The 144,179-nt window shown below is 42.5% G+C and overlaps 1 long non-coding RNA gene across 1 annotated transcript; it reads right to left on the bottom strand.

Moving 5' to 3' along the window:
* Positions 1–32,840: 32,840 nt before the first annotated feature.
* On the bottom strand, positions 32,841–108,101 carry LOC128349362 (uncharacterized). Its single transcript, XR_008318773.1, has 3 exons — positions 107,975–108,101; positions 41,217–41,318; positions 32,841–33,005 (listed from the first exon to the last, which is right to left on the bottom strand). It is a non-coding gene; the product is annotated as an uncharacterized LOC128349362 (long non-coding RNA).
* Positions 108,102–144,179: the final 36,078 nt, after the last annotated feature.

The following is a 144,179-nucleotide window of genomic DNA, read 5'->3' as shown; positions in this document are numbered from 1 at the left end:
GAGTAGTAGGCAGATCCGCATGGGTGCCACCTCCCACCCAAATTTCAAGGCAATGGGGCACTTGGTTGATATTTAATGAATTTATTTTAGTTTTTACTGTTTTTGTATATTTCTGTCATAGGAAATAATGGGTATTCAAAGTTGCCCTCTCCCATCCCTAACATAGATTGCCAGCTTTAATTTATTTTTTCAAAGCTAAGCTCTAGCCCTTGTAGAAGTGGAGTTATAAAGCAAAGTCATTATTTTTCAAGTGTTTGGATTCTTTGGTGTATAATAACTTTTCCTCATAATGAATCCCTATGAGGATTCATTATACACTTTCATTTTTTCTGTTCATTTTGATAGTCATTGGACAGTGTCAACTGTCAACTGCCATGTGCCAACTACACCCCTCCCACCTGCAAGGCAGTGGTGTACTTATTTTACTTTTTAGGGCTGTCTTATGCCTTTGTTCCTTCTGTTCATTTTGACTGTCATTGGACAGTGCCAACTGTCAACTGTGTAAACCAGCCTGAGCCATTTTTGGAAGGGTGGTATAGAAATTGAATTTAATAATAATAATAATAATAATAATAATAATAATAATAATAATAATAATAGACGTTTCTACGAAAGCATAGAAGGAGAAACTGCAAGAAACATAGAAACACCAAATAAAGTGTTTATTTATTAAACTGGGGGAAATTATGGGACAATCCAATAGATTATAATAAAAAAGCAGGCTGGATGGAAGAGGTCAAAAAATGTAACCAACAAATGCAAGATCTAATGATAACACCAGAATTAATACGTGAAAGAGCAAAGAAAATTAAAAATTGGACTGCCCCAGGCGACGATGAACTGCATGGCTTTTGGCTTAAACACCTAACAAGCCTTCATAAACAACTATCAAAACAGTTCAATCACATTTTGCAAGGAGGTGATATTGAACAATGGCTAACAACTGGGAAAACTCATCTCATCATGAAAGACCCAGCAAAAGGTGCCGTTCCAGGTAATTATAGACCGATAACCTGCCTGCCAACCATGTTCAAATTATTAACTAGAATAATAGCAGAGGAAGTGATGCAACATTTATTAACTAACAAACAGCTTCCAGTTGAACAGAAAGGAAATTGCCCGAACACCAGAGACACAGAAGCCCAGCTGCTGATTGACAAAATGATTTTAGAAAATTGCAAAAGAAGAAAAACCAATCTAAGTGTTGCATGGATTGACTACAAGAAAGCCTTCAACTCATTACCTCACACATGGATACTAAAATGTTTAGAAACAACTGGTGTCAGCAAAAACATCCAGATATTTATAAAAAAAGCAATGAGCATGTGGAGTACACTGTTAACAATCAATGGCTAGGGACAGGTTAGCATTAGAAGAGGCATTTTCCAAGGGGACTCACTTTCCCCTCTGTTGTTTGTAATCGCCATGACCCCAATTTCACAAATACTAAACAAAACAGGCCTCGGATACCAAACATCTAAAACATCCAGTAAAATCAACCATCTGCTGTACATGGACGATCTGAAGTTGTATGGAAAGTCCCAGTCAGAAATCGAATCACTGCTAAGCACTGTCCGTATATTCAGTAGCGATATAGCAATGGAGTTTGGACTAGACAAGTGTGCTGCATTAATAATGAAAAGAGGAAAAATAACAAAAACAGAAGGAATAGAACTACCCAATGGAAGCAACATCAAGAACCTGGAAGAGAAAGAACGTTACACATACTTGGGCATTCTCCAGTCTGATAACATCGCACACACTGAAGTTAAAATAAAAATTGGAAGTGAATACATCAGGAGAGTTAGAAAAATCCTCAAGTTCTAACCCAATGGTGGGAACACCATACAAGCCATAAACACCTGGGCTATACCTGTTATCAGATACACTGCAGGAATAATTGACTGGACCCAGGCAGAGCTAGAGACGCTAGATCATAAGACCAGGAAAATCATGACCATCAGTCATGCTCTGCACCCCCGCAGTGATGTCAATAGGCTACACCTCCCTCGCAGCTCAGGTGGAAGAGGAATGCTGCAAGTCCATCAAACAGTAGAGGCGGAGAAAAGAGGCCTTGAAGAATATATAAGGGACAGTGAAGAAGATGCACTTAAAATGGTCGAGAACGAGAAACTATTCAACACCAATGAAAGAAAGCAGGCCTACAAGAATGAACAAGTCAAGAACCGAGCAGAAAAATGGAAAAATAAGCCCCTGCATGGTCAATATCTGCACAATATAAGTGGAAAATCAGACATCACCAAGACCTGGCAATGGCTTAAGAATGGCAACTTGAAGAAAGAAACAGAGGGTTTAATACTGGCTGCACAAGAACAGGCACTAAGAACAAATGCAATAAGAGCAAAAGTCGAAAAATCCACCACAAACAGTAAGTGCCGCCTTTGTAAAGAAGCAGATGAAACAGTGGACCACCTAATCAGCTGTTGTAAAAAGATCGCACAGACTGACTACAAACAAAGGAATGACAAGGTAGCAGGGATGATACACTGGAACATCTGCAAAAAATACAAGCTACCTGGAGCCAAAAATAGGTGGGACCATAAAATTGAAAAAGTTGAAGAAAATGAAGATGTAAAAATATTATGGGACTTCCGACTACAAACAGATAAACATCTGCCACACAATACACCAGATATCACTGTAGTCAGGAAGGAAAAAAACAACAATTTAAAATAATCGACATAGCAATACCAGGGGATAGCAGAATAGAAGTTAAAGAAATAGAAAAAATCACCAAATACAAAGATCTACAAATTGAAATTGAAAGGCTGTGGCAGAAAAAGACCAAAATAATCCCAGTGGTAATTGGCACCCTGGGTGCAGTTCCAAAAGACCTTGAAGAGCACCTCAACACCATAGGGGCCACAGAAATCACCATCAGCTAATTCCAAAAAGCAGCTTTACTGGGAACAGCCTATATTCTGCGACGATATCTATAACAACAACATTGACAATAAAATTCAGCCATCCTAGGTACATGGGAAGGACTCGATGTCTGGATAAAACAAACCAGTCAATAACACCTGTCTGACTGTGTAAGCAAGAAAGAATAATAATAAATGCCATGTGTCAAGTACACACACACACACGCTCACACACACACATACTGGGGTACTGAGTTTAATTTTTTTTACAGATTTTTGAAGTGTTTAGATTCTTGATGTTTTCATTACACACCTTCATTTCTTCTGTCCATTTTGACCCCACTGCTTTGCAGGTTTGGGTGGGCATTAGTGGCATCCCATGTTCCAACTCCCCACCCCCCACCAAAAGCCACTGGGTACTCAGTTTATATTTTAGGAATTTTTGAGGTGTTTAGATTTTTGGTGTGTAATTAATCCTCATAGGGATTCATTATGAGGAAATGTTGTTATTATTATTTTTACATTTTACATTTACATTTATATCCCACTCTTCCTCCAAGGAAGACACCAAGGAGCCTAAACACTTGAAATAATTCCTAGAACATAAACAGAGTAGTACCCCACGACCTTTCAGTTAGTTGCAGTTGCGGTAGTACCCCACTACCAATTGGCACATGGCAGTTGCCAGTTGGCACTGTTGAAAAGACAGTCAAAATGAACAGAAGAAATGAAGGTCTGTAATGAAAGAGGGATTCATTGAGGGGAAAATATTATACACCAAAGAATACAAACACTTGAAAAACAGTGACCACACATTTTGCTCCATAACTCCAATTCTACAAGGGCTAGAGCTTAGCTTTTTTTAAAAAAATGAAAGCTGGGAATCTGGGGGAATTAATAGGAGAGATCCAAATCTCGAATAGATTTGAATCAAATCAGGTGAAATTTGATTTGGACCCAAACCTAGCCAATGGACCACCGGGGCGATTTGTTTTGTCTCCAAATCATCCGAATCAGCTAGATTTGTGTACCCAAATCGATTTGCACATCTCTAGCCTATACATCCTGCAGGTAGAATTCCATAATACACAGGTTTTTGTTATGCTCTGGTTTATTAGGTAGATCCAGGGTTGGAAGGTAGTTGTAGTTCTGTGCCTCTTAAGATGTGGCCCATTCAGCAATATATAAGAAGGCAGTTGGGACATCATAAAAATGTGATGTCCCAATATCTTCAGGATTGACCAGAATTTTAATGACTTTAACCAGTGATTAAAGGATTTTAATCACTTAAAAGGATTAAATTAGTTCAAGATGCTAAGAGTGCTATGGTTTGCATAGGTTTGAGTGCTGTGATGCGGTACTAAATGTCTGACATCTACAACTGCATATAAACACCCAGGATTCATTTTTGTCCCATATCTATTTCTGTGAAAGCCTTTGGTTCAGTGAGCATCTTATGACTCCCTGAAGGACCGTCAAGAAGATCTGGACAGGGAAAACAAATGGGAGTCTTTCACACACTTAGAACTGAACTACTAAACTCATGGCTTAATGCATCTGTAAAATGCCAAGCCTAAAAAAAAGATGGAGTGCTTAAGTCTTCAAAAGAGTAGCATAATGTCAGCCGCTTCAGAAATGCAGAAAGCTAGTTGCTTAAATTAAAACATTTGTCCTCTCAGTTTTGCTTAATCCTCTCTCATATAAGCTCACCACACCCTAGTAGTACTTGGATTTAGGAAAAGGAGTTCAGCATTTGGATCAAAGCAACTGTTCACTGGGAAATTTTACATTGTGCCGTTGATTCTGGTTGGGTGCTCAACTAGTTGAGCATACTTGTTATAATAGTGAAATGGACAGCTGTTAAACAGCTGGCAAATTGGGATAAATTATTATGTCTTGTAATGATCAATGGGCAGCATCCGGACTAGTCTTGTGCCACATCCCACCAATCCGGATCCCTCTGTCTTTCAAAGCCTTATGCTTCCTAAACTGGGTGGGCAAATGCAAGGCACCCAGGACTAGCCCATGTAAGTGACAGCACTATGGGTTCAAATGAGATGTATACTCAAACATATCAAAAAGCTTGCTCACATGGCTAAATAATAGTGGTGGAAGCTAAAAAAATTCAAGACGACTTCCTTTAAAAAGGGGAAGTCTTGCTTAGAGGAAGACCGTAAAAACACACAAACTCTAGGAAATAGCTGTGGCTGATCAAAAATTCTGCTGATGATGTAGAGGGTTTCTCTCTCCTTCAGCTTTTCAAAGCCATATTTTATAGACGATTCCTTACAGACTTACTAAACAGTTCTCTGTTTATACTATAATTGTGAAATATGGCAGGCTGTTCTCTTGCTAGCAGCCAGATTTCTTCTACATCTATTACTGAGAAGGGAAGAAGGAATACTCCTGTGTCACAAACATGCACACATACATCTCCAAAGAAAGATTTTACCTTTTTATTCTGAGATTTAGCTAGGACTCTATAACTCATGAATTATGGAGCAATTTTGAAACATGGCAGCGGCAGAGACATGACTGTTTCCAGGAATGCTTGGCACAAGGTACCACACAGATGCAGTTTCAAGACAGTAAAAGCCAGACATTTCCATGTCATTACAGAATAATACAAAGCTACCTTTACTTCCAAGGAAGAAAGGGGGGAAACCTACTTGACTATTATACTGCTCTTGAGTACACGCTCTCTTCATGCACTGATGGCTTATGAAGGCAATGTAAATGCTCTCACTGTTACAAAGTTTTGGCACATGAGAAGTCTATTGTTTAACATAAATTTAAGCCAGAGCGCTTCTTTATGTGTTGGTAAAGCAGACACTTTCCCTCCCCGCCCCAATGCCAGAACTGAACTGCAGGGCACTAATAAAACACAACACAAATAACAGATAAATTCCCTTAGTAGTGAATGGCTAGAGATTTATAGAGGTCTCTTATAGAAAGATCTATTGGGGGTTATATAATCTAAAGTATAAAATTTATAGTGGAGAGATAAAATGTGGATAAAAGATCCATTACCTAACAATATGAGTCCAGCTCTTGCATCCTATTTGCATACTGTTTAATATAAAATGTGAGCTTTTTTGGTCGAGGCAGCCAATGACTAGAAGTCACAATAGTGATTTGGAACCTAGTTATAAAAACTAAGACTGAGTGTATTAAACTTTCATGAAGTTGTGCAAGTACATAGATTTTAATATAAAGCAGACAAGAGCTTTTTTTTTTTTTTTAAGCTTGATAGGATTTGTCTCTGCTAAATAATTCATATTTTCTGGCAGCTTTCAAAGCATTTTATTTAAATCAAGTTCTTTATTAGTTAATTTGAACTCTTAAATGTTAAAGTCCAGTGCTGTATGCTGTTATTTATATTCTTTGTACTTGTGTTTTCAAATCACTGGGGAGAAGAGAGCCAGGGTGATGCAATGGTTGGACTTGGACTAGGGAGACCCAGATTCAAATCCCCACCAAATCACAAAGCTTGCTGGGTGCGCCTGGACCACCACCACCTCCTCCTCCTCCTCCTCCTGATATTTATATACTGCTCTTCAACCAAAGTTCTCTAAGTGGTTTACGTAGAAAAATAAATATACTGCTCTTCAACCAAAGTTCTCTAAGTGGTTTATTTAGAAAAATAAACAACACATAAATAAGATGGTCCCCTGTCCCCAAAGGGCTCACAATCTAAAATGAAATATAAGGCAGATACCAGCAACAACCACTGGAGGGATAGGGCCAGAGTTGCTCTTTGCCTACTAAATATAAGAGAATCACTACTTTTAAAAGGTGTCTCTTTGCTCAATAAGCAGGGGAGGTCATCAACTTGCAGCCTAGCCCATCTCACAGTGTTGTTGTGAGACTGACATGTGGGAAGAGAACCACTTGTGCTTTCCTTGGAGGAAGGGAAAATATGTACCATGCAAATATTGCAGTGCACTGTAGATCTGCTAGTTTCATACGGTGTTACCCTTGCTCTCTGTTTTATAGCTGCTTCCCTCATATAAACACATAGTAATCTTATATAAATTTAACTAAAAGTTTATTCAGAAATAACTCCATTTTCTTCTCCTTTCCCTCCCTTTTCCTTTCTGATGCCACCCCCACCCCCACCCCCCCCCCCCACACACTCTACAGGATCCCCACTGAAACAAACTTCTAAATAGGGATGTGCAGAATGTTACAAGCTTGGAACATTCCACCTTGAAATTGGCCATTTCAAGGGTTCCAGGCTTGGAAAAGAATGTCCTTTAAAGGCAGGGCCTATTCTGAGCTTGGAATGGAATGACCCAGTTTCGAGTCAGAATGTTTTGAGTGTTCCAAGTGCCACTTGGACTCCAAAATGGCCCTCAAATATTTAGACTGTTCTGAGCTCATTTCATCACAACAACCACCTCAACCAGTGATGTAAATGGCCTGTGCACATGCACAAAATGGGCTCCGTGTGTGCACACAGGATTGAACCGGGCCACAGCCTGGTTGGCTGTGGCCCGGTCTTTAGCATAGAGATTAGGGATTCCCCCTTTTCTTGTAAAGCAGAATCCTCAAGGATTCCCCTTTACGAATATCCCCAAGCTGGCCCCAGGCTCATCCTAGTTCGATGGCCAGACTGGACCCAGTTTGGCCAAGGCTGAAACCAGACCGGCCTGGGTTAGTTAAAGTCCAGTCTGGATTCAAAATGAATTGGCAGTACCAGTTCCATGAACATGGCTATTGAAAAGCCCACAGCAAAAGGTTGGGGCTAAAGATGTGCAAACTGATTCAACCTCAAATCAAATTGGGTCAAATCAGGGGTGATTCAATTATTCTACCCCAAATTGAATCACCCTGAAAAAGGAGCTAGATTTGGGGTAGAATAGAATCACCCCCAATTCAACCCAAATTGATCCATGCGATTGGGATCAGCAGGTAGACCAGCTTTCCAAGGTGGGCTGACATATGAAGACCAACCTTCCACTCCAGACTTCGTGCTTCGCCCCGCCTTGGAAAGCTGGTCTACCTGATAATCCCCATTAGTAGACCAGCTCTCCCTGCCATTTTGAGGCCTTTTTTTCTCAGCAAAATGGGTCTCAAAAGGCCGCCCAATTCATTCAAATCAATTTGGGTTGTATCAGGGTGATTAATCAAGGCAGCTGGACAAGCCAGCTGCTTTCAATGACTCAGAGGGTCTGCAATTCTATTTAACCTCAAATCAAATCACAGAAATTGATTCGTGCACACCTCTAGTGAGGGCATGCCTTCTCTCTTGCTGTTGCTCCCCTGCAACTGGTACTTGGAGGCTTTTTGCCTCATTCAGAAGCTCAAGGTTCAACTTCAAAAGTAGTAAAAGGCTGCAGAAATTGCTAAATACTCATTTTGGCTGGCCAACATATCAAACTGTCCCCAATCTGCACCATGAGTTATTTTATTTCAGGATTTCAGTTTGAATTTTACAACAGCTAGGCTGGGTTGATTTAGGTATTCTCTAAAGCACCATTCGAATCCTAAAAGATTATTGGCATAGGTCTTCAGCAGGTTTGCTCAACTTTGGCCCTCCTGCAGATGTTGGCCTACAGTTCCCATAAACTTTGGCTATTGGCCACTGTAGCTGGGGATTATGGGAATTGTAGTCTATAAACAGCTGGGGGGCCTAAATTGAGCAGGCCTGATCTACAGATAGCTCAGTGCCAGGTTTTGTCATCTAACAGTCTAGCCTGGTGTAATGTTGAATCACTATCCCAATATCTGTAACTGCATTGCCAACTGAGCAAATATGAGATGTGACAACATGAAACTGTGTGTGTCATATTGGGATACAATAACTTTCTAAAATAATAGTGTCAATAATTACTAGAATAGCAGAATAAATATAAATTGCAAAAACATCATCTCCCACTTTCTGAGTTGAGTGCCAGTAATAATACTTTGGTAGTTGAATGTTTGTAAAAGTCACTTTCTGATATTAATTGAATTGGAGGGTTTGTAACTAATTGTATATTGATTTCTACTTTAATATTTACAAGTGTTTGTATATTGATATTTTTTCATTTAATTATAAAAAATATTTTCCCTTCTGATTTATGTTGGCATAAGTAAATTAAAACCCACTGCAAATTTTGTCTTATTACATTTTTATATCCCACTTCATTAAGTTACTGTTGTGTCTCATTATGTATCTGATCACTCTTCTGAATGTAAATGATGAACAAAACTAAACGAAAAATCAAATTCTTAAAGATGGCCAATGCTTGCCAACCATATAAATGGTTATTGGCAAAACCAAATACAGGTGGACCTCATTATCCACGAGGATTCTGTTCTGCCCTACAACCATGAATAATGAAACCAAGGATAATGAGTCATTGAGTGGATGGGAATTGGGGGTGGGGCGTGGGGTTAGGTTCCTGGAGGGCAAAAAGGCTCAGAAAAAGTCAGGAAAGGGCAGAAATGGGAGCAAAAAGGCAACACATAATGCTCTCTAGATCTCCAGCTATCCAGCAATGCCCACCAAAACCTCCAATTCAGCCAATTTTCAATGAAAAGTAGTGGAGCGGGGGGGGGGGAGAGGGTTAACAGAAGAACCACAAAATGGCTCCTTTAAGTAAAATGGTGGCCAGAAATTACCTTGGAGGTAATTTCCAGTCACCTAGGAACCACAGATACATGGATCTTAACACTTTGTTTTACTGCATATATCGAGATCCAGTTTCCATTGCCCGATTGTGGATACGTGAAACCGTGGATGTCAGGACCATGTTTGACAAGGTCCACCTGTATTTCACAGACATATTAAGCATTTGCACAAAATCGTTTGGGGCTGGTTAGGAGGATAGGCAAGTGTATATTGCCCTAACTCAGTGTATAGGCAAGTGTATACACCATTGCCCTAACTCAGGTAGAGCACATATGTCCAGAGAAGTAGGTATCATCTCACATGTCTCTTGCTGGATATGGAACCACACATGCAATTTATTTTATTTATATATAAATAATAAATATAAGATACAAAAACTTATGCATGTTTAATACAACAAAAATAAATACTAAAGCAAAAAACAAATACACAAGATTATTGAATATATGGTTCACAAACAGCTGAGTTCAGGTTTGAGGGGTCCTTTAAAAACTGCCCTCCATGGGTCCTCTCCTACCTGGGTCTCCCTAAGGTTGATGATGACACTTTGCTTGGTGCATAGATGAAGGGAGGAGGCAACAGTCTGAGTAAATTTAATGGCTAAGAGAGTTGCCTCACCACCGCCACCACTACCACCATACAAAGGCTATGGGCACAAAGGTGGCCTCTGGGATTGAAAACAGACCCTTCTGAGGGCCCTGGGGTCTTGGGAGTTGACTAATGATGCCAACCCAACCATGGTCATGGCAATTTCCCTGTCTGATGAAGCTGTTGGAGCCAGTCAGGCAGGGACCATTTCCTAAAAACCTCACCTCCTGCCAGTCAGCTGTTTATTCATTATTTATTTATTTATTCAATTTCTATTTCGCCTTTCCAAAAATAGCTCAGGGTGGTTTACACAAAGAAATAACTAATAAATAAGATGGAACCCTGTACCCAAAGACCTCACAATCTAAAAAGAAACATGACAGACACCAGCAACAGTCACTGAAGGTACTGTGCTGGGGGTGGATAGGGCCAGTTACTTTGCCAAGTTAGCAGGGGTTTGTGAGGGAAGCATTATAAGGAAAAACTTGTTAAAACATTTTTCCATTATGAAAAATATCCACATGTCATGTCAATTCTGACCACTAAATTATCACTTTCAGAGTCGATGGTGGCAAGTGTTTTGATGGAGTAATTGTTCTCCCTACCATCATTGCTCTTTGCTGTGATTCACCTTTGACCTCTAGGGGTAAAAAGGCAACACAATTCATATGACCCCTGTGACTTCTGACCCTTCATACTGATAAGCCCTGTCAATGCTAATTGTCTATAACATTTTTTATGTGACTTAAAGGACTTGTTATTCTGAAAGTGGATAGTGACCCACTTCTTCCTACTCATTTCACAAAGACCAGGCAACATCTTTCATAAGGGAAAACCCTCTAGAATTGATGAACTTGGTGCCAGATTGGACTAGTGACCTGGGGTGAAAAGCAAAAGCATAATACTTTATTCCCATTGCTTGATGTCAAGTATATATTTTTCCACTTGGAGATCCTCTCCCTCTCTCTTCTCTCCGTCTCCATTTCAAAATATTACAAAAGCTATTCAAGCAGTAATTGCTCTCTCTCTCTCTCTTGCTCTCTACACACACACACACACACACACACACACACACACACACAGAGCAATTACTGCTTGAACACACACACACACACACACACACACTGTTCTTACATTTGGATACTATCTGCTATAAGATATTCCCCTTAGGGGATGGGTTGTAGCTCAGAGGTGAAGTGCATGCTTTCCATGCAGATTTCCATGCAGAATCTTCAGGTAGGGCTGGGAAAGACTCCTGCCTGAAATCTTGGAAAGCCGCTGCCAATCAGTGTAGACAATACTGAGCTAGATGGACCGAGCTCTGACTTGGTATAAAGAAAAAAGTACCACCCAAATGTATTTTGGGTAGCACCACTCTCCCCTTATATATTTTTTTCTGACTTGGTATAAGGCAGTTTCTTATGTCCCCTCTCCAGGTGTTATTATAACTGGCACAGTACCCAGGTACATGGGGAGTGTGCTGACCAGCCCCACCTCTAGGCCATGGCTGCATGACTGTAGCCCCAACTTCTGCTGGGGCAATTTTCCTGATCATCTGGAGGATTGATTTCCATGTACAGTGTTTATCTCCATATGCAGAGTGGTGGCGGCCACAAAACACACGGGCATGGGATAGGTCTTTCCAGCACACTCAGTTGCCCTTGTTCTTGAGTACCATAACACCTGAAGAAGGTGTTGGAATTATTTGTAATGTTGCAGACATTATAAATAATACACTATCACCTTTGTTTTACTGCTGCTAAGTTAAGGGGTACATGGCTTTCATTTTATTCTACTAGCATTGTTATCAACTGTTTTACCATAAATGAAATGAAAGGCTGAAGGTCTCACCTTTCTTCCCCCCCACCCAGTAAGCACTCATGTTTTTTCATTAACTAAATGACTAGGTTCAGATTCACCTCTCATAAAATAAAGACTTAAATATATTTCCTCTTTCTGGTTTACTTTGCTTTGGTGCCAAACATTTTAATGTCTTGATGAAGCATGCTGGGATTATCACCTTTTCCAGCCTTAACTGAGTATCAAACACAGTAGCTACTCCTCCCAGATTCTTCTCATAAGAAGAAAATTAAAGCACATCTGGGCTAATAATAATAGCAATTTTTGAATCCACAATACAGAATCATTTCCCAGTCATCTCTCAGTTCTGACCTACTATAAAATAAAATTATTTGAAACCTATAGTGTATTGATGTTGCCCGTAGAGTAATATGCAATTAATGTGCCATAAAAATAGTAATAATTCTCTCAGCTGAGTAGCACCCTTCATCTTTAGAATTTAAAGCATATACTATGCCTTAAGTAAGCTGCATAACATTTGGATACATTCCCATTCTAAAAGAGAAAAGCAAGACTGAATTATTCCTCCTCACACACTAAGCCATGGCAGACTGAGGCAAAATTCTGATGGCACATAGTACACTAAAACCCAATTTGTGCATTACAGAGTAATATGAGAAACACTTCCCTGTAATCATGGTCCACATGACAATAGTAACACCTATTATATAGGGAGGAACATGCCAATTAACTGAATTGTGTGATTCCTCATTTTGCCATATGCCACATATGTTTGCCCCCATAATAGCAATTTCCACACCATTTCAGCAACATATGAGCTGGAAATCATGGGGAGACAAAGCCAGATATTACAGATTTTGGGGGGATAGCGGGTGGGGTCGAAGTTCAAAATATTGCTCAATGAAACCAATGGCCAGAAAGAGAAAGATGAGCAATGGGCTGCTATCTGGGCAATACCTTGACACCAAGGAGGAGATCTTGTCTGGGGAGGAGGGATGGTCTTGCAGTAGTGAGCATGAATTGTACCCATTGCTATGCAGGGTCTTCCCTGGTTTGCATTTGGATTGTCGACTATATGTGAGCACTGTCTGCTGTATGATACTCCCCATATTGGATGGGTACGTACTATGTAGCTCTGTGGTAGAATGTTTGCTTGCATGCAGAAGGTCCTGAGTTCATTTCCTGGCATCTTCCTAAGGACTGGGAGAGACTCCTACCTAAAACCATGGAGAGCCATTGCCAGTCAGCATAGACAGTACTGAGGTAGATGAACCAATGGTCTGACTTGATATAAGGCAGCTTCCTGTGTTCCTGTCATCTACAGTAGCAAACTGAGCAGTACATGAATGAGTCACATTGACAAGCAACATTAAGCTGCTCAGACCCAAGATAAGCCATAGCAAGGGAACAATCAATCGGGTAAGGAAGAATGTCAAGCAACGGATGCCCTCCTGCACAATTCCTTTACTAAATAATATAGATGCCACCATTCAGGCTGAAGCTTCTCAAAATGGTTTGCATACATTTTAAAAACTATCACAACACTAAAAATTCCTTGCTTGCCTTTTTAATGAATTTTATCTGCTATTCTCTGTGCTCTCCTATGCTATTATTTTTTAATCTACCTTCTGATTTTGCTGGCTACAAGTTCTATTGATTGTTCTTTTTCATGATGTTATCATTTTTTTTTTTAACTAATCGATGTAAACCAAGTAAGATGTTAATCACCCTACATCTCCAGAGAAGGGCAGGGTAGAAATAGTTATAAATAAATAAATATGTTCAACCAGGTAGCAGACACACCAGCAGCCAAGTGAATAAAATCTAGGTTAAAAGAGTATCAGAGCTAACACACTCTATCAGAGCTAACACACTCTGAGCTGATATTCATGATCACCAAAAAGCATGCTGAGGGAGCCTAGCCCACTTTTGGGCGAGCATGAGAACCACTGGGCTCGCAGGCAAGCCTGGTGTCCTCAAAATGGGTAACCCGCTTATGGAGCTCTCCCCTTAGACGAGGTTAACGGAGCAAGCGCTCCGCTAACCCCATCTATTTGATCGTGTATTGCCGTGGTGTGGCTCCACACCATGGCAACACACAAGGAGACCCTCGCCGGGAGGCTGAAACAAACCTCCCGGCCCTGGGGGTCTCTCCAAGATGCCCCGCGCACTCGCATGGGGCATCCTGGAACTTCCGGGGGCCACACAGCCCCTGATCCCCACAGCCCCCGCCAGCTCCGTGATGGAGCCAGCAGTCGTGCGGGCAGCCAATCCTGCCACCCAGGGTTTTCTGCCTGATTGTCTGCGGGGAGAGCGGGATAAGCCCGCTCTCCCTGCTAAACCACTCTCGGTGAGTCTCACCGATTGTGAGACTCACCTCTCTGTCTTTACATTGTGTCTTTACTGGCACTGAAAAGATGGTAAACTTGGGGCAAGTTACACCTCAACTGAAGACTGAAGTCCAGAAGCAGGGTACCACAACAGAAAAATCATTATCCTAGGTACCCCACCCCCTGCATCACAACAGATAGCAGGAGGACCTTTGCATGCAAAAGGTCCCAGGTTCAGCCCCTGTCATCTCTTGATAGGGCTGAGAAAGACCTTGTCTGAAAACTTGGAGAGCAAGATAGACCAGAGTTCTTGTGGGAAAACAGAACCCTTTTGATAATAGCAAGGCAGCAAGCACTCTGAATGGGAATGATTCACACTGGTGTGTGTGAAGCTATCCAGAATAAATTCTGAGTCCACCTCGTGTTCCAAGTGGGATCAAATTTGAATTACTACTGCTAGAACAAATATTTATATACCACTTTTCAACAAAAGTTTCTAAAACAATTTACAAAGAGAAATAAATAAATAAAATAAAGATAGATCCCTGTCCCCAAAGGGCTCACAATCTAAAATGGTTGGCACCAGCAACAGCCACTGGAGGCCGAGGTGCACCTAGGTAATTTTGGAGCCTGAGCCTAAAGGCCTTTGGAATGATCTAGAAGTTGGGGTCAGCAGCGAGGTGGCCAAATTTTCAGATTGCACTAAAATATTTAGGATAGTGAAATCCAAAAGTGATTGCAAGGAGGTCCAAAATGATCTCTCGAAACTGGGGGAGTCGGCAACAAAATGGTAGATGTGGTTCAATGTTAGTTCAGTGGAAGTGAGGTGATGCATATTGGGGCAAAAAAACTTCACATAATATGCTGATGGGGTCTGAGCTGTTGGTGACTGACCAGGAGAGAGATCTTGGGGTCATGGTGGAGAACCCATTGAAAGTGCCAACACAATGTGTGGCAGCTGTGAAAAGGCCAATTCCATGCCTGGCATTATTAGGAAGGGGTTTGAACATAATAACATTATAATGCCCTTATACAAAACTATGGTATGGCCACGTTTGGAGTACTGTGTACAGTTCTGATCACCGTATCTTAAGAAGGACATTGTAGAACTGGAAAAGGTATAGAACAAGGCAACCAAGATGACCAGGGGCTTAGAGTACCGTACAAGGCTACAACAGCTGGGGCTTTTTAGTTTAGAAAAAAGATGACAGGAGACATGATAGAGATCTATATAATTATGCATGGTGTGGAGAGAGTGAATGGAGAGAATTTTTTATCCCTCTCACATAATACTAGAACCAGTGGCCATCCCATGAAACTGATAGCCAAGAAATTTACAGCCAACGAAAGGAAGTACTTTTTCACCCAACACAGAATTTAAATTTTAAATTTTCATGTGTGTTTTTATCTACTGTGATTTTTATCATTTTTAATGAATTTTAAAATTGTGTTTTAATTTGTACACCGCCTAGAGATTTCTATACTAGGCGATATAGAAAATAGATAGATAGATAGATAGATAGATAGATAGATAGATAGATAGCCTATGGAATTCTCTGCCATGGGATATGATTATGGCCACTAACTTGGATGGTGTTAAGATTAATTCATGGAGGGCAGGTCTATTAATGGCTACTAGTCAAAGACTATAGGCCGCCTCCAGACTCAGAGGCAAGATACATCTAAATACTAGTTGTAGGGGAGCAATAGCTGGAGATAGGGCATGCCCTCAGCTCTTGCCTGTAAGCTTCCCAGAGGCATTTAGTGGGCCACTGTGTGAAAAAGGATGCTGGGCTAGATAGGCCTTGGGTCTGATCCAGCAGAGCTGTTCTTATTTTCTTAATTTAAAGAAATCATTCTGAATTGTTTATGAGACTTTGGTGCTCCTTCTCTTAAGGCCAGGGAGCCAAGGATGCTTTTTCAAAGAGAATGTATCATCCTTAGAACTCCTATCACTAAGTCTAGAATTCCTCAGGGGCATAACTATAATAGGGCAAGGGGAGACAGTTATCTGGGGGCCCACTGCCTTGGCCTCCCCTCCCAGAGGCAAGTCGCATGACTAAGTCCCCCAACCGTGCAACCGCCCGGGCTTCCTTCAGTTGTATTCATCCTCCCAAACTGATGTGAATGTTAAGACCTGGAGCTACCAGTACAGCATGTCTTTCTCTAATACCATTAAATGACTTGCATTGTCCACAATTTTGGACAATGGACTTTAGCTCAAATCCTAGATTACCAATTCCAGATAAATGGGTTGGCATGGTGCCAACCTGACATAGCTGAATATTTCTGATTTCTTATGACCAGAAATCAGGAACATGCAGAGCTTACAAATCTCCCACTTCCTGGTCAGTCAGCCGTATAATTTTATTTATGTACAATATCTTTTTTCACTTATTACAAGCAATATTCCATTTCTTAATTCACAGTTGGAAAGGGTGCCAACTGAAATAGGATCCCAATGGTCAGATCTGAAATTCTTAATTGCGTTTTTTGGGTCTTAATTTTAATATAGTGATAAGCTATATCTCAGGTTCTCTTTGCATAAGTTTAGGGCCACATTTTATACCATGACCATGTCAACATTTTTCTTCATGCCAGCATGGGAAGGAAGGAAGATAGGAAGCTGCCATATACTGAGTCAGTCCATAGGTCCATCTCGCTCAGTTTTGGCAGCAGCTTCTCCAAGGTTGCCGGCAGCAACCTCTCTCAGCCCTATCTTGGAGATGCCAGGGAAGGAACTTGGAGCCTAGATGCTCTTCCCAGAGCGGCTCCATCCCCTAAGGGACCTCTTACAGCGCTCACACTTCTAGTCTCCCTTTCGTATGCAACCAGGGTGGATCCTCCTTAGCTTAAGGGGACAAGTCATGCTTGCTACCACAAAACCAGCTCTCTTCCCAAGGAAGGAAGGAAATGCCACCTTTGTTAGGTTCAGTTGGGTGAAACTGAAACTCAGATAGATAGATAGATAGATAGATAGATAGATAGATCCTACTTTTTTCTCCTGGATTTTGTTTATACCACCAACTTTACAAAGACTGAGATCAGGCAACAAATATTAAATGATGCATATTTTTAGAGCATCTTTTGTTCAGCAAAATTCTTGAGCAATGCCTCTGCATTCTGCCAATCTTGATAGCTAAAGGAACCAACTGTTTAGGTAATGTGAGGGCAAAGATACACTCCATTTGCTATGCCACTAGGCTCAAAATGCACACTCCTATTCAGCTCATCTGATATAGCAATGTTAAGCCAAGAACCTATCTAAGTAGAAAGATTAAACATATCTCTGAGGAATGCACAACATCATTATAGTGGAATCATGAGGTTAAAGTGCTGTGCAGAAGATTTCAAAGAATCAGATACAGAGCAGGGATTTGAAAGGATAAATCCTTCCTCATTTACTGTAGCTTTTGCTATCCCACTCACTAATGAAATTTATATGGAAAGTGCATTGAAAGCAGGGAGCTGGATGGATATTAAAGGTTCTAATAGATGATAAGTTCCATTCTGCAATGGAAAATGATGGGGTGCAGCAATTATTCTTTAGGCTTTTCCATTTTAGAGCAGAGGTATGTCCCTAATTTATGAAGGTGGCACCCATAATTCATTCTTTAAAAGGCATACAAAAAGATGCATCCTAAGTGGCAGCCTCTTTCTGGGGAAAAACAGTGTGTAATTTTGTATGGAATTGTCATTTCATTAGTGCACTCTTATTTCAAAATGCTTTTACACTTCAGCATTAAACAGCATATTTGAAGATAGCACATGCTAGCTTCATCACCTGCTGAAGTGTTTTTATTTGTAATTTACCTCTGGAGACAGATTTATTTCTTGTATGTGTGAATATTAAAACCCCAACCCAACCCACCATTGACTTCCATGGGACAATTAAGACCATGGACAATCTTTGATGTGTGTATATCTGGTCAGTAACAGAAGATTACAAAGCTATTTTTAAAGGAAAATTCAGAAGCTCACAGTGTTGTGTGTGTGTGGTTTTTGCACATAGCATGTGCCACTACAATGTACACCTGTGAATTTTCCCCATCTGTGCACACATACTCTGCTGCCTACAGTCACATTCAGTGACATTTAGAAGCCTACAGAGAGTGAGGGGTGGGGGGGAGAAACCCAGAACTGGTAAGTTAACAGCAGTATTATAGAAGAGTGTTATATTCGCTAGTAACGACTCTGGGGGGAACAGTGGTGGAGTCTGCAAGAAGCATCTTTGGCAGGAGAAGGAGAAATGAGAACGCTTGATCAAATGCTGGGTTCTAGAGGAGTCTGGGCTACTCATTTTACTTTTCTCAGAGTTATCAGTCACTTTTTTACAACATTGAACATAATACAACTTGTGCATGACTTGTGTTTTTGAACTATTCTTTTAGAACTCCATGTTTTGTGTATGGCTCCATGCTAAAGAAAAAAAGAGAGAAGGAAAAGGAAAAGAGAGTGGGGGGAGGCAGGGGAGGGAAGAAAGTTCTGGATATGTGTGTACTACCATAGCAGTATTCTAGACACCTGGAAGGGAGAGGCAGAGAAAAGAGACAATTCCTTATTTTGCCTCCACAGCCAAGTAAATTAACAGGAGAGTTCTTCTGCGACTAGATTGCAACCTAGCCTGGAGAACGATGCTTAGGGTGATGGAAAGGTGATGCTTAGGGTGATGGAAAGGAAAGCTCTCCAGAGGAGAGCTGGTCTTGTGGTAGCAAGCCTGACTTGTCCTCTTAGCTCAGCAGGGTCCACCTTGGTTGCATATGAATGGGAGACTAGAAGTGTGAGCACGGTAAGATATTCTCCTCAGGAGATGCAGCCGCTCTGGGAAGAGCATCTAGGTTCCAAGTTCCCTCCCTGGCATCTCCAAGATAGGGCTGAGAGTGATTCCTGCCTGCAACCTTGGAGAAGCCGCTGGCAATCTGTGAAGACAATACTGAGCTAGATAGGCCAATGGTCTGACTTAGTATATGGCAGCTTCCTATGTTCCTATGAAAGAGTGACACTATTGAGTATTCAGAGCCTTGCACTGCCTTATCTTGCTGAAATAATTGCAACAACCATGTGAAATAATTGAGCATATTGTGAATGGGGGCCTGAAGTTGAGTGTGGCTTGCCCAAGAACATCATGAGACTGTTGTTTTTCACACAACCAAAAACTGTCTAGGACAGGTGTCCTGTCCTACCAGGTTTGGAAGTTAAGCATGCTCCCAATTTTTGGTTGTGTGGAAGCAAACAACTAGTTAGGAGGAGGGATAACTGACTTCATCTTACATAGCTTTCATACCCAGGATTTGACCAAGGTAGGAGTGTCCTACTCAGATCCTGTTTTCCATACCATCACATCTTCCTTGTCCTACCTAGTTTTTTGCTCCCTGTTAATGGAACTACTTCCATGCGAATGGCAACAAGTTCATTGCTGATTATATCCACAAATTGGGAGTGTGTACACAGCTCCCAAACCTGGGTGGGACACTTACCCTACCCAGTTTTCTGTTGTGTGAACAGCCTCACAATGTATCAAATGCATAGTGAACCTGAGTAGTGTTATAGTGAGATTTTTTGGTACAATATATACAACAATATTTGTTCTTAAAAAAAAATTCTAAATATAATTAGATATTTGACATGGAAAAATAGATTCTGGAAAGTTTGAAACCAATTTTGTTTACAGTGGTTGCCTAGTTTCTGGTGCATTCTGCCTATAACCTTCTTTACCTCTTTTCTCTGGAGCATGGAATCAGTTACTGCTGGTTGCATGACATTTTTCTTTATTTCATTGTTAAGGTCATGTTGACACAAAACTGTTGAGTAATGAGCAACTCTGGTTTCTCCCTCACTCCAGCAGATATGCTGTGATATTAGTTTGAATCTCTTTTTAAAAAATCTCTTTTTAAATAAATAGTTGTACCTAGTGATTATAAATGATACTAAGAAACCTAGGGAGAGTCCAGCTAGTGTTGGTCTTGAATTTCAAAATTTCTGGGCCCATTCTGAACTAAGCTTACACTCACTCATAAGACTGGGCCAGCACACAATGGACTCATTGCCAGTTAGCCCTCCTTGTCAGTCCCCCCTGTTCCCCAAGCAACCTTACCCTTTTGAAGGGGAGGGCAGCTAGTGGCTATGTGGGCTGGCAGGAATCAGCAGCGACATTTGTATTGTAGGACTGCTAACTGAGCAAAGAGGCACTTTATAAAATGGTGATTCCCTTATATTTAGCAGCGGAAGAGCAAATGGCCCTATGCATCCCTGCAGTATATATGCCCTGTCTCTCTAAGATTAGGTTGTGTTTGGTTGGGTGTGGCTTAGCTTTCTGTTTTCTAAGTGCAAGCTGCCCAAGGTTTGTTGCAGTCTTGTCTGAATAACGAAGGCTTCTAGACCTACTTTGTCTCTTGCTCCTTCCGGCCTAAGGTCAGGCCAACAAAGTGAATGGTTGTGAGCATGCCGAACAACCTTGCCTAGAGGAAGATAGATACTACAATCCCCAGCACAGCATCCTTCCAGTGGCTGTTGCTGATGTCTCTCTTAAGTATTATTATTATTATTATTTCTTGTTTGCACACTCAGGCAGGTGTTATTCAGTGGTTTGTTTGGATAAAAGTCGAGTCCTTCCCAAGGACCTGGGATGCCAGAATATTGTTATCAATATTGTTGTTATAGGTATCGCCACAAAATGTAGGCTGTTCCCAGGAAAGTTGTTTTTTGTAGTTGGCTGATGGTGATTTCTGTGGCCCCTATGGTGTTGAGGTGCTCTTCAAGATGTTTTGGAATTGCACATAGGGCGCCAATTACTACTGATATTATTTTGGTCCTCTTCTGCCACAGCCTTTCAATTTCGATTTGTAGATCTTTGCATCTTTTTTTTCTTTTTCTTTTTCTTCTTCTTCTGCTGTCACCTGGTATTGCTATGTCAATTACATTTCTTGCATTTCTTTCTTCTCGACTACAGTTATATCTGGTGTATTGTGTGGCAGATGTTTGTCTGTTGGTAGTCAGAAGTCCCATAATATTTTTACATCTTCATTTTCTACAGCTTTTTCAATTTTGTGGTCCCATCAATTTTTGGCTGCAGGTAGCTTTTATTTTTTGCACATTTTCCAATGCATCATTGCTGCTACCTTGTCATGCCCTTGTTTGTAGTCAGTCTGTGCGATCTTTTTACAACAGCTGATTAGGTGGTCCACGGTTTCATCTGCTTCTTTACAGAGGCGGCACTTGCTGTTTGTGGTTGATTTTTCGACTTTTGCTCTTATTGCATTTGTTCTTAGTGCCTGTTCTTGTGCAGCCAATACTAAACCCTCTGTTTCTTTCTTCAAGTTGCCTGTCTTGAGCCACTGCCAGGTCTTGGTGATGTTTGAATTTCCGGTTATATCATGCAAATATTGACGATGCGGTGGCTTGTTTTTCCATTTTTCTGCTCGGTTCTTGACTTGTTCTTTCTTGTAGGCCTGCTTTGTTTCACTGGTGTTTAATAATTTCTCATTGTTTACCATTTTAAGTCCATCTTCTACACTGTCCTTGATATGTTCCTCAAGGCCTCTTTTCTCTTCCTCTACTGTTTGATGGACTTGCAGCATTCCTCTTCCACCTGATCTGCGAGGGAGGTATAGCCTATCTACATCACTGCGAGGGTGCAGAGCATGATTGATGGTCATTATTTTCCTGGTCTTACGATCCAGCATCTCTAGCTCTTCCTGGGTCGAGTCTATTATTCCTGCAGCCCACCTCTGTGCCATTTCTAACATGTGCAAAGGTTTGGTTTTGAAATGGGGTTGGCCCACACCAGGTTCATGGGGCAAGGCAGTGCTTTGCACCTCTCCTCAGGTGCCATAATACCTTTGCTCACTTCTGTTGGTCTCTCCAAGCACTCTTAGGCAGACTCTGAACTTTCTTTGAGTGTTCTCTAAGGTCATTGCAAGGTGAGCTGTATGTAGCTTTTTCATCACTATTTCAAAGCAGATATATTTGAGCTATACAAACTTGAATAATTAGATGTGGGGGGGGGAATCATATTTCAAGGTGTCTAAGGTATGATCCAGTTCTCTTGTGGGCATAGTCAATGCACTGAATGATTATGACAGGGCTAATATTATAGCTCTTTCTCCATAATGTGTGCACATGGATGTACACATGAGTAGCATGTTGAGCCATTATAGGATCAGGACATTTGTATACACTTCTTTATCCTATCCAACCTTCCATCTCTGTGGAAAAAGTTCTGAAAGGAAATTTCAGCTCATCCAAAGGCATAATGTCAGCTTTTTGGACATTGTGTCAGAATCTGATATACTGCCACAGAAAGCAATTTGATCATTTAAACTGCAGTCCTATGCACATGTACCTAAGAGTAAATCCCATTGATTATGTACGTGGGGCTTACATGTAAGTAAAGAGCTTGACTGGGGATACAGCTGAGTAATAAAGCCCATACTTTGTATGCAGAAAGACCCAGCTCCAATCCCAGTCATCTCCAGGTAGGACTGGGGAAGACCCTGCATGAAACCTTGAGAGTCACAGTGGCAGCCAGTGTAAATAATGCTGAGCTAGGTGGCCCAATATCTGAGCTAGGTGTCCCTATACAAATAAGTTAAACCAGGGCTGCACAACCTTTGCCCTCTGGCTGTTGATGGCCTACAACTCCCATTATTTCCAACCACAGTGTCCAGTAGTCTGACATGATTGGAGATGTAGTCCAGCAATAGTTGGAGGGCCAAGGTTGTACAGCCCTGGGTTAAGCTATTTTTTCTTCAAAATTTACTGTTTAGTAAAGAGCCCTTAACCCGAGTCTGAATAATCTGTTCAGAGGTCATATATTTGACTAGTGCAAATGTTGTAATGTGGTGTGACAGATGCTAGCTAAGTGAAAGAAATTACAGTGGGAATGTATGCTTATTGTATGTCCGCAGAACCCCTTTCTAGGGTTGCTAGTCTCCAGAATTGACCTGGAGTCTCCAGGAATCAGCATCAATCAGCAACTAAAAGCATTTTTGGAGATCTGAATGGCTTGATATTGTGAGAAATATTGGGTGGGTGGGTGGGTGGGGAATACAAGGAAATATTTTCAGGACTAGTTTCAGTCAGAGCTGGCAACCCTTCCCCTTTCGGAATTCCAAAAGCAACTAGGAAGCAAAAAAGTCAGCAAAAAAGCACAAAGGCAACAAATATAATAGTAAGAAGGTTACATGCTCTGCAAATTAGTCATATAATTTTGTTTGCTAATTATAAAGTAAATAATTAGAGCAGAAGTATGGATATGCCATTATTTTCTCTCACCCTTTCAAACACAATTTCCTCTAAGTCAGAAACAAGTATTCTTGTCATAGTTGATGATTTTCAGTGGAACAAATATGATTCCTTAGAATGAGAACAATTAAATATTCAAGGAATAAATGAATAGAATCTTCTGCTGATCTTATGAATACTCTCATATCCAAAACAAAAATGTGAATACTTGAAGTTATAATTGAGATAGCAGTTGAAGAGAAGCTTGAAGGGATGAAAGAAATAAAGTGTCCCTAAAAATATTGCAGAAAGAGCAACACGCATTGAAATATGAAATGTTATCCCCCCCTCCGCCCCCCCCCCACACCTTTCAGTATCAGGAGAAAAAGAGATGACTGAGAAAATCTGCACAATAAGGGGGGAAATCCCATAGTACCTACTATTAGTCAACAAACATTACATAAAGGGATATCTAACTCTATTGTCGGTCTCCCTAGTCAATCTATGAGAGGCCTAAGATTATCATTCTAGCCCACCTGTTCACATCGGTCCAGAGTTGGCATTCAAGTGACTGCCCCCTCTCAGTTTTCAAGCTGCTGAGTTTGGCCTCATTTTCATATGACCCAATTCCTTGCTCTTTGCAGGCTGAAACTGCATCCATTTGCCCTGCCTTGAGCAGGACAATGCATCACCACTGTCCTCAGTTGGTTCAGATTCAGGCTCACTTCATCTCCCAGCCTAGTCTCTAGGGAGTGCATAGGTGCACACCTGGCAGCATATAACAAGTGCTGAGCAAGCACAGGCTCAAGGGTTAAGTTGCACAGCAGGGCCATCACTTATTGTGATGGCGGCTATGTCTTTTTGTCTCTGTGTTCCTTTCCCAATCCAAATATAAGCAAGGAGACACCATTGCTGCTTTTCAGGAGCAGCAAGTCAAGCAGGTCAAGTAGTCACCTCAGCATATGAACTGGAAAAGAGGGAACTAAGGGGAGACATTATGCATGGAATGGAGAGAGTGGACAGAGATAATTTTTTCTCCCTCTCTCGCAGCACTAGAACCAGGGGTCATCCCATGAAACTGAGGTCAGGAAATTTAGGACTGACAAGAGGAGGAACTTTTTCACACTGCACATAATTAATCTATGGAATTGCTTGCCATAGGATGTGGTGATGGCCACCAGCTTGGATTGCTTTAAAAGGAGCTTAGAAAAATTCATGGAGGACAGGTCTATCAATGGCTACTAGTCTGGTGGCTGTGGACCACCTCCAGCCTCAGAGGCACTATGCCTTTTGATACCAGTTGCAGGGGAACAATGGCAGGAAAGGGAGCATGCCCTTAGCTCTTGCCTGAGGGCTCCCCAGAGGCATCTGGTGGGCCACTGTGTGAACCAGGATGCTGAACTAGATAGGCCCTGGGCCTGATCCAGTAGGGCTGTTCTTATGTTAACTGGATGGCAGTCACTGGCTGTATGTGTAAAATATATAAAAATATGTATCTCAACTGCCTGCTCTCTCCCTGGCTGTTACCGACAGATCAGATGTACTAACTTCTTATCGTAATCCAACCTGTATATCAATCTGTATACTATATTTGATAGTAGCTCTCAACCTACTAGTACTACCTAATTTTCCATTGGCTCAGCCCAGGTAGGCTCCACCCATACTGGTCACCCTGATGTCTTTCTCTCAAGGTACAGCTGTAGATAAAAACAGATGATTGGCTAAGTTCAATTTCTTTCCCCCATCCTGGCTTCTTAATGAATCATGAGGCAATCAGGGCAAGCTAACTAGCTGGAGGCCTGGGTGGGGGGAGTTTAAGAGGCATTTTGGCTCTTGCTCACCTGGGTTCTCAATCAGCATTTTAGAGGCACCCCTTCTGAGTCACCCAGGAACATAGTGTGAGTTTTAACTGATTGCTGTTTTAGGTGCCAATGCTTTGGCCTCCATAGGATTGCCAAGTGGTGGGGATCTCTTTTGCCTATCTCACACTCCTCTCTATAGTTTGGTTCATTCATTTCCTGTTCACAAGTGCAGGTGCAGTGCAGGATTTGGGAATTTAACATAGTTTGGGTGGGCATCCTAAAGCTTGTGTTTGAAATGAAGGAGCTCTTTGGTCCTCCCTTGAGGTTATTTTTGGCTCAGGGAGCATTGGCTGGGGAGGGGGGGGCATTTCTGCAGCTGGCTTGTTGAGAGGATGATGCTTCCTGACGATGCCTGACCCCTTTGGTTGATTAAGAGGAGCAGCAATCTGCTCTGAGCCATGATGCTGCTCCAAGCTGAGGTATAATCATCCAACATAACATAGTTATGGACTCTCACCTAAGATGTGGATTAGTGGGGGTGGGGAGCCAATCCTTTTGTTTGATTTGGCTATTAATTGAATTAAATTGTAGCCCTTTCCTAAAATTTAAGCCATGTGCCTACATTGGTGTGGGTGTCTAAGATATTTCAGTATCTAGCCCCTAAAAGGGTTGACTGTAATTCTTTTGTCCTCCACCAGGAAAAAAAAAGAATGTGGGCTAAAGGCAAGGGCACAGTAGCCAGACCTCAAGCCCCTCTCCTAGGAAGAGATCTACTGAAGAGCCTTTTAAAGACAACTGAGAAGTAATCTGGTTATTCCAATTTCCTTTAATAAAAAGAAAACATGAAAGAAGCATGACTTGTCCCCTTAGCTAAGCAGGGTCCACCCTGGTTGCATATGAAAGGGAGTTTAGAAGTGTGAGCACTGTAAGATATTCCCCTCAGGGGATCAAGCCGCTGTGGGAAGAGCAGAAGGTTCCAAGTTCCCTCCCTGGCATCTCCAGGATAAGGCTGAGAGAGATTCCTACCTTCAGCCTTGGAGAAGCTGCTGCCCGTTTGTGAAGACAACACTGAGCTAGGTAGACCAATGGTCTGATTCAGTATATGGCAGCTCCTATGTTGCTATGTTCCTATGTTCCTAAGGATACATTTTTAGAGTTTGGAAGTCTGGCTGATCCTGCTATCTGATAGGGATATGTACAAAGCCGATTTTGCCAGTTCAGCTTGAACCTGAACCCAGCCTGATTCAGTTTTGTGCCTGGTTAAAACAGACCCAGTTTGAGTTTGAACCAAGCTGGTTTGAACCGGCTCAAAGCTCTACTGGTAAAGGGGAATTTGATTTCTGCCGCCAGCCCTGCCTACTCTGGGGAGACCCATGGAGGAGCTGCTGCTGCCCCCACAACCCCTGCCACCCCCCACAGCCACTGCAGTTGCTGGCACTTGTAAGTAGTTACTTACTCCCCTCACGGCCACTCTACCCTTAGGCAAGCCCCCCTGCCCTTTACTGGTAAAGGGGAATCCTCACCCAACTGAAATGAACAGGTCCCGATTTGAATCAGGTGAGGATTCCCCTTTACCAGTTACAATACCTTTGAAAACTCAGACCAGCCAAGCCTAGTCCGGTTCGATCCCAAACCTGTCAAGCCAAGCTAACTCGACGTTGAGTCCAGCTCAAACTGAGCCGGCTCACACACCCCTACTGTCTGACACCTCCTGGACCTAAGAAGACAGAGATATTATTTGCTAATAAGATTCCATGAGCTTCTTACCGGTATGAACTGTGAAGTATCTTCAGTCCTGAGAAATGATTTTGGCCATTGTCATTACAGTATTAGGATGACAAAGTCAAGAAAAGCCTTTTTCATTTGCATCAACAAATACTAAAATCTCACAGGATGGTAGCCACGATCCAGGTAGCCAGGTATGAAAGACACAAGTGCTGTCTATGTGGTTGCCTGTCTTCAGTGAAATGTAGTTTTTAAAACTACAAAAAGAAAGTAAAGACGCTGAACAAGGTCGAAGGGGCCTTTCTCCACAATACCTTTGCTGGAAAATGAGACATTTATCCATGCTGAAGAGTAGAAAGGAGTAGAAACGGATGTAGAAAATATTTTGGTAATTTTTAAAAAATATGTCACTCAACTTGTGCAAGATTTTTTTAAAGGGCAAGGGAGGAAAAAGTACTAAACATTAGGAAATTGACAAAAAAAGAGATGGTCAATGAAAAGAAACAGGAGAACTTCACACAGTCTGTTTATGTTTTTCTCAAGTTTGTCCACAGTGGAAGTTTGGATGCATCCTTTGCAGTTATTTTGTGGGAAATAGTTATCAGAAACACACACAATTTCTGAAATCACCTTGGCCATATACTTACTGATAATGTACTTTGCTGCACAAACCTCATCTAACTAAGAAATCTAGTAGCCGTGATGTAATATATGTGAAAGAATCTCCCATAAAGTTTAAGCTTGCCTACCACCTCAAAGTTTGTAATGCAGCCTCTTAAATTTTCTACTATTGTATATAATGGAGCAAAGCCACTGCATTGGATTGAACAAGGGACTAAACAGTTAAATAGGCTGCACAGGCAAAAAGGTTGGTAGGGAAAGCGTCTTGCCCCAAGTATCTTCTGGAGGGGGGCTTCTGCCTGTTCACTTCAAATGCTTCAAATTTCTCCTGGCTGTATGAAGCTTTTTTCTGACAGCAAGGGATCTGAGAAACCTGCAAATGATCTCTGATTGTCATATCAGGGTGGAGGGGGAAGAGGTGTACAAATTTGGATTAGCTCAGAAATGACCTAAGCCATTTCTTGATTTGGGCGGGGGGGCAGAATTTAATTTCAAGCAAATTCGACATGAGCTGCCATCTCTAAGCTTACTTTAGAGGGGAGCTATTTTCCCATCTCAGTTTGGGAGGGAGGATGAAATATTGGCTTTGTTCCATTTTCCCTGTACAGTTGCTATTTGCCTAGATTAGTCAAAGCTACATTGTTCCTTTTTTAAATCATTCCTCCTTAAACTACTGCTGTTCAAAAAAGCCTGGGGAGCCACTCCCTGGTTGTTGTAGAACAATGTTGGGCTTTTGTTGGGCTTCTCAAGCTCTGAGCAATAAAGGCTTATCAGAAGTGTTTGGCAGGTTGCCACATGAAAGCCTTACAGCTCTTTCGCTGCTTTTTTAAAAAATGGAGACCTTGGTTGGCCGAGGAGGATAGTTTATGAACAGTTCCTGACAGCTTTGAGTAAACCAAACTTGCTTGTCCCTCATTAAGCATTCAAAATTCTATCTCAGAGTTCATGAATTTTATTTAAGAAATCACCTTCATGTCATGTCATTCTGAATCTGTAAAGAGACATGCACATTGATAGCTCAAAATAATTCAAGGATGGAGGTGTTTTTCTTTGTCTGGTAACTCACTATGTCAATGTTAAGTGGACCCCACATTGATGTGCATCACACACCGAGGTGTATGAGAATAAAGTCTCGGGGAGGAGGGGGATAGATAGATAGATAGATAGATAGATAGATAGATAGATAGATAGATAGATAGATGCATGCACATGCATTTACTTTGCACAAGGATAGATCCATCCACAGTGATTAAATACCAGATTGGTTGAGACCCTAAAACTTGCTAATAATGCTAGGATAACAAGCCCTAGATTTACTCCAGGCTCTCATCTGCACACCCATTCAAGGGATTAATCAGATATTAAAGTGAACTGCAAGAGAGGCAATGGCCACATTCACACTTAAAGGGGGATCAGAGTTGCAGGGACCCACAGTTTGCTAACATTATGTCCGAATGTTACGTCCAAATGCATGCAACTCGAGGTTGTGCTCAGAAAACTCCAATTTGAACCCTTGGCTTGTAGATTGTTTCTCTGTTCCAAACCGAGGGTTTACAGATCCTCTGTTCTGTCCGAATGCAGCAGTAGAGTCTGCATTTGGCTGGAATGGAGTTGAGGGAGGAAGCAAGAAAGAAGCCCATACAGCCAGTTCCCCTTCCTATCTGCTATCTCATTGACTGCAGAGAGGATGCCCTCTGTGTCATCTGAATGTAGACAGGAGAGTGGGAGGGGTTGTAGGTGGGTGAAGGAGGAACTGCAGGTCCATTGGACCCATGGTTCCACGTGACATGTGAATGTGGCCAATAACTCCTAGCCAGATCAGTGTTTTACATTGCAACTGGACCCTGGAGTATTCCTGGACCCAGGCCTCACCCTGGTATCTCAGGTGGAGGCCATGGCCAGGAGTGCTTTCTATCAGCTTTGGCTGATTCGACAGCTGCGCCCACTCCTTGGAGAGGATGACCTCAAAACAGTGGTGCATCAGCTGGTAACCTCCTGGCTCGACTACTGTAATGCGCTCTACATGGGGCTGCCTTTGTACGTAGTCCGGAAACTTCAGTTAGTTCAGAATGCGGCAGCCAGATTGGTCTCTGGGGCAACCCGGAGAGACATTATTATGCCTGTTTTGAAACAGGTTCTTTTACATGATCCCTACTGCACCTTAAGATCATCTGAGAAGGTCCATCTCCAGTTGCCACCGGCTCGTCTGGTGGCGACGCAGAGGCGGGCCTTCTCTGTAGCTGCTCCTGGGCTGTGGAATGCACTCCCGGCAGAAATTCGTAATTTGATATCATTGCCGTGCCTCAGGAGAGCTCTTAAAAACTACCTATTTGGCCTGGCCTTCCACGGTTTTAAATGATTAACTGTTTTAAATTGTTTTAAATTGTTGCCCTGATTTTCAGGGCTTTTAGCTGTTCTATTGGTTTTATTTTTATTTATTTTATTTATTTACATTTATTTTTACATTTTTATACCGCCTTTCGTTAAAAGAAAACCCCAAGGCGGTTTACAAAAATTAAAAACATACAGCAAAAAGCAGTAAAAACATCAAGCTAAAAACAAGCATAAAAACAAGACAACAGATAAAAACACAAAAGAACAGCAGTAAAAGACGATTATGTAAAAGCCTGGGTAAAAAGCCAAGTCTTTAAAAGCTTTCTAAAAGCTGTGATGGAGTCCGAGGAACAAATGGCCACCGGGAGAGCATTCCAGAGTCTAGGGGCAGCAACAGAGAAGGCCCTGTCCCGAGTGCATGACAGCCGGGCCTCCCTCATTGTCGGCACCCGGAGCAGGGCCCCCTCAGATGTCCTAGTCAAGTGGGCAGCAACCCTTGGGAGCAGGCGGTCCCTCAAATACACAAATATATTGTGTTTTAATAGTTTGATTTTAATTGTTAATTTGTTTTAATTGTTTTTATCATTCTGTGAATCACCCTGAGCCATTCTGGAAGGGTGGTCTATAAATCTAATAAATAAATAAATAATAATAATAAACTGTTTATCCTGGGCTGTGGACATGTAAACAATACCAGGAAATTATGGAATACCATAAATAAACAATACCAGGAAATATATGACAGGCACATATAGTCCAAGGAGGCTGTGGAATCTCCTTATTTGTTCACTATACTCAGGATCACATAAGGCAAATCAGTTCTCACTTAATCTTTCTTTAACAACTATGGGCCAGTTTGCACAATACAGCCCCCTCCCCCACACATGCAGTTGTGAAAGAAATGAATGGAGATGCATTGGGACATCTCTGCAGATATCCTGATGCCCTCTTGACACATCCTTTTATTGTGGGGGGAGGCAGTTCATCTGCATAGCCCCTATATAAGTGCTTCAAGTACTTGTTTGGATGGGGGGGGAACCCACCTCCCCGCAATAAGGGACATGCCAGGAGAGCACTGATGTCTATGAAGCAGGTCTCAATGAGGAAGTTCTTGGAGGTGTAATTAAGTGTATTAAACAGAACCTTGCAACCTGAAAGTTGTATGTGAGGCTTCTACCACCAGAGATGTCTGGGAAGATGATTCTCTGAGGTTGTTGTCACGCCCAGCCTAAGTGAGGCTAGGGAAGTCCAGCCTGGTTTAGGCTGCATGTGAGAACTTCTGGAATCAGGCCCGATCATGGTGGGGCAGCGCCACCTAGCCCGGCTTTCTAGCCTGGCTGTTAGCCAAAGTTAAGGGAGTGGGTGCTCCCTTAACTCAGGCTTACTGCTCATTTGTGATGCAGCGTGCATCCAGCCTGGCCACATCCAGAGATGGGTGCCTAGAGCTCCCATCTCCTGGGGGAATCTCCCAATGCATCATGCATGTTGCACAGTGCATTGTGGGATCCCCGGAGGCTGGGATGAGTTGACCCAGCCTCTGAAGCTGTCCATCTGGGAGCACGGTCCATGCTCCCAGAAACATACCATCGCTTGTCTGGAGGGAAGGTGAGTTGCACCAGTCTTCCCCCCACCCACCCACTGCCCACCCGCCCACTGCCCCGCCCAACCAGCCATGTGAATGACCTCTCCTTGTTGTTGTTAATGGGCCGGGTCTCACGATCAGTGAGACCCGGTTCCTAGCAGTGAGCGGGAAGAGCAGGCTAAGCCCACTCTCCCCACGCACGAGCGGGCAGGGAGCCCTGGGCGGCTGGCTCGGCCACCCACATGATGGCCAGCTCTAAGATGGAGCCGGCGGGGTCTGGGGAGCTTTGGGGCCACATGGCCCCCGTAAGCCCTAGTATGCCCTGCACAAGTGTGCAGGGCATACTGGGGAACCCCCGAGCTGGAAGGCTGCTTTTAAGCCTCCCGGCCTGGGGTCTACTCACAAGTAGCTGCACCGCGGAGCTGCACTGCAGCTACTCACAAGCAGATAGCCCGGGTTTGTGGAGCGCTCACTCCGCAAACTCAGGCTAAGGGGTGGGCTACAGGAGCGGGCTAGCTGCTCCAGAACCACCGGGCTCGGCTGCGAGCCCGGTGGTTCTGACGATCACAAAAATCAGGCTAGGATTTTCCTAGCCCAATTTTTGTGATCGTAAGAATAGCCCCACTGTGTGTAAACCACAAGATGGCTGCTGGGATCAGAAGGTCCTGTTGTCCTATGTATGATTGCTTAGTTTGTTAATAAACACCTCTGTTTTCATCTCTGCAGAAGTCAGTTTTGCTCAATGGCGAAGATTACAAGAACTGGAAGTTCAGTTACAGCAGGCACGGCTCCTTCATAATGGTATGTGTTGGAGGCTGTATAATCTCAACCTGCAAACTGAGAAAAGTGAAAAATACGCAGCACAAAAGTCATGCTTTGATCGTATTGCGGGGAAAGGCATTCAGAATTTAGAATGCAATACCTTTAGGGGTGTCCTTGACTAGACCTATTGAAAGGAATGGAAGTGCTTGGGCTCGGTTGATTGTGGTCATAGTGATTAAAAGACTCAGTCTTACAACACCACAATGTGCTGTGATGATGCACTGTGCCTATCTTTAGGTACAATGCAACAAATGTGAGGAATGTAGATATGCATAGTTACACCACAATCTCAGGAATGAGGAGTTTCTATTACTTTGAAATGGCTTTGACTTCTGTGTACTCCTATTTGCACTTCAAAAGTTACTGAAAATACAAGGATATGTTTAAACAAAGAGCATATATAAACCACATCATCTCATGATCTTTATTTCATGGACATGCAATGCCAGCATGTCAATATATTTATTTTCATTTAATTCAATCCTGCTAAATGCGGAGGTTCACTAAGTCAGTTCCTTGCTGGAAAGGCATTCTTATCTTGCCAGTGGAAAAAAAAGCATAGTTTTTAGCATTCCTCTCCTTTCACAGTACTCAAAAGTGAACTGCAAACAGTGGATCAAGTAGCTGGTATTTCGTAGAAATAAATCTTAAATTCTGTGGAATGAAAAAATGGGAAATGAATCCTGTAAGATGGATGAATTGCTTTAAATAGCGATGTAACTACACATATAACAGGGTTTATCTTACTGATGTTTTCAATTTTTTGTTTTGTTTATAGGGACAGGTGAATTATGATCTAGTTACAGCTTTCTCTTAACTTGCAGCATCAAACAGCTGAAAGAGATCAGAAGCTTAGTAAGTCCTAGATAAACTGTCCACTTGAACTAGGGCTGTAGCAAATAGTGCTTTCGGCAAAACCAAACAAATCACTAAAGACAAAAAATTACTAGCTTGATGAAACATTGTGTTGCTTCAGTGCTGTTTGGTGTCCTTTTAACCCCTTTACAGCTGTAAGTTCTCAGTGCTGTTTTCCTTTTTGCTTTCACTGGTTAACATCCTAATTAACCAAGCACATGAGTAATGAGGGACTATGGGGATGAGACTGCGGCAGGTGAGCAACTCACCAGTCCCTCTACATGCATGCTGTTGTACAAGTGGGCGAAATGTTCTGCCCATGCTCTGGAAGCAGGGAGGTTTCACCTGCTTAGATAACAGCATGCACATAGAGGGAATGGGGGAATTATGCAAGAGTCACCTCCCTGCAGTCCCTCATTATCCGTGTGCCTCCTTAATCATGGTATCAGCCACTGTTGGTGCTGTGTCTGCCCATATTCCTGCTTAATCCAGTTGGTTGTGATGACCCACATCATTTTGATTATGTCTTCCATGACATCACCAGATCACAGGCAGCATTTTGACATCATTTTGTCAAAATCCTGTGGGTCACCTCAGCTAATAGGATAAATTGCAGAGTTGACAAATGAGGGCTTTCTTAAAAGAAGAAGAAAGAAAATGGTGTTAAGAAGAACAGCATTGAAACAGCATTGAATCATGCAAAACAGAAGGTTTTTTCAATAGGTGTGTGCATTCATTTCATAATTAATAAAAACTTAAACAAACAGGGACCATTTGTTTCATTTTTCATTCATTACACAATGCATGCCAGGAAGCCTGAATGAGTTCCATCTCACTTTCATTTTCATTTGTTCAATTAGATAAGTTATGTTCAGTCACTATGAAATCTTGGGCTTTTTGCATACAGCATCTCCAAGTGTGCACCCACACAAGCCCTGCCCCCATGCCAACAACCCTGCCCCTCCTCTCACAAGTGCAGTATCCCTGGATTCCATAACATCCAAACAGGGCTATTTTTGTGATTTCTATTCATATTCTTTTCTGCTGTTTTTTTTAAAAAAGTACAATGAGTTATTTGCACCTATGGCAAAAGAGCTGAATTTGGCACCTGCCTTCTGGTGGTCATCATTTTTCTTTAATCCAGAATATCTAGACATTGCAATGTTGTGAAGCAATCTAGGGGAAATAAAGTGGTTAGCAATGAGGGCTGACATTCTTTGTGGCGGCTGCCATTTCTCCCCAGATTTCCTTTCTACAATTCAATGTCTTGGGTGTTCTGGTTAAAATAGTTGGAGGCTGACGGGTAAAAAGGCATTATAGCTGGGGATTCTGGGAGTTGTAGTCAACAATATCTGTGAATCCCTGTTAGAGAGAACACTGCTGGCAGCCCCTCAAATCAGCTCCACTGCCAGAGCTCAAACAACATTTATACATCTATACAACATTTGTATAGTTAGACTAGTCTTAGACTAGTGTAAGGTGAGAAAATATGTGCCTCTCAGTGGTTTGCACTGTTGCCTCCACACCAATGAAGGCATGAGGCAATATCAACGCACAAATGAATGTGGGTGAAGAGGCTACAACCCCGCTGTGGTAACTGCCAGTTTCTCTAGTCTTCACCCTTACTTTTCAAAACCTGTGAAAATTAGCACAAGATGTAACTTGTGAGGATTAAGATAGTGGCTTCCATAGGGAACCACCAATTGAAGTAAGAAGGGTACACGCTCCTTTCAAGCCACTGTAAAGCATGCCCATGCAGCTTGTGGAGGCAGGGCTGCTGTGTGCCTACTGAGAAAATGCAGTTCCAATGGTGCTCCCATTGGGAAAGATGGGAGTACCATTGGAACTGCATTTTCACAAGGCTTAGTAAACACATAGCAACCGCACTTCTTCAAGGTGCACAGGCATGATTTATAGGAAGAGCATGCTTCACAAAGATCATGCACCCCTCTCACTTTGATCAGCGGTTCCTTGTGCAATGTGGGAGCCAGACCACAGTATGGGCTGAGCTCTGAAGGCCTCACATTATTCTCCCTCCATGTGTTCTAAAATATTACCCAACTTTTTTTTTTAATGCTTTCCCTACAATGCACGGGTAATCGTGATCTTCAATACAGAAACTGAAAATTGATTTTTGACTCATTTTTAACTGTTTTGTATTTATTGTGGAACATCCAATAAAGTATTTACTGTAGCAAATAGTGCGGGGGGGGGGCTCCAAATGTCCCCCTGCCAGTGCCACAAGCCTCCATCTCACTTCATGCAGTGTTTGGTGCGGGACGGCCAAGGCAGCTGTCTGCCTGCCTCCCCCCGAGTCAGTGTGGCTGCTCCCGGCAACAAGGCAAGACCTTGGAGATGGGGCCTCCAAGGCAAGACCTTGGAGGTGGGGCCTTCAAGACCCATGGGGGGGGGGCTCCAAATATCTCCCTGCAGTGCCACAAGCGCCCAATCTCTCTTTGCATGGCAGGTGGGGGTGGGGCAGCTGAGGCAGCAGGCAGCTAGCTACCTGCCTGCCTGCCTCTCAGGCAGCACAATCGCTCCAAGCTGGGGCCTGTGTGTTGTGTGCAGATTCACTCCTCCATGTGATGAGAGGAAAGACTGAGATGAATAGCAGAGCAGAGCAGCAGCACACTGGCGAGAGGGAGAGTTGGCTGCCTGGAGGCTGCTGGCTTCATTGTTACTTCTGAACTGACTCTGACTGACTCAGGGGGAAGAGGGAAAGGTGAGGAGAAAGGGGTGGGCGGCATTTATTTATCGTTAAATTTATATACTGCTTTTCATTAAAACAATCCCAAGGCAGTTTACAGCAAAAATTTAAAAACATTGCATTGTTACTATTGACTCACAAGAAGGGAGATGAAGATAAAAAAACAACAACTTGTATTTTTAAATGTAAACATTGCAGTAGAGATAACAAGTATCATGCATGTGAATTGAAAAAAATGAAAAAAGAAGGGAAGATGAGAAAGGAGTAGTTAAAGGGGATGGGGTGGGGGCTGGTGGAAGCAAGTTATGAAATGGTGAATGGAGGAGAAGGATGGAGGAAAAGTAGGATGAAGATGGAACTAGCAAGTAAAGAGGAAGCCAACTAGGCACAACAAAAAATGGGGGAAAGGGAGGACACAGAGGCAGTAGTCCAGTGCAGTGGGGATGTTAAACATTGAGATTTTGCAGGCTGAGTAATCAATTTGATAAAGGGCAAACGCTGCTGAATAAATGATTTTTTAAAAAAAGACTTGCATCAAAATAAGACTGTGCAAATCAGTTGATGAGGATTTTTTTTAAGTGGCCTTTCTTCTCCTGCAGTTCCCTCTAGTTTTTAGTTCCCTCTCCCCATCTCAATCTGTGCAGAAATGAGTTTTGTTCTGGGTCGAAGTATCAAGGCAGTGTGCATGCACATTCATTCAGAGTGGGACCTTCCTGATTCAACCTGGGCAGGATCAAATAAAATCAATTTTATTACAGTCCATGACCAGCATAAGACAGTACAGTAAAGCAACATCAAAAAGTAATTTTTTAAAAAGCATGGTCAAAATTAAAATCAACATTAGATTTGCATTAATATTGCTATAGACTACAATTACTTTAATCCCAGTAGAGATAGTTTAGACCACACAGCCCTTTCCCAAGAAGATAAAAAACTGTCTTGTAGAGTCAAAGTGGCCAGGCCTTGGGGGATGAAGGATAATTTAAGCCAACCACACTCTGGCCTCAACCTTGATCATGCCCATTTCCAAATGTAGGATAGCATTTGAGATACAATGGGGAATCTGGAGGACCGCTCTTAGAAATTTGGACTGCACCCACTCCAAAGGGACAAGATTGGAGGAGGGGGGACCAGATTGGGTCCTATAAAGAAGTTGCACCAGCATCTTGACCTCAAATAGTTTAAGCATGGCAGGTATGTACTGGCCTCCTCTAGACCATAGAGATCTTAGTATGGTGTTGGAAGTCTTATGGGCAGAGAGGGTGACATGGTCGCAGTGGGCCTTTCTTGAGCTGGAGGCATATAGGACCACTCCTAGGTATTTAAAACAGGTGACCTGCTCAATCTTGTGGCCAGGCTCAATACTCTAGGGCCAGGTCTTTGGTCTTCTGGAGAAGGTCATAACTTTGTTTTTTTATAGTTGATTCCAGTCACTTTTACAATACTGAGCTAGGGCCATCAATACTCTTCTGATGCCAATCAGTGTTCTTGAGAGAATTGCAGCATCATTGGCATATAGCAGGGAAGAGATACTTCCATCCTCCACCTTGGGGTGGGGTGGGGTGAAAATCTGGACTACTAAGGTGTCTCACCATGTCATTGATGAAAAAAATTGAAAAGGAGCATGGCCAGGATGCATCCTTGTTTAACTCCCTTCACTGTTGGAACAGGATATGTGAGGTGCCCTTGTATATTGGGCCTTACCTTGAGGGTCGTGTCAGCATGAAGGATATGGATCAGATAGAGAAGGTGGCGGTCGATCAAGGAGGCCAATTTCTGAGACTTATCTTAACTGGGGAATTTATTATGATTGGGGTTAAATGCTGTGACTGGAGTGTTGTAAATCTCACCAGATAAAAGACTTCTCATTGGTTTTTGTACAAAGATTCTCTTTACAACAATGCCGTAAATCATGAGACCCTGCCTCTGTCTCATCAGCAAGAGTTGAGATGGCATGAAAGCTGTTTTAAAGGATAAAAATAGTTGTTTGCTGTCTGATTGGCTTGGCAGAAAATAAAAGTCCTCCAGCTCTATTCTTCCAATTTGGAACTTTAAAAGTTCTGATAGGGAGGCCAGAATAGTTCTTTTCATGATCATAATTGGGAATCTTTCAGAGGGAATTCAATGAGCACTTCGTGGATCTGCAAAATTCTCTGCACCTTTGGATCATTGTTGATTCCCAAAGGTTTAGAGAATGTCACATGTATGGGGAATGAATGAGATGCAAGGGGAGGAGCTGGCTATTGATGTCAGCTGTACTTTTAACCCCTTGTTGGTTTGTAGCAGTGCATTGATCAAAAGCCTGTCTTAAATCATCTATTTTTCCTCCAATTCCATTTAATCAGCCCAAAATTATGATCAAAGACTCTGCTGAGATTAGACAGGCATCGCAGTTGAGGTCAAGATAAGATACGTGGCCGGAAGCTATTAGGCCACTGCCCCTTGCTCTGAAGATCCCCCCTGCTCGACCCTCTGATGAGATAGTTTTGGAGTGTTTTGATTTAAATCTGAGATGTCAGCTTGAATGAAGCAGCCCCTTGGGTGCGGGGGAGGGATAATCTGTGGCAAAGGCCATGAATCTATTCTTGGTACTCACAGTAAACATGTCTCCCATTGCTGCTTCTGTGTGAGGGGGACAGTTATCTACCCACAGCTGCTGCTGCTTCTTTCCTGCATGCCGCCCATTATCATCAGGAGGGCTTTTGCTGGTGGAGCTCTTGCAAGATCATTTTATCCCCCTGGAGGAGTCAGGCCCTTGAAAGCCCCGAGCCATTTTTGGAAGGGCAGTATAAAAATTGAATAAATAAATAAATAAATAAATAATGCCCAGGGAGGGAGAAAGGTCAGGCGGAGGCAGGAGCCTGAGAGTTGAGCTGCTAGCCAGTCACCATCTTGGCTCCTCCCCACTGGGTGGGATTTTAAATTAGCTGAGCAGAAATTTTAAAAAACGTGTGTCCTCCTCCCCTTTAAATGCTTGCTTACTATCAAATCCTAAGAAACTGGGATGACTCCATTTATGCCATTCTGTTGTCTGTTTTGAAATCAAAGGAGTGGATAAATATTGTCTAAACCCATTGTTTTCCTGGATACCATGGACAGCCAGGAAAACAAACAAATCTATTATAGGAAAAAAAATCAATCCAGAATTTTCACTTGAGGCACAAATGACCAGGCTCAAACTCTCATACTTTGGACACATTATGTGAAAACCCAGCTCCCTTGAGAAGTCCATAATGCTAGGAAAGAGAAGAAGAGGATGACCAGCAGCAAGGTGGATGGACTCAATTATGACATCAATGAATTCACCACTCAGAGACCTTAAAGGCCAAGTTGAAGACAAATCATTCTGGAGAGAATCTATGTGGTCGCTAAGAGTCGAAACTGATTTGATGGCACTTAATCAATCAATCGCCTATACTGATTGCTAGTAGGTATTTGGCTCTCTGCTTGGCATAAATGGCATTCAGTGGGATCAATTTATTTGAGTCATGTGGCTAAAAGTCAGCATAAATATGAATATGTTGTTTCCACATGTATACATGTATTTTGTCATAACACTTGTATCCTGCCCTTCCTTTATTGGGCTCAGGGTACTGTGTGTATGATTCTTTCTTCCTACTTTTATTCTTCCTACAGTCCTGTGAGGTGGTTTAGGATGAGAGCGAGTACCTAGTTTAAGCATCCTGGCTGCAAGGATTTGAACCCAATACTCACCCAACATTCTAACTAGGAAACCACACTGGCTTTAAACTGTGTGGGATACTGAGTACAGGAGACAAAGGAGATTGAACTCCTCATTTTAGCTATGAAACAAGTAGACGAGTAGCTAAACATTATTAAGATTGGCTTGCATAAACTAAAAAAAACCAACCCTGTACAGTAGTGACTCTTCATAGGGGCACCTATGGAACCTTACATACTCTTACTCCATAGTAAACCTTTGTTCAATGGGATGAACTCAAGAGATTTTGTGTTCAAGACTGAATCTGTTTCCCATCAGTTGGTTGAGATATACTTGCAAATGTGAAGTGTAGAAAAGGAAACAAAACCTGTAAAATACAGTTTTTGTTTCTTTCATATTTGTGATAACAGTGTGTGTGTTTGTGCATGTGCACTTGTATCTATAGTGGCACACAACATGTGCACATATTGCCTTGATACTGCTGCCCAGAACAAAACTCATTCTTGCAAATTCAGTTGCTTAAATATTGGATCCTTTAGAGACAGAGGGGGCAGTGGAAAAAGAGAGATGTGGGATAGGAATATGTTGTTACATGTTGAAATGTTTCTGCTAATGCATATTTCCATAAATAAACTTTTTATATTATTACATTCTTGAGAGTTGAGTTACTGTTTGTGCCCTCAAGGACCCATGGCTTAGAAATACTGCGTGAGTCACGGTGTGTGTGTGTGTGTGTGTGCGTTTGTGTAGTGGATGATGCTTAACTTGCAGCAGGGGGCAGGCTCCATGCTTAACTTGTGGAGGGCGGGGGCCCTCCAGAGGTGGGGGCTCCAAAGGCCTTTAGGTCCAGGCTCCAAAATTACCTGATTTTAGAATATCCATTTGAACTGAATTCTTATATTTGAAATTTCTTGTTCACATTTAATCAATAGGACATTTGGGGGGAGGGGGCTCCCACCCCAAACTGACACTCAAAAAACCACCAAAGACTTGTAATTAAATCTGCCCCATTTAATTCAATGGGGCCTGAAAATGTTTAACTTCAAGATTGAGCATGCCCTATAATAAAATACAGAACTCAGTTACAAAATTAATGAATTGTTTTTATTCATTCAATGCCATATTCTTGTCTTTGCTGTATAAATTATATATAATTTTATTTTTAAAATGCAATAATGGTTTTGTGTGTGTAGCTAAAATGCTTGTTAAAATAAGAAGTGCATTCCCATTGCAAATATATATTTTAATATATAGAAAAAATTCTATTTTAAAGCAATAACTATTGTAACTAGTATACTGTATTGTATATCCATCTGTAAATGCATCTGTATATGCATCTTTCTTACATGATGGATATGTAAAGCAATTGGTAATCACATGATTTATCATTTTGGAACAAAAATACGTATATAGCTCATGGCATCCAGTTGGAAGAGAGCAATGTTTAGCCCAGTAAAAGGACTGGATGTGAGTTCTAGAGCCACTGGCAGCACAAGCTCTATTCAACCTCAGAAGCACAGGGACTAGAATCAGAGATTGCTCAGCTCCCTGGTTGCAAATGGCTCATAGAGCCATGAGGCAGGGACCTTAACACACTAGATACACATTACTGAATGATTACCTTATATCAGGAAGATGCTGCAGGATAAAGATAAGCCAGTATGTCCTGTGCATATTCAGTTTGTAGCTCCAATGTGTAATCCAAGCAGCCTAGCTTCATTGCCTAAAATGACATGATCATTTGGTCAGGCTTGAGAAATGTTCAACACACTGGAAGTCTCTCCTGGGAGAGAGTGAGATGATTATTCCGCACACAGTTTACATAATTTATATAACATTTGCATGAACATGGTGTATGGCTAGCTATTGATGTGAGAAATTTTAACCAGCAGAATCTTCCTACTGGTTGCTGCAATTAGTAAGTTAAGCAGAGAACTTGTATTAGTTGCCTTCTAGTTACCGATCCTCTTACCTCAGTTCATGAGCAATAAAAATGAGTACTAAAAACTTAAAACCGGATCCAGTCAGTTCCTCACGTACACTGGCTGACATATTATGCTACATTCTATCTCCTTGTAACAAAGCATGCATGCAGTTGCACAAGAGCACACTTTCACAAATGCAAGAACTGTGCAAATGCAGTAATGTGCCATCCATCACAAAACTGCATGTGTGCAATTTTGGCATTTTGTATAACTGCATTCTTGCGCAACTGCATGCATGTTCTGCTTCAAGGGACAGAATATATCACAGTATGTTACCCATAGTTTGGCACAGTGCTACTGTTAGTATTGTTTACACTTTTAGCAGCAAAGAGTTGTGTCCATCATGCACAGTTCTTTGCTCCTGGTACAGGTGTCATTGTTAGGGTGGGGTGTGTTTGGCAGCAGGAAACTCCCAAACATGAAGCAGTTTTTAGTGATGGGTCAACTACCCACTGATCAGTTTGGAATTGGGCTTAATTGTTTTTCCAGGCTCAGTTCTGAGATTCCAATTTTGCCGGATAAAATCATCAGGAATATGAAGTCATTAGGCATCATCCTTGTCTTCTCCTAACCCCCTTTGCTCACAGGTTCACTCATGATCTCCCCTTCTATCCCCTCCTTTTGATGGTTTCTTATGCCCAGAAAAATACATGTGCTTGGTATCCTTGAACGTGATATGCTGCTGAGAATGCTCACGACAGTGTCCCAGGGCTTCTTCCATTTTGGATGCTGCTGATCATGCTCATAACAAGGGCTAAATTCAGATTTAACATGAAACTGGAATTAGATGGGCCAGAGGTTGAAACTCCGTTACGTCCAAATGCATGAAACTGCAGTTTTCAGCCAAAAGCGTCCTGCAGTTTGCCTCGCCAAACTCCAGTTTGAACCTTTGGTTTGCACTAAGGTTCATTGCCGAAACCAGAGTTTTGGCCCCCAAAGCATTATGTCCAAACTGCGGACTGTGGTTCCATGCAGTTTTTCGAATTGCAATAATAGGGACGACAGTGCAGACCCACCCAAGATTGTACCTGCTCCATGTCTGCAGTAGTTCTTGCTGACCGCGTCTCTGGGCACTTGCCCTGCTCCCTGTCTCTGATCCAACGAAGCAATTGCCCGTTGCAAACTTGTAAGCCTGTCAAGCGGCAAAGTCACACAGGGGCATTCCCTCTTTCCTCTCTGTCCCTTGCTCCTCCCACTCCTGGCAAGCAGGAGGGAAAGGGGGTAGGAAGGGCACTAAGTGGTTTGCTCCCCGAGAATGAAGTGACAATTATGTATGTTCACAAGCACAAACACTCCAGGTAGCAACATAAGCAGTGCAACCCATTACAGCACAGGGATGGGAACATATGGGAGGCTGGGGATACCTGGGGTCAGGTTAAAAAGGCAGCCCCAGACCAAGATTCTTGAACAGCCAAGTTCTTCCACCCCCACCCCCCCCACATACACATAAATGTTGGGGAAGGGGGGGTCCAGCCCTTTCTCCTTGGGGGTACCAGTTCAGTCCCTAGGCTTACTCATGAGAAGGGCCGGGAAGCAGAAACAATATTGTCAACACTGAAAGGAGAGATTCCTCATATGTGATGGTGACGGATGATGATTCCAAATGGATCACTAACTCATAAGAGTGTAAGGCCATGGGGACATCCCCTCACAACTCATGAGAAGAACCATCTGTGGGGATGGGGTGTTGGGCAGAATCTTGAATAATATGTGATGACAATCTCCCTTCTCCCACGGATCACTCTCTCATAAGAATGTCAGGCCATGGGGGGCAGACAGCAGATGCCGCCCAGACAGGTTGCTCTATATGAGCAAGCAGTGTGGACGGGTGCCTGCCAGCAGCTCTCTCTGACTTGGTAAATGCTGCCAGGAAGCTATCAAAGCAGGCCCTCTTCAGGCCCTCCACCCTTTTGGACATCTCCACCCTTGCTTGTGCCCTGAAACGGAGACCTGGCTGTCCTGCAGTCACTGGAAATCCAGGCTACTCTCTCACATGATGCCCTATGGTGGCACATCTGCATTTGGCAGCCACACTGGCCTGAACCTGGGAATTTTAAAAATGAGAATGCAGATCTGTTTCCGCCCCGGTGTTCCCCTGCTTGCACATGTGCCTAGGCTCTGACACATGGAACATCACAGTCTCCTTTGGGTCCATGCAAAGCTTCCCTGGGGAGGAGGTGGTTTCAGTGCAAAAGATCTGTCATTAACCAGAGAAAGTGGAGGCCCCACTCAAGAGGGGGTCCCTTTCTTAGGTTACCTCAACTCATGAGCATGCAGTCCAATGGAAAACCAATGGTGTTCTATCCTAGGGTCCTCTCAAGTAGACTGCATTTCTCATGAGAGTACTAGTCCACCATCAGCAAGCTGCCAGGGGAGCAGGAGTGTGGTTGGGTCTGTATAGACTACTTTGACAGGGTGAGCCCTCGCAAGAGCATCCTAGGTCAAAGCGGGACAGACACACACACACACCTGGATCATTTGCCCTTCCTCATATACATACCCCTCCTAACAAGTCATCATGTTCCCTTCCCTGTCCTGGGTAACAGGGAAATAGTGAACCCCCAGTGCTCCCCAAGTCCCCCCAATCATGTTTGTGTGGGACAGTTTTGCTGTGGGGCTTGCAGGAGGACAATGCTATCTCTGTCAGAAGAAGCACGGGCATGGCACAGTATTTAAAGGGATGCTGAGGGGCATCCCATTGGGATCATGGTAGATTATTCCAAAAAGTCACAGTCATGCTTGTCACACACACACACACACACACACACACACACACACACACACACACACACACCTTAAGATTGTGACCAATGGCAGCCATTCTGGAGATGTGCTGACACTTTGCCCACAGTCTGGCAATGGAAGCACTATGGAGCTTGCTGTGATCAGCCTTGGTGGACCAAGAATAGGGAGGGACTCTCCTTTCCTGAAACCAGAGTTTGCCCGACCGCGTTTGGATGAAAGTCTGTGATGTGATTAATGGTTTAAAACTGAAATTGAGGGTTCGTCAACCTCCAATTTTGTGTTACATGTGAATGCGGCCAGGGTTCCAGGCAAAAGAAACACTGGGTCGTGTCATTAACAAGTTGTCTGACATCCTTACTGGGTGCAAAGGAACCCTCAAAAGCTACGTGTCCCATAGCTCCTTGCTATCTTGTGCGTGCATTCCAAACTGGAGAATAACTTTTTGAATAAATGGCATTTAATTTAAATTGCATCCAAGCCTTAGAGGGGTCCATTCATATCAGAAAAAATGGAACAGAATCAGGCCCAGCTGAGTCAATTTATAATAATCACAAAATTGAATGCCTATGGGCCTGAATGAGCTGATGACATACAATCCATTTAGTCTATATGGGCTCCATTGTTTGCTCATAATTAAGAAGCTGGGGATGCATACTTTATAGAGTGGCAGATTATTTTTTTCTTGTATAGACTGTTTTTACAGTTAAAAAGGAGCATCAGAATTCCTCCCGATGGCTGCTATCCCCCCCACCCAATGTTCTGGATGTTGAGTCAAACTGAGGCATTGGCCACACAAACACTGAGGCATTGTGGGGAAAACATGGCAGTCACAAGGAAACAGCAGCTGGAAGGAGCTCCCATACTCCTTTTCATCGTCACAAATAGTTTTAAAGAGGAGAGGAAGCCTGCTGCTTTGCCATGGGACAAGGTAGCTCCTATTCTAACTTACAAAAATACATGAGGGAACATAATTGTGAGGATTTATAATGAACAAACGAATGATACAACACTGGGGGGTTAAACAAGGAGAACAAATAGATTGAAAGAAACTGAAACAAATTCACAGCCTACAAAACATTATGAGCTGGGGAGATGTATATTCTAAGCTGTAGATGCTAAGCTGTAGAAATATTTCATACAGTATTTCATACAAATACTGTTTAAAAAAAAAACAAGGACAAAAGCATTGTTGTAAATATAGTACCAAAAAATCTAGCTATAACGTGTTCCCATGAGAAGATGTTAATGCTCGGAAAAGTTGAAGGAAAGAGAAGAGGATGGCCAGCAGCAAGGTGGATGGACTTGATTACGACAGCAATAAATGCACCACTGAGAGACCTTAAAGGTAAAGTTGAAGACAGATCATCCTGGAGAGAATCTATCTATATGGTCGCTAAGAATCAACACCGACTTTACTGCACTTAATTAATGGATCAATCAATCAATCAGTTAATGCATTTGATACACGGTGAGGCTGTTCACACAAAAGAAAACTGGGTAGGACAACTGTTCTCAGATTTGGAAACTGTGTGTGTGCTAGAAAGCTGGTTGTGTGAGAGCAAAAATCTAGGTAGGAAGAGGGAGATGTGATTGTGTGAGACACAGGAACTGGATAGGACACTCCTATATTGGTCAAATCCTGGGTATGAAAGCTAGTTAGGATGAGGCTGTCCTACACAGCTCCTATCTCCCACACAATCAGTTATCCCTCTGCCTACCTGGTTGTTTGCTCCAACACAACCAAAAATTGGGAGTGTGCTCAATTCCCAAACCTGGGTAAGACAGGACACTTGTTATACCCACTTTTCCATTGTGTGAACAGTCTCATGTTGTTCTTGGGCAAGCCACACTCTTTCAAGCTCAACCCCTCATTCACAATATGCTCAGTTATTTCACAGGGCTGTTGCAATTATTTCAGCAAGATAAGACAGTGCAAGGCTCTGAATACCCTGTGGTGTCCCTCTTTCTATCACCCTCAGCATCATGCTCCAGGTTAGGCTGCGATCTAGTTACAGGAGAACTCTTCTGCTCATTCACGTGGCTGTGGTGGCAACAGAAGGAATGGTCTCTTTTTTCTGCCCCTCCCTTCTTGATGCCTAGAATACTGCTATGGTGGCACACACATAGCCAGAACTTTCTTTCTTTCTTTCCCCTTTCCCTTTCCCTCTTTCTTTCCCTTCCTCTTCCATTTTCCCTTTAACATGCAGCCAGACACAAAACATGCAATTCTAAAAAAAGGTGCAGTTCTAAATGAACAAATGTATTATTACATAAGCTGTATTATGTCAGATGTTATAAAAAAAGTTACTGATAACAATGAAACAACAATGAGAAAAATAAAATAAGTAGTCCAGACTCCTCTAGAACCCAACATCCATTTCTAGAACCCAACACCCAGTGTGCCCATTTCTCCTCCTGCTGAAGACGCTTTGTGCAGAGTCCATTACTATCCCCCGCACCCCGAGTCTTTACCACTGAATATAACACTCTTCTACAATACTGCTGTCAACTTCCCAGTTGTGGGAATTTTTTCTCACTCTCTGTAGGCTTCTAAATATCATCAAATGTGACTGTAGGTAGCAGTGTATGTGTGCACAGATGAAGAAAATACACAGGTGTTCATTGTAGTGGCACATGCTATGTGCAAAAACTGCACACACATAACACTGTGAACTTCTGAATTTTCCTTTAAATATATCTTTGTAATCTTCTGTTACTGACCAGATATACAAACATGTCAAACATTGCCCATGAACTTAATTGTCCCTCTGAAGTCAATGGTGGGTCTCCCTCCTCTTCAGAAGGGTAAGGTTATAGACACATTACTAATACTTCTATGCAATGCAAGCACTACCATACCATTAATGTGGTAATTACTGAAATAGCTGTTCCACATTAAAAAAAAGTTCCATGGAAATTATCAATACAATGATGCTGATGATAATACAATGTAATAAAATAAAAGTTATAATGAAAAATGTGGTTGGTTTTTGAAAGAAGCCAAGTGAGTTAGGAATTAGAAAGCAAGTATGCATGGGAATTCTTTGGGATTTGGATTACTAAGTACTTTAGATGCCTGTGGAAATACCAGAGCCTTTGGGAGTTATAATTATGTTCTTAGTGAAGACAAAAAGGTTTTAAAGCAACCTAATGGAGGTACTTAAAAACTATGAACGAGTAGGAGATACTGTTAGTATAATGTAGGAGGCATCAGCAAAGAGGCAGATAAAATGACCATGAGATTCTCGGCGAAGATGTCTTTTTTACAATCTAAGTGGGGTAAATTCTTTAGAAATTAGAATACTTGGAAGGCATAACGTTCATTCAAAAGGAACAAAAAATTAGGTAGAAGAGTTTATGTTCTGTGTTAAATTTCACAATTATAATCTCCGGGTTTCTTTCTTTGAGACAGAAAAATGCATATTCTATCATTAAGTCTACCATTCTGTTTCATATTAGAGTTAGATTTCCCAAGACTCTACCTTGAGAGGAATATTATACCATAATATTCAAAATAACTGGTCTTCACATTTCATCTATTAGCTTTCCTTTGATATATTGTAAATGCTACTAGTTTCCTATTATCTTCCAAACATTTTGAAGCTCTCTCTCTCTCTCTCTCTTTTTGCTTCAGAACTTTTGGTATGGTTTGTTCAGTAACTGCCAAAGTCAATCTAGTTGTTACCAGGAGATTCAACACCAGCAGATGTAACATTTCCAGGTGTTTCTGTGTTATACAGTTTCCCCTATGCAAAACTAGCTAGGGGAATAATGGGAGTTACAATTGTCCCTCAAGCAGCTCCTTGCTTGTGCATAGAAAATAGGAGCAGGTGTTAGGCTAAGTTATTTGGCCAACGTCTTTCCAAAAGCAGCAGTGAAGCCATAACCCTCAAGCCATACACTCTTCAGTCAACTCAGTGGTTTCAATAGAACCACACCGGAAGCTTATGCAGAGACGTAGCAAGGTTGAAATGAGCCCTGGGCCCACTTTCCTGACTTCGGCTTTCCCTCCACTGCCACGACATTTTTGCTGCAGAAGAACTATATGGATTTGGTGAAACACAAAACATTTGTAGCATGTCTTTTCTCTAGCTCCTGTACAAATATGATCACATACTCTCCACACTCTGATCAGGAGCCAGAAGGGTCAGTGAGGGAGTCAGGGTCAGTGAGGGAGCTTTTTCTGCATTTGAAGGATCTTTGAGTGTGGTTATAAAGCCGGCTATAAATAAAAGAAAATAAATTAAAATGGCTGTATTGAGTACAATGGAAGAGGTTTGACTATGGGTTTTAATGAGAGAATTCCTACATGATGCAGACATGCAAGATGTACGCGTGTCTGGGCTGAATGCTTTAGCTCTGCTATGTCTAGTGAATGAACACTTATTGCTGACAGGGACAGAGAAGGGAAGTGGTAATGGGTGGTCTGCTTAGCACAGATGCCCTGATGGGGTGCTGGGAAAGAAATGGTGATGGAGCTGGGAGAGAGAGAAAAGGAGGAGGGGGAGCCAGGAAAGGAGAATGCATCTAGTCCTAGGGGCAGATTATGCCTGTTCCTGGACCCACTGATGAGCAGGCAGGCTTGGACTACATGTTCCCTCTTAGGAGTGTGTGGGGGGGGGCGGGGGGGGGTTGTCCAGGGGACTATTTTTGGATTGCCTTACAAGGGAGGTATTATTTTTATTTATTATTATTTTTACAGTTTATATCCCGCTCTTCCTCCAAGGAGCCCAGAGTGGTGCACCACATACTTAAGTTTCTTCTCACAATAACCCTGTGAAGTAGGTTAGGCTGAGAGAGAAGTGACTGGCCCAGAGTCACCCAGCAGGTATCATGGCTGAATGAGGATTTGAACTCAGGTCTCCCCGGTCCTAATCCAGCACTCTAACCACTACACAACACTGGCTCTCTAAATAAATGATGCCTTTCAGCATCTTCCTATATCGCTGCTGCCTGATATTGTACCAGCGGGGATTTGAACCGGCAACCTTCTGCTTGTTAGTCAAGTATTTCCCCATTGTGCCACTTAAGGTACATTTAAGGTACACTTAAAATAGGAGGGAAGTGTGAAGAGTTGGCTGTTTCCCAACCAGAGTGGGCCCCTCCCTTATGAGCCCAGGGACATTTGTTCCCCCTTGTTCAATTATAGTATGTCCGTGACCTTATGTATTGTAAATAGATAATGAAAAGGGCAGTGACAATGCAAGACACAGCTATATCTGTTTCTCAATGACATGACTGAAGAAGAGCAATGGGTCAAAAAAAACAAATAGTCACTAAGAGCAGCTGACAAAAAAACTAGCTGGGCTGTGAACTGAAAAACATGTCTGGCTTTTTCGGTATCTGTTTGAACTTGTGAATTGTTTTGACAATTGACAGGCTATCCAGGCACAGAATAGCTGCCCACAGCTGTCAATTTTACTACATGCTTACACTTAGCAATAGCAATAGCACTTACATTTATATACCGCTCTATAGCCAGAGCTCTCTAAGCGGTTTACAATGATTTAGCATATTGCCCCCCAACATTCTGGGTACTCATTTTACCGACCTCGGAAGGATGGAAGGCTGAGTCAACCTTGAGCCCCTGGTCAGGATCGAACTTGTAACCTTCTGGTTACAGGGCGGCAGTTTTACCACTGCGCCACCAGGGGCTCTTGCTGTACACATGCACTTGCTGTACACATGCAAACACTGTACTGTTTTGAGTTCCTAACAGAATGGTGAAGGCAGCACAAATGGGTAGAACACAAGACTCCAAGCCAAGACCATTGTATTCTGACTTATTGACACATTGGCCATTTTCGCACATAACAGAAAACTGTAGTGCTGCCCCCATTCCCCCCTCTGCACTTCCAGACAATTCTGATCTGGGGTCTGGGAGCCTGACATGGGGGAGGAACTGGCTGTGCAGGCTTCCTCCTTCTCATGAAAGACAACCGTGGCAGCTAGTCAGAGACAGAGAGAGGGAGGAGCTTCCTACCCTCAATTCCAATTTCAAACAGTGGCAGGCTTTAGATGCCACTTTCTGACCAGAGGTTTTGTCAGCAAAACCAAAGTGCAACTGAGGTTTCAAATTCAGGTTTGTGGCAATAAAACCATCATTTGCTTTTCTTATGGAGCTGTGGTTTCCCACATCCGGACGACCACAAACCTGAACCTCTGGCATGGTTGCCTCTGGTCTGGCATGATGTCCAATGGTGGCCATTATGAGACTAGTGTTAAGTCACTAAACAATTCCTTGACAGCATGTAACCATTTTGTATGATGATTATTACTATAATAATCCTTATCCACCTCCCTAGAATGTTATGAGGCTTAATGAATGGCTGTAAAGTGCATAATGGCTCTTAGATGACAGGTTTTCTATAGGCACTCTGGCTTATGTCATGCTAAGCAAAAATGTGCTGTGCAGGCATCAGCATATAACAATAAAGAGAATGGTTACCCAGTAGGACACCCAGTTACTCAGTAGGATAGCTATAGCTGATAGCAGGGAGGAATGGTGCAGGTATCACTACTAGTGACAACACTCTATAAGTCATGAGCAAAAAGAAATCATTGGACTATATTCAATGGTTGTCTTTCATTTCTTGGGAAAGCTTCCATGCTCTGATGGGCTAATGATATGTTGTTTTACCGGAATGAGACAAATGTTCTCGTAGTTCAAAATGTGCCAATGATGAGAGAAATCTTCCAACAGTGTAAACTAGTTACAATCCATCTTCAAGTTTCAAGCAGCAGGGAAAAGTACTGGATGGCACCTACTCCCTGGGATTTACCTTGGGGCAAATTTATAATAGCCAAAAGTGCTTTTCCTGAGAGAAACTGAACTGCTTAGCTGAACCTGGACAATGTTTCCACTTGGAAGACAAGAACCAAAATTAATAAACAGGATGGCAAAGTGTGGCACAAACTAGATGCCGGGAGCAATTATGTATTTGCAAAATACGGTCTTGTCCTAAGGTAAAGGTAAAGTGTGCCATCGAGTCGGTATCAACTCCTGGTGACCACAGAGCCCTGTGGTTGTCTTTGGTAGAATACAGGTGGGGTTTACCATTGCCGTCTCCCACGCAGTATGAGATGATGCCTTTCAGCATCTTCCTATATCGCTGTTGCTCAATATAGGTGTTTCCCATAGTCTCAGAAACATACCAGTGGGGATTCGAACCAGCAACCTCTGGCTTACTAGGCAAGTCATTTCCCTGCTGCACCATTAGGTGTCCTAGTTGCCTATAAAATGGGAGTGAGTTTTATACCAAAAGAAGGGTGTTTGGGGAAGAGGAGATAAGTCTGGGCCCTTCCTGCCATTTTGTGTGCTCTGCTGCTTTTAAGCAGTTTTTCTCTACCCTGGCTCCAATACCATAAGTGAGCCAAGTAAACAACAGAGAGTAGCACCAAAACAAAAACAAAAAGTAAAACAACATTAGAACACAGAGATTAACAGTAGTTTGTCTGCTACATGTGTATTATGTTTGTCCATAAACATTTTAACCTATTATTATTTAGTGCATTTCTATACTGCCTAACAATAGCAATAGCACTTACATTTATATACTGCTCTATAGCCAGAGCTCTCTAAGCAGTTTACAATGATTTAGCATATTGCCCCCCAACATTCTGGGTACTCATTTTACCGACCTCGGAAGGATGGAAGGCTGAGTCAAACTTGAGCCCCTGGTCAGGATCGAACTTGTAACCTTCTGGTTACAGGGTGGCAGTTTTACCACTGCGCCACCAGGGGCACCAGGGTAACACACAGGGTAACAAAAAAGTGGTTTACAGTTATCATTAATCAGTTAAATGTACTTCATTTCTTTTTTTAGTAATCTTTTTGTCCTGTTGGTTGCATGAGTTTTTGCTATGTCTGAGAACTTAATTAACGGATATCTGACCATTGTGTGAAGTCATCCTCAGGAATATTAATGCCTGCAGTATTATTCATAATAATAGTTAATCACTTATAATTTTTTTAAAAAAATGTTTCTAAAAAGAATTCTTAAAGGAACTGTATGAGTACTGAAAGTAACATGGGAAAATAAAGGCTTTCTTTTTTAGGGAGACAAAAAGTTTCAGAGGTTATAGCAATAGCATTAGCAATGAGAAGATCTGAAGGGTCCAGGTATGTCTAGTATTACTATTAAGATTTCAGGGGGTGTGAGGTTATAATGTCAGTGGCCACCGATTCCACAGCATTATGAAGAAGGGCTCAAAAGGGGCCTAGTTGTGTTCAAGCTTTGCTCTGCAGCCCAGTGTGGGAAGAGAGGGAGGTTTTTTTGTTTCTCTCCTCCCTCCAAAAGCCCTTTTTGCTTCCAGGAATATGTCCCTGAGGCACGGTTGTCCTTAGGGCAAGTAGGGTAACTGCCCCAGGCTCTGCTCTTTTAACCCTCATCCAAATTAACTGGAAGTGGGACCCAGCCCCAGGCCCTGCACCTGGCCAGGGCTCTCTAAGGACAACACTAACCCCTACTAGAGACTCACTTCCCATGGAGTGAGTTGCACCTAAAATGCACAGGGTAACACACCATGGCTCCAGACAGCATTGGTCCTGTGGCTTATGCTGCCCTTCTTAGCTCACCTAAGGTCAAAGCATCTGCATAAGGTATATCCCCTTGAAAACTACAAAGCCTTTAAGAATGGTGATGTCTCAGCAGGACTGACAGGGATTCCTCGTCACACCAAACGTACCTTAAGGTGCTCACTGACCCTATACTATTTATATTCTGCACTGTACCTGCCATTGTGACCAGGACAACCTAGCTAACTAAAGGAAAATAGTGCAAGGTAGGCAAAAAAGACTGCCCATCCTTGGCCAATTTGCTTAGAGCAAAAAAACAAAAACAACAACAAAAACCCACCCAAAAAACACCCCGCCCTAAAAACCCCTAACTGCCCCCTCTTGGGCAATTAGTCAAAGCTCCTATTATGCCAAGGGTAGAGAGGGAAGGATCATTTCACATAGATGGACTGAGGATGAAGGATTTAAAATGGCCAGCTAATTCCCACCCCTCCAGCCCTTCATTCAATGTCTGTCGTCACAGAGCTTCATGCTTCGTTTGAGCTGAAATTGGGGCAAACAAACCGTGCCAATGAGGAGCTGTGATGTGTAGCTAGATAGTTTTATCCAGCTACACTGATTAAATGATTTATTTACACTGATTAAATGATATAATAAGAACATAAGAACAGCCCTGCTGTATCGGGCCCAAGGTCCATCTGGTCCATCATCCTGTTTAACACAGTGGCCCACCAGGTGCTGCTGGGAAGCCCACAGGCAAGAGCTGAGGGCATGCCCTCTCTCCTACTGCCACTCTCTTGCAACTAGTATTCAGAGGCATCCTATGAGGCTGGAGGTGGCCCATAGCCCTCAGACTAGCAGCTGTCAATAGACCTCTCCTCCATGAATTTATCCAAACCCCTCTTAAAGCCAACCAGGATGTTGGATGTCACCACATCTTGTGGAATCCCACAAGTTGATTATGCATTGTGTGAAAAAACACTGCTATCTTATGCAGGTCTAATTTTAATTTGTGTCTTATATGGTTTATCTACACTTGATCTTAGTCATGAGGCTGAGAAACGATTAACGTAATCACAGCCATTTAAAGTCATTTGGGGGAAAGAGTAGAAAGAGGAAGGAATCAAACTCAACACTCAGGAAAGAAAACGTACAAGAAGATGATGTTTCACACTATACGTTCCCTCATGGTCTGATACATTTTAATCTTGATTCAGAGATGGAAAGGAAGTGAAGTCTAGGAACAAAGACTTTTACTGCTGGCAAGGCTCGTGAAACTGCTGTTGACTTGCTCACTATTCAATTTCCAAGCCAGCCACAAGATGTTCAAGTTATAAGACCCAGAAAATGAACACTAAGGAAGTCATCCCATCAATTATTGCTGAGGAAGCACTTTCATTCTAAGCCTCTGTATTCAGATATCTCTAACTTTCTGCAGGGGGAAAATATATTGCTTTTGGGCAAAACTTTTCTACAATGATATGAGTCCAGAGGGGATATTTTAAAATTCTCTCTATAGCACTTTTCAAAAGTTTCTAAGCCAAGCTGAGTTTTATATGCTAATTTTATCTTACATATTTGTGAAGATTTCTCCCTTTTTATTCTGCTCATTAAGATTTAGTAGACATTATAGAGTCAAGGACAATAGCTGTTAGCCATGAATATTCTGGATGCCTTCTGTCTTTTCAATAATTCACCAAGACAGTTTCTTTAGACAACTGTGTCATGCAGCTCAGGAGTTCCACCTCACCAACATCTCTTTCATTGGATAAAGGAAGACATAGCAATAAGCAAAATATTATATTGTAGGTAGACACACACACACACACACACACACCAGCAATGCTTAACCATGCTGACCACACCAATGGCCACTTTGCATGTGAGGAGGCTATGGGCTTGCTGCTGCCACATGAGGGCTGATGGGGCCCACACCACTGCAGCAGGAAGCTGTGTGAAGCAGCAGAGGAGCAGGTAAGGACCTCTCCCCTCACTTTTAAAGCTACCACTTGCCAACACCATCCAGCGCAGCCCTCCACCAGTCAAATCAGTTCAGCAGCCCCACAAACCAGATCAGCTTCAAATCTGTGCACAAATCTCAATTTGTGCACATCCCTAGTAGATTACACTACTAGGAAAGTTCCAGAAATTCAGTACAGACGTCCCTCTAATATTGTGAGGGTAATGTTAGCAGAAAGCATGATAATGGAGTGCTTGACCTAACCGCAAAAATGGGTTTAGCTTCCTTAGCTAAAGAATCCACTCTCACTGAGAGACTGGATGGAGTAGCATGTGGGGAGTGTGGCTATTTCTTTCTTTATTTGACTGGTATACTGCCTGACTCCAGAGGCTCCAGGTGGTTCACAGCAACAAAGATAAAGAAGACCAGCTATTAAATTAAGAAAATTTTAAAAATCCAACACTTTCAGAAATTACAGCAATTAAAAAAATCTAAACAGCAATTACATGTTTTAAAACATTCAGAGATTACAGCAATGAAAAAACCTAAAAAAATCAACTAAAAATTTAAAATGACTAAATTTTAGTAATTAAAAATTACTAAAAACCTGGCTTTAAAAAAAAAAGTTTCTTAGGAGCTCTTTTGAAAGCTGGTAAAGATGTTAAACCACAAAGGGAGTGTATTCCACAGTCTAGGAGCAACTGCGGAGAAGGCCTACTTCCAATTCACTGCCAGATGAGCTGGCGGTATATGGAGATGCACTTCTCTCGATAATCTTAATGTGTGGTGGGGATTATGCAGAAGGAGTAACCCAGTCCCGGTAAACCGGTCCTAACCAATTATGGCTTTAAAGGTAACAAGCTTATCCTACGCAGAGCATCTGTGCTCTAGGACTTTATTTCTCACTCACCCCCTCCGCCACAGTCTTCCCCCCAACCTCCTCAGCCAGTCATCTCCCCTCACCCATTCTCCCCTCAGATATTGAGCAATGGCATCCGTCACTGGCGAGTCGCCTCATGAGGAGGATGGCTGAGCCAGGGCTTCCCTTCCAGCCTGTAGAGATGGCAATCAGTGCACTCTAAGGCCTCCTCAGCTGTCCTGAGGCAGCTTGGCAGCAATGGATGCCACTGCTCAATGTCTCCTCTTTCTTTGCGTCCTCCTCAACCTCCCTCCCTCCCTCCCCGGTAGCAGCTGCCCTTCTGGCAATTATCTCTCGCCAGAACTCTCATGAAAGAGATAGAGAGTTCTATCTCTATAGATTACCAGCAATTTGTATTTTGCCTGGAAACCTATTGGCAGCCAATGCAATTGCATTAAAACAGCCGTAATATGGTATCTCTGAGACACGCCAGAGACCAGTCTAGCCACTACATTTTTAACCAGATGAAGTCTCTGGACCACATACAAAGGCAGCCCCACGTAGAGTGCATTGCAGAAGTCAAGCCTAGCAGTTACCAGAGAGTTCTGAGTTCTTCATCCTCAATGAACGGATGCAGCTGCCGTATCAACCAAAGTGGATAGAAAGTGCTCCTGGCCATAGCCTCAACCTGAGAAAGCAGAGTGAGGACTGGGTCCAGAAGCACTCCCAAGCTACATACCTGTTCCTTCAGGGGCAGTGCAACCCCATCCAGAACAGGAAGATCGATCATATCCCTCAAAGTATGACCCCTCACCATGAGTACTGTCATTTTGCTTGGATTCAGCTTCAATTTATTATCCCTCATCCAGTCCATTACTGCTTGTAGGCAGGCATTTAGGGGGGCTATGCCATTTCTTGATGATGATGTCATGGAGAAATAGATTTGGGTATCATCAGCATATTGATAACACCCTGCTCTAAATCTCCTTATGATCTCACCCAGTGGTTTCATGTATGTGTTAAAAAGCACTGAAGACAGGATGGAGCCCTAAGGGGCACCATACAATAACTCTGAGCAACACCATCTGGAATCCACCAGAGAGATAGGAACAGAACCACTGCAAAGCAGTGCCACCAATTCTCAGATCCCCCAAGCGCTTCAGAAGGATACCATGGTCAATAGTATCAAAAGCCAGAGAAAGGTCCAAAAGAACCAGCAGAGCCACACTCCCTCTGCCCATTCCTTGGTAGAAATAATTCATCAGGCTGACCAAGGCTGTCTCCATCCCATAGCCTGCTCTAAAGCCAGTTTGAAATGGATCTAGGTAATCAGTATAATCCAAAACTGTTGGGATTTGATCAGCCATTTAAATTTTAGACCTCCCCATGTGTCAGCTGAGAAACAAGGAAAGTGGCTATTTAAATTGTAAGCTTCCCCCATGCTGCAGCTGAGAAGTACAGGGCAGTGTAAAATTTAAATAACCACTCTCCCCACTTCTCAACTGACACACCTGTATATATCATAGAATTTTTTTATTAATATGATTGCAAAAGGAAGTAAAAGAACACTTTGAAATTTGTAGGATTTCAATTGCAAACATTCATTTTATTGAATAATCACCATATATGATAACTTTAAATCACAGTAAATTTGAATATGAGAAAGATCCTCTCCTTGGGATTATGTCATTCTAGAATTAGTGATCTGATTATTGAGTATTGAAAAGATGTTGAGAACAATAGCAGTTAAAATATCATTATATTCAGAGTTTCTTCTAAAAAGAAAACCCCAGCATATTCTAGTGTTAAAAGTAGTACATTCAGCTAATTTAAGTGGCAGGATTGTTCTTGCAAAATTTGGTATCTGTAGGTAAATGGAAAGTATGATATTCATAATTTCTTCTAAAATATACCCCCAATTTTTAAAAAAAATTTCACCAAGCATATTCCATCACAAACAGTAGTACATTTAGCTAATTGCAGTGGCAGGATTGTGTATGCAAAATTTGGTATCTGTAAATCATCAGTAGGCCACTTAATGGTGCAGTGGGGAAATGACTTGACTAGGAAGTTGTAGGTTGCCAGTTCGAATCCCCACTGGTATGTTTCCCAGACTATGGGAAACATCTATATCGGGCAGCAGCGATATAGGAAGATGCTGAAAGGCATCATCTCATACTGCATGGGAGATGGCAATGGTAAACACCTCCTGCATACCACCCAAGACAACCACATGGCTCTGTGGTCGCCAGGAGTAGACACCGACTTGACAGCAAATTTTACCTCTACCTTTAAGTCATCAGGAAGTATGTCTTTATTTTGCACAAACCAACCAACCAAGAAACAAATTCTTCACAATATATTATATACAATTTATGTTATATTGTATGAAATATGTAATGTATAGGCAATATATTGTATTTTATTTTATTTTTCCCTTGAACATGGGCAGTCCTCTTAACTTAAGGGACTTTGCAGATGTCTTAGACAGGAAAACCCAGGAAGAGAATGTGGAAATAATAGAACTCACTGGTGCAAATTTAGTAGACGCTAATTTATCCAAGTGGCCCTCGACATATATTTGGGGTGGCAGGCTAGGATAAACAAATTATTCTGTTTATCCAGAGGTACAATGGTATGGGATTTCCTGGAAGAAACCATAATTAATATGTATAGTGGCATGTTTTCTATACGTGAGCTTCGGCTATTAGTACTGAAGCCCTGACAGAGCAAGGATCTCTTCTGAATTGATCAGGTCTGTGTGCAAAAGATTGATGCACCTGGAAAGAGAATCCACATCCTAACCTGGAGTTGTATGTGCAGCACTCCTGCCAAACAGCTGTGTCAGAACCAATTATTTGGATTGGATGTGTCAGAACCAATTATTTCTTTGGGGACTGAGGAACTGAATCCAGACACACTGACAAACATGCATATACCCCAAACAAGAGATCAGTGCTGTCAGTGCCGACCATCTGTTCAGTGGATGAAAACCTTATTATAACAACATGTTCTCACAGCCTGCTACTGATTCCTAGGCTCACATAGGCTAACTAAGGACAATTTCTCACCCATCAACTTGTACTCTGATAGACATACAATTTCTTCCTTGCTACGGCTAGCTAAAGAAAAACCACTATAACCATAACAAGGGGAGGAGGGAAGAAAGCAGAGAAAGTGAGCAATGGAGGCAGTGGGGAGCAGCAACAGCAGCCTGAGAAGGTGAGGTTACCTGGGCAGGGGGGCACATGAGATCAGTGGTGGGCTTCGTTAGGGATGTGCATGAGCCAGTTCTAAAAGGAAGCATCGAACTGGCTCGAATGCGGGTGTTTGAATCTGTTTGACTGGCGGGGGATGCCTTTAAAAGAGCAGGTAACAAGCTCCTTACCTGCTGACCTCTCCCCACCATTTCCCCTTTGCTGGTGCTCAATTTTCCAAGAGATATGTGGGGCTGCAGTGCTGCTTCCTGCAGCCCCGATTGGTGTCAGCATGCACATGGCCAAGTGTGTGCTGATGCCAATTCAGGCTGCAGGAAGCAGCACTGCAGCCCACGTGTCTCTCGAAAAACCAAGCACCGGTGGAGAAAAAGCAGCAGGTTGGGACGAGTGTCAGGAGCCTGTCTGTACAGCATCAAAGTCACAGTCTCCGTTAAGGTTGCAGAAAGGTCCTTGGAATCCTCTTTGGTCTGTAAGAAAAACCCAAAGAACAATTTACTACAGTATCAAGTTCAGACAGCCTCTCCCGCAAACTCAGTCCACTCACCAGATTACACGGTTCCAGAGCAAAAGGGGTACAAGGCATTCCCAGGGAGATGTAGCAGCTAGGTACAGTTGTCAGGACTCGGTCAGGTAGCAGAGTTAAAGCAGGAAAAGCCTGGTTTTCTAGAGGCCAACATGAAGCTGGAGTTCCTTCGAGTCTGAGGTCCAGCTGAAGCAAGCTCCAGGAGACACATTGCTTTCAGCTCTCTGCCTTTGGTCAACTGGCACAGATGCAGGGTTTATCTGGCTTGTTGAGCAGCCTTTTACTTCTCCTGCGCTCTTCCACCTGTTGTCAGTGTTTCATCAATCTTCTCTCTCGAGGAGGCAGAGGTGGTTCATCACTTCCCTCAGTGTTCTGTTTTCCACTCCCTGTCTCTGATGGCTCTGCGTGTCCTGAAGCTTCAACCGGACCAGTTTCCCCTTCTTCTTTGCTATCTGAGGACGGGGGCATGACAACGAGCAGGTGAAGAGCTCCTTACCTTCTCTTTTAAAGGCACCCCTTCACCGGCCTGGGGAATGCACAAACTGTTCACGAACATCCCTAGGCTCCGTATCCAGAGTGGCTTACAGGGAGACCCCTTCTCACTAGGACTATCAGAGGATAGAAATGAGCTCAAAATACAGGTGTGCCATATCAAATGCTCAGTTTTGAAGGATACAGGTATTGCTGCTTGACCCTTTATATATAAATGTGGTAAGCAGCGGGGTGGATCAGCATTCTCATTCCACCCGTTTAAAGAGACAATGAAAAATCTTTCATGTAACCTTCACTTTTTAAAATGGAAGTGTAATTCTTCATGTGAGAAGTTGAACATTTGAGTGAGAAAGCAAACCCATGCTCATCTGCTTCAGAAAAAAAGGGACATAATTGGATGTGATTGTGACTATCCAAGTCAGTTAACGGAAGCTAAACTTAACTCTTCTGAGCCTACAGTCTATTTCAAGGGATTGAATACATGTGAATAAGGGACAGGTCTGAGGAAATTGCTATCTGCTTCCTCCAGCAGAAGAGGAAGTCAATTAACTAAATAAATTATTCATAGTGAAATATTTGCTCAGCCCTAGCGCCATTTTTTATACTTAGTTTTTGGCATCTCTGCTGAGGCTGCTAACAAGGGTACCAATTAGTGCCAGGGAGAAGTGATTAATATCTTCAGGAAAACAAAATCACCCAACTCTTAATTTCCTGATTTGGACTGATACTATGTATTAGAATGGTGACAGATAAGAAATACATCTAATCTAAACTGGGATATTGAATGTAGAATATATAAAAACTATGATGGAAAAATGAAATACACCATCAATTGAAGAGGTTTAAATATATTTGCATAATACCTAGGTGCCAGGATTTAATTTTGATGTGCATGTGTGTATACAGAATGATATCTATATCTATATCCATACCTGTCCTTCACAAGAACATGTTTAAGTAACAGTCTGAACACAAAAATATTTGTCTTGTTTTCAGCTAAGGTACAACAAATGAGATAGAATAAATTCTTGATTGATTGGAAGAATATAGATGGATGGATTATGTACAAAAGAATGGCTTAGATATCCAAACAGATCTTCCAGATGCAGACATAATGCATAGAGAAGAACCTTGCAGAGCTCAAACCTTGCACTGGCATCCCAACCAGAAATTGTTCCAACAAATATGAGCAAATTATCTCTTACATATTTCTCATGTCATGGAACTTGCACAGCTTCAAGTTTTCAATTACATTTCCAGGATACTTAATGCAATCAGAATCTCTGGGAATTTGTTTATAGCAAATAAATAATATTGTTTAAGTGTCCTGGAGAGAGTCCTTCTGTACAGCTGACAATGACCTTGGAATAGGCAAACGTAAACATGCAGAGTGTGGTAGGAATAACCTATTCACAAACTGTCTGAGAGAAAAAAAATCCCTAAGTTCTGGTTAGCAGGAAAATAGGAATACAATAATGGTGCCTTTATAGAAGGAAATTTTAATTAATTTAGAGGACTTCAGACTGATGGAATATGATAAGTTTAAATTATTATTTTCTATGTTTGTTTGAAAAATACGTTTACTCAATTTTTCCACTTAAAAGAAAGGGTCCAAAGTGGCTTACAAGTTTTTGGTTTTTTTTAACAAAGCACAATAGAACTACAAAACCCAACAGAAATAATAAAACTCACTGCAATTATAAACAAACTCCCAGCAGCAAAATCATTATAATGAATCTTCCATGCCTGACATCAGTGGGAGTCAAACAGAATGCTTGTCAAATGTGAATTGACTAGAAAGTACAATATAGCCTCACACATTCATGGCAGTGTTGAAACCTTGACAACAATAAACTGAAAAAAGAGGAAGAAACAAACAGTGTGTTCCAATAGCAGGTTTAAGGTTTGTCAACACCAAATTAACAGCAATAGAAGATGAACTGTATCACTAGGGCCATCAAAATATAAGCGAGAATCAACAATACTTTTTTTTGGTATCTGTGATGGAAATTTTGGCTGCCAACATTTATCTTGGTTGTAACTCAGGGGTTCTCAAACTTGAGTCCCCAGATGTTGGCCTACAGCTCCCATCATCCCTAGCCACAATGACAGATGATTTTTGTGCCATGGAATGGTGGGGGTTGTAGTCCAGTATCTGGAGACTAAGGTTTGAGAATCCCTGGGTAGCCATTCAGAAACTCCAGTGTGTTCTCAGTATCACATACTCAGGAAGAGGTGCTGTTTGGTGAATGGCTCATGGGTATGAATGTACACATTGTCCCAATAATTTGTAGGATTTTGGTAGGCCATTCTCAAGTTGCCACAATAATAAAAATGCTGATGAGTCTGACCCATCTGCAAGCTTGGCATGCCCCTATATTTTCCACAAACACTGTTATTGTGCGTTGCTGTCAACATGGAATGGCCCAAAGAGTGCATCATAGTAGTGCCTATTAGTAGTATATGGGGATGTGCATGAAATGGAATTTGTGTTTTCGAGCTCAAAACGAAATGCAAATGGCAGAAATATTTCATCAAAACAACTGGTCTGACTGGTTGTTTCTATGGAACAAACTTGAAATGTTTCAAGGGTTTCGGCCATAGGGAACAATGGGAAAAACTTGAAACAACCCATTGTTCCCCATGGGTAGCTCTTAGGGACCCCAAAGTGAGTTGGGCGGTACGGCATGATGAATGCTATCTACCACTAAAACCACAAAACAAATGGGCAAGTAGGTGATTTTAAACAAAAAAAATTTAACCTTTTCCCCAAATGCCCATAGGAACCCTAGGAGCTATCCATGGGAACATTGGGGTGTTACGAGTTTCCCCATTGTTCCCTATGGCTGGAACAAGCTGCACTCACAGAGTGCACAAGCATGTTTTGCACTGAAATTTGTAATGCACTTTGCTACCCTGCCTTGAAAAACACTGCAGAAACACGCAACAAAAGTTAATCTGTCCCTCCCAAAATAGAGCACACATTTCAATACAGCCAAAAAAGAATCACTGACCCAGAATCCACTGCCAGCCACAGTGCCTGTGCTGCAGTAACAGCATTGGCACAAATTGCTCTCTCACACACAATTCCTTACTTCCTATCATTGCAACAGCTGCCACAGTAGCACCCCTGCTTCGCAGCAAGCACAGCCATAAGCTCAACTAGAACTTCAGCCACATTTTAACTGAGTACAACATCTTGCAATACAAACTAGGGATGTGTGAAACGTTTCGGGTACAGAACGATCTGTACCCGAAACAGCCAATTTTGGGTGATTCGGATCTGAACCAAATCACCCTTCTAGCCCTCCGAAATTTTTCAGAGCCAAAACGAATCACCCCTGTTTCGGCTCCGAAATATCTGTTGTTTCGGCCCTCCATTTTGTGGCCAATAAATGCCTTCTCTTTCCCCTCCATTTTGAGCAATGATGTCTATTTGAATTTCCCGCCTTTTTGCCTCCCATTGACTTCAATGCAAAAAGGTCTGATGTGACATCTACTTGAATTTTGGGTCTCAGGGGCAAAATAGTGGGGTGGGGTGATAGTGCTTAATGGGTGAAGGCTACCACCCCAATTGCAGAGGGATTGGGCAGAGGGATGATGTTTGGTGAATATTTGAAGTTTTAGTGTCTTTGTGGTATATTTGGGGCTTAACGTGGGATCGGGGGCAGAAGAGTGGGGTGGGGTGGTAGCGCCTAATGGGTGGAGGCTACCACCCCAATTGCAGAGGGACTGGGCAAAGGGCTGATTTTTGGTGAATTGTTGAAATTTACGTGTCTTTAAAGTTTTTCCTCATAAGGTGTAATGGAGGTTTCAGCAGCCCCATAAGTGCACTTGGGGGGTGCTGGGGTGGCCCAGAGTGAGTGGTTGTGTATTGCATATAGGGTGCCAACCACCCCCATGGGTTGCTAACCCATGGCGTACAGGGTTCTGTTGTTTCTGAGGTATTCTGAGTGTGGATTCTATGATAGCAAATGAGATTTTCAATGAGACACCAAGAATCCACTCTCATTTGCTATCATAGAATCCACACTCAGAATACCTCAGAAACAACAGAACCCTGTACGCCATGGGTTAGCAACCCATGGGGGTGGTTGGCACCCTATGTGCACTACACCATCACTCGCTCTGGGCCACCCCAGCACCCCCCAAGTGCACTTATGGGGCTGCTGAAAGCTCCATTATACCTTATGAGGAAAAACCTTAAAGATGAGTAAACTTCAACAATTCACCAAAAATAAGCCCTCTGCCCAAATTCTTTGAAAAAATTCAGGTAGCTTCCTTGCCCCTACCTTGCACTACCACCAACCCCACACTGCTCTAGGCCACCCCTTTCCCCCTGACATGAAGCGATACACCCTCCATTATACCTAATGGGGGAAAACCTTAAAGACGCGTAAACTTCAACAATTCACCAAAAATCAGCCCTTTGCCCAATCACTCTGCAATTGGGGTTGTAGCCTCCACCCATTAGGCACTACCACCCCACCCAACTCTTTTGGCCCCAGGACCCATTTTTCTAATCCAAATCGATTCAGATCCGAATCGAATCGGGGGTGATTCGGGCCAGATTCTGATCCGAAATGAACTGGGGGTGATTTGATTTGGATATGAATCGAAACACCAAAAATCCGAATTGCACACCCCTAATGCAGACTGAAGAGCAGAGCAGACCAGTGAGTGAAGCACCAGTTAGTCTCTAGGCCAGACATGGAGGTCATCACAGCATTCACCAAGTTTGAAATATCACACACACAGTTGCCACTGTCCATGTTTTTGCAACAACACTATCCCACAAACAAAACAAACCACAATTCAAGGAAGTCAGGCACTCAAGTTCTGCCTTTTGTGAATCTGAGATCCAGCAAAACCATTCAGTTATAGCAGCAATAGCACAACATATTATACTCAGTGCTGAGGAAAGAAAACCACAAAATCAAATATTTCTCCCTCCTCTCTTGATGTATCCTCTTCTTCAAGAGAAGCATACTACAAGGATTCTTTCTGCCTTCTAGTCCTTTTAAATAGCAACAGCAATAGCAATAGCACTTACATTTATATACCGCTTTATAGCCGGAGCTCTCTAAGCAGTTAACAATCATTTAGCATATTGCCCCCAACATTCTGGGTACTCATTTTACCAACCTCGGAAGGATGGAAGGCTGAGTCAATATATTTTCAATATATATAAATATGTAGTCAATATATATAAATATATTTTCAAATTCCTTCCATTTCTGTTTCCCCTCCCTCTTCCCAACCAATGGGGGCACAGTTGCCCATGACAACACTTGTTTGTATGATAACAAGCCACTTAAGAAAATAATCATCCATGTTGGCACTTCTTATGGTAGATCATTCCACAGGTTAATTATGCTTTGTGTGAAAAAGTGCTTCCTTTTATCAGTCCTATATTGCTTGGTATTCAGCTTCATGGGATGATCCCTAGTTCTAGTTTTATGAGAGAGCAGACAAATTTTTCTCTATCAAATTTCTCCACACCATGCATGATTTTATAGACCTCTATCATGTCTACCCTCAGTGTCTTTTTTCTAAACTAAAAAACCTCAGGTGTTGTACCCTGTCTTGTGAGGAAAGTGCTCTGGGTCCCTGATCATCTTGTTTGCCCTCTTCTGCACCTTTTCCAGTTCTACAATGCCCTTCTTAAGATATGGTAACCAGAACTGCACACAGTACTCCAAGTGTGGCGGCACCATAGTTTTGTACAAGGTATTATAATAGTAACAGTTTCATTTTCAACCCCCTTCCAAATTATTCCAAGTATGGAATTGGCCTTTTTCACAGCTGCCGCACATTGTGTCAACAATTTCAATGAGCTGTCCACCATGACTCCAAGATCCCTCTTCTGGTCAGTCACCCACAGTTCACACCCCATCAGCATATATGTGAAATGGGGGGGGGGGTTCTGCCCCACTATGCATCACTTTACACTTTCTAACATTAAACCGCATTTGCCATTTTGTTTCCGACTCCACCAGTTTGGAGATGTCCTTTTGGAGCGCCTTGCAATGATTTCACTGCCCTAAATAGTTTGGTCTCATCTGCAAATTTGGTCACCTCGCTGTTTACTCCAACTTCGATATCATTTATGAATGAATTAAAAAGCACTGGTGCCAGTACAGATCCTGGGGGTTCCATTTCTTACTACCCTCCATTTAGAGAACCATCCATTTAAACCTACCCTCTGTTTCCTGTCCTTCAACCAGTTAGCAATCCACACAAAAACCTGTCCCCTTATTCCATGACTAATAGATTTTCTCAAGAGTCTTTATTTATTTATTTATTTATTTTTATTATTTTATATCTCATTCTTCCTCCAAGAAGCTCTGAGCGTACTTAGGTTTCTCCTCAAAACAACCCTGTGAAGTAGGTTAGGCTGAGAGAGAAGTGACTGGCCCAGAGTCACCCAGAGGGTATCATGGCTGAATGGGGATTTGAACTCGGGTCTCCCCAGTCCTAGTCCAGCACTCTAACCACTACACCACGATGGCTCGTTCCTTTGATGAGGAACTTTGTTCTTCCATCAGCCTTTTGAAAGTCCAGGTATACTATGTGAACTGGATTACCTTTATCCACACATCTGTTGACACTCTCAAAGTACTCCAAAAGACTGGTGAGGCAAGATTTACCTTTGCAGAAGCTATGCTGGTTCTCCTTCAGCCTGCTCTTTGATATGCTTAAGAATTTTATCCTTGAGAATGCTTTCCATCCATTTGTCTACAACAGATATTAAGCTAACCAGCCTGTGATTTTTGGATCCTACCTGAATCCCTTTTTGAAAATTGATGTTACATTGGTTACTTTCCAGTCCTCCAATACAGAGCATAATTGTAGGGATAAGTTATATATTGCACCCAGACCCAAGGAGACATGGAGACATTACTATGGTGGAATTGGCCATTTTATTGAGGATTAATTATCCAGCCGATGAGGCATATCAGCTCGACTGAGGCCCATTGCCCCAGGCCCATCTGTTTTCCTGGTTATGTGCTTTGCGCCCACTTGAGGGTCCAAAATATAAAGGAGTGGCCCAAGACGACGGCCCGCTGTGCCGGAGGCTTTGCCCTTATGCAAGAGAGAGAACAGTGGTGGGGGGAAAGAGAGGGTGTGGTGTGGCAGCCTCCCTTCTCAATGCACATATTTGTGGTAGACCACAGACCGCCATCGGCCGAGGCGTTGTATGGTGCGGCCCATACCTGCCGCCACTGATGCTGCCCCAATTCTGAAAGAGTGAGATGACAAATACCGCATGGATACGCTGGCAATCAAAAAGGCCTTCTTCATCACCTGGTACTGGGACAAGTGGCCATTGTTGGCGTGGATGAAGAGGCATCCTTATGTTTCGTCTCTTACCCCCAAATAGGCTCCCATAGCCTGCACCGGGCACATGAGCTGGTTGTCTGCCCTGTGGAGGGTGACTGACTGCCCCTTGCCCTTTTGGTTAGTCTTGGAAAAATGAAGCCGCAGCGTCACGGAGGCAGGTCCTAGAGCAATGTTGCGTCTCTGAAGGACCCTGCCTTCCAGACTGCACGCCCCCCTAGGGAATAACTCCCCGCCTCTGAACACCCCATAGAAGGCCACCAGTGCCACCGCCCAGAACAAGGCCTCCTTGTAGGGGAAAGAACAGACATCCCCCAGGTGATGCATGGTACTCTGCAGCTAATTCATCTCCAAATTTCCCCACCCTCTCCTTTCTATAGTTTATATCTAGGGATAACAGTGTCCCGTTATATCTAGGGATAACAGTGTCTCACCATTCCACCATATTTCTGGTATGCCCACTATATCTGCATTTTCATTAGCAACCAAGCATTCCAGTTTGCCCATCTTGTCTTGGAGGCTTCTGGCATTGGCATGTAAGCACCTATATTCTGAATCTCTTACCTCTTTGGGCATCATTTCTTTCTGTCTTTCTTTCATCTCTTTCTGCCAGCTAGCACAGCCTTCTGTCTGCTCTTTATCTGGTTCTACTCTATTCCCTCTGTTTTATCTGAATCATTTGCACCCTCTCACCTTAAGGGATGGCATTTGCCAAACTGGATACTGCCCAGCTTCCCTGGCATCACTTTAAAAGCTGCTCTGCGATCTTTTTGATTTTAAGTGCCAGCAGTCTGGTTCATTCTTGGTTGAAGTGAAGCCTGGCCCTTTTGTACAGGCTCATCTTTTCTCAATATGTATCCCAGTGCCTAACAAATCTAAACCCCTCCTCCTGGCAGCACCATTTCACCCATGTGTTGAGACCCCTCAGTTCTGCCTGTCTCACTGGCCCTGCACTTGATACAGGTAGCGTTTCTGAAAATGCTATCTTGGGGGTCCTGGACTTCAATCTGCTACCAGCAGCCTAGATTTGGCTTCCAGGACCTCCCGACTACACTTCCCAACATAGTTGGTCAGCCAGGAAGGCAGGTCACCATGTGCTTTACGCATGGGTCACAGACAAATCTCTCTATACCTCTAATAATTGAATTGTCCACTAATAGGAAGCTCCCACCCGCTGGAGGAGTATCCCCTGTGTGAGAGTATATGGGCTCATCATTCATGGAAGGGATCCCTTCTATGGGAGCATTTCCATCTTCCTCAGAATGATGTCCAGGAGGAGAATGATGTCTTGGAGAAGGACTCCAAGGGCTTCATTCTCCCAGACAGCAGAGGAACCATCAGCCTGGAAGTGGAATGCCTCTACTAGGGATGTGCGAACTGGCTCAAGATCAAGCTGGTTCACCATCAAACTGGGTCAACTTGAGGGTTCACCCTTGAGTCAGACTGGGCCCAGTTCAGCTCAGAGCCAGTCTGGGTTTTGAAAAGTAAAAAAAATCATCTCACTGCAGGGCCTCTGGTAATTTTGCCACCTCTGGGGGCACCTGGGCATGCAAATAGCCTGTGCACATGTGTGGTGGGCTTCAATATGGCTGCCGCAAGCTGGGAGAGGGCCAGAAAGGCCCCAAAATGGGTTCAAGGAACACTAAAGGATGGCCGGCAGGGGAAGGGAGAGCTTCAGAGACACATATTTCCTGTGGTGGCGGCAGCACCCCCCGGAGGCAGCAAAATTACCACAGGCCCAGCAGCGAGTTTGCCAAACCAAGGGGGGGGGGAGTTGGGGTTTGCACAAAACTGAACATCTCCAGTTTGAGTTCAGTCCAGACTCTAACAAAAATGCGCAAGCCATTTTTGTGTATAACCCTAGCTTTTGCCACATCCCTGAAGATCTTGTCCATGTACCTCTCTGACTCTTTGTGCTTCTCCAGATCAGCCACCTTAAGAGAACCAACTTGTTCCCTGAAAGCCAGGAGCTCTTTGCACTGAGCACACACCCATGACTTCTGCCCATCAAGCAGACAGTCATAAATGTAACAATTTATGAAATATTCTGAGGAGTACCCCCTCCCCTGCTAGCTTTCTATTTTCATGTCTAATTTTATTGGCTGTCTAGAGTATTTGGAGAACGTTTATTTGAAAGTTAGGTCTTAGTTGCAGTTGTCAGCTATTTAACAGTTTAGACTTTCTTTCCTGAGAATATGAAAGAGGGAGTAGTACTTACCTTCAATTTCTGCTGGGCTCCTTGTGGTCAAGGGGGCTCCTTTCAGGCTCCTCCACCCGCTTCCCTGCTAAATTCCATGCAAAACTCCTATTACCCTGTTTGCCTATTCCTGTTTGCTGATCTCTGTTTGCCAATTTCCCTGGCTCTTGCCTTTTACGTAGAGAGTAGGTTTCAAATGGAGGCAAACAGGTTCAACAGAAATGTGGCCCCTCCCACCAAGTGTGACTCACCTAGCTGGCTCCACCCACTGTCTCTCTACAGGCAAGAGAGAAAGTAAAACTGAATGCTATACAACTCCCAAAACAAGCCCTGGCAAACACACACACATATAGAGGGTCTTCTCCCTTAAAGAGATACCAGCCCCTCAAAATCTCACTTTCTTCCTGTTTGTTTGAAGAAGAAGAAAAGTTTTTTTTCCCCAGGTTGCTCCTCCTCTTCACAGTGTAGGCTTCAAACTGAGGCAAACAGGCTGAACAGGAATGTGACCCCTTCCACAACGTGTGGCTCACCAAAGCTCTAGATGGCTCCTCCCACTTCTCAGGTTGCTTCTCTTCTTCCCAGAATAGGCTTCAAACTCAACCAAGAAGCAAGGAGATCACAAGCAAATCAGCAACAGAAAACAAACCTCCAAAATTGAGCCCAAAACATTGAAATGTTTCGACTGAAATGATGGAAGCAATGGAGCTTGTTTCCCAGATCAAAACAGGCCCTTTATTTCAAGGGTATTCTGTTTCGAGCTTGAAACATTCAAAAAGCCCCCTTTAGAGTCAAAAAGTTCCACCACTGAAACTTTCTGTATATACCTAGAAATATATTCATTTTACCGGTGGTCTGATTGGTGAAACTTTACATCCTGTTTCTTATTTCCAAGTTGCCCTGAGTCCTCCTTGTATGAGCTTGTATTTGCTGGCATAAAATCCCTTTATTTTGCAATCCAATACATTGAGCAGTTGGCATTCTGAATTCGTGGTGGTTCATAAGCCGTCCCAATAAATCATGTTCTGAATGGTAATAAACACAGCAGTTTCCACTGTATGAACAGGAAGTAATAAATAACAGTGCTAGAAGGGTGATGATTCTCTCGATTACTGTGTGTGAAAAAAAGTTCAGACTCACATTATTCACTTTTAATTATTCTTGCAGGTAGATAAAGCTATTCATCCTTTTACTCAGCAACTTCCCAAGAACGTCCCTTCTGTGCAGGAAATTTTTCAATCACAGAACAAAATATCTATTTGGAATTTGATGGGGGAAGGAGGGAAATGAAGGAGGAAGCTAATTAAATGACAATCAGATGTGTCACAGGCTTCAAGGACAAAAAAGACGAGGGAGCAAGGACAGCAAATTAAAGGATACGGAGCTGTGGATTATTAAATTGCCCCCCTTTTGATAATCAATGAGCCACATAATTGATACTAGGAATGACAAATCTGTAATTTTGAAGAACTTAGAATGCAAATCACAAATTATTTACTGCAGAGCACTACTGGAATAGTTATAGAATTCCATGGAACCGCATTGGAAGGAATGCTTTGGAGTAAGAGGTCTGGGGTTAGCAGTTCTGCTGAAATTAATCAAGTATGCATACCCTCAATTTAGATTTACCACCTTTTTGTGTCATTAACAGGTAGTTGAAAGGAAAAGTCTACCGGTGAGAGTCTTCCCATGGCATAAAAGGATACACCTGCAAAATTTATTCCCATTGTACAGCTTTAAAAATGAATAAGCTTTACTGGGGGGAGGAGGAGCCATCTACACCAAAACAAACACACCTAGCTAGTAGCATCCTTGCCCTTTAAAACAGACAGTAGCAACTTGTCCTAAAGAGCCAAGGGATGCCAAATGAGGTGCAGCTGCCTCTGGTTTGTGGCAACTCGATTTATGCCTCTCTCTCTCTCTCTCATCCCGCTCTGCCCTGGCAGAAGAGCTGTGCTGCCTGCCAGCTGGCCATTCAACAGGTAGCCCTGTGCAGGCTGGTTAACACTGACCAGATCACACAGCTCTACCTGATGAATGCCCAGCCTGTAGGCAGAGCAGCTTTCGTTAACATCAGGGCAGGGTAGGATGAGATTTAGAAGTGGAAACAAAGCTGTCGGGGGATAAGAGGCAGCTGCACCTCTATATATAACATATTAAAGCAGGCATATACATGACTACCTAGATATAATCTTCCTTCCCCCACGTCCCTAAAATCTTAACCGTGCCCCTAACAAAACAAAACAATCCAGCATTTAAAACTGAAGTCAGTAGGTGATGGTAAGTATTCTATATGTTTTTACACTGGGTGATTTTTATTAAGGTGCCACAACAAGGAGTTACAGTTCGCCATACTTGCTTAAATGCTCTGACAGTATAAATGCAAATACAATTTACTTGTCTATAAACAGAGCAAGAAGGTGAGGACATGACCTGTGAAGGGCAAACTGCTCATCATATCCTGGTGCTGCTGCTCAATTGAAAACAACTGGCCTCTCCAGGAGATATAAACGGTTTATTGTCATTCTCCAGAGCTAGAACTTCAATCTCTCTCTCATTCACTGTCGGCCACAAAAGGGCCAAGCTAAATGTGATTGTGGCAGTTCCATATACTTAAACACAGAACTGCTCCTACTATGTAAACAGAATGGGATGGTGATCCATATTTAAAGCAAAAGGCTGATGAGTGAAGACCGGCAGTGTGCTGTAGGGTTAGAGTGTTGGACAAAGCCAAGGAGATCTGAGTTCCAATCCTGGTTCATCCATGAAACTCACTTGGTAACCCGGGGCCAGTCACTTATCTCTCAGTCTAACCTGTCTCACAGGGCTGTGAAGGTAAACATAACCATGTACACCACTCTGGGCTTCTTGGAGGAAGAACGGGATATGTATGAAAGTAAGTATGTATGTCTGTATGTATAAATAAATAAAAGAGTGCAAACATTCCTTGCATCGATGGTTTAATTTGCTGCAACTCCTCTCCCCAAGTGCTTTTCTCTCTAAGCCAAGGTAATTTCCAGTTTTGTAGCTCAGCTGAGGTAAAAAGCACTGGTGGGGTGAAGCCCACCACTGTGAAAAGGTAAGTAATAGATAGGGAGAGGGCGATGCAATTCTTCCCTGATACACCAAATCTGATATTAAAATTATCAACCCCCTCTGTGTGTGATTGGTTTCCACGGCTCTCACACAGAATTGCCTTCATCGTGTCTAAATTCAGCCCTAGGAGATTGAATACTATCATAGTATTTTGTGTTTTAGAGTTGGAAGGAACCTTTGTGGGTCTTTCTTGAGCTTGGATGCCATGAGGAAAAAATGGAAGGAGATTTGTTTTAGGCTCTGTTTGCACCACTGAATTTGAAGATAGTATGGCTTTTTCGTGGCAAATGCTTCTAGGAGCTTCCTTGATTCCATAAAGCAGTCAGCTGGGAGGAGCAAAGATCAGACTGGGAGTGATCCACTGGCTGGAGCCAGGGTGAGATTGCCCAATAAGGCAGTGTGAAGGATGTTTCCATCTTGGTTCTCTTTCTGAGCTTAGCTACCCACACTATAGAGGGGATGGAGACTGACAGGTTACGATAGACTTACTGCACATGATATTATGTTATTCAGTAAAGTGGTAGCCTTTTTTAAACACTTAATGTTACCGGTGTGGGAGTGATAACATCATCTGGTCTGATGTCTCAAAACTATAAGAGAAGCGGCCAATCTCATATGCCAGGGAAGGAAGTTCCATAGTTCTCCATTTTCCAGCAAACCTGGGTAGCTTTCATCCTCCATATTTGTAGGCGAGTATGGTGAAATAGAATTACTAAATTGTTCACAAATGCAAAAAAGAAATCCTCATAGAGAGCTTTAACAAGCTTAAAGACTTGTCCTTTGAAGCTCAACCAAAATAACATTTTATGTAAGCTCAAAATAATAATTACATGTAAAATAGTGAACTCTTATTATGGTGTTCTTAAATCAGCAGATACTTTCACTTTAATAAGCAGCATAACATATTACCAAAGCTTACAAGAATTTTAATTCGCACACAAGAATATTGTTAGAAACCAGCATAAGGATCCATATTGGGATCAGCTTCATAGCAAAAAGCACAATCAAAACAGCTGTAAAGACACAATAGTACACATAGAAAGGACAGAACGTAAGATAATAAGAACAGCCCTTCTGGATCAGGCCCAAAGCCTATCTAGTCCCGCATCCTGTTTCACACAGTGGCCCACCAGATGCCTCTGATAAATCCACAGCAAGATATGGACAGCTCTGTAGATCGCTAATCCCAACATTGAGGCCACCTTCGCACATAACAGCAAACCAGAGGCAAACGTGCCAGTGGTTAAAATTCATGGTAGTCTGAATACAGAAAACTGCAGTATCGTCATAGACCCATGGGACATTTTTAGCCCTTAAACCTGAATTGTCACTTTAGGTCTGCAATGAGTTTTGCTGCTGAGATCTCAGGTTTGAATGCAGCATCGTGTCATCTGAACAGCGCCACCATGTTCTAACTAGGGTTGAGGGTGGGAAGCTCCTCCCCCTCTCCTAATGAATTGGCCACCATGACTGTCCTTCATGCCACACGCACAGCCAGTGCCTCCCCCTTTGCAGTCTCCCAGACTGCATATCGGGTTATCAGGGAGCACCGGATTGGGGGGTATGGAGTGGAGGCAAACTGTGGGTCTGTTAGTTCAGTTAGTTCATGCTGGCAGTGACCATTTTGCATTGCAGCAGCCATTTTGTTTAACCGCACTGCACTGCAACAGTGCTACATACTAGGATATCTGGGTAATTAAAATGACTACTACAGGGACATGGTTGCATGGTAGAGCTGGCTGGGAGCTGCTTGTTACAAGCAAGATAAACATTTTATTATTTAAAAATCAAAAATAGCAAAATGAAAATGAATTAAATAACTATATGGGAAAAAAATCAAATGGATTAAAAATAGTATAACTGGAAATAAATAAAAAATAGCATAAAAATTAAATAAAAACACTTCCCCCCACCCCTGCACACTCCTTTCCTTCAAAGAAAATGCAAGGAGGTGCAGTTTTATTATCACTTCATTTAAGATCTATTTTCTCTCCAGTCCCCACCCCAGCACATATATCTTTTTCCTAACTGATAAGGGGTTAGCTTACTGTTTGCAGGAATAGACTCTTTGCCTTGGCTTATTATTCTGAAATGGCTTATCTGAAGACATACCCCTTGCAAAGATCCAGCTGATGCAGCACTACTTCACACTCTAACTGTGCTTTTCTAATCCTGTTAAATTGTTTTAATTCCATTTAAATTGTTTTGGTGTTTTGTTTTGTATTTTTTTTTTTTTGTTGTTGTATTGTTTGGAAGCCCCTTGAAGGCTATATTTAAGAAAAACTGGCACAAAAAAAGAAATAAATATTTTAATTTTTATTGCTGTTTACAATTAGTCTAAGTAGCAGTGGGTGTCTGCATGCCTTTTTAATGTCTTCCACAATAGGTCCCTCTGGTGCTTTTTGTCTGATATGTGGCTGTCAGGTGTGATCCCTTGGAGGGGTTCTTGAATGCCTGCAAAATTTCATGTGAATTGGCTGGGGAAAAAACCCTGAATGTATAGGCAGGAGAAGTGGAGGTGGTGCTCCGTTGAAAGCAGTAGGAACAAATGGACAGATCAGTGAATGAAAGCAGAGGACTCCCTTGACAACATGAATGTCATTTTCATGAGTACACACAGCCACAAACAAGATCATTAGCCATGGAAACAAATGGAGTCATGAAAAACAATTTTTTTTCTTGCACACTCTTAAAGATGATTTTACCACAGCAGCAAATTAATTGCATCCTGTACATAATGAGAAATAAAATTATGGCCTAGATCCAAAGAAATGTCTTTTCACGGGATAAAGGGACAGTCATCATGTTATCAGCAAACGTGTATATAGAGGGAACAATTTAATGTTGCAGGTATGTGACTGGCTCAGACTGGTTAGGATGATACTTACTACCCCACTGCTGCAAACTGGCCCGATAGATTAAAAAGGGGGATGCCCTGAGAGTACACACACCTTTATTCTCACCCCATATTCTATCATCCTTCTACCATGTGAAGCTTTACTTGGGCAATCAAAAGCTTGATTCACTAGATCAAGCTGGCACTGGAGCAGCCTGGGTAACACTAAGTTGGCAACTTGGGTAACAATAAGGTGATTAATAGTAAGCTGGGTATAATAAGTTGGCAAGCTTAGTGCACTGTAGCCACTGCTGCTGCCTATTTTTCTTAGTAGTACTTGGTGCATTAAATCAACTGCATGACAGTGCAGTAATGGAGAGTTTCACCTGCTGACCTGCACATCCTCCAGAGCATAGTCTGAGTGCATATGATACAGCCTTACTGAAGCTGAGCAGGGCTAAGTCTGTAAATGCCTGGATTGGTGACAGGCTGATACATAAAACAAGTAGAATGGTTGCCTGCCATGAGCTGTTAAAGAAGAAGCCCTACCAGAAATAAGTGGCTGTACCTTTTCATGCCTAGTTGTTGGTCTTTATACCTGAAAATGCATCTGTAATCTCACTGTGATGCCATCTCACTTATTTTCTTTAAATCCCTCTCCCAATCTCACTTTTTCTGTGAAGTCTTTGGTCCAAATGCCTAGTCCCCATACTTTACTATAATTAAATCTACATCCTTGAAATAACCACATATTCTTCCTGTTTTCTCCTCCTTCCTCTGTTGTCTGCCATGTGTCTCTTAGATTGCAGGCCCGTCAGGCCAAGAATATGTCTTCACACTCTATGTCAAGTGGCATGCATGTAGATGGCACAATACCACAAGGAATAGCCTGCTAAAGACACTTGATGGTTGCCAGCAGCTGACCTGATGTTGGGCCCACTGCCCACCCCCATCAAATCATCTCCTGCTGACACAGCTAGGGATGTGCATGGAACCAGCTGGCCAGGTTCGGTTCGAGTCTGAACTGGACTCGAACCTGACTCGACCAGTTCGGTACAGCACCCCTTAGAACCGGTCCCCACGGTTTGGTCCGGGGGGGGGGTTCACAAAGTTTTTTAATTTTCTTTTTACCTTTAACCCCTTCGGGGGGCTTCCTCTAGGCTGGGGGGGGGGTCCACGAAGGTTTTGCCACCCCCACCAGCCTCATTTATCACCGCCATGGCCCCTTATAACCCTCTTTTTTGGCCCATTAGGGCCTCCGTAAGTTGGCGCAGCTGCTATTTCCCCCACCGCTGCGCATGTGCAAATGGCCTCTGTGAGGCCTGGCATGGTCCAGGGCCCCTCAGAGGCCATTTGTGCATGTGTGGTGGCCTTTTTTCTTTTCTTTTTTTAACAATTTGGAGGGGAGGAAATGGCCACCATATCAACTTACGGACAACGGCCCGAAAACGAGGGTTATACTGGCTGCAGCAGTAATAAATGAGGCTGACGGGGGGAGGGGGAGCCTTTGTGGACCGCCCACCACCACCCCAACAAAATCCCCTAAGGGGAGAAGGATATATATATATATAACGAACCCCCTGAATCGTCAGGGGTGGTGGTTTGGTCCAAGGTTGGACTGAACCGGGGTGCGTGGGTGTTGGTTCGGCCCCGAACATTCGAACTGAACCTGTTCAACCTCGAACAGGTTCGGGGTTGAACCTGTTTGCGCATGCCTACTGACAGCATGCTAGCCACTTCAACTCTGTTTGGGCAAGAGAGCAGAAGGAAGTGTATTTTGGACAGTAGAGGGTTGCCATGCAGCATCCCCATGGAGATCGATCGTAGATCAGTACACTGTCATGAACATGCGCTTATGATTAGGAGATATATGTGCCTGCCAAGAACATATACTTTATCCCAGGCTTTTCTTTTCCAAGCAAAATAGAAAAGGGTTACCTTAGTGAGGGCTGCTTTCTACACGTTAAGTTTATCCCCACTACACGTTAAGTTTATCTGAGGAGGTCCATCTCCAGTTACCACCGGTCTGTCTGGTGGTGATTCAAAGGCAGGCCTATTCTATAGCTGCTCCCGGGCTGTGGAATGCACTTCCAGCAGAAATCCATAATCAGAATTCATTATTGGCCTTCAGGAGAGCCCTTAAGACCTATTGGTTTGGCCTGGCCTTCCCTGGTTTTTAAAACTGTTTCTAAACTCTAAATGTTTGGCCTGGTTTTCCAGGGTTTTAAAACTGTTTTAATTGTTAATGGTTTTATATTGGTTTTATGGTTTTTGATTCTGTTAATTGATTTCAATTGTTTTTATTTTAATGTAAACTGCCCTGAGCTATTTTTGGAAGGGTGGTATAGAATTCAAATAAATACATAATAAAATAATAAATACAGTGAACTCTAGGTAAATTAATCTAGGTAATCCAAGGATATTTTAGATAAGTAATAAGGAAGATGGGATTTCTTTCTCTTCTAAGGTGTTTTAATTTGTCAATTAACAAACAAAATAAAAATTTGCATTAGGCCAAGGCACACTCAAGCATTGACATAGTGTCAATATGAAGGGGGATAGGGCTTAGCAATATCTATATCTATTCACACACACATTTATTTGTTTGTTTGTTTTCTCACATTATCTGTTCACATTATCACATAAGGGGCTTCTATGCTCATAATCAAGAACCCATGTCCAAAAACCTTGGTTCAACTGTTCACAGAAGCTTTGCTGACAGCAGAAGTTATTTTTAAGATTGCTTTGCAAGTTCTGCAGCTAGGAAGAAAGGGAATTTTAACATGGCTATAGGTCAGTTATGATGTCTCAAACTGAAAATACCACAACAACACAGACGGGGGTTTTCCATTAAGTGTTTGCTCTTTAGTCTTAATCAAATGACTGGTGAGATCATCTAATCCCAATATATTTTGTAAACAATGCACCAGTCACAATTCAGAATTTTTGCAAACAATGCAATAGTCCTCAATTTTTAATGACTATTCTAAATGACGTCTTTCTAATTAAGATGGTATCTAGGGGTGTGCATGAAACTGGTATGACCGGTTCAGTTTGAGACCAAACCAGACTCGAATGGAACCGTGCATGTTCAGTTTTGGCAACTGACACCCCCCACCCGGTTCAGCTTCAATTCGAGCCAACCTGGGCGTTCTAACACTTTTTTTTTTTAAACTCACTTCCTTGGGGAGCACTGCCGCAGCTATGGGGAGGTCTCTGGTGGTTCTCCCTTCCTCTGCCAGTTTCCCCCCGGTCTCCAATTGGCCCAGTTCGGGCTGTTTTAGTCTGTTTGGGGCCTGTTCTGGGCCTCTTTGTACTGGCAGTGGCCGTTTTGTACATAGGCTAACTGCATGGCTGGGTCATGACCCAGGCCATGCACATGCCCAGTGCACATGCATGGTGGCCTCCAAAATGGCCACTGCCAGCACAAAGAGGCCGAGAACAGGCCAAAAACATACTAAATTGGAGACTGGGGAGAAGCCAGTGGGGGGAGTGGTAACTGCTGGAGGGTCCCCTCACTGCTGCAGTAGCACCTCCCTGGGGTGGTGAGTTGTTTTTTTAAAGTGTGCATGTCTGTGTTAGAAGCCACAGACCAGCTTTATTTTGCGGGGGGTGGGGTTGGCTCAAGTTTGAGCCAAACCAGGTCTGATTTAGCTTAAGGGCAAGCTGGGGACAAGTCCTCAAGCCAGCCAAATTCTATGACGGACTGACTTGAACTTGATCCAGTTTGCATATCCTGAGTGGTATCTTCTAATTTGAAATAACCTATCAAAACCAAACAAGTACCTCATCCCTTGAGAGGCGAAGACCTTCCCATGAGAAAAAGGACTATCAGAGTTTGAACCATGGGGTTGGGAGTAGTTCTGCTCTGTTTATTTCCCCCTCTTCAAATATGTATTGGGTTCCCAGCACAGGGCTTGACCATCCAGTTTTGTGTGTGTGTTGCTGGACTTTGATCAAAGACTACGTGGACTGGTGAGATCTCTACTAAACTCTTTAAATGTTTTAAACTCTTTAAGCTAGCTCATTTAATTTAATTAAAAATCACTTTTATTTCTTAGCGTGTGTGCTTCATTTTCTAAGCAGTGGTGTGATACGTGACTTCATTCCCCTCCCTTGCCCAGCCTCTGGCATTTCAAAGCCAGGACAGGAGAAGAGGAAGATAATGAAGAGTGTAGGAGTGGCAAAGCAGCAGTTTGCTCCTCCTCCTCCACCACCAGGGGAAAAAAGGTAACCTTCTACTGGGATGAATAGGGAACGAGCATAGAAACCGCCTTGAGATTGTTTTTAATGAAAGGCGGTATATAAATTCAACAATAAATTCAACAATAAACATCTGGACTGTGGGGTGGGGCAGGAGCAAGTGCTCAGCACATTTTACATAACTATGGCTTTTTTACATAACATGCACACTTCTGAACTTTGGTGCTGGAGAAGAATTTGAGGATACCATGGACAGCCAGGAAAACAAACAAATAGATCCTAGAACAAATCAATCCAGTATTTTCACTCGAGGCACAAATGACCAGGATCAAACTATCATACTTTGGACACATTATGTGAAGACCCAGCTCCCTTGAGAAGTCCATAATGCTGGGAAAAGTTGAAGGAAAGAGGACAACCAGCAGCTTAAAGGCCAAGTTGAAGAGAGATAATCCTGGAGAGAATCTATCTATGTGGTCGCCAAGAGTCGACACTGACTTGATGGCACTTAATCAGTCAGTCAGTCAATCAATCAATCAATCAATGGCTTGGAAAGGACCCTGGAGGAGGGTGATCTTCTGTGGGGTGGAAGAGAGAATAGCTGCTTGACACACCGTGTGACTTGGGAAGCAGACAGGCTCTGGGGAGAGAGATCCGGCTGGGGAGTAGAGACACATTGTGCACCAGAGGGGGAGCAGCAGCCCACCACACTGTCACAGGTGCTGTGGCACTGTTGGGCAGACACAGACAACCACTACAACTAACTGGACAACTACAACTCCAAGTGGACCAGTTTCTATAGACCACATTGTTGGTGAGAATTGATGTAGAGTCATCGTGGGACTTGGGAAGGAATACTAGCAGGAAGAGTGTGTCATAGGTTCACTCTGTATTCCCTTGCCAACCATACCAAAGATATCTCATCAACCCTTTCTATAGGCAATGCTATTCAAAGATGGGGGCGGGGCACACAAGAATGTGCTAGTGAGGCTGAGAAATAATGAGTAGATCAGAGGAGGTCCATCTCTGATCTGATGGTGACTCAAGAGGCAGGCCTTCTCTGTAGCCACTCCTGGTCTGTGGAATGCACTCCCTGCAGAAATCCATAATTAGATTGGCTTTTAGGAGAGCCCTTAAAACCTGGCCTTCCAGGGTTTTTAAATTGTTGTAAAGGGTTTTAATGTACCTGTTTTTTTTCAGAGTTTTAAACTGTTTTTATTGTTTAACTGTTGTTTTACAGTATTTTAAATCTCTGTTTTAATTATTGATTGATTTTAATGGCTTTTGTTTTATTTGTAAACCACCCTGAGCCATTTGGGAAGGGCAGTACAGAAACTGAATGAATGAATAAATAAATGAATAAATGAATAAATAAATAAATGGAACCTGCATGAACAATAATGCAAAAACAGATGATGAAAAAGTATTTATTCCAACATGTTGTTGTTTGTTTGTTTGTTTGTTTGTTTGTTTTAAAAAAAGTTTCTCAAGTAAAGATCAGTCTGCTTAGGACTTGTGCAAGAATACACATCTCTATCAGGCAGTCAAGTGGAAATATTACTTGAGAAAGATTTTTTCAAAATGAATTGGAATAAATATTTTTTCATGAGCTGTTTTTGCTTTCTTGTTGGAACCATCTCAGCTGATACTGATCCTCTCTTTTATTCCAGTCTGCATAAACACCCCATTCCCCTTTCACATTTTGTTGTCAGATATGCCTCCCTGCAACCTGTAGTGTTAGCAACACATAGGATACAGAATACCTATGCAATGTGAAACAACATTACATGATTATCCATAACTATTCTACAGCTGAAATGCTTTGCTTCAATGGAGCTCTGGTTGAATATACTATACACGCAGCAAGGGTCTTACAGGCATTCTTTCAGTGGTTACACTTTTGCCCCCAAATACGATGATGGCGAATATTTATATACCAATTTTCAGCAGAAGTTCCCAAAGTGGTTTAGATAGATGGGTGGATAGATAGATAGACAGACAGATAGATAGGCTCCCAGTCCCCAAAGGGCTCACAATCTAAAAAAGAAACATAAGGTAGACACCAGCAACATCCACTGGAGTGGTGCTGTGCTGGGAATACCAACAGGGTTTCCTCCTTGCTTACCTAACTATGGGAGTTAAAAAGCTTCAGAACCTTCTATTGTCAGACTCAGGGTCTGTCCTTCTTTGCAAAGCCAAATGCAATGAAGTCACAGAGCTATGTAATTCTCAATAACGGGAGTGAGCGGAAAGGAGAAGCCTCTCTGTGTGCACCAAATGGCTACAAATAGTATCCACCACTGGAATGAAAAATTAAGTAGTGCCAGAGAGCACATTTAGGAAGAGTGAGGTCTTTTACTGATGGAGATGGCATTGATCCTATAAAATTAATCTGCTACATTTGAACAGAGAAAAGCTGAATACTGAAGGAGACAGAGAGACTGCAAGTACTAGCAATAAAATTAAAAAGATGTGGCTGGGATGGGAATACCTGCCTGCCAGTCTTCCTGATAGTGGCAGCACAAACAAAAGCAGCGTTCAGCAGAAGCTACCAAATCAGCTAATTAATGATATAATTTGTGTCTTGTGTTTGCTGCCCTTAACGATTCAGCTCTAACTTATTTGGCTTATGGTATCAGTGGAACAAACCAGGAAACCTTGCAAAAAATCTAATTTTTGTGCATTTGGAACACAGGTGGGGATGGGAAGAAATGCACTACAGCACTAGCGATGCATTGTACATGTGCAAAGAATGATAGGTATAAAGAAAATAGATAATAAGAGTATAAGATTTTGAAGGAAAAAAAATACAGCCATGACTAGTTGGCTAGAGTATAATTACAGGGCCCACTTCCAATCCTTTCTGTGTAAAAATAACTGGCGCATACTGGAGATGGATCTGCTCTGGATAATAAATGTATCTCTTCTGGGTGAGGCAGAATGGTGTTGAGTATACATATACTGAAATGACAGCATAATTTAGTAGCAGTGATGCCGGAGGTGGACGTGATTAGCTTTTGGGTTTCAGATGGCACATTACAGTGGCAGGCACAGTTTACCTCCAACCAAAGGTAACAAAAGGCAGACACAGAGACAGCTTTATAATGCAGCAATTCCAATGGAGTTAATTAGAGCATCCTCATCTTTCAGTCAGGCTGTCAGAAGTGTGTGCCAAATTCTGGGCAAGAGGGAAGAGGCCAAATGTGGTTGTCAGGCTTGGCCACGGTAAAGCAGGAAAGCTAAGCATGCTTCTGAAGTAAACTGAAAAGCCCCAAAATTCGTGTTGAACCTTTTTGCCATACTATCAACCCTTGTGGGGTCCACACAGCTGAGACAAATGGGTTTGGAGTAAAAAAAAAAAATTATACTTTATCTGCATGAATGGATTTCCCCCAACAAGACTAAAGGTTAAACTTCTAAACTAGATACCTCAATGCTGGTCAAAATATTATTTGTTTGTTTGTTTATTTATTTATTTGATTTATATACCGCCCCTCCAAAAATGGCTCAGGGCGGTTAAAATATTACTGCAACACAAGAATATATGAAGGGCACACTTTCAGGTGTCAGAGAAATAAGATTTCAGTGCTGAGGGAGAAAGCATAGCAAGTTCCATGGGCTTGCTCATAGATGTATTTAAGTTTAACTGCATGAAAAACAAGTGCATTTTAAGATCATTAAAGCTTATGTTCTATATTAATCATTATCTCTATTAATTATTTCCTGTTTCTACATAACCCTGAAATGCATTCTTTGTAGGGATGTGCATTTGCTACTGAATGAATGGAAACTTGAACCAAATTGGGCCCATTTGGTCCAATTTTCTTTTGTCACAAAACAAATGCATATAAAACACTTGGTTCATTTGGGCTCTATTTATTTTCATAACGAAGAGGGGTAGAGGTTTATCTTTAGTGCAGCAGAATAGTGGGCCTTTAAAAAAAAATCTTTTTAAAGGTGTAAAAAAAAGGTCAATGCTACTTCTGGCAGATAGCAGGTCAACCTTGCCCTGAACTGTCACAAATGTTGTATTGGTGGGAGAAAACAAACATAGATTTCCCCAAGATTTGTGCAACCCACAGTGCCTCAATTTGATACAATGTTTAGGGCATTATGGGGGAAAACATAGTGGTGTTTGGTCGCCAAGAGACATCTTTAGAACAGAGCTCTAAGCCTCTGATACTTGTTTTACAGTTTAAAAACAGGGATAGTTTTTTTTTTTAAATAGAAAAAATCTCTGTACTTTGCTGTAGCATAAGGCAACCCCCCACCCCCCTTCACTATGAAAAGTGATTTGTCCTAAATGAATGAGATTTTAACAAATGAATGATGAAACAAATAGAAGCTTAAACACCCAAACCAAACTGAATATCGAACTGGAAAAAAATTCTTACACAACCCTTCTTCTTTGCTTGTTCTTGGATGAGCAAGATATTCTGTGATAATGTAAACAATCAATATTCGGTAGTGGTTATCTCCAAATTGCTGAGAGATAAGTCCTATCTAGGAAATTTCAGCTTTGCTCAGTATCATGGGTCACTCTATGGAGTTATCAGCTCTATCCACCAGAGATAACAGCACATCCCACACTGTCCCCAACTGACTAGAAAAACTAGGGTTACTAACAGCCAAAATAAAAATAAGAATAAAAAAATTGACCCAGCAAGGTTGTTGTTGTTGTTAATATATCTGGATCAGATATTTTTGTGTCAAAACCAAAATGTTGGTTTGGAATGTTGGACCTCAACAGGTGTATGGATAAGGGTGATCTGGTTGACATAGTATACCTGGACTTCCAAAAAGCTTTCGACAGAGTTCCTCATCAAAGACCCTTGAAAAATCATAGCGGTCATGGGATAAGGGGACAGGTTCATGTGCAGATTGGTAACTGGTTGAAGGACAGGAACAAGAGGATAGGTATAAACTGAGAGTTTTCACAATGGAGGGAAGTAAGAAGAGGGGTCCCCCAGGCAGGCCCGGGCTGTGAACACACCTCCGGGGGGGGAGCTTCTTTAAGTGTAAACGGAGCCGGTGCTCCATGCCGCCCAGCAGCCCCTGTGGTGGGGAATCGCCTCTGCCACTCACCTGGCCATTGGCGGGGGCTCGCCTCCGTGGGAGCCAGGTGAGTGGCAGAGGCGATTCCCCATCCCGGGGGCTGCTGGGTGGCACGGAGCACTGGCTCCATTTACACTTAAAGAAGCCACCCGCTGCCCCCCTGGAGGTGCGTTCACGGCCTGTGCCTGCCCCCAGAGATCTGTACTGGAACCAGTGCTCTTTAACTTGTTCATAAATCATCTAGAAGTTGAGGTAAACAGTGAGGTGGCCAAATTTGCAGATGACACTAAAGTATTTAGGGTAGTGAAATCCAAATCAGAGTGCGAGGAGCTCCAAAATGCTATCTCCAAACTGGGGGGGGGGGGGGGTCAGCAACAAAATGGCAAATGCAGTTCAAAGTTAGCAAGTGTAAAGTGATGCATACTGGGGCGAAAAAACCCAACTTCACATATACATTGATGGGACCTGAATGCACGTTGAGTGACCAGGAGAGGGAACTTGGGGTCATGGTGGACAGCTTGTTGAAGTGTCAACTCAATATGCAGCAGTTGTGTAAAAGGCCAATTCCATGCTATGGATCATTAGGAAGGGAACTGAAAATAAAAATGATAATATTATAATGCTCTTATACAAAACTATGGTGCAGCCACACTTAGAGTATTGCATACAATTCTGGTCACCAGCTATAAAAAAGTACATCATAGAACTGGAAAAAGTGCAGAAGAGGGCAACCAAGATGATCAGGGGCCTTCATTGTTTGTCACTGAAAATGAATCCACTCTCATTTGCTACCAGAGTATCTACTTTCAGAACACCTCCGAAACAACAAAATCCAGTACCACATGGGCTTGTGGGTATGGGGGTGGTTGGCACCCTATGTGCACTACACCACCACTCACTCTGGGCCACCCCAGTGTCCCCCAAGTGGAGTTATGGGGATGCTGAAATCCCCATTACTCCCTATGGGGGGGAAGCTTAAAGATGTGCAAACTTCAGAAATGCTTTAAAAATCACGCCTTTGCCCAATTCCTTTGGAATCTGGGTGATGCAGGCACTCATTGGGGCATTACCACCCAATCCACTGTGGAACTCCTAGGAGGTACCCACAGGTAGAAATGGGCACTGTCTATCCCAATTGTCCCATAGGGTAGATGCAGCACACATCAACAACAACAGCAGAGCTTTGCAAAGAACAAGATTTCCAAAGGCCATGCACATCCACTGCGTCATTCACCACATCTACTGTGTGCCACCATCTCCCACAACAGAAATGCAATTGATCTACACACAACAGTGTGAAACAACAAGAATGAAATGCACTGCCCCACGTGCTGACTCCCAATGCATGATAACAGCAGCACCCAGCAACAAGCAAGTAAGTAAGTCAGTGTGATATCACATATACAGCAGACTAGGGCAGCAGACTAGGGCCAAAATACACAGGCACAACAACAAAGCAAACCAAGGCATTTGAATTGCATAGATAGATAGATAGATAGATAGATAGATAGATAGATAGATAGATCTGCAAAAGGGTTAGTGGGTTTAGAATTAAAATTTTGGCCATGGCCTCAGAATGCTATGTGCTCTCTGTCTGCGTGACAGACATGTGTGAAGGCACCAGCAGGAAACTCATCCTTGGCTAGGCTACAGCTACGGGGCGGAGTAGGTAGGTGTGTGCATGTGTGTATGTGCTGCTGCTTCAGTCACAGTCCTTCCATGGGTGGAAAAAAGCAAAGCAAAGTCTCAGACAACAAACATTAAAGAGACAAAGCCACATTACAAAACAGAAATGCATGAACAACTCATCATAACATTGTCAGCATCCGCATCATATAGTCACACTGTCCATCATTTTCATTTTGGCATCAACTCAGTGGGTTGCGTGCACACTGGCTTCATGTTCCTTTCTGCCCCTTTACTTTCCCAAATCTGTAGGCTGCTGGGCAGGGAATAATAGGCTGCTGCTGGACTGGGGTGGTGGCTGAAGGCTTTCCTTGTTTAAGGCTGCAGTTGGGGGTGGGTGGTAAGCTAAAGGTGCTGTGAGGAGGCTGGAGTGTGTGCCCACTCAAAGCCTGTAGGTTGCTGGGCCAAGAATATTAATACTGATCTATATTATGGGCACAGAGGGCTGGAGGACAGGCTTCTGTTTTTTAAAATTCAAAAAAAAATAATCTTTGGAATGGGGAAAAAAGACAGAATTGTTTTTTAAAACCATGAGGCTACACTACCCTTCTAACCCACTTACTAGTACTAGCTAACAGGGATCCCTCCCGCAGACAGAACCCCTATTTAAACTTCTCCTAAACTAAACAACACACGACTTTTTTAATTCAGTTGCAAGCGGTGTTAAAAAAGAATTTTATTTTCTTGAATCAGCAGCAGGGACAAAAAGGCAATGCAGCAGATAATGCATTCCAGGCTGGCATACAGCAGGGGCAGGCAGGCTGGGCTCAGGCTGACAAGGCAGAAGACAATAGGCAAGGCAAAGCAAAGCAAAGCAAATAAAATAAAAGCAAAGCAAATAAAAGCTCTCTCAGAATGGTGGCTCCTGCCTCTTTAAATCTAATTGAAAATCCCTCCTTGAACTCCCTCCCACCCTTCCCCTTTTTCCGACCCCTCCCCTGGCCAATGTAGGGTCAGTCAGCAGTGGCAAGAGCCAAACGAGCCAATCTGGAACAAGGAGGGAATCATCAGCAGATCAGCCCATGTTTTTGTTCACCGATCTGAAGCTTGGAAGCGTGGAAAATTCAAACAGACGTGAAGACAAAAAATGGAGACTACATGGAGATGGGCATGGTAGCAATATACTCTAACAAAGAAAGAATGAAAGTCTTGAATGATTGTTGAAATGCATTGAAAGTATTAAATGAGCAGTCATAGGCATTTCCTTCCTTTAAAAAAAAAAATCTAGCTCTTTATTATACCTTGGAAGTCTCCACCACCAGCAGCCATTTCTAAGCTGTCAGGTGCTCCAGAGACTAGCATAGATCAAAATTATAGTTTTCATATTAGTTCTAGTGTATCAGGCTAACTTGTCCAAATTTGAATTTTATTAAAAATAATTAGAAGTGCATATCAATAGGGAGAAACATATAAAATGCACTTTAAAGCTATATCATGGGTTTCAGTTGTCGTTACATAAAGCATTGCTACCTTAAGCAGGATGGTACACAATAAGGTTGTTCACATGATCTCTTACCTGGGTGGGCAGGGAGGCAGGCTCATACCTGCCTCCCTGCAGATGATAAACTAAAGAAGAATCTTTGATGACTGCATGCCCACATATGCACTGGGATTGTGATCAGCACTCTGCCAGCGGAAGGGGAAAAGCACTCTCTGGGTCTTCTATGGGCCCTGAATGTAGCACACGCAGTGGAGCAGCTGCTTTTGGTATAGCAGCTGCTCTGCTCTGCTCCATGTAGCCTGCTCTGTTCCGTGTATCTGGGGAAGCCCAGATACCCGGGGGCTATCATTTACATGATCATATAACCCTCTCACATAACACTAGAACCAGAGGTTATCCCATGGAATTGATTACCAAGAAATTTAGGACCAACAAACGGAAGTAGTTTTTCACACAATGCATAATCAACTGGTGGAATTCTCTGCCATAAGATGTGGTGATAGCCAGCGACCTGGATAGCTTTAAGAGGGGTTTGGATAATTTCATGGAGGAGAGGTCTATCAATGGCAACTAGTTTGAGGGCCATAGCCACCTCCAGGATGCCTCTGAATACCAGTTACGGGGGAGTAACAGCAGGAGAGAGGGCATGCCCTCAACTCCATCCTGTAGGCTTCCAACGGCATCTGGTAGGTCACTGTGTGAAACAGGATGCTGGACTAGATGGGCCTTGGGCCTGATCCAGCAGGGCTCTTCTTATGTTCTTATGATCGCCTACTGAGGTAAAATGAACCACAACCCCTGGGTACCAAAGATGGGCTACCCTCTACTGGAGCAGCTGGGAGCCCTCTGCTCCCAGTGCTCCAGATGATGTGAGCTGCTTGGGGTAAGCCAGACAGCTCCTGTTGTGAGAACAGCCATAGTGATTTCAAGAGATCAGTGCTTTAAGGCTGCTAATGTCTGTGGAGTAGCACCAGGGATGAATACAGCCTGTGACATTCAATGCTTCTCTAGAGAACTATATACAAGCTAAACACATTGACATAGAAAATATGAGCTAAAATACTGTTTTCAGCCTATTCATGTTTACTGTGAGTAGACTTTGAAGGATGCTCCATCTCCATTACCATTTTCAATCCACACTAATAGAAAACCATTGACAAATGACTGATCATAAGACACAATCATAGACATTTGAACTGAGATTATGATTAAAGGATTTCCTTTTTCCGTGTTTCCATTTCACCTGGTTATAGTTTATAACACCAGTATGGTCATGCTATAGTGATGGGCACATTCAAGTGAGCAGAATCTGCTATGTGTATTTGAGCACTATGAAATGAGGTGACCAGAGAGGAGGACCCAAAACACACACTGACAATAAGCCCTTTCTCTGTCATCTGAAACCTAGTCACACAGCTTGCAAGTGACTCTCATTGACTGCAAAGAAACTTACTTCCAAGTAAATGTGTGTACTCTCCCTCCCTGTCTCTCGTTCGCTCCATCTAGAAAGAAGAAAGTTAACAGAGAATATGGGAATTGACAGAGGTACATAAAAATGATCGATGCTTTAGATAAAAGTGAACAGAGAACAGCTATTTACCATTTCATATAACAGAAGAATGCAGAGGCACACGGTGAATCTAACATGCAGCATTTTTATTATTTTTCACACAGTGCACAATCAAGCAGTGGGCTGCAATAATGGCCAAAAGCATAACCAAGTTCAAAAAGGGTAAGGCATTTCATGGAAGATGGTCAAGACATGAATCCTCATTCTTATGGTATTCATAAGCCTTAACCTACTGGAAGCAGTGTGAATGCACTGATGGGGAACTGAGCACACTAGGTTTCCATCTGTTACACACTTCCTCTGAATCACCTGGAAATGAGTTTACTTGTGCATTACCTGGCCATTTGGGCTAAAAGCCATTGACATGCTTATTTTCCATGAACTTTCTGCTCTTGTTGCTGACAGTCTACTTTTTAACAAGGTCACTTTTTAACAAGGTCACTTTCATGGGAAGTGTGTTAACAGATAGATAGAAAGAGAGTGAGAGTGAGAGATTTCTTTGAAATCTTCCATCAAAGCAATGTGCAAACGTTAATGAACTCAGCCTCATGAGGTTGATAAGCATTATTATGAAACCAGCTGTCGGTATTACATTTGTGAAGCATTTTACAAATGGGGAAAAGTAAAGCTTAGAAGTTTTCACAAAACACTGACCATCTCTGTGCTTTGTAAGATGCAAGTGAGTCTGAAGGATTAAAAATATTCAGGATACAGGAGAACAATATATTTGCACCTATGGCATTTTTTTCTTGGTGAACTCTATGCTGTTCTCAGGGGTAGGGCTGGCACTGAAATGTCATAAAAAGTGACTTTCAGGGCAATTTTCAGAGTTGCTTCCAAGAAGAAACATATTTCATGGGAAGCTGAATGAGTTTTTCTAAAGCCCTACTCAGAAGTTATGCTGTACTTCCATACAGGTGCCTGTACACAAGCACATGTATTTGTGTGAATGACTGTGCATGTGTTCAATTAAAAAATTAATCTGGGTACAGGCCCTCTCAAATACAGTGTTGTGCTTTCAACACAACATGTGAATAATTGTATGTGTGTATAGATCTGTACATGTATACAGATCCATCCAAGCATAACTGTACAAAGAATGTACATGAGCTGAACATGTACACAGAATGTACATGAGCAGAACATAATAGAGCTTAAGAAAAGTGAAATTTCTGCACATCTCTAGTTCCCACAAGGAGGAAACAGGGCACCACCACATCTTATCCAAGAAGAGGATGAGGCCCAGATCAACTACATAGTGTATGCCCCAACAATCTGTCCATGGCTACAGCCTATCACATTATGCACAGGTGGAAAGGTTTTCTACTAAACAACATAACATAAAACATTTACACTTGCACAGTATGCTACAAGTCTTTGTGAAAACTTGAATTAAAAGTGTCTGAAATGGGGCCTCCCCTGGTTTAGTTACAATGCTTCTGACCAATGTTTTATGGCTCTTTCATATGTTTACATCTGAGACTTGATTACCATTGTTGCATGGTAGCTGTTTCCAGGTAGTCTGATCTCATACAGCATTTGTACTGCCAGTTAAGAAGAACTGTGTGGGGTGGATGAAGAGAAAGGTTCCTTCCTGTGCCAGCATTTGTCCTCCCTGTGGGCTGACAACACTTGAGTGGGAAGAAACCACATAATTAATCCAACCCATTAGGCTCACCTTTATAGTTTTTACTGGCATGCTGTGGGCTCAGACCACATGTAAATGGGCTGTCACACCACAACCATACCACACAAGGTGGGGTTGATTCATGTGCTTTCATGCTTGGGTTTAGTGTACTTGCCACATTTGAGGACTGAATGAAAATGGAAACCATTGGGTGAGGTCTGAGTGATTTAGTACCCTGATTTAGATTTCTTTTCTGTTCTGTCTCCAAAAGCTCAGGTTGGATTAACATATGGTATTTCATTTTGTTGTATTTCATTACATGAAGTAAGCTGGAGTTGAAAAATTAGCTTCTTCTGGACTTCCCAGTTTGCTTTACTGATAAGCCTGTGCTTGAACCTGGATCTCCCAGGCATGAACCTAATACAGTGAGGCGGGTCTCAAGATCAGTGAGACCCGCTTTTGCTGGTTTGTGGGGAGAGTGGGTGAGAGCCCTGGGTGGCTGGATCGGCCGCCACACAATTGCCAGCTCCGTGATGGAGCCGGCGTGGGCTGGGGGGAGCGCGGGCCAATCTGCCCCTGGAAGCACCAGTATGCCCTGCACGAGTGTGCACGGCATGCTGGTGAGACCCCGGAGCAGGGAGGCGGCTTTTTGCCTCCCCTCTGGGGGTCTCCTCATGAGTAGCCATGGTGCAGAGCCACACTGCGGCTACACACAATTTAAAAAAACAGGTTTGCGGAACGCTTGCTCCACAAACCCGGTTTTAGGGGAGGGGTATTTAGGCGGGTTAACTGCCTGGGAGCCACCGGGCTCGCTTACAAGCCTAGTGGCTCCCACAATCAGCCAAAATCAGGCTAGGCTCCCCTAGCCCAATTTTGGCTGATCGTGGGAATAGCCCCAATAGCTCCTGCATCACACTAGTTTTGTGGCATATTTAGCAGGAACAGGTAAGGAGACCCTCACTAGCTAGCTCTGCTCCCAATGCACCTAGTGGTCATTAGGATAGTTGGGACAAAAGGTTGATGCACTAGAACTCCATCTCCAACACGATGCACTAGAACTCCATCTCCAACACGATGCACTAGAACTCCATCTCCAACAGGTAAAGGGGCCTTCACACCCCCACCCCTGGGACTGCCCTTGTGGGAGAGGGAGTTCTACAATCTTGGTATAACCACAAAGAAGGCCTGGTTCTGGGTCTTAACCAGCCTCACATCTGTTAGCTACAGAACTCACTTTATGGATGTCTAACAAAGTTTGATGAATTCACATAACCATGTTATCTCACCATGAGATGGAATATAAGAAGCTGACATATAGGAAGTCAAACCATTGGTCCATCTAGCTCAGTACTATCTACACTAATTGGCAAAGATGCCCAAAAGTTTTAGGTAGAAGTCTCTCCCAGCCCTACCTGGAAATGCCAAGGAGCGAATCTGGGACCTCAGATGCTCTTCCACTGAGCTATAGCCCAGTCCTTAAGGGGAATATCTTACAGTGCTCACATGCAGTAACACATCCAAATGCAAAGCAAAATGGACCCTGCTCAGCAAAGGGGACAATGTGTGCTTGCTACCTATATAGCGCAGCAGCGATATAGGAAGATGTTGAAAGGCGCCATCTCATACTATGTGGGAGATGGCAATGGTAAACCCCTCCTGTATTCTACCAGAGACAACCACAGGCTCTGTGGTCACCAGGAGTCGATACTGACTCGATGGCACACTTTACCACAAGACCAGCTCTCCTCCCCATAGATGGATGCAATCATTTTATGGGAGGATCAATATGGGGGTAGACTTTCAAATGGTCCAGTGGATATTGGACCTTCTTGTCGTTGTTACTTGACAGCCTTTTATATGCTGGGCATGTTCACATCTTTGACACATTCAAAACTGTCCATTTAGATCTGTAAGAAATGATAAAACCTGGACTTTTGAAGCTTGTCAACTGAAGTACAGGGGCATAGCAAAGTTGGAATGGGCCCTCCAAAAAGTGAAGATGGACCCCTGCCCTCTACCTCACCACTTTCTTCTCCAGAGAGACAAGACAGGGAGAACAACGTACAAGCTGCCACTCAGCTGACAGGCCCCCTTTCCCTCAAGGACTCAGGGATATTTGTCCCTTCCTGCTGTTCAATTATAGCTATGATCCTGATGAAGAGTGTGTGATAGAAAGACCTGTCACCTGTTCAATAGACCATGCATGCAGGAGGGAACAGGATTGCGCCTGCTTTCCCACCCCCACTGCACATGTTAGGGGAAGTTATCAAAAAGAATATGCAAACCACATGTAGACTTTGTCCATAGAGTTATGGACTCTGCCTATTCAAGGGTCCACAGCTGCACAGCCAATGCTTAGATGGACACAGTTTGTATGTGAGCTTTTCCACACCTTCCCCACAATATGTGTACAGGGTAACGTGGAGCCAGTGGCCAGGGGTGGATTCAAGTGAGCATATAAATGGTGTTTTAGTCTTCATAGTGACAGTACATTTCTTCCTGTTTGAATAATAACTAAAAGCATTTGGCTTAAATAGTTCGAAGACTTAAATACTATATGTTAAAAATATGCATTTTGGATATGCCAGTTAGAACTTTGCTTTTTAATCCTTGAACCGTGTATGCGTATCAAGCATGCACAGGAAGGCTTGGATGAGGAAAGGCTCACTTGCTATTAGGGATGTGCGAGCCGGCTCAATCCGGACCGGATTCGAAATGAACTGGCAAAACCGGTTCCATCCACATCCCTACTTGCTGTACCACCAAAACAGCTGGTAAGAGATGGAACTGCAGGACTTACAAGCCAGCAGGCAGAAATCTGTGGCCAGAATCCTGATAGTCAGGCATTCAGAATAAATCAATTGCTTTCACTTCCTCCTATATAATCTCAAGAGTCTGCAGTTGCTCTTCAACCTGAATAACAGGTCACCCAAGAAAAGCTCTTTGCTGTGCCCAGTGACTGTCAACTCTGGGGGCAATGAGTCTGGGGGCAATGACTGAGAAGGCCCTGTCCTGCATACACGACAAGCGAGCTTCCCTCATTGTTGGCACACGGAGCAGGGCCCCATATGATGACCTTGTTGAGCAGGCAGAACCCCTTGTGCACTTTCCTACTTCTGCACATATAGAATAAATGCACAACCATTATGCACTAGCAGCCGTGCATTTATCCATAGGCAAATGTATATAAGGAGAATTACAATATATGGCACGGTCTAAAGGTTTAGCTAGAGTTGAGATATATGAAAAATTTTGCTCCTAACTCTCATATACTGGTTATATTAGCTCCTTCCCCCCCACCCCCATAATAAGGCTTTATTTGTTTTTCTCTCTGAATACCATCAGGGAATGGAGATTTAGATAATCATATGTTCTAATAAAGTGGAATGCTATTTACTGAAGATTGTGTTGATATGCTTTGATATGATGTTTGCATTTTTTTAAGATGGCATGGCCTATTTATTTGTGTTGATTGCATTAATTTGAATACATTGAACATCCTATGGAATATTGTATGATTTAATTTACAATTAAGCTTGAAGTGCGCCAGGCATTCATTCATTCATTTAGTAATTCAATATACCAGGGCTTGGGTTTTTTTAAGCATCTTTGCTTCTCTTCTCTCTTTTCTACCTTCGGCAAGTGACCATCCAAGAAGGACCAAAGCTACTGTAGAATGGCATTTCCCATTCCTAATATAACTAGGAAGTCCAGAAGGATACCATGGTCAATGGTACTACAAGTTGCTCAGACATCCAGGAGAATCAATAGAGTCAAACTCCCCCTGCCTTTCTTCCAGCAAAGGTCATCCATTATTGCAACCAAAGCAGTTTCAGTCTGATACCCAAGTTGGAAAACAGATTAGAAATGTAAGAGATCAGCTTCCTCGGGAGATGCCACAATGCACTCTAGGACCTTATCCAGTAAAGGTAGGTTGGACAGCGGGCTATATATGTTCAGCTTGCTTGGGTCCGGATAGCAGGGTTGTTCTTTTAAGACCACTGCCTCCTTAAGACCACTGCCTCCGCAAGCACCACCCAGCCTCCTAAGGTGGCCTATACAACTCGTACACCCCATTAGCAATAAGCCACAAGGGGCATGGATCCAAAACAGATGTGGCAGGTCCCAAATTCCCAATTCCTCTATCCACATTCTCAGTCAAAGCAAACTAAAAAATATCTATCAAAGCTAGTCTAAACCCAAGGGCATAGAGAGGAGAGAGTGAAACCATGTTTAATACACTGACGGCCTCCTCCTTCTAACAGCTAGGCTCCTGGCCAATGGAAAGAGGAGATGCAGAGCCCAACTGGCTGCTGAAGGAGGTGGCTGGCAGTGGATGGGCAGTGCATGTGCCTTTCTTCCATCAGACAGAGACCCGACCAATGGAAGGAGGAGGCACAGAGCCAGGCAACTGCTGAAGAAGGAGGTCTGGCCGATGGAAAGGGGTACAGAGCTGGGCCAGCTGCTGAAGAAGTGACTGGTGGAGGCAGGCTGCATGCGCATCTCTCTTCCATCGGTCAGAAACCCAGATGATGGAAGGAGGAGGAGCAAAGCCAGGCTAGCCATGGAGGGAGTTGGCGGTAGTGAGAGACTCTGTAGGGGGAGCTCAGAAGCTCCTCCAGATGCTCCACAACTCCCCAATGCAGGGCATGATAGGTTCTTTGAACCTGTCTGCTCTATTACAGCTGTGCCTTGACGAAACAATATTATGGCTCCATCCCATTCTGATGTATATCCCACCCCAGTCTTTGTGGCTATATGGCCACTGTATTATGGTGTACTCCAGCTTTCATAAGTTTTTGCTGTTTTATTTTAACCATTTCTACTATTATAGCTCTCTTCTATCCATGCTGAATACAGGAATGTGTATATCAGCAACTGTGGGAGAAGAGAAACTATGCCAAGGGCACCCGACACTGAACTTGTTGACAGATTTATGTATGGCTTTGCTAGTTGGGGAAAAATGCAGTAAGAGTGCTAGATTAGCAGGGTCCCAGATACCTTGTTCACTACTTTTATGTATTAGCTTCACCCATATACTAAGAAATAATGAGCTTTTAATTCTGTAACCTTGTACTTATGATATATGTATTACTCTATTTCATTCAAGACACCTGGCATATGTCTTCTATATAGCAATTTAGCACAATTGTAATCTTGCCCCATCCCCTCTTTCCTCAAATCCCCATTTGAAAGACTGATAAAGACTTTGTGACCAAAGGACCAGAAAGGAAAAGTGATTATTTAACAATTAATGCCTAACCATCAAGGCCAAAGACTTGAGTTAAGAACTTATCTGAATATCTCAGGGTGCAGAAGATAAGAGGATGTGTATGCTGACAGGATGAGAGGATGAGAGAACAACTGAAGACATCTGAAGACTCAAGCCCAGACAGGTGGTGTCCGAGTTGTCCTAACTATAAGTGTTGATGGATGTGAGCAATGACCCCAACAGCCATCAAGGATGTTGAAGAGTACAAAATCAGAAGACTCAAGACCCAACTTTCAGAGGGCAGGTCCAGAAAACATGTCTTCTCCCTCAAAAATGCTGCAGCATCTCCTCACCCCAGCATCATGCATCCCATCTTCTCATTGACCCCTAGCATAGCATCTTTAATCACTGGGAGAAATCTTGATCTGGCCAATCAATGGGATTCCCTGCACCTTGGTAATGAACTTTATCTGCTCCCCTTCCTCCTTCTCCATTTCCCCTTTTCCTTCCCTTGCTAGGTAAACTGTGTGTATTAGAGGTAGGTCAATTAGCTCTGCTTGCCAGGACCTTGTGACTATTGTAGCTCCCCAAATCTATTTCCTTAAGTAAAACTTAAAAAATCCATAGCTTGGTTCTTATCTCTCTTCACATATCCATTGATTAAGGGGTCCTACTGGTTTAATTAATTGCTTCCTTCTTAGCTGCTAAGTAAGTCCTGTGGGTGCCCATAACAGGTTGGTGGCTGTCCAACCATGATGGTGGGGGGCAGCCCAATCAGGGCATGTCCAATCAATCCAAGCCCAGCCATGACAGAGGGATGGCAGTCCCATCACGATAGATTGGTGGCAGACCAATCACGACTGGTAGCAGTCCAATTGGACACTCCTGCAGGACAGTCCTGCAGCTGTTTGGAAATTAGAGGAGTGTAGAGGCAAAACTCCTTTTTGGTGCATAACACCCTTGGGCTACAATCCTAAGCCCATTTACCTGAAAATAGATTCCATCAGAATGAATGGAATCCCTTTCCCAAGCAAATCTGTTTCAGATCAGGGTGGAAATGTGCACCACATTATGAGAGGATGTAAATAATAACAGAAAATTAACTTGTAATTACTTTTAATAATCCATTAATCTACTTAGAGTCATAAAATTACTTTCCTTAAAACTTTGCTAATAATCTTGCTGATGGTGCATGAGATCAATTTGTTCTTCCAGAGCTGCCTGTGCTCTATTAAAACTAACGGTGGAAGAATATGATGTTTGTAAAATGAGATGAAATACAGGCTCAATATTTCAGTCCTGAACTTTCAGCAGAGAAGCCCAGAAGGCAGAAGAGTTATGAACATACCATAATCACAGGAGCTATGCAAATTAAATATGGCACAAACATATTTGAGTGCATGTGCAGACATAGCCATATAGCCATCATTAAATTTTTCAATGACCAACTGTTTTGATTAAAACAATAAAGATATTGAAAAATATATCAGATCTGTGCATAACATCCAGGAGAACACCAAACCACCCCAAAACTTGGAGACTTACATCCAAACTATGAAAGTATTAGGCAGTATGATGTGCTATGCAGTGCTAAAATTAGTGCCACTCATTTGCACATGTGACACCTTGCACATGTGACTGCTACTGCATGGAGACCTGTTACAGAAACAGTGTTATGGTGGCTCTCCCATTACCTCAGAAATAAGGCCTGAAGGAGAAGATAATATAAGGAAGGAGAAAAGGTACAGATTCCCCAATCTCTAATCCTGATTTGTTTAGTAATGTGGAAATTATTCCACTTAAACCTTTTCCAGGTTGCCTTTGTTCACTGAAGAGAGAAGAGTGGTTTCCTTTCTAGAACACAGAGCAAAGCAGAATTCCAGCAGGGCTTCACTTCGAAATGATGTGCCTTGTGGGGAAAAGTGGGGATTGCAGTCCTGTTCAGACGCTGTTTGTGTGAACAGTACTGAAAAAAGCTCTGCTCTTTTATGCCCTACAGCAACCCTCAACATGGGTTGCCTTGTTTATATATGCAATCTGAGGCCATGAATTATCCTGTCATGGAAATGAAAAAGAAAGCACTTTTGGTTTCTGCTAAAATTATTGGAAACAAATGAACTACATCAAAGTTGTCCCAATGGAATAAGCAAAACTGAAGTGAGTAGTATAAGTTGTTTCATTATTGTTCCCAAAGTTATAATATACATCCATAGCTCAGTATTTGCTTAAGCAATCCAACTGTGCTACACAAGGGGAGAGGGGAGAAAATGTCTAGCTTTCATGACTAGCATAAACATAAGGTAGATTTGGAACATAAAGCAAAGCCTGTCTAATGAGCATTCATTGACTCTACAGTTGTGTGACTCAAAAAGACAAATAAATTGTAGGTGTGTGGTGGTCTATTAGGGGGGGAAAAATCAAAAGCTACAATCTGGTAATGAAGGTATTAGTTCCTAATAAAGGTATTACCAGATTGTGGCAGTTGCATGACTGTTATTTTAAACTAGTTTGACAAAGATGGCTTCCTCCAAAGGAACCCTGGAAATGGTAGTTTTTCTAGGCGACTATGGGCAGCTTCCCACATAACAGGCAAGTAAGCATGAGAGAGCCACCAGTTGCTGCCAGGTGCATACTCCTACCACAACTGTTTTCATGATGTCTGAAGCCATCGGGCAAAAGTTGGGTGGTTACCAACCTCAGCCTGACATCTGAAAACAACATCTGAAGTTGGCTTGACAAAATTGGACTGAGGTAGGTAACCAACGTTCTCTGCCCAACACTGCAAGCTTCAAATGTCATGAAACGATTGGCAGTTGTGGTATTTCCATCTGGGAAATATGCAAGACTGCTAACTTAGTGGGGTTTTTTTAAGATGTTCTAGTGTAAACCTGGCTATTGCTGAAAGAGAAACCATTCTTAATGGTTTAGCATAAGCCCACCCATTCAAATAGGCTTCCTCCAGTTATATAAAAGACCTGCAGGTGGCCCTTGTCACCTGCAGTTCTGGCAGCCATGGTTACATGTATCTGTGGACGCATCCTAGCGACCCAGTTTCTTTATCTGTGGTGCAAAAATAGGCTAAAATTATCCTATTCACGGTTCTGGAGTGGCCAGAAATGGCTTCCAATGTCACTTCTGGCTGCCATTTTAGAGCACAAAGCCATTTTGAGGATCTTTCTTTAAAAAAATTATTTTTTCCAAAAATTTGGCTGATTTGTGGGTTTTGAGAGGTGTTTAGGTGGCCCTGTAGCCCTGGAGAGCAAGGTACTGTGCATTTCTTCCCAATTTTAAGGCATTTTTAGGCTTTTTCTTTTCTGTTCAGAACCTTCCCATAGAGCTAAGGTTTTGTTATTCATGGTTACCGTATCTGTGCTTATAGGTGAGAACAGAACCCCCATGAATAACAAGGGCCACCTGTACAGAGAAGATCCTAATTCCACTCAAACAAATGGGACCTGTGCCACTGACTGACAGCAACAGGATTTCACAGACATAAATGAATGAATACATTGCAGTGATTAGTACCACCACATTCACCAGTTGTAACTTTCAACAGCTGCATGTTGAAACTTTTAAATCCTTAAATTTCAGTCTTTGTCAGACTGCAGCCCCCTGTGCAATCATTAGACCACCCTCCTCATAAGGTAAGAAATGAAACCTCTCAAGTCAATACTTTGAAGGCTAAATCCTCAACAGGTTACCAGCAAAAAGTGATTTAGCACAGCTATTGCTGTAATTGTGAGATACAGGGAAAATCAATGTTTAATGGCAAAGTCCCATATCCAGACTGTCAATGCTCTATTGTTATTGCCACTGGGCTTGAATTTAAAACATGTAAAAACAATATTGGCTAAAATAAATCTTAAAGATTTATCCCTATTCAGGCTTCTCCATGCTCCTTAACACATCCATATTTATTTAACATATACCCATATATGTGTAAGTCAGAGAGTCATCTCACTGTCTCTGGGCCTATATTGGGATAAGGCACCATACTTGAAGTACCATAACCATATTCTGCATACTGACTACATACAGAATACAACAATGCAATTAGTTATTCAGTTATTGTATTTAAAGTTCACACTGGGCTCCCTTGTTCCTAGTCTATGGTAACAGTACCAGCTGGGGTGAATTTTATGAAAATAAACTTGTGGTTGTAGGCAGATAGACGGTTCCCTGAAGTTCAGAGAAAAATTTATATATGCACATGCATATACATACAGATACAAGCTGTATTCAGATGTTTGGTAAACGTGCAGCTATAACCATGCACAGTGGTGCAAATGAGTTGGAAATCCTGCCTCTGACCCATCACTCAGCCTTGTGCCCACTGCTCATGCTTACAACAGCATTGTAAGCATTCCCTTACAACAAGGAAGTGTTGTATCCATTTTGGAGGGTGCTTCCATTATTGTGAGGCTAGGGTACCATCACGGATATGGTGCTTCATTAGTCATACAATGTCAATGCTGAGGCCGCCTTGTCTGGTGCAGCTCGGGACTTCTTGTCCTTCATGATGACCATGGACTTGTCTCAATTGATTTCTAGAACCACACATGTGGCAGGCCATATGTTCGACTTGGTCTTTGGGTCAATGGTGGACAGTGGTACTCCATGGATAGTACAGGAGGCCTCAATACCATTATCATGGACAGATCACTAACTGGTGAAGACTGAACTGAGGGTGGACCCAATACAGCTCTGCAGGGGTGAGGGACCAGTTTGTTTGGTCTGCCCTCAGAGGCTTATAGATCCTAATGGATTCCTGATGGCTCTGGGGGATTTTCCTGCTGAGAGAGTTGATGATCCTGTTGACGCCCTGGTATCCCTTTGATATGAGGAGATGGGTCGAATGATTGACACAGTGACGTCTAGGCTTCCTCTCCTGACCCTCCAAGTCCAAGCAACTCCCTGGTATACAGGTGAGTTGCAGACAATGAAGCAGGCTGGTAGATGGCTGGAGCGTTGGTGGAAAACTTAGAATGAATGTGACCGAACACAGGCTAGAGCCCATATTAGGGCCTACTCTATGGTGGTGATGGTGACAAAGAAATCCTACTTTTCCGCCGCCATCGCATTTGCTGAGTGTTGTCCAGCAGAGCCTTTTCAAGTGGTTCGAGGCCTCCTAGATGAGGACCCCAAAGACCATCAAACAGAACCCTTGGCATCCAAGGTTTGATGTGACCAATTTGTGTTACATTTTGCAGATAAAATTGCTCGTATCTGTTCTGACTGGATGCTAAGATGTCACGCCCTCGATCTCCGACAGCGAGGAGGAAGGGGAAGCTGTCAACTTTCCAGCCGAGTCAGCAGTGTCTGAGGGGCAGAGCCCAGCTGTCAGCGTTCATGAAATGGCTGCGGTAGATCCAACTAATGATTTAGAGCAGGCACAACCACCTGAGTCAGCAGAAAGCATGAGAGACCAATAGGAAGAAGAACTAGGCAATGAAACACTGACACCACAACAACGCAGGCGCACTAAATGCAGAACGCAATTAGAATCTATTAGAAGGAGCAAACGCCTCTTGCTGAAGGCTGATAAACCATGAATTATTGCCAGTTGGGAGCTATCGGCTTCCACTATAAATCCTGTCACCAGCCGTCTACTCCTTGCTGAAAAACAACGTACGTCATTCAGTCGACAGCGTTCAGCCAAGCTGTGAACTTCCCTGGCATTTGGCCAGACCTTGACATAAGATTTCTGCGGCACCAGAACTGGATGTTGCCAATGCACTTTCTGGTCTTGTTATATTGGATAGTTTTTAGATTGTGCTGCCTGAGGAGGTGGACAGGCTGCTTGGAAGGCTGAGGCCTACCATGTGCATCCTTGACCCTTGTCCTTCATAGTTGGTGAAGGCTTCTACGAAAGGACTGGGTCCATGGGTGGTGAGGGTGGTGAATGCCTCTCTAGAGCAGGGGGTGGTCCCTCCTCACCTGAAGGAGGCAGTCATTAGGCCCCTCCTTTAAAAGCCCTCATTGGACACAGTTGACTTAAATAACTTTCAATCACTTTCAAACCTCCCCTTCTTGGGCAAGATTTGTAGAGCATTGTGGCACCTCAGCTCCAGGCAGTCCTGGATGAATCTAATTACTTAGATCCTTTTCAGTCTAGCTTCTGACCTGGATATGGGACAGAAACTGAAGCGGTTGGTCTGTGTGTATTGCAGATGCAGATTCATGCTCAGCAGGAGCTATTCCGGGTGTGAGGTGTTTAGTTTCTGCTCCTTCTACTTTGAATCAGTCCGTGGGGTTGTTCTGCTGTGGCACTTTTAATGGTTCTTTGTGAACAAGATCTCCTGTATTCAGGCTGACTTGGACTCCACTATTTCTGCAAGGTCTATGGAGGAGGTGTCCAGCAATCCTTCTTGCAGTATAAGGTTGGATCAGTTTCAATCTGTGACCCTGAGGATGTGGACAAGCTGCTTGGGAGGGTGAGGCCTACCACTTGTTCTCTGGATTCTTGTCCAACTTGGCTGCTTCTAAAGGTGGCTGCTTCTAATAGGTTCTAGTTATTACCTTTAAAGCCCTGAATGTCTTAGGTCCAAGTTATCTTAGAGAGCACCTTCTTCTGCATGATCCCCACCGCACTTTAAGATCATCTGAGGAGGTCCGTCTCCAGTTACCACGAGTTTATCTGAGGCAATTCAGATGTAGCTGCTCCGGGGCTATGGAATGCACTTCTGGCAGAAATCCATAATCTAAACATTGGGGCCGGGGTACACGTTGGACCACATTTGCCCATATGAACCTGCCAGGGCCCTCCACTTATCATTTCAGGCCCTGCTCATGGCCCCGCCACTAACAGAGATCTGGTTGGTAGGGACTAGGTAAAGGTAAAGCGTGCCATCGAGTTGGTATTGACTCCTTGAGACCACAGAGCACTGTGGTTTCCTTTGACAGAATACAGGAGGGGTTTACCATTGCCTCCTCCCGCACTGCCTTTCAGCATCTTCCTATATCACTGCTGCCCAATATAGGCATTTACCAGCTAGGATTTGAACCGGCAACCTCTGGCTTGCTAGTCAAGTCATTTCCCTGCAAGACAGGGCCTTTTCAGTTGTGGTCCCTTGGCTTTGGAACACCCTCCCTGAAAAGTTTTGCCATGCTCTTTCCCTCAATGTTTTTTTTTAAACAACTAAATACACATATTTTAAATAAATAAATACAAACACATTGTAAGTGTGAGCAGTGGGCGTGAGGGTGAGTGACAGTTCAGGGGCAGGACTTCTGACCCATTTGGGCAGCTATACATAGTTACAGTGATGCTTTTACCAAATGTCTGAATAGGGTTAAAAAGTCGCTTCAATTCTGAATGTTTTAACTACCATATCTTCCCTGCTATAATTATTCTCTAATGCCACTACACTACACTACACTACACTGCACTGCACTAATGCCCCTACACTATAGAGTTGCCACTGGAATTCTCCTAGGCAAGTCAAACTGTATTTTGGAGCTCCTCTTTTGGTAAAATGTCTGAGGAATTTCAACTGAAGAGCTAAAAAACAAGACTAGTGAAATTTCCCAGGGAGTACAGTATGCACATCCCTAAATTGTTCCTGGAGCTTACCTACAACAAAAGTCCAAGTGAATTTGTGAGTTATTCCTCAGGTAAACAATTTCAGGATTTTTGTGGGAAACCAAAAATATTTCAATAAACTTAATAAAATTCATAGAGGGTTTGACACTTAACTAAAAAAAATTATTGGGGTGGATGCTATGATGGTGTCAGTACATTTCATTTTACGTTCTTATGCAATGATGTAGCAAATTTTTATTTTTTACATTTTATATCCCACTCTTCCTCCAAGGAGCCCAAAGCAGTGTACTACATACTTAGGTTTCTCCTCACAACAACCCTGTGAAGTAGGTTAAGCTGAGAGAGAAGTGACAGGCCCAGAGTCACCCAGCAAGTATCATGGCTGAATGGGTATTTGAACTCGGGTCTCCCCGCTCCTGGTCCAGCACTCTAGCCACTACACCACGCTGGCTCCTTATCTTAGGAATGGTAGTAAATCTATGTTCATTATTTTAGTAGGTATTACGAAGAATGTGTGACTGTTGCTGACCTGCTTTTCTCTACACATCTTCCCAACAGTCTCTAAACACATGAGATGATATGGTTTAATATTTCCTTACTCTGCTCCAATCCATTGGCTACTGCTTCCAGGGATGAGGAAATACTGGATGCAATGATGCCATGTCATGTTTTTCTTTTACTAGATACTACCAGAAAGACATGAGTTAGCATATAAAGTCATAGAAGACCTCTGAATGACTGTCAAGGGCATAGCAAAGTTGGAGTGGGCCCAGAGACAATATTTTAAAATCCCCCCCCCCAAGAAATCTTAAATGAGGCTGAATAGTGGTAACAAAAAGCATAGTAAAATTATATTTGTTTGTTTGTTTGTTTATAAATAAAATACTTATGTGCCACAACAGAACATCATCCTAAATTATTTTTTTAAAGGTTTTGTAAATTGTGGACGATGCAAATCATTCAATGGTAATAGAGAAAGACATAGTGTTCTGGTAGCTCCAGATCTTAACACTCACATCAATTTCGGAGGAGGAATACAACTGAAGGAAGCCTGGGCAGGTGCGCGGCTGGGGGAGTCAGTCATGTGACTTGCCTCTGCGGGCCCCCTCAAGGCAGTGGGCCCCCAGACAACTGTCTCCCCTTGCCCTATTATAGTTATGCCCCTGATGACTGTGTTTCATACTGAATTGGTTCATTCTGAATTGGTTCACAGATAGCTCTCTTCTAGATGTAGCTGCATTTAAGGATGGCTAATGTGCATGAGCAATGCAATATCTGAAGAAGGTTGCTCATATGCAACCTTCCAGGAATGCTCACCTCTGATGTCTTTCTGTTAATGTGAGTGGACCACTTGTACAATCAATTAAATGCATGTGAAAGCTGGCTGAGGTAATAAACTGACTCTCCGTCAGGCTCTGTATATAAAATATATTTTATTGTTCCATTTCGGTGCTAAAGATCTTGCAGCCTAAGGCCTTTATTCTGATTAGCTCTGTTAGTTTCAAATATTTCTCTACAGACAGAATGCAGATGAACATTAAGCCAAGTTACAGCATCTCATCCACTAAGGCTGCAGCAAAAGTTTGCAAGATTCAGGGTATTCCATACATTTTATAGCAACAAACAAGAGCTTATGAGATCTTAATGGGAAGCTGCAGCCAACATACTCTCTGATAAATGTACCTATGTGTTAAAGATGTCCCCAAACAAACGTTTGCCTCATTTAGACCATGGGTTCTCAACCTTGGGTCCCCATATGTTGTTGGACTTCAACTCCCATAATTCCCAGGCAAAGGCCATTGGAGCTGGGGATTATGAGAGCTAAAGTCCAAGAACATCTGGGGACCCAAGGTTGAGAATCTGTGATCTAGGCAAACTTTAAGCATACAGTTAAAAACCTGACCTGTACAGCTGCAAGTGAAAATTGGCCTGCAGATTGGCTACAAAATAGACAATTTTTGTTTTATATCCCATTTGCCAACCAAGGTTCGCAAAGTAGTTTACAACAATTTAAATCTACACAAATGTGCAATTATAAAAGTGCTTTAAGGGTTCATTTTTTTTTTAAAAAAAGAAGCACTATCCTGTTAGATACTGCTGAATCAAAATTTATAAATACTGGCTGATATTCTGACTAAAGCTGCCCTTGTGCAAGGGTGTCGCACTAGTGTAAGACAGTTGCACTAAACCTGGAGTGTGCATTCCAGATTAGAGTTGTGATAGTAGAACCAAGTTTGCACTTGCACAACAATGAGGTCATTCACACAATCAAAAACTATTCAACCTGGGTTTGGGAACAGTGTGTGCTCCGAACTTTCAGTTGTATGGAAGCAAGTTAACAGGAAAACCTGGGTAGAAGTGATTGCATGGAAGCAAGGTAGGAGGAAAAGGTTTTCCTCCTACCTTGCTTCCACACAGTCAGTTCTACCCAGGTTTTCCTCTGACCTTGCTTCCACGCAACTGAAGATTGAGAGTGCACACAGTTCCCAAACCCAAGTTGAATACAGTTTTTGATTGTGTGAATGACCTCACTATGTGCAACCTGTGGCATGACTCACATGTTTTACAGGGAACTTTTGCACAATAACATAATAGCACAATTTTTTAAAAAAACACCCACTTTTTAACACAGCTATGCGATCTTCTTGCCTTAATGCAAACTTTGTTCATTGTGTAAGTGCAATGTTTGTTAGGATGTAGCCACTTTTTCTAGATTCCAGAAATGTCTTTAGGACACTCATTCACCAAGAATAATAAACATGTAATTTGTATGCATTTCTATCCATAATGTATTCAGCCAGCAAAAGATGAGTTTTCCTGTAGCTTCTTTTCTGTTTACAGTGGTTCTGTAAAACTGTTATTAAATAAGCAGTATTGAAATCCGTATGGAAAAAGGGTAAGCAAAGAAAGGTAAAATTGTGGCAGTTATGTGAATGAAAGAAGTCATTTGCACCAAAGTCATAGGACAGAGCAGAAGATTGGTATGAGTCCATGTTAAATTAAAACCTTGTGTCATATGAAGAATACATTCTTCTTCGATATGCATATGGGTCATATTGCAAAAAGTCATGGTTATAACAGTTAGCAAACAAAGCCTAATAAAAATATGATATTGAAAAAGTATGACATTCACAGATGGCAGAGGTAAGAGGTAAGCCTTGCTCATCCCTTGTGAACCTGTGCTGAACTGAATTCCACTAAACAAGGGAAGGGGGACAAAGACAATTAAGCTTGTTTGCTTCTGGATCTACCACCAGCACTAGTGAGCTTGTGTGTAAACAATTATTTCTATCATTCCTCATCTGAACCGCGAGCCTTGCCTGTCTGCCTAGTCTTAATTACACTGAATCTCCATGTGCCTTCCCACTACACACATATGCCACGCTAATGAAAATGGGATCACATCATTTTCCAAGTTCTCATCTGTTGACTAAAGAGCTATGTGGGAAGAACAATTTACCTCAGAACAACCAAGGGCCATCTGTCATTGGCATGACTACATTGAGTGAGCTGTTGTTCCAATAGAAATACAGGAAGAAAGAGTAGATGAAGCCACAGATTCCTTAATGCCATAGCATCCATATTGAGCTTATAAACAAGTCTGTATGTGGCCATTTGTTTGCTTTGGTACACATCTGATTCTGAATGTCTGGGATGGTGGTAATGCATTTGAAGCAATTATTTTTAAAGAATCTCATTAAGAGGCAATTAAAAGTACAGCAGTTAACAATGTAATGGATGATAAAATTCCCAACCCTTTCCTGACTTCACCCCAACCCCTTAAAGCCATTCCAAACAAAAAAATGGCCTACAGTATATCTGAAATAAGCTTAAATCAATCTGTAAGAAGTTTCCAGGGGCCATCATGGGACAGCCACAAAAAACATCTCTTTTTAGATTTGATGCTGAACTGATGCCCACTTGATGCACAGATAATTTGAAGAGCACACTCTTGGTACAACTAAGAGAGGATTTTGGCCTTCCTTTTTTATTTGTTGGCGAAACACATATAAACACATATATATGGAACCTTCCTGACAGATTTTATTTCTTGTTCTTTTTCCCTTTTCAGCAGCTAAGAAATTCCACTATATATCCTGAACTAATATAAAAATTTCTCAAAATTTAACCACATTAGAATTTATGAGCTCCTAACATCAACAAACCCCCACATTTCACTGAACATACATTTTGCTTCCAGAACCCTTTTCTATAATATCAAATTTTCCAAGATTGCTTACTGCTGTTATTTACTGAAGAATGTGAACTCCCTACCTAGAAGGTATTCTAGAGCCATAGCTGAGAATTTGTTCCCTTGCTCTGCAGCCATTCCTCTTTAGTTTGTGGAGCCAGCCGAAAGTCATGAAGGAACATCCCTGATTCAATACATCTACAGTAAGAGAGGTTCTGCACCTTTAACAGCTGCATCACAAGAAGAAATGGCTGCCGGTGAAGAGCTTTTCTTGGCAAGTTGATCCAGGAATGAGGAAGCTTTTCTTTTTGATTAGCTGACTGACAGGCAGCTTTCAAAAGGCACAAAACAAGAGTGGCAAAACAAAAACAGAAACAAAAGTTTGCATTTAATAATGGAAAGAGAACCTTTCCCCCATATTAGATTTTGCAAATTATATACATATATTTTAAAGGCCAAATCACATATCTTCATATAAGTTAATACTTTGGCGATGCAATGTGCATATTAACACCTCAGTTCTCTTCAAAAGACCCTTTATTGCACAAAAATAAAAGTTGATACACAACAATAAAAACATTTGGGTGTACACGCCATCATCAGTTAAACATACAAGCACAGAAAAAGACCTCTTCTTTCCCCCAGCTATTAAATACTTTAAGCCAGATAACACTCTTTTCCATAATTGGTGGAGAGCTAATGATCCCTCTTCCCTCATTATCTCTACACAGTCACGGAACAGAGTGTTATCTGGTTTAAAGTATTTAACAGCTGGGGAACAGTAGAGGTCTTTTTCTGTCCTCGTTTGTTTAACTGATGATGGCATTATGCCAAAATGTTTTTACTGATGTGCATCAACTTTTATTTCTGTCTAATAAAGGGTCTTTTGAAGAGAACTCATGTCTTTTCAGTAGAATGCGGAGGGATGAGGAGAAACCTGAATGGAGCTAAAATAGTTCAATTACCTTGTTATTTTGAGAGGTCCAAGGCCTACAAAAGGAGCATGTAAGGTAGAAATTAAGGATATGCTGTGAGTTTTGGTGATGCTTTCCCCTTGAATCAATGATATAAGTCAGTGATCTTCACTATTTTTCAAGTGGGGACCACTTTGGCAACAAAAAAACAACCACCCTTCAGTGTGAGAGCCATTTCCCACTGTGCTGACCTCCATGCTTTACTCATTGCTGGGAGAGCCCTCTAAGAGAGATGCAGCCCTCTCTTAGGACCCTTGGGAGAAAAGCAGTGGGAAGGGCTACACTTCCCATTACTCAGTGCATGTCTTCCAAGATGGCACATGGACTCAAGAGGACTCAGTATTTCTTTAAAGGAGGCCCTTCCCCTTGCATTGGGCAAAGCACAGAACTGCATGGTGAGAATGGTTGTCTCCATGTGATGCCAAGTAGGCTGTGTAGAGTATTCATCTTTGACTGAAGATTCACACAGGCCCAATAAACAGCAGGGGGCCACAGTTAGGTTTGATGTGGGCTGCCACTGCTCCCTGGATGTTACAATAAAAACCATTGGAAGCCAAAAGGCAGGGGTTACTTTATCTATACTTCAAGAAGCCTTTCCTGAGTAATTTCTCTAGTATTAACTTTTTTTTGCCACCTTGAATATCATCAGCTGTGTCATCTTTGGAAGGACCATCAAGTTTAGATGGAATTATGGGACACCTTTAGAAAGAATCTCACAGTTCTGCTTTAATGCTGGTTTTGTATGCAGGTCCAACACTCAGTGCTTAACATATTTATGCTTAGAATATTTTGTGGCATTTCTGCTAAAGGAATTATTTCAGGGACATATTTGGCAGAGAGAGATGGAAGTACATTACAGCCTGTTTACAGATAATTTATATTATTTGTTTTCTACCCAGTCACTGATGAATCAACATATTTATGGATGTCACCAGTGTTCTCTGGTCTGCCATCTTGCTAATGCTCACTGTCGGTATTATGCAGTATGTTCTGTATAACATCCTGTGTAGAATGTAAAATAATGTAGCAGTTCAAATTATGAGGAATGCCATCCAGTTATGTTGCATTCTAGGGCAAGATGATTTGTAGTTCCTCTCTTAAAAAACAAATACAAAAACAGGGATGGGGTGAGATGAAGTCTGTATGGGAGTAATTCCTTACATTTGTCTCAGAAGCCCTATCCCTATGGATTGTACATATGTGGTTGGTTGGTTAAGTATTTATTTCAATGTTTATCATTGCTATTCATCACACAGATATTATGATCACCCACTTTTAAATGTAAATAAATTTCCAAAGCAGTATGCAATAAATATTGATTAAGACAAAAATGTTTATAAAACAAAGAAAAAAATGAAATCTAGCAGAAGAAGAAAAACTGAAAACAGCAACAAGTAATAATAAAAAACCAGCAGATAAAACAGAAGGCATAAGAGCTCTCAGCAAATAAATTCAAAATGGCTGTTCATTCATCTTAATTTAGGCTTAAATTAGCCTGAAGCTTAACAATGGAGATACCAGACAGACCACTCTGGGAAGAGTATTTCTTAAATGGGGTTCTGTCATTGGAAAGGCTGTCAGTCGGGTCACCACTTTTACATGGGGGAACTCGGAGAGGGGCCTCAAAGGATGATTGTAATCTTAGGGCAGGTTCATACAGGTGGAGGTGAGCCTTGTGGTATCTAGGATGTAAGCAGTTTATAATTTAAGAACATAAGAACAGCCCTAGTGGTTCAAGCCCCAAACCTATCTAGTTCAGCATCCTGTTTCACACAGTGGCCCACCAGATGCTTCTGAGAAGCCCATAGGCAAGAGGTGTTATTTAGGAGCATCTTGCCTCTGAGGCTGGAGGTGGCCTATAGCAATCAGACTAGTAGCCATTGATAGACCAGTCCTCCATGAATTTGTCTGCCCCCTGCCCTTTAAAGAAAGCCAAGCCATGGGCTATCAACACATCTCATGGCAGAAAATTCCACAGATTAATTATGTGCTGTATAATTGCTGGCTTTAAACTGAAGGCTGAGAAATTTAGAGCCTACAAAGGAAAGTACATCCTTTTGTCAGTCCTAAATTTCCCGGCCTTCAGTATCATGGGATGACCCCTAGTTCTAGTGTTGTGAGAGAGGCAAAAAGATTTCTCTGTCCACTCTCTCTTCTCCATGCATAATTTTATACACCCCATCATGTCTACCCATGGTTCACCTTTTTCCAAAGTAAAGAGCCCCAGATGCTGTAGCCTTGCCTCGTAAGGAAGGTGCTGTAGGCTCCTGATCATCTTGGTTGCCCTCTTCTGCATCTTTTCCAGTTCTACAATGTCTTTCATTAAATATGGTGACCAGAACTGTGTGTAGTACTCCAAATGTGGCCACACCATAGATTTCCCCCTGCTAACTGGGCAAAGAGGCATCTTTTTAACATGGTAATTCTCTTTATTTAGCAGGAGGAGAGTAACTGTCCCTATCCATCCTCAGCACAGTACTTCCAGTGACTGCTGCTGGTGTCTGTCTTATGTTTCTTTTTAGATTGTGAGCCCTTTGGGCACAGGGAGCCATCTTTTTTTATTTATTATTTCTCTATGTAAACCACTTTGGAAACCTTTGTTGAAAAGTGGTATATAAATATTATTATTATTATTATTATTGTTGTTGTTGTTTGTTGTATAAGGGCATTATAATATTAGCATTTTTAGTTTCCAATGCCCTTCCTAATTATCCCAAGCATGGCATTGGCCTTTTTTTACAGCTGCTGCACACTGAGTCAATATTTTCAATTAGCTGTCCACCACAACCCCAATATCTCCATCCTGGTCAGTCACAGACAGCTCAGATCTCATTAGCATATATGTGAAGTTGGGGTTGTTGTTTTATTGCCCCAATATGCATCACTGTATACTTCCTTAGATTGAACTGCATTTTATATTTTAATGCCCACTCAACCAGTTTGGAGAGATCCTTTTGCAGCTCCTCACAATCTGATTTGGATTTCATTACCCTAAATAGTTTAGTATCATCTGCAAATTTAGCCACTTTGCTGCTTACCCCAACTTCTAGATCATTTATGAACAAGTTAACATAAGAACATAAGAACTGCTCTGCTGGATCAGGCACAAGACCCATCTAGTCCAGCATCCTGTTTCACACAGTGGCCCACCAGATGCCTCTGGGAAGCCTACAGACAAGAGGCATGTGCATTCCCTCTCTCCTGCAGTTCCTCCCCTGCAACTGATATTGAGAGGCATAGTGCCTCTTTGGCTGGAGGTGGCCCACAGCCATCAGACTAGTACCCATTGATAGGCCTGTCCACCATGAATCTGTCTTCTAAGCCCCTTTTAAAGCCGTCCAAGCTGGTGGGCATCACCACATCCCATGGCAAAGAAATCCACAGATTAATTATGCACTGTGTGAAAAAGTACTTCCTCTTGTCAGTCCTAAATTTCATGACCTTCTGTATCATGGGGTGACACCTGGTTCTAGTGTTGTGTGAGAGGGAGAAAAATTTCTCTTTGTCCGCTCTCTCAATTTCATACATAATTTTATACACCTTGATCATGTCTCCCCTTAGTCGCCTCTTTTCCAAGGTAAAGAGCCCCAGATGCTATAGCGTAGCCTCATAAGGAAGGTGCTCCAGGTTCCTGATTATTTTGGTTGCCCTCTTCTGCACCTTTTCCAGTTCTACAATATCCTTCTTAAGATACAGTGCCCAAAGATGTACGCAGTACTCCAGATTTTGTCGACCATATATTTGTATAAGGGCATTATAACTGTTGGAAATTCTCTGTGGTGAGAGAATCCCTTTTTCATTATAGCAGAGTGCACAGAGGCACAACACAGTGGATTTAATTAGGCATGCGTGTATGCTGAGAGTAAAGTAACTTGGAGCCAATTCATAGTTTCAAATCAATATATAAGGCACTTATTAAGGAACTCCATTCTAGATAGGAAAGTGAGGAGTTAGAATCTCTAATCTATCTATCTAGCTGGATGCAGATGGATTCTGCATCTTCTCTGCACATATGGAGCAGGGAGAGAGGAGCTTGCCATGTTGCAAGGTAGAAGGACTGGTAGGGAATTGAGAGAGAGAGGAAGTTAGTCCCTGAGATTAGCAATCTACATTTCAAAGGGATAGTATCAGAGCACTGGAGAAGGGATGACCAATGTCTTGACCCTCTAGCCCTCTAATTTACTAGTCTGTCCTCCACTGTCTGAGACAAGAGACAGTGCAAAGTCCTTTAACTTCCAACAATAACATTAGCATTATTTTCAGTCCCCTTCCTAATGATTCCTAACATTCTAGTTAAAGAGCACTGATCCTAGTACTGATCCCTGGGGGACCCCACTTCCTACTTCCCTCCACTGTGAAAACTGTCATTCCTACCCTCTGTTTCCTGTCCTTCAACCAGTTACCAACCCATACATTAACCTATCCTTTTATCCCATGACTGGTAAGTTTACTCAAGAACCTTTGGTGGGGAACTTTGTCAAAAGCTATCTGGAAGTCCAAGTATACGATGATCACCTGTATCCACATGCCTCTTGACACTCTCAAAGAACTTCAAAAGCTTAGTGAGATAAGACTTGCCCTTGCAGATGCCATGCTGGTTCTCCTTCAGCAAGGCCTGATCATCTACGTGTTTATCAGTTTTGTTCTTAAATATGTTTTCTATCAATTTACCCAGCACAGAAGCAAACCAGCATGTTGTTTCCTGGATCTGCCCGGATCCCTTTTTGAAAATCAGAGTTACTCTACTTTCCAGTCCTCTGGTACAGAGCCTGTTTGGAGGGACAAGTTACATATTTTTGCCAGGAGATCAGCAATTTCACATTTGAGTTCCTTCAGAACTTTTGGGTGGATGCCATCTGGCCCTGGCGATTTGTTATTTTTTAGTTTTTCAGAACAGTTTAGAACATCTACCCTCGTCACCTCAAACTGGCCCAGTTCTTCTGCCACAAAGCCTGAGAAATGAATTTGGGATTGGTCATATGGTCAGTATCCTCCGCCATGGAGACAGATGCCCTCTGCAATCTCCTTATGCTCCTTAATAATCCCTTTCATGCCCTCATCATCTAAGGGTCCAACCGCCTCCCTGGCAAGTTTTATGCTTCTGATATATTTAAAGATGTTTTTGTTATTCCCCTTGACACTTCTAGCCATATTCTCCCTAAACTCTCTTTTGGCATCCCTGATTGTCTCCTTGCATTTCTTTTGTTAGAGTTTATGTTGCTTTCTATTCTCTTCATTTGGGCAGGACTTCCATTTTCTGAAGGAAGTCTTCTTCCATTTTATACCTTCCCTGATTCTACTTACTAGCCATGCTAGCATCCTCCTGAACTTGTTGGTACCTTTCTTCCTTCTTGGTATATATTCCAACTGAACTTCTAGAGTGATTGGACCCCCCACTTTCCCTTTCAACTTCCTTATAGTTCCTTATATATTAAATATAATATATCTATATATAAACTATATATAGTTTAAATGTAATATTGTCAGAGTTCTGCTTGGAAATGGAACAGTAACCCATATTTCAAAACTGGCAAGAAGTGTTCCCTTAGTCGGTCCTTAGTTTACTCCTCTTTATGATCTACACTGGTTGACTATTCATTTCTGACTTAAGTGGAAGTCAACTGGTATTCAGAGGCATCTTGATAAAACTTAGCAGTCATGGGCTAAGTGGACACAGGTTCATGTGTGGATTGGTAACTGACTGAAGGACAAGAAACAGAGGCTATGTATAAATGGACAGTTCTCTAAATTGGGGGAAGTAAGAAATGGGGTCTCCCAGGGATATGTACTGGGACCAGTGCTTTTTAATTCTTATGGTGTTGGCTATCTATCTATCTATCTATCTATTTATTTATTTATTTATTTATTAAATCTGTATACTGCCCCAATTTTCCATCTCTGGGCATTTACAACAACATAAAACAAGTTACAACACAAAAGTGTTTTTATCATGAAGGTCCTAAACAGCTTGTAATCTATGGTCTGCTACCTCATGAACTCTGTTCAAGCTTTGCTCCAGGTGCCCCTACTGATTGAGCTTTGGCAGATGTCTGCTAGGAGCCATATCTTCTCAGGTAACAGGGAGAAGGTATTTAATTATCTTCTCTGGTGAAATCTGCCATACTCCAATACTGTGGGAGTTCAGATGCTGTTAAATACCACCTATTCCAGAAGGCTTTTGGGCAAACTTACTTTGTGTCCCTGTTTTTCTGCTTACTATGTTCTTCTCTCTCTCTCTCTCTCTCTCTCTCTCTCTCTCTCTCTCTCTCTCTCTCTCTATATATATATATATATATATATTCAAATCTCCTTCTGTTTGTGTGTGTGTGTGTGTGTGTGTGTGTGTGTGTGTGTGTATATATATACATATATATATATATATATATATATATATATATATATATATATATATATTGTGTGAGGAGTTAGCCACTCCAACATTTCACTGGCCATTCACGTAGATCACTTTTATGAGCAGTCCCCCCTGCCAAAAGTTTGATTGACTGACTGACTGATTGATTAAGTGCCATCAAGTCAGTGTCGACTCCTAGCAACCTCGTAGATAGATTTTCTCCAGGATTATCTGTCTTCATCTTGGCCTTTAAGGTCTCTCAGTGGTATATTCAGTGTTGTCGTAATCGAGTCCATCCACCTTGCTGCTGGTCATCTTCTTCTCTTTCCTTCAACTTCCCCCAGCATTATGGACTTCTCAAGGGAGCTGGGTTTTCTCATAATGTATCCAAAGAATGATAGTTTGAGCCTGGTCATTTGTGCCTTGAGTGAAAATTCTGGATTGATTTGTTCTATGATCCATTTGTTTGTTTTCCTGGCTGTCCATGGTATCCTCAGAAATCTTCTCCAGCACCAAAGTTCAAAAGCGCCAATGGTTTTTTATCTTGCTTCTTAAACCATTGTCTAAATGATTCTAATCTTTGTAGGTATAGACACGTCACAGCATCTAAATATCCTTTCCAAGGCCTTCCTTGCAACCCTACCAAGTGCTAGTCTGTGGCGTATTTCTTGACTGCTGGATCCTTTACTGTTGATGGTCGATCGTAAAAGCCAGAAGCTGTCCACCACTTCAATGTCTTCATTATAAATTCTGAGGCTGGTTGCTGTACTCGTTGTCTTCAGTTTAGTCTTCTTTACATTTATTTGTAGTCCCATTTTTTCACTGTGTTCCTTGACTTTCATTACTGGAGCTTGCAGATCATATGCATTCTCAGCTATCAGAGTGGTGTCATCAGTGTAGCGCAGGATATTGATGTTTCTTCCTCCAACTTTAAAACCACACTCATCTTCTTCCAGTCCGGCTTTTCTCATTATATATTCAGCATATGAGTTGAATAAATAAGCAGAAAGTATACAGCCTTGTCTTACTCCTTTGCCGATCTGGAACCAGTCTGTTTCACCATGTTCGGTTTGGACTGTGGCTTCCTGTCCTGTGTATAGGTTTCTCATGAGAGCAATGAGTTGTTCCAGGATGCCCATTTTTCTAAGGATATTCCACAACTTGACATTGTGATTCTCTTTTCACTATGTAGCAATTTCGAAGCTTTTATTCAGTGCTCCAGAAAGTGGTAATATATAACATATGTTTGGGTGATGAAGTCACATGATCCTGGAGGAAATGTATCTGTTCAGTTTTAGATGAACTTCTCAAAGTGAATTAAACAGTGTTCATATTCTGAAGTGAATTAAATGAAGCAACATTCTTCAAGTGAGTCTTTTGAAGATGAGGTTCTCTCCAAGGATGTACATTTGAATATCAAAGACAATTACTACTAAAATATAATTCATTAATTTAAAAATTATTATTCCTTCAGCTCTAATTTTTACTTAGAAAAATATTACTATTCATTATGAAATAGAGCTCTAAACAACATGGATTATACCAGTTCTATACTTATAATTCCCTTACTGCCCCAATGATGTTACCTAGTAATTAAACAAAAAAGAGAAGGCTCATGTTTAATAAATCAAACTCTTCATTAGCACATATTTTAAAAGGTGCAAAACTCTTTCAAGTTGATCCTTCTGATTAATTAGGATGATTTTATTGCTTGCTTGGTGCAAGTCTTTGTAAAAGAATATACTATGAAGAGTTCTGTTTTGAAAATGTCCTTGACATACGCATCATTATTTTCTAATTCATTTTTAATTTAAAAAATAGGCACATCTTTTTAATATTATTTTTATATTAGGTGCTACAACCTTAATAATATTTCATACATTGTATATTTAGAAATTAATTTTCTTATTTTGTAGAAAGCATGGAAATAAATATAACTTTCATATAAGAAAATGGTCAACCGGTTCTGTTTCCTGCATGCTGAGTTTTGCCACAAAACAATATGGAATCACAGGACTTGTCTAGGATAGCTTTAAACCTCTTAATTGCAAACATATGTTGATTCCAATAGGGAAGAACAGAGGAGCGTAATTCAGACTTAATAGTTAATTTGTCATCTGTCTAACTATCCCTTGAAATGCTTGTTATAGATTCCAAGTGGTGGAATAGTTTTTCCAGCCCTGAGAATAGATTTGTTCATGTATTTTAACACTTGTGGACACAGCACCCAAGTATAGCATCCATGACAGCATACCTGTGAGACTCAACCCTGCACTGATACAAACTCAAACCCCTTCTGCTCTGTATGATCACAGCATTTGAAGACACACACACTGTACTCATGAAGAGATTCCTTTCATGTTTAGAACGACAATTTAGAATTGTCTTTCAAAAGACAATTTCCATATTTAGAAGACAATCTATAACGTGTAGAATACTGGGGCATCCCAGCACTAATCACAGAAGAATCTCTCAAAAGTATAGCATTTTGTTCCTTCAGGCAAACACTACTGTAATTAGTGCACACTGTGACAGGGTTGGGACTTGTCAGCATACTCAGGGGACACTGTAGCCCTGTAACAGTATTCCCTCTTTCATAAAACCTGAAAAGAGCTAATGGTTTGTGGATAGTTCTGGAAATTAGCCAAATATTCATCAGTAGGTTAAGAAGCCAGAAAGCCAATTGTAAGAATCCCTGAGGCACATCACATCTTTCATTCTGTGCAAACATGATTGTATATCCATGTGTTGATCATGGCAATGTCCGCTGAAGCCTGGATGGATGGATGGATGGATGGATAATTTTTTCTGTTGTCTTCCACAAAAATCATGCCAAGATAGTTTGCAAAAGTTAAAACATAATACAATTACATAAACATTACATTAAAATATTAAAATCAAAATAATAAAAAACTATAAAATACTAGGGATGTGCACAAAACTAGTTTTTCTGGTTAGGTTTGAGTCCGAACCAGATTCAAACCCAAACCAGATTCAAACCAGACCAGACCATTTTGGTACCCCCCCTTTGGACTGGAGCCTGGTTTGGTTTGAATTAAGCCAGTTCAGGCCCAGTTCGAGGGTGGGGGCTTTCCTTAATGTTATATTAGTTAGTAAAGTTGAAGTCCTTACTCTTCCCCACCAACAGCTGTGGCAGCCATGGGGGGGTGTTGTGGCATCCACAGGGGGAACTGTGGCAACTCCCCATACCCCAGTCACCCTACTCCCATGTCTCCTGGGCCCAACTCAGCACAGTTTGGGACCGGTTTGGCCCTCTGCGTGCATGCAGCGACCATGTTTGGGGCCTCCGTGCATGCGCAAGGGATATTTGTGTGACCATGCAATAGCCACCTTAGCACTCCCACAGCTGCCATAGACACACACACACACACACACACACACACACACACACACACACCCCTCCGCTTCCAGGAGTAAGTACTTTGATTTTATTAGCTAATATAATAGAGAAGCTCCTGTCCCTTTGAACCAGGCCTGAACCAGCCCAAGTGGTTGGACTCTACCTCAGACCAAACTGGACCCAGTTTGATCTGAGGTCAAGCCTTCAGACCAAACCAGTTTGAATGCAAACTGGATCGATTTCGAACAAGGAGAAGCAGACATAAAAAGACAAAGAGCAGCAGAAGAGCAAAGCAATTGGCAACCCCTAAAGGGCTTTATCTAACGTTTTGAGTATTTTTGTCATCTGAAGATAATGCAAAACTAAGAAATTAGGTGGGCTGCTAATTTAGAATATGATGATCCTAAACAAAAATGGGGATATTTAAAGTCCTTAAAGCCTTTACATTTCCTACAGAGAAAGCTCATATTGCTTTAATTAAAATTACTTTATCTTGAAAGAGGCCATTGTCTTAGTCCATTTACTCATTGTTATGTTAATGTTCAGAGCGATGTGTAAAAAAGTGAAGCTCAACACTCAGGTTGAGCATACTTGTATAAATATATTTTTTCTTTCTACTTTGCCAGGATAAAATTAGAGACTAATGGCAAAGCAGACTCGGAGGGAACTGTTTACAAATGATCCATTTTTAGATTTATATAATTCAGAAGGATTGGATGGGGAAGGTAAGAAGAGACTTGGTCTTTCCCTGCTAGTCTCTGCCATTTTGGACTGGGAGATTGATTGCTGCCTCCCACCCCTCCTGCCTGACCAGCAGATCGGCTGTGCTATCCTCTGCTTTTGCTTGGCAACCATTGTTGGAGCCATGGCCTTCCGTTTGTGATTCCATGATAAACTGCACTTGCAGGCATTAATTACCATCAGCGAAGTCTCAGAGTCTCTCATGGGAGAAGAAGCTCTGGGTTTCTGGGGCTTATAAGGAAGGAGGTGCTCCAAAAGCACAGCTGGCAGTGTTGCTGGCAGTAAGCAACCAGACTATAGGTGGCTGCTGAAGCTGCCCACCAAAGGGGGCTGGCCTTTGGTGCCAGGCCTTCAGTATGGGACTGAGGGCTGGAGCAGAGTATATTCTTTTATGGCTGTTTTAGAAGCTGAAGCTGTCCCTTAGTTAGCTTCTGTTGTCTGAGTCTTGGGTGAGACTAGTCTACCATGTGTCTAGGCTTGTCTGCAAACGGGGAGACAGGGGCGTATATCCACTGACTATGGGGTGGCTATTCTGGTAGTTGAGGAAAATAGAAGAAGTAATGTTGGCAAAGCAGCAGGACATTTCAAGGGAAGGAAAATCAGAAATTTAATAGCTGTTTCCCCTTCAGGCTAGCATGCCAGCTTTTTGACTTTGAGAAGGAGTGCCAACCAACCTCAGAGCCTCACCTTGCTCTGTGTAATACCAGGTCAGTCCAGAATAAATCAGAAACAATCCATGATCTGATTATGGATGAAGGGGCTTACCTGGAATGTATCACAGAGACTTGGTTGGGGGAGGCCGGTGGTCAGCCCAGTCTGGTCCCAGCTTCTCCCTTCAGGTTACTCTGTTGAGGAGCAGGTGAGGGATGTGGGTGAGGATGTGGAGTGACTGTGGTCTACAAGAACAACATCTCCCTCACCAGAAACCCTATTTAAATGTCTGGCCATATAGAATGTGTATACTTAAGTTTGGGGACCAGGGATCGACTAGGACTTCTGTTGGTGTACCAATCACCACACTGCCCAACAGAGTCCCTAACTGAGTGGACGGACTTGATCTTGTGCTTGACACTGGAGTCTCCCAGGCATGTGGTGGTGGCGGGGGTTCAAACGTCACTTTGGGACCAATTTGTCCAGGGCGGCTCATAAGTTCATAGTGGCCATGACAACTATGGGCCTATCCAAAGTAGTCTTGAAACCAATGCATGTTGCTGGTCACATGCTTGATCTGATCTTTCACTCTGATCAGGGTGGTGTTCTGTGGGTGGAGGCTCGTGTGATTTCCCCATTGTCATGGATGGACCACCATCTGGTTAGGTTTGGGCTAACAATCATGTCCCTACCTCCACAGGGTGAGGGGCCTATTAGGATTTTCTACCCAAGAAGGCTATTGGGTCCAATACTATTCCAAGAAGCCTCAGATGGATTTAGTGTTAGCTCTGCCAGTGATCCTGTTGATGCCTGGTGGTGAAGTGGAACAGCAAACTCACCAGTACAGTTTACATGATCGCTCCTAAATGTCCTCTCCAACCTGCTTAAAAACTGGCCCCATGGTATAAGGAAGAACTACGGGATCTGAAGCAGCAAAGAAGACAACTGGAGCACAAGTGGAGGAAGATTCAACTCAAATCCAACAGATGACAACATAGAGTACATTTGAAGATCTATCTTTAGGCAATATGTGTGTGTGGCAAAGAAGCAATTCCCTTCTGCCCGTATTGCATCCACAAGCTCACATCCAGCAGAATATTTCAGGATTGTGAGAAGGCTAGTGCATGCCCCTCCTCACTTGAATCAGAATTTGGAACCATCAGTTATCCACTGTGATGTTTTAAATGAGTTCTTTCTGGATAAAATCTCCTGTATTTGGCCCAAGTTACACTCAGACCCCCACAATTACTGCAGTGTCTGGTGTGGAGGTCTCCAGCAACTCCTCTTGTGTGTTTAGATGGGATCAATTTCAGTTTGTGACTCCAGAGGATGTGGACATATAGATGTATATTTTATAATTAGTTTAGATATATTTAATATGGTTAGACAGTTTTTAAATTACATGGCTTTATGACTATTATATTAAAATATCTGTATACAATATTTGTATTCCCTTTTGACGCATTGTGAGAATTGTTGAACCTCCAAATGTGGATTTCATATTCTGGGGAATGGGAGTGATGCTGCTGTGGATCTTGTACATGTATAAATATATTGTGTAAATCACTGGTTGCCAATCTGTGGTCCTCCAGATGTTGCTGGGCATTGTAGTTCAGCAACATCTGGTGGACCACAAGTTGGAATAGAATAGATAGTATAGAATAGATTGCTATACTACAAATCCCCAATTTCACTTCCTGTAAGAAGTGCCCCAAACTTCCTTGTGAAGGCAGCCTGTGAAACAATATATTCAATTAGAATTTATTTGGTTAGAGAAAATGACCAGACAATTCATTTATAACACAAATGCAGGCATTTCCCCCCCCCCCCAAAATGTCTTTCCCAAAGCTTCTTCATGTAACTACTCATGGCTAGAAGCAAGTTTCAGATTCGGGTCACTGCACATGAGTGATATTAAGATAAAGAAACTTGGCTACATTCACCCCTTGGTGTACTAGAGAAACAGTAGAAGTGAATATGGCATGTATTGCTTCAGTCCTTTTGCATGTCACTAACTACACAGGATACAGACATTTGCTGAAAACAAGCATCGAAGCCCATGGCTTTATAAACTTACTCCAGTCTCCAGTGGATGGCTTTTGAGCTCATTTATACTGTGATAAAACCATGGACTCACACATGACTGAGGTTCCGTTGTATTATTTGCAAATATTTATTTTGTATTAGTTTATTATGTATTGCATTGATATATAGCCTTTCTATTTGGTACCCCATCAGTTAAACTTCCATAATGTGATTCTGCTCAAATACAAAGTTGAAAGTTGGCTCCTCCCTGCTTCTGGCTGTCAGTGTCATGAGGCTACAGCAGAGATGGCAAATGAAGGGCTGTCCGTGAATATTTTTTCACTCAAACTTTTAGTCAGATTTATAGTTTTAATACTTTTAATGTTTGGTTTTAACTGATTTTACTGTTTGTTTACTTGATTTTAATTGTTTGATTAATTTTAATTGTAAACCGCCCAGAGACATGTTTTGGGCAGTATAGAAATATGTTAAATAAATGCCAAGCATTAGCAAGGAAAACAATGGCAAGTATTGTGTACTCTCTTGTTTAACCTTTAACAATAGCTCCAGAGTTGTAAATTATATACTAACTTAACATATTTACTCAGTCTTTTATTTCCTACCAGTCTCTGAGGTCATTCACACCATCAAAAACTGTGTTCTACATAGGTTTGGGAGCTGTGTGTGCTCCCAATTTTTGGTTGTGTGGAAGCAAGGTAGGAGGAAACCCTGGGTAGAAATGATTGTGTGGAAGCAAGGTAGGAGGAAACCCTGCCTTGTTTTTCCTTCTACCTTGCTTCCACACAATTGAAATTTGGGAGCACACACAGCTCCCAAACCCGGGTAGAACACAATTTTTGAATGTTTGAATGACCTCTCTTTCTCTGTTTGTGCTCGTATTTCCTATCTCTGTGGCCACTTCCTGTCTCTGCTGCACAGTCTGCTGGGATCTGAAGTACTGCTGGAAAACCTGTAAGCAGCTACACTACATCCCTCCCTTTGTAAGGTTAAACAAACACTAAACACTGTCCAGCTTTAAAAACATTTTTGAAATATAACCCTTCTTCCTAACACGCTGCCAAAAACTGCATAACCATATCCTTAAATCTGGAAGGTCTTTTAAATACTTGTCCACTTTTCGTAGTCTTCTCTAGAGTAGGTTCTACATCATAAGTATCAGTTTCATCAACTGTTCCACTGACACTGTTCTCAGATAGTTCCTCAGTGTCCTGCATCACAGGAGTGTGCAAATCTGAGTTACTAGAAACTGCTAAATCATCACATTTTGGTTGAGATGGAACCTTTATCAGATGTTTGACACTTCTAATCAAAACACTGAGTGTTGACAAGTTCAAAGGAAGAATCTGATTTGCTTCGAAGAATAACATAGTGTACATTTCTGTACATTAGCTGAAGTTTGTCACCTGCAGTTTTGTTAGCATTATACACCAGATCCCCAACTTTAAAATTACAGCCCTTAACCCTATGGGTAGCATCAGCATAATGTTTCATTTGGTACTGGTACTGTTGGTGCTGGTCACTATCATGTGACTCATCCACTACTCTTTGAGTGCCAAGGGCAGGAAGTTTAGTTTGAATAAGATTCCATTCACTCCCAGTATCAATGACCATCTCCAGTGGCTTTCTATTAATTTGCACAATTTCCTTTCCTTCAGAATCCACAAAATAAACAAACTCTTCCTCCTCCTCATTACTTTCAGTTGCCAAGAGAGCACCCTTTGTGTCCTGGTTATGTAATGCAACCTTAGTTTTCCCCCCTGACAAACACGAGCAAAATGCTCAACATTTTTACAATATAAGCAAGTAGCATTCAGGGCACCACACTGTTCTCTAGTGTGGCTCAATAATCCAAAGTGATAACCTGGCGTGTCTCTATTTGGTTGATTACTGTCATGGAATGCTGTATCCCTGGAAGTTCTAACAAATTGTTTGGTCTTTACTTGATGAGGGACAAGGTTAACAGAAGTGTCTGCAGATTCACTAATTAGTGCAGGCATTAAACGGCTTTCTTCCTGAGCACTTTCATACAGCTTGCCCATTTTAATTGCTTTATCTAATGTCAGATCATCTTGCTGCAAATATTTATCTCATAAATATTTGTATATGCATTTTCCCACCACATGATCACAAATCATATCGGCTCCCAACTGTCCATGTTCACAGAATTTAGCTAATTCTCTAAGTGCATTAACATGTGCATCTACAGATGCCTCTGAGTACCAGTTGCAGGGGAGTAACAACAGGAGAGAGGGCATGCCTTCAGCTCCTGCCTGTGGCTTCGAGCGGCATCTGGTGGGCCACTGTGCGAAACAAGATGCTGGACTAGATGGGACTTGGGCCTGATCCAGCAGGGCTGTTCTTATGTACATATTCACCAGGTGCTTGTTCTAGTTTACAACAAACCATAAACTGTCTCTGGGCAGTTTACAACAATACAATAAAAACAACAAATAAAAAGGTTAAAACATTACAACAATTTAAAATTTGAAACAATGTTAAAATTATTAGAAACCATCTAACTATTTAAACAGTACCTAATTAAAAGCCTGGGTGAACAAATGTGCCTTGACTGCCTTTTTAAAAGTTGTAATTGATGGGGAGGCTCTTATTTCAGCAGGGAGCATGTTCCAAAGCCTTGGGGCAGCAAGGCCAGAACTTCTATGTCCAAACCTAACCGGTCCATCACAACATTTCCGCATAGAGTGCAATACTTATCTAAGGCAGCTTTTGTTTGTAAAAAGGTACCCTTATCCCCTGGCACTTAGGAGAAAATGTGATGTACTGCAGTTCCCAAACAATGTAGCAATTTTGCTCTTCTAATAGCATCATCACATTCCTTATCTAATTTGGTAGCAATTTCATAGAATGTAAAGGAGTCCATCCACAGCTTGTACACAGTGTACAGGTCATCTGTATTAATATTCAGAGCTGTGTGGCTGCAAGGCCAGAGTTAGCCCTGCAGATATGGTTGTTTGATATCCCAGCTTGGTTGCCAATTGCCGTGTACTCTCTTGTTTAATCTTTAACAATTAGCTCCAGAGTTGTAAATTATATTAAGGTCTTTAATAACAGCAGCATTTATTTGTTATTATGTAGTTGGTCCAGAATGCGGTGGCCAGGTTGGGCGCTGGATAATTTAGGAAAGACCATATAACTCCGGTGTTGAAAGAACTAAGCTGGCTGCCAATACGTTTCCGGGCAAAATCCAAGGTGAAGGCTGTTACCTATAAAGCCCTAAACAGTCTAAGTCCTGGGTATTTAAGAGAACATCTTCTTCACAATGAGCAACACCGCTGTTGAGATCATCTAGAGAGGTTTGCCTGCAGTAGCCACCAGTTCATTTGGCAGCTACTCGGGAACAAGCCTTCTCTGTTGCTGCTCCTGGACTTTGGAATGAGCTCCCTGTTGAAATGAGAGCCTCCCCATCTCTGGCAACTTTAAAAAAGGCACTGAAGACGCATTTATTCACTCAGGCTTTTAATTAGATTTATGGTTTAAATTTTTAATGCTGGTTATAAATGTTTTTAATGCTAATGTTTTTAACATTTAAATGATTTTTAAATGATGTTTAGTTTTGATTTTAACCTAAACATCATAATTTTGGCTTCATTGCTCCTTTTATAGGGACTTACGTCTAGAATTAATATCTCCACTGCTGGCTCATTTCCCAGGAAATTTGCCTAGTCAACAAGTGGCTTTCCTGCTTGAGGACAGTATTCCTGCCATCACTCGGAAAGTGGCGGGCTTTTGTGTGGCAGCTCAAAGAATGCGTCAGTTTTTAATTAATAATTCTAGTGCTGCCCTATAACCTTTCAGTTTTAATATTGTTGGTGGGTTAGACTCTTGACTTGTTATCTTTTTAATGGTTATTTATATTTTAATTGTATTTTTAAAATGGTATTTATTTCCCCCCCTTGTTGTGCTGGTCATAGACCGTAATAAACTTTGATTGATTGATTTTAACTGTTAATTGATTTTAATTGTTTCTGTTTGTTGTAAACTGCCCTAAGCCATTTTGGAGGGGCGCTATATAAATAAAATAAATAAAATGTTATTTAACAACAATTGTTGTCATAATGAATGTGGGTGTGCACAATCCAGCCCTTCTGTGAGCTTTTATATGGCGTCCCGCTCCATACTGTCTCCAATACTTTTTAACATCTATATGAAACCGCTGAGAGAGATCATTGGGAGGTCCATTGAGTTGGCAGGGTATGATCAATATGCTGATCAGGGTATTATCAGTATGCTGATGACACCCAAATCTATTTCTTCATGTCAACATCAGCAGGAGAAGGCATAATTTTCCCCAAATGCCTGGATAGAGGTGGTAATGAGCTGGATGAGGAATAATAAACTGAGATTGGATCATATAAGACAGAGGTACTTATTGTGCAGGGTTGGAACTCCAGAGATGATTTTGATCTGCTGGTTCTAGATGTGGTCACACTTCCCCAGAAGGAACAGGTACTCAGTCTGAGAATGCTTGTGGATCAACACTCTCCCTAGTATCTCAGGCTGATGCAGTGGCCAGAGGTGGCTTTCTATCAGCTTTGGCTAATACACCAGCTGCATCCATTTCTTGAGATGAACGACCTCATAAAAGTGGTACATATGCTGGTAACCTCCAGACTTGACTACAGCGATGTGCTCTATGTGGGGCTGCCTTTGTATGTTGTCCGGAAACTGCAGTTGGTACACTGGTCATCTCAAAGAGACCATATTACTCCTATACTAAAAGAACTACAATGGCTGCTGATAAGTTTCTGGGCAAAATACAAAGTGCTAGTTATGACCTATAAAGCCCTACATGGCTTAGGCCCAGGATATTTAAGAGAACATTCTTCACTATGAGCTCCACCATCCATTGAGATCATCCGTAGAGGCCCGTCTGCAGTTGCCACTGGCTTGTCTGGTGGCCACAGAGAGTTGGGCCTTCTCTGTTGTTGCCCTAAGACTCTGGAATGCAGTCCCTGCAGAAATAAGAGCCTCCTAATCTCTGACAGCTTTTAAAAAGTACTTAGACTTATTTCTTCACCCAAGCTTTTTAATTTGACTGTGGTTTTAAACTGTTTAAAAGGTTTTTATTTTCTGTGTTTGAACTTGTTTTATATTGTTGTAAACCACCCAGAGATGGAAGTTTGGGGCGGTGAACTAATTCAATAAACAAACAAACATACAAACAAACAAAGCATGAGCTGCAGATGTTAGACTAGTCCACTAAAGAAGGAGGAACCCTAGGTCTGGAAGCTCTCTATCCTAGCCCCATATACTGTACAGTGCTTGAACTGTAGAATTGTAGAATATATTGGGGTCTCCTAATGACTCTCACAAGCCCCACCATTACAACCCCCATCCCAAATTTAGTCAAATTATGGTCCTTCATATCACTCTAAAGCCCACATGAGTCCAGAACCAAAGATAAGGTGGTACTTGCTGATCTTCCTGTAATGTGCAACACCAAAAGCAACAGTGTGCTCTGGCCACGTTGGTTCAAACTATTGCATGAACGAGAGGGTCCAAGCATAACTTTCTAGTCAGTTCTTCTCTCTTCTCTCTTAATTTCCACCTAGTAAGAGTAGGAATCTTTCTAGGAGTTCAGGGATCTCCTCAGACACAACCCTCAGCCAGACACCCTACCTCCATAGTCTTGCTGAATCACCACCACCCTGCAAGATTCTGACCATGAACAGACTGAGGTCATTCACACAATCAAAAATTGTGTTCTACCTGGGTATGGGAGCTATGTGTGTTCCCAATGTTTGGCTGTGTGGAAGCAAGTTAGGAGGAAAACCTGGGTACAAGTGATTGTGTGGAAGCAAGTTAAGAGGAAAACCTGGGTTTTCCACCTACCTTGCTGCTCCTTAAATTGCCACTCCTCAAATCTTACCACCATAGGCAAATGCCTGCCCAGCCTCTCCATTAATCTGCCACCGGGGATTACAAAAACTTCTTTAAATATATCAGAAATAGAAAACCTGCCAGGCAGGCAGTTGGACCCTTAGTTGACGAGGGAGGGAAAGGGATTATTAAGGAGGATAAGGAGATTGCAGAGAAGCTGAATGAGTTCTTTGTATCTGCCTTCACGGTGGAGGACACTGACCATAGACCCCCCTCTGGAACTGAGCTTCTCAGGCTTGGAGGCTGAAGAACTGGACCAATTTGAGGTGATGAGAAAGGATGGTCTAAACTTGCTTTGAGAAACTAAAAATTAACAAATCGCCAGGGCCAGATGGCATCCATCCAATAGTTCTGAAGGAACTCAAATGTGAAAATGCTGATCTCCTAGCAAAAATATGTAACCAGAGGACTGGAAAGCAGCTAATGTAACTCCAGTTTTCAAAAAGGGATTGGGGGTGGGGGTGGGATATGGGAAATTACAAACCGCTTAGCTTAATGTTGGTGCCAGGTAAGTTGATGGAAAGCATACTTTGAGGACAAAAATGTTAAACACATAGAAGAACGGAGTTTGCTTAAAGAGAACCAGCATGGCTTCTGCAAGGGAAGTCTTGCCTCACTAACCTTTTGGAGTTCTTTGAGAGTGTAAACAGGCATGTGGATAATGATGATCCAGTTGACATAGTATACTTGGACTTCCAAAAAGCTTTTGACAAAGTTCCTCACCAAAGGCTCTTGAATAAACATAGCAGTAATGGAATAAGGGGACAGTTTCATGTGTGAATCAGTAACTAGTTGAGGGACAGGAAACAGAGAGCAGGAATAAATTGACAGCTTTCACAATGGAGGTAGGTAGGAAGTGGGGTCCCCCAGCGATTGGTACTGGGACCAGTGCTCTTTAACTTGTTCATAAATAATCTAGAAGTTGGGGGTAAGCAGCAAAGCGGCCAAATTTGCAGATGACACTGAACTATTTAGGGTATTGAAATCCAAAACAGATTGTGAGGAACTCCAAAAGGATCTTTCCAAACTGGATGACAAAATGGCAGAGACAGTTCAGTGGAAGCAAGTGTAAAATGATGCATATTGGGGCAACTCCACACACACCGCCAACCTTAACATACATGCTTATGGTATCTGAGCTGTCAGTGACTGAGCAGGAGAGAGATCTTGGGGTCATGGTTGACAGCTCATTGAAAGTGATGACTCAGTGCATGGCAGCTTTGAAAAAGGCAATTGCCATGCTTGGATCATTAGGAAGGGGCTTGAAAATAAGAATGCCAGTATACAAATCTATGGTGCGGCCAAATTTGGAGTATTGCAAACATCTCTGGTTACCGTTTCTTAGAACCATCTTACACACAGGAGGGGAGAGCTGGTCTTATGGTAGCAAGCATGACTTGTCCCCTTTGCTAAGCAGGATCCACCCTGGTTGCATATGAATGGGAGAGTACATGTATGAACACTGTAATATATTCCCCTTAGAAGATGGAGCCACTCTGGGAAGTGAGGAAGGTACCAGTTCCCACCCTGGCATCTCCAAGATAGGGCTGAAAGAAATTCCTGCCTGCAACCTTGGAGAAGCCACTGCCAGTCTGTGTAGAAAATATTGAGCAAGATGGAACAATGGTCTGATTCGGTATATGCCAGCTTCCTATGTTCCTCAGAAGGATATTGTAGAATTGGAAAAGGTGCAGAAGAAGGCAACCAAGATGATCAGGGGCCTGTAGCACCTGGTCAAGAGCACCTGGAGACAAGGCTACCACATCTCGGGCTCTTTAGTTTGGAAAAGAGGCAACTACAGAGATACATGATCAATAAAATTATGCATGGAGTAGAGAGAGTGGACAGAGAAAAAGTATTCTCCCTCTCTGAGGACAATAGAACCAGGGACCATCCCATGAAACTGAAGACTGGGAAATGTAGGACCGACAAAAGGAAGTACTTTTTCACACAGCACATAATTAATCTATGGGATTCCCTGCCTCAGGATGTGGTGATGGCCACTAGCTTGGATGGCTTTAAAAGGGGCTTAGACAATTTCATGGAGGACAGATCTATCAATGGCTACTAGTCTGGTAGCTATACAGCACCTCCAGCCTCAGAGTCACGATGCCTCTGTATACTAGCTGCAGGGGAGCAACAGCAGGAGACAGGCATGCCCTCACCTCTTGCTTGTGGGCTTTCCAAAGGCATCTGGTGGGCCACTGTGTGGGACAGGATGTTGGACTAGACAGGCCTTGGGCTTTATCCAGCAGGGCTGTTCTTATGTACCCAGGTTTTCCTCTTACCTTACTTCCCCACAACTGAAAATTGGGAGCACACAAAGCTACCAAACCTGGGTAAAACACAGTTTTGTAATTGTGTGAATGACCTCACTATGTGCTTGGATGGGACAGGACTGGAGATCTAGCTTCGGTATGTGCAGTATGCATATGCCTCCCATTGACTGTCCTTGGTGCAAAGGGGTGTATCAACTCTGGGCCTGCACATTTTTTCAAGCTGCGTGGGAGTGCCAAATTTGAGTGTGGGAGCACATGCACCTGGGCTTGAACAAGAAGAGGATTCTGACACAGAGGCCTCTAGGTGCATAAATAAAGGGCATGCCCCATACATTTTGCTAAAGAGATGGTTGTGGCAGAAGGCATATCAAAGTAAGAACCAGTTACAATTCAAGTATGATCCAGTTACAATTAGAAAGGATACTATGAGAAGCGCTATGAAATTTAAGTGATATCTAGAATTTCTTTTTAAAAAATTCCTGTTATATCTTCATAGGCACACTGTCTTTCACTCACATAAAAGCAGTAAAATGGCAAAAAAATGTTTAATTTCTAGATTACTCTTTTGCATAGTCTTGCTCAGCATGCATTTCAATGTTTATTTTAGACCAACTGCCAAACTTCACTGCACTAACAAAGCAGAGAGAGATTAAAATATCTATAGATCGTATCACTAATGCTAATTAAAACAGATAGGTAGAAATTGTTTGAGCTCAGAAGAGGCTTGCAAAACAGAATTAGGAAGGGGGGGAAGCAACTAAGCCAGATGGGACTATTATGTACATTCTCTCCCCCTTCCCTGCCCCCGGCATCTCCATTTTTGTTCATAGGCTTGCAAGTTAATTATCCTAGAAGTATGAGCAAGAGATTCTATAATTTATGACCATCTCAAACACTGGGATCATTCCCAAATGGCTTCTTTGGGATGAAGCACCTTTCATTAGGTGAGGGTGATGTGCTAGCTGTGATGGTTGATGTGCTAGCTGTGACCCCTCCTGAACAGACAGAACATGACCACTGTTCTCCATGCTTTTATAACATCTTGTGGGTTCGTTCCATTGAAGACCGCTCATTATTTCTGTTTAGAACAGGCAAAGGTCTATAGAAATTTTAAAATCATGACAGAAATGGAGATGCCATTTCTGTGCTTGACCAGTGTCTGGAGGCTGTCAGGGTTGTTTTGGATGGGCCAAAACAAGCTCAGACTTAATCCCTCCAAGACTAAGTTGCTTTTGCTTACTACTTGATCTGGCCAATTAGAAAGTCCGAGTCTCTCCTTGGTCGGGGTTGCGTTGCCCCTGAAGGAAGTGGTCTGCGACTTGGGGGTTCTCTTGGACTCATGGCTCCTGCTCGAGCAGTAGGTGGAGGCTGTGGTCAGAGGTACATTTGCCCAGCTTCGGCTGGTCCGCCAGTTGCGGCCCTATCTCGACCAGCAGGACTTGGCAACAGTAACTCATGCCCTCATCCTCTCTCATCTCGATTACTGTAATGCTCTCTACTTAGCCTTTGAATATGAGCCAGAAGCTTCAGTTGGTCCAGAATGCGGCAGCCTGCCTGCTTATGGGTGCTAGGAGATATGATAGTGTGACACCTCTCTTGCGGTCGTCGCGCTTGTTACCTATTGGCTTCCTCGTCCAATTCAAAGTGCTGATTCTCACCTTTAAAACCCTTCAGGGCTTAGCACCTGCTTACCTTCAGGACCACCTCTCCCAGCCAGTCCTGTGAGATCTTCTCAGGTTGCCCTTCTTTTGGTCCCTGGTCTCAGAGAGGTCCATTGTACTAGGGCCCGTGGAAGGGCTTTCTCTGTTGCTGCCCCTTCACTTTGGAATTCTCTCCCCACCCCCACCCCTGATTTGGTCTTCCTCTTCCCTTTCAGCCTTTAAAACCTTATTGAAGACATTTCTTTTCCACCAGGTGATTGCTCTTTAATTTATTTATTTTTAAAAAACAAAAAATCTTGGATGCTTTTCTTGTTTGTACACCACCCTGAGTCTATGGATTGGGTGGTATATTAAATATCTTAATAAATAAAATTGATAAAATTAAAATGACCAGGATTCAAATAGCCTCCTCAAAATGTGGAAGCTACTTATGCACATTTGTAAACATGGAGGCTTCATCATTCTTTTTCTGACTTTCATCCCTTAAGATGATCTCATAAGAATTAGCATGGCACATTTCAATAGTTTTAATCAGTAAATTAATCATTATAAATGTTTTAATCACTGAGGGACAGGTTTAAAAATGGAGAACCATTTTTAATTGGTGGCACTAATGGTTAAGGATACACTTATTTTATATGTTGTTCTTATATGTTATTAACCATGTTAGTCAAATGGTCAATAAGGGCTGGAGGGTAGGGATGTGCACAAACCAGTTCGGTGGTCTTTTTCCAGACCACCAAACCGGTTTGGAGGTTGGGTGTGCAGCCAGTTTGGCAGTGGGAGGGGGTTACCTGTATGGAGCAGAGAGGATGTCCTTACCTCACCCCCACCACCATATTTCCCCTTCTGGTGCTCTTGCAAAAATTGCTGGTGTGGGGCAGCAGCATATCTCCTTGCCACCCTGGTCAGCATCAAACCAGAAGTTCCTGACATGCATCCCTACTGGAGGGGTTAGGGTAAGTGGCTTGAACTTTGCCAGCTAGTCTCCCTCATTCAGACTGCCTCTCACCCCTCCTGCCAGGCCATTGCTCGGCTTTTACTCGACTGCCTTCATTGGAGCTGTGGCCTTCCTCCCAGATTGCCTAATTAGCTGCACCTGCAGGCATTAATTACCATCAGCCAAGTCTTGGAGTCTCTTATGAGAGGGGAGGCTCTGGATTTCTGGGGCTTATAAAGAAAGGAGGTGTGCCAGAAGCACAGCAATTGAATAGCTGACAACTACAACTAAACTATTGAATAGCTGACAACTACATCTAAGACCTTACTTTCAAATAAACAAGCTCCAAATACTCTAAACAGCCAACAAAAGCAGTTATGAAGAAGGGAAGGGGGCACTTCCAAGTGTATTGCACAGAGTGTTGCATGTATGATGATTTGCTTGGTGGGTAGAAGTCATGGGTGTGTGCTTGGTAGAAGGAGCTCATGGCACTCAGGGAACAAGTTCATTTCCTAGAAGCAAAGGTAAGAAATCTGGAGAAGCTCAAAGAGTCCAATAGGTATGTGCATGAGACATTCCATTACCAAGTTAATGGCTGCTATACTGTCAGGGAGAATGAAGGTCTCAAGGAAGGAGAACAACATCATGCTACCTTGGGGGTCCTGGACTTCAGTCTGCTCCCAGCAGCCTAAATTTGGCTTCCAGGACCTCCCAACTGCATTTCCCAGCATCATTGGTACCAATGTGCACCACGACAGTTGACTCTTTCCTGGCACTGCCTAGCAATCAATCTAGATGCCATGTGATATTCACAAGCTTCACACCAGGTAGACACTTCATTGTGTGGTCTACACGTGGGTCACACACCCATCTCTTTATACCCCTAATGACTGAATCAATCTCTACTAGGAGGCTCCCACCTAGAGGAGTATCTGCTGTGCTAGAAGATAAGGGCTAATCATTCATGGAAGTTTGCCTTTTGCTCATAATGATGGGGAAAATCACCAAAATCACCAGGGCCAGACCACATCCATCCATGAGTCCTTAAAAAAAAAATCAAAGGTGAAACTGCTGACCAATTTGCAAATATATATAATTTAACCCTACAATCAAACTCTGTATCAGAGGACTAGAAAGTAGCCAATGTAACACCGGTTTTCAAAAAGGAATCCAGGGAGGCGTGGGGAAATTACAGGCCGGTTAGCTTAACGTCTGTTGCAGGCAAATTGATAGAAAGCATTCTCAAGGGTAAAATTGTTTGTTTGTTTGTTTATTACATTTATTTACTGCCCCATACAAAAAGGTCCCTGGGTTGTTCACAATCTAAAAACCATTAGAACACTGACACAATTAAAACCATTTTTTTATTTAAAAAATACAAATAAAAACACTAAAACCCAGAGCTTTAAAACTATAATCTGAAAGCCTGGCTAAACAGGTATGTTTTCAGGCCCTCTTTAAAAGCATTCAGAAAAGGGAAAACTCTAATTTCATTAGGTAGCACACTCCAGAGTCCCAGGACAACTCCAGAAAAGGCCCAGGTATGAGTCGCCACCAACAGAGCTGGTGGCAACCACAACTGGATCTCATCAGATGATCTTAATAGGCTGTGGGGTTGATGAAGAAGAAGAAGAAGACATTATTGGTCCCAAATACCTTGGTCCCAAAACGTTTAGGGCGATATAGGTAATAATCAGCACTTTGCATTTCACCTGGAAACTTATTGGCAGCCAGTGTAGTATTTTTTTTTTAAAATGGAGTTAATATGATCTCTTCAGGCTACTCCAGAGACCAACCTGTCTGCTGCATTCTTTACTAACTGCAGTTTCTGAACGACGTACAAAGACAGCCCAATGTAGGGCAAATCTGGATATTATGAGCATATGCACCACTGTTTTATGGTCTTTTATCTCCAGAAATGGACATAGCTGGTGAATCAGCCAAAGCTGATAGAAAGCACTCCTTGCCACTGCCTCAACCTGAGAAATCAGGGAAAGGTTTGGGTCCAGAAGTACTCCAAAACTACGTACCTACTCTTTCCAGGTGAGTGAAACCCTATCCAGAACAGGCAGATCTAAACTGCTTTCTAAGTCCCAACTTCCCACAATCAGTACCTCCATCTTGCTTGGATCCAACCTCAGTTTGTTCTCCCTCATCCAGCCTATTATTTCCTCCAGACAGGCGTTTAGGGAAGTTAGGCCTATAGAAGAACAGGTCCTGCTGAAGGAGAACCAGCATGGCTTCTGCAAAGATAAATCTTGCCTCACTAATTTTTTTTAGTTCTTTGAGAGTGTCAACAGTGGATAAAGGTCAAGGTATACCTGGACTTCCAAAAACTTTCAATAAAGCTCTGCATAAAAGACTCTTGAGAAAACGTAACAGTCATGGGATAAGGGGGCAGGTTCATGTGTGGTTTGGTAACTGGCTGAAGGACAAGAATAATAGGGTAGGTATAAATGGAGAGTTTCCACAATGGAGGAAAGTAAGAAGTGGGATCCCCCAAGGATTGGTACTGGGACCAGTGCTCTTTAACTTGTTCATAATGATCTAGAAGTTGGGGTAAGCAATGAGGTGGCCTAATTTGCAGATGACACCAAACTATTTAGGGTAGTAAAATCCAAAGGGATTGTGAGGAGCTGCAAAAGGATCTTCTCCAAGCTGGGGGAGTGGCCAACAAGCTGGCAAATGTGATTCAACAAGTGTAAGGAGATGCATATTGGGGCTAGAAACCCCAAATTCACATATATTCTGATGGAGTCTGAGCTGTCAGTGACACTGAGCTGTCAGTGAGCTGTCAGGAGAGCTGTCAGGAGAGGGATCTTGGGGTCATAGTGGACAGCTTGTTGAAGTGTCATCTCAATGTGTGGCAGCTGTAAAAAAGGCCAGTTCCATGCTAGGGAGCATTAGGAAGGGGATTGAAAATAAAAACTGTTAATATTATAATGCCCTTATACAAAACTATGGTGTGGCCACACCTGGAGTACTGCATACAGTTCTGGTCACCATACCTAAAGAAGGACATTGTAGAACTGAAAAACTTGCAGAAAAAGACAATCAAGTTGATCAAGGGCCTAGAGCATCGGCCTCATGAGGCAAGGCTATAACACCTGGGGCTTTTTAGTTTAGGAAAAAGATGACTGAGGGACAACATATGGAGGTCTATAAAATTATGCATGGTGTAGAGAAAGTTGATAGAGAGAAATTTTTCTACCTCTTGCACTACAACCAGGGGTCATATCCAATGAAAATGATTGCCAAGAAATTTAGAACTGACAAAAGGAAGTAAGTTTTCACACCACACATAATCAACCTATGGAATTCTCTGCTGCACAAATTGGTGATAGTCAACAGCCTGGATGGCTTTAAGTAGGGCTTAGATAAATTCTTGGAGGAGGGGTCTATCAATGGCTCCTAGTCTGAGGGCTATAGGCCACCTCCAGCCTCAGAGGTAAGATGCCTCTAAATGCAAGTTGCAGGGTGAGTAACAGTATGAGAGAGGGCATTCCCTCAAATCTTGCCTTTGGGGTTCTAACAAAGGGCATCTGGTGGGCCACTGTGTGAAGCAGGATGCTGGACTAGATAAGCCTTGGGCCAGATCCAGCAGGGCTTTTATTTTATTTTTAATATTATTATGTAACTGTATACTAAGACTCCTGCAGGAATGATTCAAATATGAAAGTGTAATCCTGGCTCAAGGTAATTAGAGGAGCTATTCCCATGATCAGGCAAAATCGGGCTAGGGGAGCCTAGCCAATTTTGCCTGATCCTGGGAGCCACCGGGCTTGCAGGAGAGCCCGGTGGCTTCCTGGTGGTTAAACTGCCAAACTAGCCCTCCCCTAAAACCAGGTTTGTGGGACGAGCACTCTGCAAACCTGGTTTTTTAAATCATTAGTAGCCATGGCCGTGGCTCCGTGCTGTGGCTACTCATCAGTAGACCCCCAGAGGGGAGGCGAAAAGCCACCTCCCAGCTGCAGGGTCTCTCCAGTATGCCCTGCGCGCTCGCTCAGGGCATACTGGAGCTTCCGGGGGCTGCACGGCCCCCGAACTCCCCAGCCCCTGCTGGCTCCGTCACGGAGCCAGAAATCATGTGGGCAGCTGATCCAGCCACCCAGGGCTCCTGCCCTGCTCATCTGTGGAGAGCGCAGGTTTAGCCTGCTCTCCCCACTTCCCTTTACAAACCAGGTCTCACTGATTGTGAGACCCAGCTCAGAGAGTGCTTAAGAAATTGAATGGCTTAAAGCAGAGAAGGAAAGACTAACTGTCTAGCAGGCACAAGAAAGCAAAATGACTGCTTAGACAGGTAATTTCATGAAGTGGGTGTGTGCATTGGTGAGTAATATAAGGGCTCACACAGGGAAATTTTATTGTTACAAATCATTGATTGCTTATAGATGAAACCATTTACTTTAATTTCACATGCTCATCATCACATCCGTCATTGGTGAATTGGTTAATGTTTCTAAGATGCTCATATATTATATTACAGTCACTTCATTTCACACCAAGAGTAATACAGCTTAATTCATCACTGTCACTTCAGGCAATGTTCTGTAGCTATTTTGACCAGCAAAATGAGAGGCAATAAAGATGTAGGGGAGTGTGGTTACTTGAAATCTAAAGTATTATTGATATGTTCTCTTTCAGTGATGTAGAGTTCTTTTAAAAGTTCTGACTCTCTATGTAAAGAGACTATAGTAACAACTGAAAAAAAACAGCAGTTTGCTAAATAGATTGTTAACTTTATTTTGGACTCTAGAGCTTCAGAGGGCATTGAATACTCAATGGATAAGTCATGTGTAAATTATGTTAGAATGTGTGGTCAGTTTCCTGCTGCTCCAAAATATCTATATATCGAAAACCCTTAGGTGGTATGTGGCAAGCCCCGCCCCCACTATGACCAATGAAAACGCAGACCAGCAGAAGCTGGAGGTGCCTGGAGAAGGAGGAAACACAGAAAGGAAGCCTCCATGGTGGCATCAGCGTCAGCAAGTCAGGGGCTGATCAACTGCCACCAGTGGTACTGCTCCTGCAGGGAGAAAGAGGCGGTGGGGCAGAGTAAGCTTTTTGCCACCAATAGACAAAAATGATTTGCTGCCCTAGCTCAAGGGTCTCAAGGGCTTGGAGCAGGAGCAAGTTCAATCTTACTTTTTTAACCTTTAGAAACTTCTGCTGCGATGGCAGGGATGTGGTTGGTGGGGCATGGTGCTCCAGTGGTACTGGCTGCAGAGAGGGAAGACCGAGGTGGGGATTGTGGCAGATAAGGCAGCAAAAGCTCCTTCTGTGGGCCTGCCTGCCACCCAAATGACAGGTTGGGCCATTTTCCAGCCCATTTTGGGGCTCTCTGTACATGTGCAGAGAGACCCCAAATGGGCCGGAAATGGGCCATCTTGACTTTTGGGCAGCAGGTAGGCCCATGGAAGGAGATTGAACCTCATTGAACTTGGGCCCTCTGAGGAGGAGCAGAGCAGGGATCAAGTGAGAGTGGGGAGGTCTCTGGAGTTTCAAGGCTGTGGTGGGGGTCGAGAAGAGCAATCTACTAGCGCACAGATGCTCTGTGCCAATCGAACTAGTTTTGATGAACTCTCACTTAGCTCATCACTAGAGGTGTGCATGAAGAGAGCGGTCACTTTAATACCTGCCCCTCCATTGTTCCTCCGCCGCCCCCTGCTGCCTCAGCATGGTGCTGTTTGTATTAAGAAGCTGGGCTCTCTGTTTGGAAAAGGCATGCTGCCCAGCTGCATCTTGCTTGGGTACAGGAAATTCCCTGTTCCCAGCAGCCTGTGGACAGTCGGTAAGGAAATGGCATCTGAGCATGTGTGAACACCATCTTGAGTGGACATCATCACAAACTATGCCATTCGGGTGTCCCTTTATTAACACTGAGCCTTAGTAAATTTGGTTCAAATCAATTATGCGGATCACAAGTTAGCCCAATTGGCCTCAAACATTTACATGTCTGTCATCTTGAATTTGGGTGGATGACATCATCACGAACTACTCCCTTGAGATGCCCCTATGTGTCCCTACAACTGTACCCAATTTGGTTCATACTGACACACACGGACACATAGACACATGCACATGCACGCACGCACACGCGTGCACACACACACACACACACACACACACACACACAGAGAATGTCAGGTGATCTCATAAGCTTACTATCCTTAAGAAAAGTGGGCTAAAGGATGGGGGCAGGGGAGGAAGGACCAGATACTAAATGAGAATTGCTGAGAAGGCAGGGAAGTGCCACAATGGCACCGAACAGCCAACACCCCTACCCCAGCTCTAAAAGGCCCTAACCCTGCCCACTGCCTCATGCCTTCACATAAGCTGGGTGGGGCAAAACAGCCAGCCACACCTGGGGGTGTGGAGACATTTTTAAGATCCCACAAGACTTTTTATGGAGTGTAGGACTCAGAACTAGCAGATGTGATGAAAGGCACATGCATAGGGTGTCCTATCATCTTTTCCTGATCTATCTGTAACCAGGAATAAGAGAATAATGTATTTTTCCAGGGTTAGAAATCTTTGACAGGAAAGCTCTCAAACAGGCAGCTGTACAGGCAAATTTATCTTCGTTACATTTTAGTTCAAGATTGTGACTCTAATTGCCTTATTTGAAGCTGACTGAACACCAATTTATGTGACGCATTATGGCTGTTTTAGCTAGATCCATCAGAGAGAAGGTAAGTGAAATAGTAACATGGGGTTTTTCTTTCCGCTGTTTTCATTCAGTTTGGCCAATTCAGATATCCAGAGAAAGGAAGACGTGTCTTGACAGTGGAAAATACTAAGAAGGCTGAAAAATCAACTTGCTGCTGTGAAGCATTTAGAAGAGCGAAGAGCTAGCAAGAGAGATGAATGAGATGAATGAGGATTTGAAGAACAGGATGCAAATCATAGGGCTCAGGATGGTAGAGGAGCAAAAAAACATTTAGAGTAACAGAAATTTCTGTTAACTGCATCTTTCTTTCCTTCTTTTATTTATTTATCTATAATATATATATATAGCCTCATATATACATCTCTAGGCAGTGTACACACAATATAAAACCAAAAAAATTAAAACACTTTCACAGCATAAAACAATTTAAAACAATTCAGAGAGTGAAACAATTAAAATAATTTCACAGGATAAAAACAATTATAAATTATAAATTAATTTTAATAAAGAACCTGACAAAACAGGTGTGTCTTAAGGGTCTTTTAAAAAGTAATCAGGGATATTACAGGATCATAGGATGCTGACATTTACTGAGTCAGATCATTGGTCCAACTAGGTCAGTACTGTATTCTCTACCCTGGCAGGCAGTGGTTATCCAAGGTTTCATGCAGGAAGTTCTCTAAACCCTAACTAGAGATGCCCAGGAGTGAACCTGGGACCATCGACATGCAAGCCGATTCTGTACCACTGAGCTATGGTCTCATCTACTAAGGGGAGTCAATTATAGCATACATACTCACTTGTAGTCACTCAAGAAATGCAAACCAATGCAAACTCTGCTTAAAGGTAAAGTGTGGCATCGAGCCGGTGTTGACTCCTGGTGACCACAGAGCCCCGTGGTTGTCTTTGGTAGAATATAGGAGGGGTTTACCATTAACATCTCCCGTTCAGTATGAGATGATGACATTTACATCTTCCTGTGTCATTGCTGTCCAATATAGGTGTTTCACATAGGCTGGGAAACATACCAGCAGGGATTCAAGTTGGCAACTTCTGGATTGCTAGTCAAGTCATTTCCCCGCTGCGCCATTAGGTGGCCTTAAACTCTGCTTAGCAAAGGCAAAAATTCATGCTCACTACCTCAAGGCCAAATTTCCTTTTATGCACATAGGTTGTGCCGTCGGGTCAGTGTCAACTGCTGGCGACGACAGAGCCATGTGGTTTTCTTGGTAGAATACAGGAGTGGTTTACCATATTCTTCTCTCGCGCAGTATGAGAAGATTCCTTTCAGTACCTTACCATATTGCTGCTGCTCAATATAGGAGTTTCCCATATTCTGGGAAACACACCAGCAGGGATTCAAACCAACAGCCTCCTGCTCTCCAGGCAGGTTGCTTCCCTGCTGCACCATTATGTGGCTTGTTTATGTACATAGCGCCATCCAAATACAAAGAATGAGAGGACAGGTCCCCACCCCAAGGGGCTTACAATGAAGATGATGACACAAGGGTGACAACAGAGTGTCTGGTTCCTGAGTTCAGCCTTGCAGAGGCACTAGTGATTTGAGGGCAGGTAGGTACAGGAGACCAGCACCTTGGTGAGCTTCCTGTGGAGTCCAGGTCAGAAAGGCTAGATTGGCAACTCAAATAGCAGCTAAGGCTCCTCATCAAACTCACTGGGTAGTGAGACTGCCAGTGACCCCAATGCACTCCCTTGGGTGACAAAAGCACTGACCTTCTAAATCAATATGTATCAATCAATCACATTCACAGGTTGTTGTTTTTATATATTTGATAAGGATAACGATGGAAATTTATATAACACTTTTCAACAAAAAATTCCCAAAACGGTTTACATGGAAATAAATAAATAAAGTGGCTCCCTGTCCCCAACGGGCTCATAGTCTAAAAAAGAAACATTAGATAGATAGACACCAGCAACAGCCACTGGAGGGGTGCAGTGCTGGGGATGGATAGGGCCAGTTGCTTTCCCTCTGCTCAATAAAGAGAATCAGCACTTTTTAAAAAGGTGCCTCTTTGCTCAGTTAGCAGGGGCCTAACTTGAAAAAATTGCAAAAATTGTTTTCTTGGGGGTGGGGGGATCCTGTATGAAGGTGACCATCTCCCCTCTCACTTTTTTCTTTAGCTCCCATCACTAATAGAGACTAATGTGTCTGTTATCCATGAATGTATATGGACTCTTTAAAAAAAGACCTAGCTAAGCTAGTGACCACACTATATGACAAAACATTCTGTAACTTGGCGTTGCACAGATAAATGCACCAGCTTATTTGTTCTGGACCTACTGCTGTCTTTCTTAACCCTATTCCAGGGGTAGGCAACCCCAGCGCTTCAGCTGTTCTTGAACTACAGCTCCTTTTATCCCCAGCCACAATAAATTATGACTGAGGGTGATGGATTGCCAAGGTTACCTACCCATGCCCTACTTGAAAAACATTTAAAATAGGGCTGTACAATTTTGGCTCTTCAACAGTTGAACTACAACTCCTGTTATTCCCAAATTGCCAATAGTTGGTGGGAGCTGTAGTCCAAGAATTACAAAGGAGGATCAAAGTTGTGCAGCCCTGGTTTAAAAGCTATTTCCTATTGCAGTTCTCCCAAATCACAGAATCTGTTGTCCTTCCTCTAGTGTTGCCTTCTTTAACAACTTGTTTTCCATAGAAGCTAGCTGTATGCTATTAATTTCTTTCCTATCCAGATTATGCCACCACTGTACACTTAAAAAGCACCATGCCATTGCTGTGAATGCTGAGAGGAACTTAAATGTATAAGTGGTCAATTATATATCCATTATGTTTCAAAATTCTCGATGAATTCACTTTTTCCTACCAAGACTTCGTACCCCCTGCCAAGCACACGCAGGGTTAATAATGCAGAAAGTGTTCAGGAGAATCACAAATCAAGTCCCATGCTCACATTTTAAAAAAATGGCTTCACACATTTTTTTCAAAAATCAAAAGCCACTTAAATCATTATGTTGAATTTTTAAAAAGGAAAACTAAGAAGTCTGTTGTTCTGGAAATAAAACCCTGTAATTTCAAAACTACTTAGGAACACAAATTAAGAACATAAAGTAGCAGAGTCTCAAATTACCTAATGGCATTGTATGGTTGCACCTTTTGCAGAAAATTAGCATTTGGAGGCAAACAGGTGTTATCTATAAGCACAGATCTTCCTCTTCTAATAGACTTTGCTTATAAAGACACTCCACAAGGAGTGCTTGGTACAGAGCTGTTATTAGGGCTGCTACTGGAATGTCCCCCCCCCCCACAATAGTCAGCTCCATATTCTGTTCATATTAATATCATTTCATCACTTTGATTTATTTATTTAGCAACTTATTCCCTGTGTTTCCAATTTAATCAAAACAGCTTGCCTTAAAGGCATCCTGTAAACAAACTTGTACTTGGTTTTGTACGATGTCTTTCTCCTGAGTAAATATAGATAAGAAGATTGGGCTACAAGGCAGTGGTTCTAAGCACACTTATTAAGCAGCAGTCCTAATAGATACAATGGGACTCTTGTCTGAGTAGATATCTTCAGTATTGGGCCTTATTATTAGTTTAGGGCCAAACCAAAGCATGGTATAGGAATTGGAAGGGCTTTCTCTCTTGTGCATTACTACTGGGGCACCTGCCTTTCATCAAAGAGTAGAAAGTGATCTAAGCTCTTCCTTTCTCTCCTAATAGAGAAATAACAAGAAACAGAACAAACAGCTACACAAAGTGATAGAGTTTTTGCCAGGAGGAAGATTTTAAAATGCTCCTTTCCCAAGGTCTTTCTATTGTGGGAGAGCAAGCACTGATGATTGCATGTCTATTGATTTAGCTTGCAAAAACAAGTCACAACACAGGGGATTTTCTCCCCCCCCCCTTAACTTCCCCGCAACCTCTTCCTTTCTTACCTCAAATTAATTTTAGTGATTTGGATAAAGAGCAACCTCTCTGAGGGCCATGTATGGAGAACTTTGAGCGGCTGACTAAATGAGGAATCACAAGTGGGTGCCTTCAAATGTTCACTCTGAAAATAATTCCCTAAACACTGGGGAGGGGGATTGGCTTGTTATGGGTTTTTTTTTTTTTTGCTTTTCACTTTGCTTTTTTCCCTCCATACCAAAACTTGCTTACTGTAAGTGAACTTAGTTTTAAGGAAGGATGCAACTACACACTATCCTTTGTCTCACATCTGATCATTATGGAAACAAATATACTGCCTATTGATAGTCACTTAACAATGAAAAGTATGGGAAGAGAATGTAGAAATGTGAAAAGAATAATAATACCTAGTTTCAATAGCTGTTACCAGTTCTGTGGCTGCAAACACCTTCTTCACCAAGAAATGGAGAAGGTTTTCTCCATTATTACCAGGTATGCTCTGAAGTGTGGTAATAACCACGCTTTGGAACTATGCTTCGGCTTAAAGTGGACAATTTAATTCAACTTAGTGCAAACCTGCTTACGCCCAGCTTGTAAATTAAAGTACCGGGAAAGCTGACTGTGGATAGGATACACCTGTGTTAGAGCACTCAGAAGGACACAATAGCATACAGACACACTTCTTACAAGCAAAGCTGAATTTTATTAAAGAACAGAGATTTACAACTGAAAAGCAGTGGTTAGCGCTTCGGCAGATTTTCTGGCAGTGATCTTTCTTAGGGGGTTAATGTTCTGAGAATGGCATAGCGTTGCTCCT

Source organism: Hemicordylus capensis, chromosome 3 (genome assembly GCF_027244095.1).
Source record: "Hemicordylus capensis ecotype Gifberg chromosome 3, rHemCap1.1.pri, whole genome shotgun sequence".
In the NCBI taxonomy this organism is placed as follows: Eukaryota; Metazoa; Chordata; class Lepidosauria; order Squamata; family Cordylidae; genus Hemicordylus; species Hemicordylus capensis.
The sequence above is the reverse complement of the archived record's forward strand: the minus strand, read 5'-3'. Positions and strand labels throughout refer to the sequence as shown.